General features: G+C 42.5%; 1 protein-coding gene across 2 annotated transcripts; it reads left to right on the top strand.

The window, feature by feature from the left end:
- The first annotated feature begins 31,307 nt into the window (after positions 1-31,307).
- MITF (melanocyte inducing transcription factor) lies at positions 31,308-141,627 on the top strand. 2 transcript variants are annotated; one of them, XM_065845404.2, is made up of 10 exons: positions 31,308-31,573; positions 89,748-89,994; positions 120,668-120,895; positions 122,043-122,126; positions 123,469-123,564; positions 128,695-128,812; positions 131,921-131,977; positions 133,024-133,099; positions 134,757-134,904; positions 137,593-141,627. In XM_065845404.2, exons 1-10 carry the CDS (start codon positions 31,470-31,472, stop codon positions 137,992-137,994), a joined length of 1,560 nt encoding a protein of 519 aa, XP_065701476.1. In that variant the 5' UTR covers positions 31,308-31,469; the 3' UTR covers positions 137,995-141,627. The 2 variants fall into 2 exon arrangements, with proteins under 2 accessions (XP_065701476.1, XP_065701478.1); XM_065845406.2 differs by lacking the exon at positions 122,043-122,126 and having other exon boundaries at positions 31,312-31,573.
- The last annotated feature ends 2,552 nt before the right edge of the window (positions 141,628-144,179 follow it).

The raw sequence follows: 144,179 nt of genomic DNA, 5'->3' as shown, positions 1-144,179 counted from the left end.
TGAGCCCTGTCAGAGCCAGCGAGGCTGATAAATAAGACTCCTAAATCATAACTACACAGTAACACTATTCAAGTACAAATTGTTCTTTGCATGCTCCATGATCATATATTTTTCAAATAGCTTGTAAGACTAGACAAATAGATAGGCTTTTCTCTCGCACACTGAATACTTGGAATATTTGCATATTTAGGTAATTACAGTATTTTTTTTTATGTTGTAGTTTGCTTGTGGTCATAATACCATAATGCACTCCAAGGCTTTATTGTCCACCAAAATGTGATGTGCTTCAGTTTTTTCAAGTTACGAGCATACATCTGGTATTCATTAGGCAACCTGACCAACACATTTTCCATCTCATAGTCACTATCTTTGTATGACCTTCTTGGTCCAATGACTCAAACATATTTAATAAATCATTATCAGAGATTACATGATTGACAGAGGAGCTGTGTAATTATTTGAAAGGGTGCTCGGAATCACGGTTGTTGGAATCTGCCAAAATCAAAGAGGGAAAGTTGTCAGGAAAACTCCACAGCAAGAAAATTTAAACTCAGCATATTTTCAGATAAAAAATGAGTCTTGAATGGCTGCAGTTCATAACTCTTTTGGTGGATTTTAGCTGTCAGATGCTTTAAGGACACAAACCTTCATCTCTGTCTGCCCTGTGTGGGAAATACAAAATTTGAGAGGGAACTGGGTCTTCCTCTGCCACTGAGGTACAGCTGGAATCACGGCCACCAAAAGGCAGAGTGGACCTTTAGATTAAATTGTAATGGCTACAGTATTCCTCCATTCTGGCTAATCTGTTGATGGTTTTCTAGCAATATCTAGAGGGGAGTTGTGGACTCTTGGCTCTCAGCTGGGCTCTATGAAGATGCTCCATGTCCACGTGTGCAAAAATTAGTGTACGGCAGACAGAGTAGCAGGTGGGGCTGAAGGACACATAACCCAGTTCGGGATTAGCTGGTCCAGAAAGGACTTGCTGCCTCTGCACTGGCCTCTTCAGTTTCAGAGTTATCTCAGTAGCACTGATTTGCTCTGTTACATTTTTCATATGCTTTGCCTTGCCCAGCTTTAAACATCTAAGAGTAAATCGGCTTGCTTGGCCCATTTAGCTTTAGTTTTGTCTAAATCTAACCAGCAAGCCGTAAGGCTTAAAGTAATAAACATTATTAGTGCTCTGATAAATGACAGCAGTGTAGCAGAAAAAGCCATCCATTCTAATTCACAGAAGGTCTCAGCTTCAATCATATCTTATTACTTTCAGAGTATTGAATCTTCATCTCAAATCGTTCCGTGGCAGTTTAATCAATACATCAAAATTGTGCACAATTCCTTCTGCTTACTGAATAGCTTGCGTCAGAAGTGGTTTCTGGGTTGTATTCTGCAACTGGACAAATAATTAAAGACCTAGTCATAGAAATACTCCTGAAAGAGTCTCATTATTTTCCTAATGATTTATCTACATTTCATGGCTTCAGTTTCTATATGACACTAACTTCAAATAATCTTTCAAATCCTTTCCAGGTGTTAATTCTGAGAGCACCACTGAGGTCTGATTGGGCATTAGAGCTATTTCTCAGGGCAGGTAACCAGAGCAGAGACAGAGATTAGCATTGTCCAACTTGGCAACTGCTTTTGGGTTTCACTGTTTTAGGACTGTAGAATCTTACCTGAAATTTAGGTCTTAGCTCTTTGTTTCTTCAATATCTCAAATCAATGGGCTAATTTGAAAAAAGTGGCCTTAAAAACATGTCTACATCCCAAATATAAGATGCAAATGGCCCTTCTGCTTTCAAGCATACTTCGTATCAAAGCAATATAATGTTTCCTTCCCTCCCAGCACTATTCAGGAATGTTTTCACAAATCCTACTTTCTTCACATCAGAGATAAAACTCAAAAAATTAGTTTCTCTGTCTTCACCTTTTTCTTGCCTATCTCTTTATTTTAGCTCCTGCTTATTTTAATCACACTGCAGATTAGGAGCCCTATTACATAAGGGTCAAAAATCAATGTAATCAAATAGTTTTGTGTGATGAAGAGCTTTTTTTTTTTCCTTTATTTTCCCTTCAAATATAATAGTGTACTGTCCTGGTGTGATCTCCTTCTGGTTGTGTTGAGAAGCCACCAAGAGCAGACTTCACAAAATAATGAAGACAACACAGTTACAGGCTGTGGGTGCCTCGAGGTGTTATTACCCAGAACCTGTTACTCCACATCTTCCCTCCAGATAAAAATATTATGAGATACACATGCAATTGCAGTCATCAGGAGCATTTAACCTTGTATGAAATGGATGTGTGGTAAAATTAGCTTGGTTCAGTTTTCGTAGCGAATTTAAATGCTTTGCTCAGTGCTGGATGAACTGAACTTCCAGGAGCACTCCGTTAGGCAGCCAGCAGAAAGGTCTCTTCACTTCCCAGAGCAACCCTCACTGCAATAACGGCTCATTTGGATTATATATGCCTAGAACAGCCATATTCTGCTTACAGTGATTTAATAGTGAAAAAAAGTCAAAGTAGCAGCTCATCAAGAAAGTGCTATGTCTCTCTGAGTTAGGTGGTAGCTCTGTACCTGTCTCAGGAACAAATCCTTCCACATGCTGTGAATCATGGACAGCACTGTGATCCACCCCATGGCTTAAACCAGGGGTGAACAAGCAATGTGTATTAGTCTTTCACCTGGCCTTCATGAAACTGTCACTGGCTTAATGAAATTGCCATCTCTCCATTGACTTCAAAGAGCATTGGGCTGGGGCCAGCTGTCAAGTTACCATCAAATTACAATAATCCCATTCTTCTTCTTATCAGATTTCTTCTTGTGTTTTTAAAGGTGATGGAGAATACAAGCACCTGAATTCTTCTGAGATCAGGTCACTCGCCTGAAATAATTTTCTTCAGCACTTTGTGCATTTTTCTTTTCATCCTCAAGGAAGAGGCCAACACAGGGCACTGGCTTTTTTGGTTTTTTTTTCCCCAATATGTTACTTTTTTTTTTTTTTACTGATCAGATTATGCATTGTAAGGAAGTTTAGCAGCAAGCCTTGCATGTGATACACAGGTTGACCTCCAGCTGTGACAGCACGTGCTATACCATAATTGTTTTCTGTTCTGACATATTATATATACCAAGACATTGGCCATCTCAGAAGGCACTGGCATTGCTATAATGTGCTTAAATTGTTTTATGAGAATGACAAGGCTCCTGGGGCAGGGGAGGTTGCTGTTGGTATACTTGTCACTCTGCATTTAACAGCACAGTAGGAAAATGGCATGTGTTAGCCTATTGCCTTCCATTCCTTCACCACAAACAATCCTCTCTCAGGCCCCATCGGATGGTGCAGACGTGGCAGAGGTGGTGACAGAAACCTCTGGCAGTTGCGTGTTTTCCAGGGACCAGCTTTGCTTTCTCAGAATATTCTGGTTCAGAAGCAGAATCTAAATTGGTAGAAGTGTTTTGTCAGAATTGGATGTTTTATTAAAAACAAGAGAATTTCTTCTTTTGGCAGAAAAATAGGGGTTCTTGAAGTAAAACCCAGACCCTCCTCCACAAGATTAATGCCAAATGTAGAAGTATTTCATTCCAAAACGCAGTGATATGCCTGATGTAGCCCAAGCACTTCATGGCTTCACTCTCCTGTGAACTGGGTTTCCTCACCCAGCTTCCCACAGCTGGGTTTTTACATCAGCTCTATCTTGTTTTCGTTAAAGCTGTTTTCACTTTTTGTTTCAAAATACCATTTCCCTGACCTCCACTTTCTCCAAGGAAAGACTGTGGTCTCCTTCCCCATGCTTTCTCTTTCTTGACAGTGGGATACCATTAATCCAAATATCCAAACGTTGCACCCCTCATCCTTTGGCCTCAAAAGGACGCATTTAGCAGGATATTTTATTCTCTGTTTTATAAAGTCTGCCCTGGGGTCAAAACACAAGCTGCCTGTACATGGCAGAGTGTTGGATTTGAAGTGTGTTTGGTACAAGATCAAACCCATCATCTGTGATTCTGTGATCTGAGCTGGAGAAAGTGGTTACAGCAATCAAATAACCTGACTGTGCATCTCATGGCTTTCAGCAGGACCAGTGCCGTCAGCATTTTGTGTTTTTCTTGAGAAGCAGACTAAAGGCATCCACACAGGCAGCAAACCCCACCAGCGGCACCGCTCAGCACCCGCTGAGAGCGAAGGAGTAACCGATGGGAAGAAAGTGCTATTTTGGGGTTGCAAGATCATTTTTAAACTTGTCAGATGAAATGAACAAAATAAAAAGGATTATGAAGAAGAGCTGTAAAGCTGAAATTCATAACCTAACAGATTATGTATGACCAATCCATTTTGTCCATGTATTATTCATCACTACTATATTATTCTGGTTTTCTGGCTTTTGGGCAAGTCCTACGTGTAAAATGCTAGCACAGAAAAGCATTTCTTTTTCTGGGGTGTGCTGTGGGGAGAGAAAGTGGTATTATTTGATGGAATCCTGCATGATAAGGCAACACAGAAGAAAAATGAGCAAGCTTGTCATGATGGACTCAGTGCATTGCTTTTTATATGAAAACCAATTGAGTAGTTAATTTCTAAGTAAATTGCCCTTGTTTCTTACATTAAGGCATCTTGACATTTGTGTTGACAGTTTCCCAATTAAATATGAATATTTTGGTGGCATTTGAGGGTAAACCAAGCCAGGTGTTTCAAGGGCTGTATAGATCCAATTTCTACTAAGGCGGATGGTTCGCTCCCCTCTGGGCATCAGAGTGGTTGAAATCCATTATGTTTTTGCAGAGTAAGCCTCCATTACAAACAGCAGCTCATGATGTTGCCAGAGGTGGTGTGTAATGTGCATCACAGGTATCAAGTAAAAAGGTTATCTGCTTTGACTCTAATCTTTTTACTGCACAAAAGCAGATCCTTGAGCACTCAGTGGGGATTTTCAAGCCTTCTCCTTGGCCGGAGGGAGGAAAAGAGGGAGTTCCCCGAGGAGCGTGGTGAGATGGGTTCTTTGCCTTTAGGCAGCACCAGGGGGAAACCCAAGCAGAGCATCCAAATAGAAGGAGAAATGCAGTAAACAGGGAGAGGTAATAGTAAGTTTGAGGGTGGTAGGAGGTTTTCCCCCCAAATGGCAAAAATTCCCCACACTAATAACCCTCAGAAAGGTGCACACTAAAGAGAACTGGCCATTCGCAAGATGCAGAAACGCTTGGGTCTGCCTCATTTTCACATGGGTCTCCAACACAGGAGGGTGTTCCAGCAATTGCAGAGCAAAAGCAGAGATGTAAGCTCTATTGTCTCTAATGTAGTGGCCCAAATCCCACATCTCATGAAGCTGCCTAGCTTTGTGAGCCCCTTTTAGTGGAAATAACCTCACTTTTTAATTTCAAAGCATAAAACCAACTGAAATATGAAGTCCATTGGCTCAAGCTGCCAGGAAATATCCGTCCAAGTTTTTCTTCCTACCTAAGCCAATAGAATTTCTTGCAAATGCAGCACAAATATGCACAAGCAATAATTTTGACTCATGTGGGGCCTCTGGTTTATCCACCTCCCTGGACTTCTGCATCCTATATGGGAGAAAGGAAACAAAGCACTATTCCTCTTTTGGGGGTGGGAAACCGAGGCACAAACCTATCAGTTCCATGATCGTCTCTGTCTCTGGCCAAGCTAAGGTTTGTGCTCTTCAGGGTGCAAAATTTGAACTCCATACATAGTCAGCCTCCTGCTCTCTCTGCCTCTCACAGAATAATTCAGAAAGTTGAAACAATCGGACAACAGAGTGTTTGTTACCGTTGCTAATGGCCAGTTGCTATAGGAGATTTCAGTGCTCTCCTGCTCTGCCAGGGGGGATCTTTTCATGTGCCTGAGGGATGCATAAAGGAGTTGACTTTCCAGACACAGTTTTGTGCTTAAAATATCTCCTTACACAGATTAAAGTACTTATTTCTGATTTAGAAAAGACCCCTTGAAAAGCAGGATGGAACACAGCATGGTCTTCATCCAGCTTCGTCTGCCAAGTTTAATTAGGGAAGAGTTAGAGCTTTGCCTGATGGGAATTTGTGTTAATTTAAAGATCCAGTTTCCCCCTTGCACTGGTGGCTGGTGGATGCTCAGAGCACATCTTGGTCAGACAGGCTATAAACATTGAACACATGAAATACTAGAGGAGAAAATAGCATCAAACACAGCTGCAGAATTAGAGGTTTCTTATTTTGCTGTACTGAGGGGCAGCAGTTCCATTCGTTAGGGCTCAGCTTTCTTACTCACTGTGTAACCTGGGAGTGGCAGGGTTCACATGAAAGCTACACGTGTGAGCCAGAGCGTCTCAGCCTGCCTGGAGTCATATGGGCTTCGCACACAGCTTGGGGAAAGTAAATATCCATCAATATAGGATATATATATATATGTGTGTGTGTAGAAAGATTAGTATTTTTTACTTAAAATCTCTTTCAAAAATACTTCTGTAATCAAGACACATTCCTATCTGGTCTTTATGCCCTTACTTCAATGCAGTCACACCCTGAACTATGCCAGGAGCTCTTCTGCTTTCATATGAAAGTGTTGAAAACCATCTTCAAAAATTTACGTGAGGGAGGAACAAATGATTCATGATTCTTTTTAAAGTTTAGCATCGTCTTGTTCTGTGATTAAGAACGTTATCAACCCTCCATATTCTATTAGACTTTTCATGCAAAATTTAAAGCCCCAAATCTTGCAATACTTAAAATAACTGGGCATGTTTTATATCCTACAAAAGAAATGTAAAGAATATACAGTTTTCAGTTAGGTAATTTAGTTGTCCACCCTGAATTTCTAGATCCTACATGAATAAAACTACTAATTCTCTCTTGTGTTGCTGCTTTATTGATAGTGTCCTGTTCTTGCAAAAGGCAGAAATAAATGTTGCTGAAGAAAATGAGTACACAACTTCAACGTTAAAGTCAAGGAAGCACTTACTGTGGTTAAAACAAGTGTTGCTACAATACAGAAGATAGAGATCTTACCTTGCCTTATGCTGCTGTTGAGTGGCATAAACCAGCCATATTTATCCACTGGGAAATTTTAAATGAGCTAATTATTACTTACAGAGTAGGAGAATGAAAAGACAGGAAGAGAAAAAGAAGAAGCTATAGAAAAAAAGAACAGAGTACAACAACACGTGTTGCTGTTTATAGGTAACTTACAGCATTAAATGGTATTTTCATTTTGCACTCCTGTGCAATTTATTTCACTGGGTAAAATATTTTTTTTTTCCCAAGCAACTCCATTTTATCAATAGTGTGTGAGGTAAAACAAATTCTTTTGACAGGAGTATATAGTGATGAAATAGCAAACATTGCATTACTAACCCCACTAATGCAGGAAAAACATTTTTCTATTGTACAAGCAGAGAGCAATACAACACAGAATTTCCCCCCAGGAACAGATCGCACTCTTACAACGAAAGCATTGTGAAAGTCTTTGTTCTGATCCCTCAGGGTTTTATGAACTGTCACACAATCTATGCAGATCAGCTGCTCATCCTGATAAGCAGACTTTGCATTTCTGTGAAAACTGGCTGATGTTTGAATAGCATAATAAAAAAAAATAAATTAAGAGGTGCTTTTGATCGTTTTGAGAAATATAAATTTTACGACTTCTTTTTTTGGGGGAGGCGGGGGGAAGGAAAGCGGGGGAGCAAAAAGAGGTCTGAAATATCTTCACAATGCATAGGATACCCACCTGAATACTGTAAATGTCTTTGGTTTCAGCTAGACCTAGAGGAGATGTAGTACTCTGAGAAGCCTCTAAATATCTGCACAGATTGTAAAACTGGCTTTTGTATTTCAAATCCACTCTGTGCTTTCTTGAATCTTTACATGGACCCCTAATGTCCCAAATACCTTTTGTTGAGATATATATAATCACCACACATATCTGGAAGATTTTGCTGCGGTAATAGTTGGCACATATTTAATGATCACCATCTGATTAAGACATTTTCTGTATTTCTAGGTAGAGAGCAGCAGGGATGTTACTGATGCTGCGTGTAATTGTTTCAGAGCATTAAGTGTGTATAACACTTATGCCTTGCAAGAAGCCCACATGTGACCACTCCCAGAATTACTGGAGCTAAGGACCCACCATGGTGACACAACATTTTTTTGAGAGGTGCTTACTAAAGGCATTTCTATAAAACTCAACACACAAGATTCTGATTTACATAAAACTGAGCAACTAGCATCATTACATGGTAATAAATCAAAGCCATGGCTTGCTATTTATTAGAGAAGCGATCTGTGATCACATTTGTTCAAATAAACCCTAATCCTCCAGTAGATTTCTTGTCACAGTGTGCTGTACCTTGCAAATGGTTCAATATATTAAAATCACTTAAATCCAGCCAGTAGCTCACCACTTGGATGAAATAGTAGGAGCTAAAGGAAGACTAAACCAGCCAGATTTGGACTTTACCTACATATTTTTACTTTTTTTTTTTTTTTTTTACTATTTTTACTATTTTTTACGTAAAATATGTTAGCTGCTACTTGCCATCAGGTTGGGGACCTCGTCCTTTGTGCAAGTGCTGGGTTGGCGATTGCCATCGCTCTGCCTCTCCCGCATGGCATTAGCATTCCCCTCCCGCAGCAGCACAAGAGGGGAGTTGTAATTAAAATTCAATGTGACAGAGCATGTCAAATGCAAAGGGTCCCTTTTGCACAAAATCTTTGCTGAGCTCCTGTTCATTTTGTGATTTCATCAGTTACATGTGCTGCTTTCTGAGAACAAATTACAGGAGCAGGTCGGGTTTCTGTGATACCCTATGGCAATTTCGATAATTTTCTTGACCATTAAATGTTGTAGGTTTATTGGTTGTCTCTTGCTCATAAAAACAAAGTGATAATGCATTAATTATTTCTCTTTGGAGCCTGGATGTACTCAGTGTAACAGAATGCTTTGGCTGGAGCAAGGGCAGCCCTCTCAAGGCCAGCCCTTTGCAGCCACTGTTCCTTCGGAATGGGCAGGGAGGACAACCTGCAGGGACAGGTGAAGTAAACCAGGCTTCCCAGGGTGGACATCTCTCCCAGTTTCACCTAGATGATCTATATAGCATAGCGCTTCACCAAAGAGGTCTTGAGATAAAGTTTGTGTTACGAGAAGGGCTCACCAAAGCAGTTTGGGAAATTTGATGGATGGGGAGCTCAGGTGAACAACAGAAAGCTGAGGACTGGCAGTGGCTCTACACCACTAGCTCAGCTCCCCAACACTGCTAAGGGTCAAGAGATTGCCCACAGGAGACACCAGACATCTGAGGCACAGCACACCCATGCAGGGCAGCGAGACAGGCACAGGCAGGGCAGTGGGGAGCTGCAAAGAAGGAGGATGGAGAAAATATTGGTGGGGCTTTTCCCCAAGAACAAGTGCAGGCTCAAGCTTCTTCTTTCATTAGGGAATCCTTTATATTAATTTTTCAAGTCATGAACATGTAGTAGAGATCCTTATTCCATGCCAGGTCTCATACTCATCTCTGCTATGATGCTATGACTGATGAGACTCCTGATTGCTCTGGCTTTGGTACAGAAGTCATGGCAAAATCAGAGGTGACTCCTGCAGGCATGTTACCTTTAGGTAAAGGAAGCTTTAATGGTTCTTGAGTAGATGTCCACAAAAATGCGGGGCAGCAATAAAACTTATAAACCAATAACAAATCTCATATTGAGAGCAAGATCCCCAGCAGGGTGAAAAGGATGTTGGGGTATAGCAGATCCACATCAGAGGGGTTCTCTCTGGGTTGTCAGAGAAGAATAATACAGTTTGGGCAGGTGGGATAATCAATGCTATGACATCCCTGGAAAGCTAGAGGAAGATCAAATCTAATGGAGTGATTATATAGTTAATGAGAACAAGCTGTGCCTTCTCATTGGCAGGTGCTGAGGGCAGGGTATTTTAGCAGGCAGGAGGAGGGCAGAGCTTCTAGCAGGCTGCCTGGCAAAATGTAGAGCTGAAAGTGCCTGAGAGAGGTGTTCTACAGAGCCACAGTTTCTTATAGCATAGGCAGCACATGATGTCTCAGCGTTCTGTATTTTCTCAGGAGGAGCAGGTGAGTCAGGAAGGACAAGATCTAGCTGGGACCCCCATCTCTGCTTCTAAGGAGGCATCAACCTGTAAGCCTTTTCCTGAGGCAGCTGTGTTACAGCATAAGGACTGTTGGTTTAACTGTAAAAAATGAGTTTATGGATGATGTGGTTATGCTGCCAGGTCTTTAGCTTTTGAACCAAGTCAGTGTATGAGCTTAGGAAGCTTCTCAGCAAGCAGAGGTTTTGTTATCATATGTTCATAATGAAAAATACAGTATTATCTCATTCTGAGGTATGTGAAGTGTTTGGTGGCTGGTGCTGCTGAGCACAGGGTTTATACCTGTGGGATTTCTTGATATCCTTCCCACTTGGGTCTGGATATCCCTGAAATACATGAGGAGGAGTTCAGAGATTTAAATGGGCTTTAATTTATCCCTTGACCTGCTGCATTCTCTGTTTCTGTATTATTTAGATAGTGCTTTCCTGCCTGGGGCATAGCGGGGACTTCAGCACCTTCTGCAACAGATGTCTGTTCTGTGCTTTTCTTCACTGAGTCCTCCTCCAGCTCTTCCCCAGCATTCCTGTAGCACTTCCAAAGATTCATCACATACTTTTTATGCCACAACTGTTGTCACCCTCTTCATTTCAGCTTCGTGCCCCTGGTGTCTGTTTATACGGTGACTTACCCTACCCCTGTCAGGACTGGAATACTTATTTAATGCCATTCAAAATTAATGGTAGGGAGCTTAAAGTTTTAGAAGTTTTGGCCATGTTTTAATTACAGCTCCCATACTAGCACTTGGGCTCTGGGTGTCTGAGTGCACACAACATGCAGCTACAGGAGAAAGTTTCTTCCAACACCTGATGGAGCTCATGCCCCAAAAGTGAGACTCCTTTCTCCATGAGGTCATCAGTCTTGGTCAACAACGACCATTTCTTCTTTGCCATTTAGCTACTTACTGTATTTTTATCATGTTTGTGCATATGAAGTATGGAAAAATGCCTGGGAAGCTGGTAGGGTTGCAAATTTGGTGTATGCTCCTCTAGTGATGAGAAGAGGTGATTATTCCCCTTCTAACTTACTTCAATTTTGCATTTTACCACAAAGGCTGTAGAGCAGGGAAGAGCTTACAGCTTGCCTTGTTTGATTCCAGGTGGCTTGGTTCAAAGCCTGCCCCTCCTGGTTACTGACAGTGATCCAAGGGGCACTAAAGGAGCGTGTCAGAGTGTGTAAGGTATGTGGACTGCCCTCCTGATGGCTTCTTTGTTGAACAGAAGCAGTAATTTTAACTCTCTCCTTACTGCTTTTCAGAATATGATCAAGCATCATTCTATGGGCAATAGAACTCTTCGCAAGCAGCAAAAAGTCTTTTATTTTACACAGCCAAGCTTGCAAATAAGTCTATACACACCCTCATACTCAGAATGGAATAATGCATACCAGCTGTATTTTAAAATCTAGCTGGCTTTAGACATTATTAAGATATAAGCCAAATCCAGGAAATTACCTTGCTAACAGCTCATTGAAGATTTCCATATATGGTGCTTATTACTGTTATTACAAATGAATTCATGGGAAATTTAATTAAGTTCTCAAGAAGAAACAAATGGCTTTCTATCTATTAAGTACACTGGCCAAGTTTACTTCTGGCATATTTCCTTGTCCCATAAAGGTTTTCAGTACATTATTTTTCTCTGAGTAATCCTGTTACTAAATTAAGCCTTAGGGTCAACATCAGCTTGCTGTGCGCCATAGAAAATGTTGATAACTTCAGTGTGCTGCACCTGCAGCCAGGGATGCTTTAAAGTTGCCATTCTCAAATAATACTTGCACCAAGATCAGATCTATTTTCCTCATGTGTGGCTCTGTATTTCAGAATGGATCTGTCCAAACACATCCAGCCAGCATCTCTGCTGGGGACTAGAAGGCCTTCCTTCCCTGTTGTGCTTGGCTGTCCCTGGCAAAGCTGATGCATCCATTGCTGGAGCTGGTTTTGTTTGCCCAGACCCTAAATCCAGCGACCTGGTTAAAGACTTGAGCTCAGTTGCTGTAGCTGTACCTCCCTTTGTCTGCCATCACCTGCCTGCTGTCAGGATAAGGATTGTGCTAATGCAGAATGAGCTCTGACAGGTATCAGTGAAAGATGAGGCTAATCATTTACCCTTTACACTCTCTAAGCCACAAGGAATTATGCAAGAGAGCACAGGCATATTTTGATGAAGTAGCAAATCCTCTCTTCTTGCTTAGGGAAGGAGAGGGCATGGCTGTAAATCCAGAGGAGTCACTTATCTCCAAAAGAAATGTCACAAGCATGGGCAAAAGTGCCACATCTTCTACTTTGTGCATGCTGGTATTACACTGGAGTTCGTAATCTGAGCAGAGAGAGTGAGAGGTGAATTTGATTTAATAACATAGATCAAAATAATACTTGGCATGGGAAATATTCTTCCTAAATCCTGTTATGGGCCAGCAACTACCTGTTCATCAATCAATGGTGATTGAATTCCCTATGCTGAAAGGTGCTTTGCACAGGCAAAAAGGCTTTGCTGTGCTTCAGTGAGGTCCTGCTTCATTGCACAGATCAGATCACAGATGGGTTTGCTGGGCTGGAAGGGAATTCAGCAAGTCTTTACCCCAAACAAGAATTTTCATGCTCTGTGGAGTTATGTCAGAGTTCTGCAAATGTAAACTGGTCTATTTTACAGTTCATGCTAGGGAATGAGGCTTATGATAAGAGTGAATACCATTGACACTACACCTGACAGCTTTAAAACAATCCAGACAATAATGTGGAAATCATCTGCTTGCTAAACAGTGACCTGCAACAGGCGTTTTCAGTTGCTGCTCTGTAGTGTGCATTCACTCCCTGGGAGCTCCAAACTGCATGTTAAAAGCTATGTTTGCTCCTTGGAAATCTAAATGGTTTAGGAACCTGATTTCTAAAATCCTGTCTCTCCACTTGGGCTGTATTATCCCAAACAAGCTGGATAGGATGGGCAGTGGATGGCAGGAACCCTGTGCCTTGTCCAGCTGATTGAGGTTTGGCAAGGCCTGCAGGGCTTCCCAGCAGCCTGCCAAAGAAAGTCAAGGGTAAAATAATTCAGTTGGCCCAAGTTGCTGCCCTGGCAGTGGGGGATTTTGCCTTTGCCTAAAGCCACACATAAGCTGGTCTTTTTCTCCCAGGAGTGGAAGATGAAGTGGGGTGGTAGCAATACCTCTGCTAGACATCTGCTATGTCATCATATGTGATGGTAGGTATATATATCATTGCAGTCAGACACAGGGACTTGCCCAAATTAACTTTGAGACAGGTAGTTTGGTAGAGGTGTCCAGCTCAGGGTGGGACTCAGTTGCTGCAGTGCTAAAGCTCACTAATTTAAAGGACTGTGTATCAAATGGTTAGTGCAGGTCCCTCTGAGGACAGGAGACAGCCATCCTGGGCTTGGAGTTGTGCTACAGAAAAGTGCAACTTGCTGATTGATCGGAAGGTAAGGCTTTTTATGAATTCAGCAACAGCTAGTATTTTGAAGTAGATGTCGTAGTGCTTTGTCTCTTTGGCCTTTTTAAACCAGCCATACATTTCTACCTCATCTATTATTTAGAACTGAAATGTTGCTTTATGTGGTTAGGAATTTATGCTCTCAAATATTGACTTGGGAAGACTCATAGGGGCATTTTGACTATGTTCACTCAAGCTCTGGAAAATAAGCCACTGTGAGTTGTATAGAGGGTGCAACTTCTCTAGGACATGGTCTGAGCTGAGGGTGATGGAGCAGCTCAAGGGGGCAGGGAGTCAGTCTCATACAGAAAGTGAACTTCTCATCTAGCTTTTCTGAAAGACCTAAATCCCTGCTTTCACTGGGGGGAAAAGACTGTGCTCTATTTAAATTAGGAATGAGCACATGGCTGCATCTCTGATTGGAAACTAGAAAATGTCAGGCCAAAAGTAATTATTTTTTTGGGGATGAGATCCTAAGATTTTTGGTTTGTTGTTGGTGTGGGTTGTTTTTTGTTGTTGGTTGGTTTTGGTTTTTGTTTGGTGGTTTTGTTTGATTTTGGTTTTGTGTTTGTTTTTTTTTTTTTTTTTTTTTTTACATCTGCATAAGACAGTTTTTTTAATTCCAAAAATTATCATACACAAATTAGCAAATAAATGGCTTGCACATTTTTTGACACCTTTGACTCACCCTAAACTCCCCGTGCCCAGCCAGCTGTCTACCTGAAGACCTGCAGGGATGCAGTTAGTGCCGGAGGGTCCTTTGGTTGGTGACCAGTACAGAGAGGCGTGGGAGGCATCGTGTTCCGGGCCCTTTCCCCACCACCACCTTCTCGCCCGGGTGACGTCCCGGCGGGTCCCGGCGAGCCGGCAGCACCACCTGCTGCAGATAGTGGCGAATGGCAGCGGTGGCCATTGCTGCCGTGATGCTGCTGTACCGGCGGGTGAAGGGGAGAACCGGGCTCCCACAGGCTCCCCAGGTTGTTAAAGATGGGGAAATGTCTCCAAAGCTAATGAGATGGCAGCTAAGAAATGGTCTACACCCTTCATTTGGAAAGAAAGATTTGTTAATACTTGTGTGTGAATTATTTTCTTGCAACTGAACGCAGAAAAAAGAATAAATTTAAAGGCTTTGTCTCACCTCCTGCTAGGATTTTGAGTTAAATATGGACATAAGGGCTTTGGACACTGACTACAGACTGAGCTATAAATCATACAAATATTCAGTCAAGCTGCTCAGTGGTACAGCTTGTGTGCTCCTTAGTGAACAGCAATGGACTAAGCTGGTGCTCTGAGTGAAATACAAACTTGAATATTAATCTGTCTTACTAAAACAGGAAATGTCAGGTTTCCACAGAGCCTTTGTGGCATTTTGAGTGGAAAGTGGTAAGGGGAAATACATCTGCCTTAATTATAGAAGTTGGTCAAAACCCTCTGATTTGGTCTTCTAAGAGGAGGAAGTTGAGATGTGACCTCTGCATCTGAAAGCTGTCAGACAGACCAGATTTTTGGTGGTGACTCTAATGGCACCTAGTGAGAGCATTAAATGAGAGGACTGACACTGCTGTGCTGAGCTGAGAGCTGTTTGGAAACATCTCTGCTGCCCTTTTCCACTCTGCAACTGGTAAACTGTTTTCCTGCAAAAGAATGGAAAATTGAGCAATATGCTGAAGGCTTGATCCAAAGCATATTGGCTCCAAAGCCCATACGAAAACTTCAGAGGAATTTGAAGTATACTCATCCCAATAATCTTTACTTGGAACAAAAGGAAACAAATTCATTTTTCAGTAAACATATAGGAGGTGCCAGACAGATGCACTAATCATCTGAAAATGTGGGTACCGCATCTTGGACTAATCTCAGTAACTGAAAATACTGTGGAAATGGTGTCCTTGGTAGGACAGGGGCATTTATACTCAGTAAGAACTGCAAACATGACCTAAAAATTTATAGTAAGTGAATATTGTCTCCTTAAAATCTTTTCTCTGGTAAGAGTTAGAGGTGTTTAATACCCAGGTCCTTGGTGGCTTGATGAGTAGATGAAGTATTTTTGGTGAGGTCCCCTGGGCACAGGGAGATATTGTCTCTGAAGCTGGCGATGCTTGGAGGACCTTGGCCCTGATCCATCTTGCACAATGCCTGAGAGCAAAACACAGATGAGTGCAAGGAGACACCCAAAGCAGCTGTCTTGTTGCAACTGTTTTTGAGCAAGGCTTGCTCTGCACCCAGCAAGGGTAGCCCAGGGCTGTTTGGCATATCCAGGAATGCGTGCTTCCAGTAAGCTCCTCTCATGACAGGAAGGCAAGTTTAGAAAACGCAGAGCAATTTTATTTCCTCATTTACACACACCTCCCAAAAAAAAAAAAAAAAAAAACACAAAAAACAAAACAAAAAAATCCACAGACAAAAAAAACCCCAAACAACGAAACCACCAAAAAAAACCCAACAACAAAAAAGCTTTGTCATAAACTCTCAACAACTCTCTGTTGGGTAGAGGATATTGGGAGGAGGATTTTTGAGATGGTCCAGTTCACACAGGCAATGGCTGGAAGGCCCGAAGCCCTTCCAATGCCAGGAGGGTGTTTGGGCGTACGCTGCAATATCACGCTGCTAGCTGAGCCAGACAGTGCAGTAAACCTTTGGAAAGAAGTTTCCAATGCTGTTGAGATGAGAAGTTTCTAAAGGACTGTTAGCTGAAAGAGATGCATCATGGATAAGAGGTTGTTGAAAAAGTAATTTTAAATGCTGCTTTAACCCTCCACTTTGCAAAGCCCTATTGATGATGGGTAAAGATTTCACTTAGTGAAGTCTTGGAACCCACCTGCTGCAGCCCAGAGGCCTGGTGGCCAGGCTGGAAGTGGGATTCTGCTTCATCCTTCAAGTGGAAAGTACATAGGGCTTTTTGAGAAAACCCTGAGTTCATCCTTTTTATAATTGCTCTGAGGACAGGCTAAGGAAGGATCTAAGATCCTGACCTACAGTTACATCAGCTTATTCAGCTTCAGCAGCCAGAGCACGTGGCTATTAGTAATCTAGTGAAAAATGTAACAACACTTGCTTGAAAATAAACAGCCCACTCAAAAAAGGAAGTTACAATAAATAAACTGCATGAGAAGCAGCAATAAAAACTTTATGACTGGAGTAATAATTGGCTGTAGACATAAATGTCTTTAAAGCAGGAGGTATTGAATACTTTCGTCCCTACATCTGGCCATTGAAATTTCCCCAACTGGAAGAGAGCAAGTGCTCCCAAGCTTGCATGCCGGGGAAAGAGACATCACTGTATTTAGAGTCACCCTGGTGCTTCTACCCACGCAACTTCCTTTCTTGAAGTCACATTGTGGAGAGAAAATGTTTTCCTTCCACTTGCTCAGCAGAGCATGGTGAGCTCATAAGCAGGAGACTTCAACTTTCAAATGTTGAACTCTGCCAAAGTCTGATTTCCCTCTTTATTTATGTTTTCTTCAGCGGCTTCCATGAACTGAGGCATGTTCTGTTAAACCAGTCTTCAGTAGCTTTCACTCCTTCTTGTCTGGAAAAGTCGCTGTGAGCAGTTCTGGTCAGCCTGTGAGTAATCCCCAGAATTACTACAGTCCCGTATAATCAGGACTCACCAGAGGAGACTGGGACAGCTGAAAGCAGGGGTGGCAGAGATTGCTGTTTAGATTTACTTTTTGTTCATTTTGTTTAAATTCAGCTCAAAAACTAATTGCTTAAAAAGTGCTCAAAAGCAAAGTGGTAAAAGGAGGCAAATTCACACCCAGGTTTACATCCTCAAAAGCTCGGTCAAAGGAGAGGGCTCAAACGAAACTGCCCATTGCCAGGGAAGGGAGCAGCGGAGCCTCCAGTACAGCCATGTCAAGTGCCAACCTACAGAAGCTCTGACCTGAGAAAACTCAGTGCAAATCCCCAGAGAGACACTCTTAACTGCAACGCCCCCCTCATCTTGCAGAGATGATATCCTCCCACACGTGTTGATATTGTTCTCCAGAAGGCATGCGTTTTTTTATTGTGCTGGTAGAGTTAGATGAAACTAATGAGTCAGTGGTCTCACATTTTTTAAACAGATGGTTGAGATATCACTTTTGATTTCAGTCAGCTGCTGTGCTTGGGTGCCTCTGTGTTTTGGACTGAGTGCTCGGGAGTACACCTGTAGGGAACAGAAGCTTAAAATGGCTGTGGATGCAGATTGGGGAGTTATGATTATCTTGCTGCAGGAAGACTTCCACTGGCTTTAATGAACTGCTGTTTTGGTAAGAGACAGCTTTCTGTCCGTGGCCCTTCAAGGAGGGTGGTGGAAGGGAAGTGGCTGGCAATGAGACAGGGGACTTTTGAAAATGAATAAAGTTGTGTCTATCTGGCCCCACAACCAAAGAGAGAGCTGCTGACACAGTGATGTCAAGCAGATGTCAAGAGCACTGGAAAGGCATTTTGGAGATATACTGGTATTTGGTCTCATTGCACATCTTTACCCTCTCTCAGGCTGTAATGTTCTTACTCATGTTGCATAGTGCCTCTCTGAGGAAGTAGTCCCAGTGGTTACAGCAGGACTACTCATGGCAGACGCTAATATTCTACGTGAGTAAACAGCTATACGTGTGTGATGGGGCATACAAGGTTGTTCAGAGTCCTGTGGTTTGCAAGCCTGTGGGCAATGCTAGGGATGCATGCATATTAGTGCAAAATTCCAGATAAATATCTTCAAGGTCATTCTGACCTTTCAGCAAAGTACCTTTCAGTAATTCAAGTTGGAGAGATTTCTGTTCCTCTGTTCTAAACTAATTTCCTTCCCACTGTTGTCTGGGTCTCTGGCTGAGATTAGAAAGTTAGGATTAGAAGCAATGTGTGCAAGAAATAGTTTTTGTAGATCTCACAGTACCTGAGTTCATGCTAGGAAGTATCCAGATTGCAGCTCTGAGCATGGCAAGCAGCACCTTAGTAGTGCAGAATTAGCTTCATGCTGGTCTGATATCACACATCTGATATAAACTTCACAACGAGCTTTGATGAGATATGGTAAAACTCATTTCAATCTTAGCTACTCTGCAAGTTACATGTGAAGCTAAAATGGGTCCTGAAGGTTTCTTGTGCAGTTGGTGAGAGAGACTGGCATCACTGGTGGAAACTTCCACAGTGGCACTGGGCAGCTAACTTTGGCATAGTCAAAAGTAAAGCCCTGTTGGTAGTGAGAGTTGCACAGATACCTTAAAAGAAGCAAAAAAAATAAAATGCAGAGGCAAATCAGAGCAAGACTGTTTAGACAACCTAAAACGTGTATTAGCACAAATGAAAGCCAAAGTAGTACTGAGCAAAAGAGATTTACCTGCAGTGCATGAGGACTGGAAAAATAGCCAAGCATGTTGCTATAGTTAGTTTTACCACTTTGAGGATGATTCTTGTGAGTATATTTGTGGTTTCCTGTGATGACTGTGTAGTCAAAGACATCGCAAAAGAGCTGCTTGATATCCTGGGCCCATTCAGCAGGAAGGTCCACATACTCCAGTGGGCTCCAGGGCAGAGATGTTGGGCAGTCAAGTATGGCAACTTTCAGCTGCAGGTGAACCCCCACACCACAGGTTTTGGAGTTCTCCAACACCCCCTTCACAGGTATTTCAATAAATTCCACTCTGAGGTGTTCCAGAGAAGCTGGGAACAGGCGAAAGGAAAAACCTTGTTAAGAGAATGGAAAAATCCCATTGCCTATGCCTTTTCCAAAGGATCCTGGAGGCAGGAGGGTGCTTTGAGTGGCATTCGTAGAGGCTGCCAGTACCGCGTAATCCGCGTAGGAAGTTTCTCACCATTACAGTTGGCAGGGACATTTCTTCCCCCTTAGTGACCTAATTTTGGTAAGCAAGCAACCATTTGGAAGGACTTTCCTGACTTTCCGCCTGTAGCTTGGAGCCAGCAGGGATGGAAGTCCGTGTTCAGATCTGCCCTGGTGGCACATGGTTCAGCAGCCTCACGAGTCCTGCCTGGGAGCCCCCTTGGCACTGGTGTGCTCAGACAAGGTGACACTTAGAGGACAGAACATGACAATATTGCTAAAAGAATATAAATACTAGGATATAAAGCAGACTAATACAAGCTTCAGGTCTCACTGTGAGTAACTGCATGTGGCTTACTAAATTTTAACAGAGTTTTGCCAAAATAAAGCAACTTTTTTTTTATACAAAGCACATGATTTTCCTTTGAAAGAATGTTTACAGAACAGAGCTCATTGCCTCATCAGTCAGTGTATCCTTGATATTTTCATTTATGTGGTTTCTTTTTCAACACGTGTTTGAATCATAAGACTTCTACCCCTTTATCTGAATTTAACTACTGGGAACATTTTTAAGAGTGAAATGTCAGTCAAGTGCATGCCAGACATGCAACAGAGCTTTTTCTTTGCTTCCCGGCTCAGTTCTCTGGAATTCCCCTCTGCTGCTTTCTCATTTTTTTTTTATGTTCCTTTTGCAGCAAAGGAGAAGAGGTCCAGAGTTTTCTGTGACCAAGTAAACATACTCTGTGAGGTTCTAGGACCAGTTCCTTGTTTAGAACCTTTGATCAACTTACAGTGCACCGGAGTGTCTTTTTGCCTCCTACATGAGAGTCTTTGAAGATTTCTCATGGTTCTTTAGCTTGCTCTATTCTGATTTGGTACTGGAGGGCTCTCCTCAAGCCTCTGATGGGTCTAAAACCTGATAGTAGCCCGTAAGGCTGCTGGACTGAGAATTTTTCAAGTGGGTTTTTCATTTGGCTTTACTTAAACAGCAAAAGAAGGGAAAATCAAATAGGTCAGGAGCACTGTTGGGGATGGCCTGGACTGCAAGCTATGGGTGGGCAGAGAGCATGGTACCCCCCTGCAGATGTAAAACCTCCTGCATGGCAAGGTCTCCACATGTGCCATCCCATACCTTGCGTCAAGCAGCCCCTGCCCTTCTCTGGTCTGAATGTCTCTCGTTTCTGACTTCTTGTGCTGCAGCTGCATGGAGACCTGAGGAAGTGGGCAACACTGCAATGGGAGCAGAACGTCATCATTTGCGGTGAATTATTTCTTAACACTGAGTGTGGGAGAGACTGTAAATATATGCACTAGCACAGTTTTGACATTCATCTCTCTTCTTCATAATAATTCTATTTTCTAGAAAATCTTCTAGAAATCCAGACCAAAATTTGGATAGAAGAAGTAGCTGTTTGTTTTTTCCCACACTTATTTCTTCACTTAAAATATTTTATCTCAGTCTCATCAACAGCATGATGTGTGTGCAAGAATGATGACAAAGAATAAGCATGGGGATGATGTGATGCTGAGCAGGAGCAGCTTGGTATTTGGTGGTTTAAGCAAGACATGAGGTTCGAGATGTTTAGAAATCCCATCAAAATGCTGTATCTAAAATATATGATCTTGCATGTATGCCCCAGTTAGCTACCCATGGAACTTTTTCCTGGCTGCTGTGTGCATTGACATCATGGGGAAACATAGCTGCTGGCATTGCTGCCTGTGTCACATGGATTGTATGAAAACAGGGCAACATCTGGCAGTGAGCACTTCAGGGCCTGATCAGAAAATTGAGTATAAAGAGGAAATGTGGTGTTCTGTTGTCTCCTGAGTGCTTTAAAAAATAAGACAGACTCAAGAACAAAACTATTTCTTAATGAGGCCTACAGGATCTTTCCAGTATTAACACTCTGCAATGAGCTCAGACATATCCCCAGAGTGCTGATGTGGGGTTTCAGATGTGTCTGTAGTCAGCAAAGGCAAAACCTTCCTGCTGAAACACACAGCAAAGTCCTTTCCACTCACAAAGGGAGTCAAGGGCCATGGCAGCTTCAGTCTATGGTCAGCCATGCAACTGAAACAAAGAGGATACAGCAGACCTGTGAAGGTCAGCATACAGTTAAGTTTTTTCTTTGCATTTGGTTGTGCTGCTGAATTTTACTGATAATGCCTGAACTGGACAAGAATCCTGTTCACCCACTCCTAGTGGAACAGGATCTGCAGTGCTGGGCCTGTGATTTCCCATTAATTACAAGGTGCTGTGATTGCATATTTACATTTGCTGATGATGCTGATGTCTTTCAGAAGAAGGTATAGAGGATTTTAGATGACTTTCAGCTGGAACACAATGTCACCAACACTCCCCCTACCAGGCCGGTGGAGCAGTTCTGATTGCTTGCAACACTTTATTAATAGACTTGCTAACATCAAGGAAAGCTTTATGAGCACTTTGGATACAGGGAAGTGCCAGTGACTGCACCTTTTGCTGCTTCTGCTAATAACATGTAGAAATTATAAATAACGCATTTTTATTTTCTATCTGAAACAACTTAGCTTTCCTTGGCCTTTCAAAGCAGCATCCAGTGGTCTTGACATCTCTGATGCATACACCAGAGAAGGGACAGTGACTGCATGCCTCTTCGTTAGCAGTTTGGAAGAAGTTGAACCTGGTGCCTTGCAAGAGGAAGGAGGTGGCAAAGGGGCACACAGCCTTTGTCTGGCTTGCAAGCAATGGTGAAAACTGCAGGTGTGCACCAGAACAGCCCTGGGAGCAGAGACACGTGAGGCATTCATGCCTTGAGAGCAAATGACTGCCCTTGCCCCAGAGGTGCTAACTGACCTCCTGTGCATTGCCCTGAAAGTTGGCATCAACCACATATTTCATTATATCTCAGGACGTCTCAGGAGCTTGAAGTAGCCCCTTCTGTGCTTGCAGTGGATGAGGAAGGTGGCACCTGGTTAGTAACCCTGCTTCATGGGGAGGAAGATTATTTTCCGTGGAGGTATAAGGCCTTAAGATGCCTCTTGATCACCTGTCATGAATGGGGCAGGATCAAACTTCTTTTTAAGAAGTGAGACTTAGGTTCCTTGGGTTGGGTAGCACCTTCTTCAGGCTTTCTACACATCTTGAGTTCTGATCCTACAGTACTTGTAGCCCCCAATACATGCCTGGTTCCAGTAAATCCAGACACTGACAGGGAAAATTAAGACGGGCTTTATCATCTCATGAAGATCAATCTACTTCAGAAATATCTATCACCTGATAAGGATCAGGTATAACCACTGGAGGAACTCCTGCCGGCATGTATCTGAACGTCTCTGTGAATGACAGCATGTAATCTCCTCTTTGCTTTTATTGAAATTTGAAAGACTTATGGGGGTTCTGGTGATGATCAGAGCTAATTAGGTAGATGCAGTCATGGGTAGTGAGGCAAGTACTGGGTTCCTTGGTGTTCATTTATAGTTTTAGGCCAAAGCAGCAGTGGCTTGTCTGCACTACTTGGACATCCATAGGTGAACAGAGGCTTGTAGAGTGCCAGAAATATCCTGTGTTTCTGTTAAGAACAGCCCAGGTGAGTGTGGGCAGGTAACACAACTAGGTAACTTTGGCTGCTCCAGACTAATGCCTACCAAGTAGACTTAGAGCTCAGCTGAGCAAGGCCTTTGTGTTGCAAATAACTTTGGGTGTAACCTCATCTGTGTGTTCCTGCTCTGGCAAGGGGATTGGACTAGATGATCTTTTGAGGTGCCTTCCCATCCCTGACATTCTGTGAAAGCTTGCTGTGCAATGACTTTTTATGAAAAATCACTAGAGGGTATATTCTCCATTCTCCCACAACGGTACAGACTGTGCTTTTTATTCCATTTTACCATAGTAATGGTATTAACTTCTGGGAAAGCAGACAACATGAGCTCCAGGTCTGGCTTTCTTATTGACTAGCTCCTTGGAGAGAAGACAGCTCGCTTTAGCCATATCCATGAAAGTCGCTGTGCCAAATAATTGAGGCCATCTGAAGCAGTTTGAATACCCCATTCTCATGCACATCATGATCTAGCAGGGTGTGGAAAGTTAAGCCATGTGTCTGTTCATGTATTTGAGTCACTTAGCTGTGTAAAACTTGGTCCAGGATGTGCTATTCTTTCTCAAGTCTGATACAAAAGTAGTGTTGGTATTGATGCTTTCAATGAAGCCAAAATGAACTTTCCAAAACAAGCAGTAGTGAGCCAAGCTATACTGTTTGGGTTATTGCACTGTGCATGGTTGGGCCATGGCTATGTGTTTTGTGTACACTTATGTACCCCCAAGGTTTCAAAGCTAATGCTAGTCATTAGTTTTGTGGTCTCACAGTGAAAGGGACCCTTGCCAAAGAGCACATAGGGCAATTGAGCAGTTAAACACTGCTCCCATGTTTGGGTGTCCCACAAAAAGAAGTGTGGGTTAAGAGCTGTTGGAAGGACACAAATAGAGGGGCAAAAATACAGAAGCGTATTACTGTGCAAACGGCCTCAATTTCTGCTGCTTGTATGGACGTATCTGAAGGAAAAATTCAAACTTGTCCCTGGATTTATGCTGAGGAAAGGGGCATTCATCATAGGTGATGAATTAGGTGCCTTCCTTCACAAGGAGGCAACAGATTCAATGGATCTACATTTAGGATGCCAGGCTGTTACCAGGCTTTTAATATTTTTTTTTTTTTTTTTTACCAAAGCCTCTTGCCTTTAAAGAAAAAAACCTTATGGCAAATTATCCTTTCCTGGGAGATGGAAGCAATGACACAATCTTACATTGCCTGTTCAGATCAAATGGCAGCCTGCTGAGAGAAAAGTGGGAATAAAATAAGGTATTAAATGCCTGTGGAGTTTCTGAAGTAGGCACACATTATGAGTAAAGCATTTAATGATCACTCAAGAAGAGTTTGGGCAAGCTTTTTCTTTTTTTGTAGGAGCAGTTTTGATCTCAACTATACATAGTTTCAGCCCTTGATGCTACCAATTACCTCCGTATAATATGGATTTAAAATACTTACCACACTGTTTTGCTAGCTGAGGGCATCCTTTTTGCACATCCAAAAGTGTGAAAGGTAACACAAAACGTCAGTAAATTGGCCCTTATCCTTTAATTCATCTGCTTTAAAAATCCCACAAGCCTCAGCAGGCTTTATGTACTAAAGACTTTTTTTTTCCTCTTTGGATTTCTGATTTTCTCTCTGCTTAGTTTCCATTTGAAGACAAACTCTTGAGGTGGTGACTCAGAAATGAATTGCAGTAGAAATACTGCAGATGAGAAAAAACAAAGAGATTCTGACTACAGGTGGGGAATGTTTTAATATTAAATACAATAATATTTAATATTCTGATTTCAGGTGAGTGAATATTTTAAGACATTTTGGGATTACTTCTGTTTCATGATGCCTGATGCAGAGCAGAAATATGAGGGTCTTGGTACCTGAGCTTGTTGTGAGTACTTATTAGAAATGTTCATATTTTTAATGTTAAAAAAAAAAGGTCTTGTTCTCTTCATATAGCACTTGTAATGAAATCCCTCTTGAAAGACAGATGAAGCACAGGAAGCATTCACAGGACGGTATCAAAATAGAAAGCTTGAGAAAGTTTTCACTGAAAAAAAAATCTGTGCTTTTTCTAATTCAAAACTATTATTGGACAGTGGGAAAGAAAACAAACACCTTCCTGCTAAATTGATGAGATTATGTGTATTTTTGAAAATGGGCTGTGATTATGGTCTCACCTTTTATAATAGGATTTTCGGGAAAGAAATTTAGATCTAAGTGTTGTTGATGTGAAGGTGACACAGTTTCTCAGGAAAGCTGAGAATGAGGCACCAGAGAGCAGTGCTGTAGGGCCAAGTCCTCTTTTCTCGATGTACTTTGTTCCTCATTAAAAGCAGTTACTTACATGTCTCTGCAGGTTGTATTGATTTAAATACAACAGGGAAAAATTGGCAGGGGTGTACAGTTCGCTTTTAGATTTTAAACAGTTTAGTTAAACCAGTGTCAGTACTTGGGGCAAATGTATTTAAACCAGTTAACTCTATAATCATTATAACGAGCACTGACGTTGCACTGAATTACATTCAATCAGCAGTGAGAGTTTAGCCTGGTTTATCTATGTTTGCTTTGGCCGCTGCACCAATTTAATTAACCGGATTTGCAATGCTGTGCTAGCCAAATAAGGTTGCCTTCACAAACTTTATTCTATGGACTTTTAATGAGTTTCAAGCAGTTGTTCCCAGCCTGTCTGTGGCTGTGTCCGAGTGTCTGTCAGCAATACCGGCTGGGGTCCAGTTTTGGCTGCATCTGCTGCTGCCTTTTCCTCTCCCTGCAAGCTCAAAAGCCCAGCAGAGCTCAGGGTGACTCTGCTTGCCTTCCTGCAGTGGTCTTTGAGAAACAAGACCCAAATTATTTCCCACTGGGAGAATAATCCTCTGGTCCTGGAGGATCTGATCACACATACCCCACTGTCAACTATTCTGACCTTGTTCATGACCTTGGATTTGTCTTTCTCAAGGTGGTACTTCCTTGAGTCATATTAGCTCAGGAGAACCTCAGCTTTCACTTAAAGCCAATTGCCTGCCTCTCTGCTTGCATCACACCACCCTGTCCAAGGGTGACTGGGTGTCACTGGCTGGGAGCCCGGTTCAGAGCCTGTCAGATCCTCCTCTCCAGGCCATAGACTGAAGGTGAGACTCCTCAGGCACCTCTTCTCCATCCTGCAAATCCGCTTCTCTGAGTACCTCCCCACACCAAGGAAGATGAACCATTTGTCCCTGAAGAGACAGTTGGGACCCCCAACATCCTATGTTTGGACCCAAGAACATCTGCCTTGAGCACCAAGCTCAGGCTCTTATGTGGAAATTATGAAGGCTATTCTTTTGATGAAGAATGAGAGAAAATTACTTAATCCCCAGTCTGGGCTTATTTTTTTTTTCCTAAAGCCAAGTCAGAATGACATTGCTCTTGCAGCTTCTGTTTGCGCCACTGCTGCTGTTGCTAACCAGTGTCATGAGTTAGTGTCCGGAAAGAGGAACATACAAAAATCAAAACAAGGATATTGAACAACAAAGATTGTCCAGATCCCCCTTGAATTCTTCTGTTACCTATCCAAATAGGGCAGAGATGAAGAAAGGGAGGACTAGGAATTAGTGGATGATTCATCAGAGTAACAGAATTCATCCAGGAGCCCCAGCTGCAGAATTAATCACCTTCAGTTCTGCTGATAAAACCACTCTGGGACTGACAGGGTTTCAGACTTTGTTCCAAACTGATGACACAGTCTTAGAAACATATTTTAAAATACGAATTCTGCTTCTTTCTCCTAGGTGTTAATGTAATGATGGGGCCCATTTTCAACCTGAGAATCAGAAACTTCTAAGAGAATCAGACGTAAACCTTTCAGAGAAATTATTAGACCTGGCAACAACATCTTGTGTGGGGCAGGCTGCAGAGAGCAAGGCTGTCTTGCGGAGATGTGGTGTGGTTGGCTTGTTGTTCCCCCTCAGAAAATGATTTTGGATTCCCTCTCAAAACATCTGGTTGCTGCTGGCTGTCTAGAAAAGCCCTGCATGCAAACAGACAGAGCTTGGAGGAATTATCTTGCTGTATGTGGCTGCTGGTTTCCATGTATGTCAGAGATGTGCCATGTGTGGTTCTTGTGGCAATCAGGCTAAATGGTGATTCTTTGAAAAACCATAAGTAGTACACGCACAGTAGAGCAGCAGCTAAGTTTTCATATGTTTCATCCCTCTCGCACATTTTCCATCCTAAATGGGAGCAGGATTTCCTTGCTGTTACTCTTCTGAGCTGTTGTGTCTAGGGAGCTTATGCTGAGAGATGCTTGTTTGGTTTATTTTCCTGACTACAGAGAATGGGGAGAAGGGAACACCTTGATTTGATAGCTGAAAGGATGAAAACTGCACCTTATGAGAGACAAAGCTCAAACAGTGCTCAGAGTAGGCAGAAACTGTGATTAAATCCTGAATAAATGTGTGAGGGTATCACTGGAGGTGGAGGCGGCTGCGGTTTGAAATAGTGGGAATGTGCCTTGGGTGGGCAAGGGTATGCGGTGGCAGCTGGGGAGGGAAGAAGAATGGGTGACAGATTGGGGATCTGCAACGAAACAAATGTGGCAGGAAATAAGAAAGTGGGACAAGGAATGAGGCAAAATGACAAAGAGCATGGGCAGAGAGGGACTGTCTGCTACATCTGACCTGTGAGAGTGAAACAATTTAGATGAGATATTGGGGATAAGGGATTTTAACTTGCAATATATGCAGCTGACAGGGCAAAGAAATGGGACAGGGATGTTCTTATGAGACTGTACATAATCTCTCCATGGGTACTGAAAGTCCTCACTGAAATACCACTTTTCTTTTTGTATTCAGTACTGCAAGTTTATAAACAAATCTTCTGCCTTGTAGGGAGATAAAGAGTGATAACTTCTTGTATTTAAGTCTGCAGGGCTGAATTCCATTCTCTTCTTGAATTGCACAGGGTATGATACAGAATATGAATGCAAAAGTCTGGGAACTTTCTTCAAAGTTAAGTCATGTGACTTTTTTTTTTTTTTCTTCAATAATGGCATTGACTGCTTCCTTTCCCCTTCAAGTGAGTGTACAAATAGTTGGGATGAGGTATTTTTCCAAACTGGGAACTCTACTGAGTCAGATGTCAATTTTTTGCCTACTTATAGAGATATCAATCTATGTTGCTGCTCCCTGCTGTCAACTAAAGATCCCCAGACTGTGGTTTGAGTAACATTAATGAGGAGAGAAACATTTTAAATGATATTTGTAGACCAGAAGAAAAACATACAAATGATGAGAATCATAAGTGAAGATACTACAAACGAAGGAATTGCAAAGATCAGTCATGGCTGGGGTGGAAATAGCAGCTGCGCCCAACATGCTTGCTGCATGTTAAATTGTACACCCCAAAGTATCTTGAAAATCATTGCTGAAATCACAGGAAATGTTGGTGCAGAATGAGGAAGAGCTGTGTCTTCTGATAAGTACTTCTCCTCTGGAGCTGCATGGCCAAAGCCCTTCAGTCTCCTGAACCTCTGAGCTTTTTTCTCAGACTTGATGAGAATCCAGTCTGAAAAGGAGAATTCATCTAATAAGCGGGATGCATATTTTAACAGCTTTAGCAATATCAGACACATCAGTTGAAAAATGCTGACTGGAGAGAGGATGTCTGCACAGCACTGGGAAGCTAAGCAGAGCCGCAGAGCCCAAAGTAGCTCTTGGCTTCTGCAGGGCGTTATGTTTGGGTGAAGAACAAAAAGGAATTGTCATATAGGCACTGTCTACAGTATATTGCTAGATGTTAATCTGTGACTCTAGGAAGGACCTAACAAGGCATGAAAATTTCATTCAATTTGAAAAACGAGAGAACAATAAAAAAACAAATGTGGGCAAGTGGATTATTATTTTCAAGAGAGTAGACTAATGTGCAGTTGTCAATATAGATGTTGTTTGTTTTATTCTGGCTATAATTTGTATTAAATGATTCTTGAAGGCAAAGCCACTTTCAGGCAATAGAAAACCAAGCTGTGAATTCCCAGTGATTCTTAAATCTGATTATGTGGTTGTATCTCCAATGAAACCTGACTTTACCTCCTAAAGAGTGTTTGGGACTTGCCCATAGGCCATTGTCCTTAGTGGAATGACAATGCTACAGAAATCCTACCTGGTAATAGTCTTAGTAGGGTTATGCCCACAACTCAAACACTGAAGTTCATGTTCTGCTATTGATTTGATGTTTGACAAATGACCTTTCTGTGTTTTGCTTTTCACTTTGCTAAATGGGATAATTGTTCTTGCTCTCCTCCCTAAAGCAGCTTCACATCCACGACTGAAAAACACTCAACAGAGCTATACAAAAATCTAGCTATGTAGAAGAGCTATAAAGAATCTAAAACCCTGCATCAAAATGATAGTCACTGCATCTCTAATTTCACCTAATATATATTTTGGGTTTAATTTAATTTCTTAGTGGCAAACTGCAATCTTGGAATGATAGGATTCAACTTTAAGCAACATGTTTGTTTTGGGGAGTGCTTATGTATTAGTATCCTGCTTTGGTACAGTGCAACATGTTTGTTTTGGGGAGTGCTTATGCATTAGTATCCTGCTTTGGTACAGTGCAAATATTGTTCCTTCATTGTGAAAGATAAACTTAAAAAAAATAAAATAAATGCAAATGACATCTATCATGAATAGAAGAAAGCTTTGTATGACACAGCAAAACAGTGTGAAGGTCCCAACTAGCCCAGGAGCAATGACAAATTGCCCCCATCTGAGCACCAAATACAAACTTTGTGTTGCAGAGAGGGGGGATGAAAGAAAGAAGTAAAAGCTTCACGGCCTGATGAAAAGAAAGCCAGCTACTTCTCTTCCTGGGAGAAGCTGCGGTATCTCAAGTGAAGCAGCATTGCCTAGGACAGATATTTGCATACTTGATCTTCGCTCTTTAGAACTAGCGCTATAATTAAAACAGAGCTGAAAGCTCATAAGCTGTACATTTCAAAGAGCAGCGGAGAATATCTGTTTTTTACACCTGGAAAAACAGAAGCAAAGTCCCTAGAAATAGATGAGTCCTGTCCTTTCCTTGCATCAAATCATGGAGTGTTTCTTCACACAGTTAGTCAAAAACACCCTCTAACCCACAGAAGCTCAGGCTGTAAATGCAGCTTAGCAGTGGGTTTTTTCTAAGTTGTTTTTGTTTGTTTGTTGGTTGCTTCCCCCCCCCCAAGCACTGTTAGCAAGCCTACTCCCTTGTCAAGCTCTCCCAGCCATCTGCCAATGTGGGCTCAAAAGAACATTCTTCAGGGCCTTATCCAATTTGTTGTATCTGATTCATTAAAGCAATTACTCTTGCTATTAAGTCATTGCTTGGCGTTTGGCAGCTGCATAATTATCTGGGACATAAATTTCTAAACCAAACTAAAATTCTGGGGTTTATTTCATCAAATCTCGCATAGTCATAAAGGAGCTGGGATCCTGGCTGTCCCGGCGTGAGCATCCGTGTTCCCCTGCTTCTGTCCTTTCTGGGACCTGGTGCCTATTGTGGTTATGATGGAGTCTGGCAGAGGTGCTTCCTAACTCTGTGTTCAAAGATCATGTGTTCTTAGTTTTCTAATCCTGCAGGAGCCAAGCTGGAAGACAAGGTGTCATTAAAAATTTTCTGCTGCAAATAATTGAAACCCAGCTGGTTCTCAAATGTTTAATTTTATCGTATCTTTCTTTGCAATGTTTATAAGCTTTTGCCTATTTATAAATGCATATAAAGTTTGAAGAAAGCCTCTTAGAGCTATAATTTCTCCTGCTGAGAATTAATTCTGAAAAGTGCAAACAAGCCTGGGATGTGAATGCCCATCACTTTTGTACCTGGCAAAATAGACTACTCTAAATGTCTCACCGTTCGTTGCCCCTAGATCTTCCCTGTTTGCATTCAAACCCATCACACCCTCCTCTGCTTAACATGACCCCCACCTCCATCTCTAAGCCGGGTCCTAACAAGGCCAATGCCGAGTCTGAAGCTGTACGGGAGTGCTGTGATGCTGGACGCCTATTGCTACATTTAACCAGACCCTAGGCCAGACACTTGCAAGGCTGTGATGATGGAAAGCCCTTTGTGTTTCTACCTTCCCTCGCCTGTGTGGCAGGGGTCAGCTGTGCGTAGGGCTCAGCCGAGCCCCCCGCGGCGTCGCGGGGAAACGCTCAGCGGGGCGGGAGCATCGGACGGTGCGATCCCGCCCTCCGCTCCTGTGCAGCCGAGGGCAGGCGTGACATCATGCGGGGCACCGCTGACGACACCGTGTCGTCAGAGCCGTGTGACGTCAGACTCGGGGGCAGGGAGCGGGCGCAGGTGGGGGCACGGCTGGGTTGGGCTGGGCTGGGCTGGGCTGGGCTGCGCTCGGCGCCCCCGCCCCCGGCTGACAGCGGCGGGCCCGGCCCTTCCCGGCGCGGCCCGGCGGGAGTTGTAGTGCGCAGCGGGCGGAGGCGGCCGGGCCGGCCCCGGGGCGGACTACAAGTCCCAGGCGGGGCGGGCGGCGGCGCTGTGTGTGTGCGGAGCGGGCGGCACGGCTGGGCTCGGCTGGGCTCGGCGGTCACCTCCCGTCTCTCCCTCTCGCAGCGGCGGCGGCGACGATGCAGGCGGAGTCGGGGATCGTGCCGGACTTCGAGGTGGGCGAGGAGTTCCACGAGGAGCCCAAGACCTACTACGAGCTGAAGAGCCAGCCCCTCAAGAGCAGGTGGGACCGGCGGCGGCCCGCACGGCCGGGCGGAGGACGCGGTGCCCCCGCGCTGCGGGGCCGGGGCGGCGCGGCGGGTCCCGGCGCTGAGTCAGCCGGTTTGGAAAGGCTGAAACACCCCCCCGCGCCCAGGGGAGGCCTCCTGCGCAGCGGGGCGGCCATTTAGTGCTTCCTGCCATAATAGCGGCGTTGTTGGGCGGGAGGGCGGGCCGGGCCGGCCTTATGTAAAGGGCATTGTTGGCACCGCGGGGCCTCGCTGTCACGCCGGGGGAGCCCCCGCGGGCTCGGCCGGGGGGAACAAGGCACCGGCGGCCCCAGCCCCGCGGTGGTTCCGCCGCTGCTCACGCCCCTCGCTCCCCTCGGCAGGTGCGGCGGCGTCGGGTGGGGTCAGCGCGGACCTGCGAAGTTGTTGCAAGGTCTAGTGGCATGCAAGGTCGTTTGGTGGTGTTTTTTTTTCGTTTGAATTGAGAGCAGGTTCGTTACTTGTAATTGCCTGGGGAGTGGAAACTTTTGCCTAGGTACGTCACTTTCTCCCTAAAGTATTTTTATTCCGAGATACATGCTTTATTCTTATCTGGAGCGGCTGCACTGTGTAGATAGGGTCTTTAAAGGGAAATAAGGCGGTGTGTGTTTCTCGCCCTTGAGGGGTGTTAGGTACCCGCTTTCTGTCCTAGCACCGTAAAAAGAAAGCAAATGCTCTCGCGCGTCTGGAGTGCCTACCTTGTCAGCCGTGGCATGTTTCTTCCTCTGTGTTTTCATTCAAAGTGCTCTGTCGGTAATGACCCTCCATTTCATCACAACATTCTGCTAAGCCTTGCTCAGTTGAACATAAGGTCATTGCTGAGAGTGCATCTTATTTGTAAGCAAGTCTGTTGTTAGCCTGTCCTTATATACATGGGTTTTAGTTTTGAACAATGCTCTTCGTATGTCTGTGTGTGCCTTTGAAAATGAAAAATGAATGGGAAGGTAAATATTAAAAAAAACTGTGTTAGGCAGTAAAACCTAAGCTCATTCTATCAGACAGACTTCGAAGTAGAGAAATGAATTTTTGATCATGCTCTGAATATTTGAGAAACACAGGAGATCTTGTAAAACACGTTAAAAATTCTATCGCTGTCGCAAGGACTGGCAAAGCTGGGGCTGCCTCCTGCACCTTGTCTTCACGGCAGCCTTACCTCACACTGAGCCTTTGGTATTGCCAAGAGATAGTGAGCAGAGTGGTGGTGGAGATGTGCAGCATTTGACAGCCTGACAGGCCAGCCAACCAAACCAAAGCTGCCAGAACTCCTGTGCCCTCCACCTTTGTGCAAGGAAGTTGCCATTATCCAGGTAATTAGCTGGGAGCCAGGCTGATGTGTGGGGAGAGGACAGTGCAGAGAAGATGGATTCAGCAGCAGTGGTGGGTTTCAGCTGTGATGGAGGCATCAGCGAGACCCACAGGGCTTTGGCTTCAGTGCCTACATCACCAGTGGAGTGCAGAAGTCAAGAGGTAGATCGTGGAGCTCTCAGGCCTTGTGCTGTCAGATAGCTCTGTTTGCACCAGCCATGGGTTCTAACTGGTGTGTAGCTGTCCCTTTCTGGCGTTGTTCCCTTTGTAGTCAGCAGTTTGCCTGTTTCTTCAGATGGTGTGGACATGGAACTTAGATACGAGGTCTACATTTGACCTTGCATAGATGTTCCAACTGCTTTTAATTCCTGTGACTTGATGCTTTGGGACTGAAATGCATCTCTGTGTTGTTCATTTCTCTCAGGGGCAAGTGAATAAAGATACTCAGTAATGAAGCACTGGAGTATCTGGCCATCTTCTAAATGTCACTTCAATCTTTCCTAGACTGAATTGCCCCAGGATGTTCTCACCTGATACTCCTGCAGAGCCAACGCTTTGGGTCTAAGGGCACCCTTGTGCGAGTCATCCAGAGATCCTGGTGGTGCCTCAGGCCAACATCTGTTCTGGTGTTTCCAGGAGGGCTTGTTGGGTAGGAGAAGTGACCAGTTTGTCTCAGTCTGCCTCCCTGTCCCTCCACACGTACGCATGCATACAAGAAGATGGAGCCCTGAGGGTGGAATAACAACCCATGGTTTTTCTGACAGATAGCAAAACAGACACGTTAACCTCAGTGTGGGTCCTGCCCAGCTCGTGTACAGCTCTTACCTCTAGGTAGAGTCTCACTTGTCTTCCTGGCCTTGTGGGAGATGAAGAAGCAGAGAAGCCAGGAGCCCCTGCCAGGTCCGTATAAACCTGTCCCTGGAGACAGGCTGATAAAAATTAATGATAACGGGAGGCAGAAGTTGGTCACGAACCTGTTTATTTCATGATGTGCAGATTGTAATCTCAGAGGACTTCTGTAGTCCCTCAGCTTTGCTCAGGCCTGAAACCAGTCTGACTGATGATTAGCGAGGAAATCCGACATCACTGTGCTGCTTTCTCTTGTGGATGTAAATCGGGAATAATTGCAGAGCAGTCAGTGCAAAAGCACCTGGTCAGCGTGGTGTAGCTATGGGACTGTGGCCGTGGGAATTGCTTTCTTGTCTCCGTAGCCTTGCTCTGGAAAGGTGCCTGGGAAGCAGACAAACCAGAGGCAATAAGCTGATGTTAGATGAGTCTAAATAGCAATCTGCTCTTTTCCCTGGTGAGAACTGCTGATTTCCTAGCAACGTTCAGGGCTTTCTCTCATCTTTTCTAATGGTAAGAGGTGAGAAGCATCCTCGGCTTACTCATAGCAGCTGAAATTATGAGTACATAGAAAAAGCTATCCAGCTCAGAAATATGTAAGAATGCTAGTGTTCTGAAACAAGAAGAAACTTTTTTTATTGCCCAGTTTAACTGAGCCCTGCTGATATTGCTGTCCTTCACTCAGTAAAACTCTATTTGTTTCTTCCCACATTGCTTGTTTCCAAAATATATGACATGCAGTTAAAGACTTCTCCTCTTCAGTGTGCCCTCGCAGTTACTCCATCCATATTTCATAATTCAAGTCTGCAATCCAAAGCCGCAAGGGGTCCAATAATAAAAGCTTTTTGCTGTAAATACTGTACTGACTTAGGCCAAGCCACAATTGAATGCTAGAGGCCAAGGAAAAATGTGAGCCCAGCAAAAAAGCTTTAATCACAAGGGATGGAGAGAACACATGAGGCTGAGATACATCAGTTCCAATCGTATTTTCTAAGCCCCTCGTACTCATGAGAAGTTTGCTTCTTGTGTTAAGTGCTAGACGCATTTCATGGTTCTCTGGAATTTGCTGTGGTTGAGTGTCTTTGAAAACTGAGAAGATGTTTCAGTTGCTTTGGTTTCTCCAGAGTCACTTTTCACTGTGGGAGGAAACTGGGCTGTGTGACTAGCCAGTAAGATGAGATTGGTTTTTTTCTTCACATTCATACTTTAGTCCTCTGCTGCCATATTCCCAAAGGATAATAGTTTTAATTTATAAATACATGTGCTTAAATATGTATGTGTTTGTGTAATGAGCCAGTAAATAAGTTTTCGGGTAGAAGCAGTGCACAATGGAATCCATGGGGTTTTATTTTTAGGCAATCATTTGAAGAAAATAATCAGGTATTACCAAAAGTAATCACAGATCCTGACGTGTCTGCATGCTGTCATCAGGGCACTGTAGGTTTAAGTTACATCTATTGTACTACTAATGTGGATTATTTAAATTGTTTGACTTACTAAAGTGACATTTTGGATATCAAACTGTTATCTGGAAGTAAAGACTTTCCAGTCTGCCGTTGTACCGGGTGATCAGAACTGAACCATATGTGCCAAATGCAGCAAAAATTTCAGTATTCAATTGCTTTTCTCTGTGTTTTGGTGCTTTGTAATGTATGTCCATTTGGATGGCACACACAACCTAGCAAGTACCAGCAAATTATCGTCAGTTGTTGTAATTTTGCTGCCCTGTTCTTAATAAAACCATGTACTTAGAGGTAAATTGCTGCTATTTATGCTATTTTCTGTTGCCCTTTCCCAGCTTACTTATTTTCAGCACCTGAATGATTCAGTTACTGAAGTATTTTTAGTGGGAAAAAATATTTAGAAATGCTTTTAGGTTGCATGTTAGTTTTTTAGGAAGCTTATTCTTACTCTATGAGCAATAACATTGAGATGTAGAGCTTGTCATTTCTAAAGCAGTTGTGTTTTTGTAAAATTCTCATCATTCCTGGTGCGCAAATGCTTTTTTTATGTAAACCTTCAATATTTTACCAGGCAGTACCTCTTCTCTATCCAATTAGGATCCTCTGTAAAGTTCTCCCTTTTTTCTCTTCGGGTGCTGTGCTGAACACTGAAGTCTCCATTTAGTAAAAACTTCCCTTTTAATACACGGTGTTTGTTGAGGAAATATGAATCTCACCAGATAGACACACATTTTTGAACTGTGTACCTACTCTGGACCAAAAGAGGACTTCTTTAAAGTGCCTTAATCTGCAGATGATCACATTTAATTTTGTAAATGAACTTTGCAGTGTGATTAAATTTGAACTTGATTACATTAGGCTTCTCAACATGGAGTTTGTTCCTTATTGGAGGTAGTCTTTTCATATTACTGCTATTTATGGATCTTATTCAAGTGTTTTATATTCTGGTTGGGTTCTGCAATGCAGTTTGTTCAAGCTACTGCTTATATCTGTTCCAGTTGTGCAAGAAGTGGAAAATATCCTTTATTTAGAACAGGCCACGTGTGCTTGCGTCCAGGAACCGTGTCTGTGTGTTTAAAAAAAAAGTATTTTGGAGGAACAGATTTTAAAAGTTCCTGAAATATTTTTCCGTCTGTTACAGAGGAACGTTACATATTTTAAACTAGCAGGTAGTAATAGCCGAGTTTAAAGTGAAACGTGGGCAAGCACTGACTGAAGTCCATGGTAAAAGTCTGAACTGATGTCAGTGGGAGTAGAGCTAAGCCAAAAGTACGTCTTTGAAATCTCCCCGGCAATGTTTATGTGAGTGAGTCAATAATCCCATGTTTTTTGTGCACCTCGAATTTGCTTTACTGGGAAGGAAACCCTCGCCACATTTTTTTGTACTCTTTTATTTTTGAAAACAGTCTTACAAGGAAAGGCTGCAATTGGAGTGTCTGTCGTATAAACATGTGGAGACAATAAGCGATATTTCTTTGTATTTCTTTATACTGGGAGCTGGTGCTGCTCCGTGTCTGTAGCAGAGCATTCTCCATGGTGAGAGATCCTGCTTGACCTTTTCTGCAGAACTCTCGCTCTGTTATTTGCAGTAGGTCTTTGCTATTTCGCGAGGAAACAGAAATAGCCCATGAAATTCAGTTCAGCGCTCGCTTTGATACGAGCTATTGAACATCACCTTTTTGCTTCCCCAGCCTGCTTTCCTTGAGAGGGTTTTGTTGAGCTGCCAGGCTGATCAGAGGGTGCACAGATATTTGGAGGCTGAGCTGACTGCACCGACTGTGCACCTTTTAGCATGCATGTGTGTTTTCTTTTTGTTTATTTGGACTGCTGGCTGTATTAGTTGTGTGTAAGTACATATGCACTCTGACTGAAATAAATCCATACCTTTCTGGTGAGCAGGAAGCTTCCCTGCTGTCTACTATTGATTTATGGAATCCAGGTGATCATTTGAATCAATGTATTCTTTTGCCTTTTAAATGGCTGCAAATAAACCAAGGCAGCCCTACTGATGGATAGCTGGGGTGCCCTGGTACTGTGTGTAGGGGAGATAATTTTGCAAGCTTCTGGACCTGAATTTTTGGGGCTGCTGTGGATCTATCAGTTGTCATTAACAAGTCATTGCAGAGCTCATTCTGCCCTGTGTATGCTTTTATTTTGCAATTTAGGGTGATGCATCAGAGGTCCTTTTTGGCATGGTGGGATGGCAGCATGACTAATTCCTGCTGTATGCTTTGGTCAGTATCTAGAAGAATACTGGGAAACAGAAGCAGAAGAGACTTGCAGATGCATTATTTTATAAACAAATTCAGCCTTTCACCACATTCTATGATTAAAAGTTTAATGGGGAGAAATCTGTACAGCTGCTTAAAAATGAGGGTACAGGAGAAACCTGTTCTGACACTTACTATGCTGTCCTTCTATTTCTAGGTTTGCTTTCCAAAGCAACATGCTCTAAGACTTTGAAAATGAAACAGAAGGAGTAATTTTCTGTTTACTTTTCTGCTAAAAATTCAAATTGTGTGTTGGCCGTTAATTGTCTTCCGAGAACTATCTGCCGTTGCAGTGTTGAGAACAAAATGAAAGTCCAACTTCATTAAGCTGGTTAGGCTCTTGGCCATTATTGTCTGTCTCGTTCTATTTTGGATTCAAAAAGGTTTTGAAATACATTTGTTTTAGCGTTTTTTGTTTGGTAAAATTCACTGTTCTTTAATATCATTTTTGCTGTAACAACAACAACATGATTAAGCATCATGGCATGGCAGATTTTGCTGGACAGTTAACTCTCGCATTGCTGTCTTAGTGCACTAGAACTATAATTATTTTCTTTATTTTTTTGTAGTAATCCCATCAGCTAAACAGTGACAGGACAATTTTTGGCTTGCATGTAGTTTTGCATTTCATTTTGTACTGAGGAAAAACAGCACAGGAAAAGGAATGTCGTTGCATATTCATAATAGAACAGTGCTGCTGCTTTAGTTGCAACAGCTGTAAAAAAGCTGATGCTGCTTTGAGCGTCGAGATTGAAATATTTAGGTTCACAGGAACCGCAGGCTGTATGCAGTCTGAAGCAGGTCAGCCTGTCCTCCAGCCCACCTCCGAGTTAGGAGTTACATGCAGTTTTCAGTGTTAGACAGGCCGAGGACCCTTGGTGCTTTAAGTGGATGCTGCGGATGGACCACTAGCGATTTTGAGGTGCCTTTTGAAAGGGCTCTCCTTTGGCCCAGTATCTTTGGCCAGAATTTCATCTTGCGATTTGCATAAGCTTTTCAATCATTGCTGTCTCTGGGCTTCACCTGAAAATAAGCATTTCAAAGAGGACAAAGGAATGTCCAAATGGAAGAGGATGGTGTGGACATCACTGTACAAGTACAAAAATGGTGAGAATTAATAAGGAAGGCTTGCAATACAACTGCTAGCTAGTACTTTAACCACTAATAGTGCCTTTGGATCGAGCTCATTTTTTCTGGTAACATCTCTGCTGCAAGGGCTGCTGTACTGTTTGTGTTAGCAGCTTTCTGCCAAGCATGCAAGCCAGGGTCTGGTGGTTTATAGCTTTTTCTTCTTCCGTGGTAAGTGATTATGTAGAAAGGCTCTGCAGACTCCCTGTGCCCTGACCTGCTGCTCACAGCTGCTGCGTGGACTGGACTGGCAGGTTGAAGGGCAAGAATGTGTTGCTGTGATATATAATTACTTCTTCTAGCATGAGCCAACAGAGCTGCTTGCTGTGATGATTGTTACGTGTGCTGCTATGTAAAACAGAATGCAAGTTTAATGTAGGGTTTGGGCTAGTATTTTAATGTTGTAATTAACAGCCTCTAACCGTAAACAAGTTTTTTTTTTTTTTTTAAATCAGTTCCCATGAAGATTATTCCTTTACGATGTAGGCGGACATACATTTGCAGATGTGGAGTTTATGAATTCCGTATTACTTGCAGAAATGAGCATCAAGAACAAAAAATACCTCTTTTTCGGACCCTTTTTCTCTTAATTTAGAATACCACATGTACGGTGTCAGGCGGCTGGAGATCAGTCCTGCAGTCGGTATTTCACAGGGACGTTTCGGCCAAGGGAAACAGTTGCATTTGAGACGATGCGGCAGTTCCCTTCTCTCGGAAGAACTGCATTCATCCTTCTTAAATGTTCCTCAAAAAACGGTGATCTAGTTTCACAGGTATGTTCTGTCTCTGTTTGTGCTGCTCTTTTGACACAAAACGGGCATAAACCCACCTGAACTGGCTGCTTGGGCTGGAGTGGCTGGATGGAGTGTGTGTGGGGGGCAGTTTTCTCAGAGCATCTTCTGAGATGGTTCGTGAAGAGACCACTGAAGTCATGAGGAGCAGGAGGAGGTTCGTGTCTGTTCAGACCTACAAAGCCAAGATTTGTTTGTCTGTGTGCAAGGATTTCGTGCCTGGTTTGGCCTACAGTTACATTAGAGAATTTATTTATGATGAATACTGTGAGAAACTGACTTTACATGGTGAAAATTAGTGTTTTGAGTACCTAGAAAGATGTTGGCCAGCTTTGAGCCATGTAGGTGCTGGAAGGTTGCCAAGTTCAATGTGTTTAAAGTGTCATGCCAGTAGCAGATACTGTATTGTCAAAGCTTTCCTGTAGCCTAGGGTCCTGAGACACCATTTCTTGTCTTCGCAGTCGGTGACAACACAAACTGCTGTGTGAATGGTAGAAACCTCGTAGGGAGAGGTGTTGGGATCTGAAGACTGGAGAAAAGTAACAAGAAGAAGTGGGAACAACTGGAATGTCCCCAACAAGGATTCTCCAGAGAATGGAGACAGGAATGATGAGTGTTTGTTACTAATCTTATTCCCAGCCATACTGTTGTAACATGTAAACACATAAAGAAAATGGGAATTACAGTGATCCTTTCTGTAGGAGAAACAGCTAGCTGGGAAACGTGGGATGGAGCTGAGTCAGCTGGGAACTCTTTTGGGGTGAGAAGATGGGAGCAGACTTTGGAAGCTGTCAGATGGCAAGAGATGAGGAATACGGACAAGTGCGGGTTGTGATCCTGGAATGTCGAGCTGGGAAGTCAGAATAATATCGTAGAGATGGAAAAGGATCATTGAGATGTCGAAGTCGGAGAGCCTGGCTGAATATGTGCATATTTACTATTTCCGTTAAGGATTCTTTGGGTTTTATCTAAATAAGGGAGGAAAGAGTTTATATAAAATACGACTGACTTTGGAAATGCTTTGGCTGAATGTGTCACTGCATGGTAATACCATATGCAGCTGTAAAGCCAAACTGGGAATACAGAGGCAGAGGGAACAAACCAAACCCTTTTTATAATGTTTGTGGGGTTCAGTCTGAATAAATAACAGTTGCAACTTGAGAGAATGAAATAAGAATGTTATTGAGATGTGTACACATGCAGGAGGGGATTATTTTACAGAAAAGCAAAGGGAAAAACCTCTTTTGGGCTGTTCATTGGAAGCTGGAAAATGAAGTTTGAGGAGGGTGTGTGGCTCTTGCAGTGGGTCCCCTGGGGTGCCCTTAACTACCGTGTTTGGGTTTCTGCTCAGTCCAGCAAGTTTTATTTTATTTGTACCAAATATTTACAATTCTGCCAAGCTCAGCCATGCTAAAGCCACATCCCAGATGTCTGTCTGTCTAGTGGCATAGTTCAGAAGAGTTGCTGGGATCATTTATTTATTGCTGTTGTAACACGAAGGTTGCTATCTGATAAATAATTATTCCACTCTTGGAGAAGGCACATTGTAAATCTGTTAAGCTGCTCCTTTGTTTGTTAGGGTTGTGCATAATGAGTTTGGAATTTAAGATTAGTAGTATGCTGTGCAACTGCTCATTTTGTGACCTCATCCTCCTCCTCGGCTTGCCTGCCTGTCCACCTGTCACATCCTGTTGGGCACCTAGGGCTATATTCACAAGGAGAATTTGGGTTTAGTGTTGCATCATCTCATTTTTGTGTGTTCTGCTGCCTAGTGGAATTTAAAAAAAAAAAAGGGTAGGTGTCTAGGTTCCTCACAGAACGCATGGGGGAAAGGAAAGGTGGCTTCAAAGAAGGCTTGTGAAAACTGGCATGTGGAGTGGGGGTTGCCTGAGTCAGCCAGCAAAGGCTGTAAGAGGCTGGTGTTGGTGTTGAATGCTGTCCTTTGAAGACTTGGTTGTCTGGTATAGGTGAGCTGTTGCTAAACTTTTCTTGGAGCGACATGCCAAAGAGAGGTCTGCTCTTTCAGAGGTGAGGAAGGGCAGGTAGTACAACATCACCCTATCCCAGATTTATCTACTCTAGACACAAGTTTTGAGTTCCAGTCCTGTCTGTGACTCAAAACATGGGACTGAACATGTCTACCACCCTTTGGAGTGCCCAAACCAATAAATCATGGGCTTTTTGAGATGTCTCTTTTGTAGAAGCTGGTCCATTTTGCCTTTTATAATATTCGTTGAACTGGTGTGGGCAGGAGTGTCTTGGTGTAACACCAGGGAGTGAGCATTTGCCTGGGATTGTTCCCACCCTGCTCCAGAAAATAGTTATTTGTACAAAGTGGAGCAGCTCGACCAGGAAGCAAGGAAGATGTGCTCAGAAATTTTCAGCTCCATCTGTTTCTAACAGGCAGTTGTCCAAATCTCTGTAATTGGGGTCACAGCATGAAGTATGGGGACGTGTTTGAAATAGGAGTGGTGATATTTGGGGCACAGGTAGTTGGATTAAGGGAAAATGTCTTTAAGGTTGTGGGAACCAGACACTCCTGAATTGCTGCAGGAGGACAAGGAAGTTGAAGGGTGGTGTGAACTCTGGAACTGGTGGCCAAAGGGACTCTCCGACTGCTATGTATTGATGAGGAGGCAGCCAGGCATAGGTTGGATATTAACAGTGAAGACAAGTATACATCAATTCTTGAGAATGCTTGATTTTTAGGAATGTGAAAACTTTCACCATGCAGCAAGAGAAGCTTGCATCTGTGTAGAAGTGGGTTATTTCAAAGGAGTAAAGTAAGGCAGGAGATAAAATCACATTTTTTTTTTTATTTAGCTTGTTGCACAATTTGTAGTTTCAATCAAATTGCAAAACTATTCTGCAAGTGGTAATTTGGTTTCCAGCTAATACAGCTTTTGATACTTACTGTACAAAGATGTACTGTAGGAGCTGCTCACCCTCAAGATGCTGTGGGCCGGCAAGGACTTTTTCTGTTTTTCAAGTGTGGTGAGTAATGTTGACAAGCAGATCCATTTCATGCTTTTCATGAGGATTTTAGAGGTGCTGGAGCTGCCCCTGCAAAGAAAACAGGGCTGGCTGGAAGAGGCCTGGTGCTGCTGCAGGTTTGCAGAGCTGGGGAGGGTCTTTCTTCTTGGTATTTCACAGAGGAATGGGTCACCCTGCCTTTACATCAGCCTCCTGCTTTCTGGGAGAGGGAGAGATCCCTCTGAGTAGGCAGTAATTGCTGTCTTTCCAAAGGAGTCCTCGTTTGTGGAGGAGACTGCTAATTATCCCTCAGCTTTTCTAATGAAGGTGCTTGTAAGAGTTTCGCTGGCGTACTGTGATCTCTGTAGCTCAAAATTTCCCTCCTCTGGGTCTGCAGTATGCGCAGTGATCTCCTGCACCCAGCTGGGAGGTGTGTGTCCTCTTGGGTCTCAGGTGGGATCTTTAGGGACTTGCGCTTTGAAACTGTTGACCGTGTGGCCTTCTGCCTTGCAGCACCACCTGAGACTATAAATAGACCTGCAGAGGAACAGGTCCAATGAGCTCATGTTCCGTTTTGCTGTGCTGGGTGTCGCGCTGCATCCCACATCAAAGGAGGCTCATGAGAAGATGTGGCTCTTGTAGTCAGCTGGGACCTGCGGCACCTCTGGGGGGGCTGCAGCCCCACCTGGCAGCCCCACCGTTTCACAGCCAGAGCTGCTTCTGGGCAGCTGGGGTTTTGCAGCTGTTTCAGGTGGTCACAGAGACAGAGGCACATGGAAGGTGGCAGGTCCTGCTCCCTCAAAGGATCGCGAGAGCATCGGCGCGCTATTGATACGGTGCAATGTTCAGCAAGTTGCGGTGATGCTCTTGTCTGCGCCATTCTGGCTGGCTAATATGGGAAACCAGTGGTTACCCCAGGAAGACACATATTAATGATCTAAAGAAGAAATGATTTCCTACACCTCCTCCTTAAGTACTGGGTTTGCTCACTTGCCTGTTTTCTCATATCATTTTTGGGGTGTGCTGTGAGCTGGATGATGGTACTGGTTTGTATGGTTACCAGTCTCATCCCCTGCTATCTGATAACTCCTGCCCTGTTGCTATGAAACGTTTTAGTGAGTTGCTCTGTAAAAGGGATGAATATCCATCTGTAACTGCTCAGATATTTTTCCATGGCTCATCTCGTCCTGATCTTTGTGATCAGTTCTCTAATTCTGCTGTTGGTGGATTTGAATGATTTTTGGTGTTGTCGTACAATTATCCGATGTGTCTTTCCCATAAGTAATTTAATACCTTAGCACTGAGGTTTGTTAAATAACACCATGCAGAAAATCGTAGTATCTGTCCTTGTCTCTTTTCAGTGATTTTATTTTTCGTGGCAAAGACTTTCACAGCTCTTGAAATTCCACTTCTGTAATCACTGTTTGATAATATAAGACAGTGTTCTCTGTATTTAAGAGCTATAGAGTCAGGCTGTGCTTTGGAGAAATGCTAAATTTGGCTGCTTGCAGAGTCATCCACAGTACATAACTTGTTCAGTAGGTGCTGTTTCGCTTCTTGTAGTGCTGTAGGGGATGCCTGGCTTTGGGAGCTGTGTGGTACAAATGCAATTCCTCCTTCTGCGGCAGCATGGGGAGAAATACATGGTAGAACTAGGAACTGTGTGCACTCTGTTTGGTGGCACTTAGAGTTGCAGAGCACACCTGGCAGCAGAAAGATGGGTACTCTAGAACTGTAAGATTGTATTGATTGTGTTGCATTTCTGCTGGAACAAAAATATAACTGGCTCAGCATTTGCACTTTCCACTTGTGTATTGTTTTCTCTTTATTTTGTGTATTTAGAAAATGCTCTGCTCTGCAAACTGCTGGTTTAGTATTTTCTGTGGAATGAAAACCATCTGGATAATTTAACTGAATTTTATCGAAGTTTTTGGCAACAGGCTCTTTTCTGTTTCCTGGCATCTTGTTAGATGAAGATGAGAATTTGAGTTAAAATTTAGGGAGGAAACAATGTGCTGGTTTATGATCTGGAATTTTAGAAACAACTTGGGCTTGTTTGAAGTTGTAAAAGTAATCAAAATATCAAAATGATATCCAGTCTCTCCCAAAAACATTCTTCCTGAGCAAATGCCTGCCATAGACTTTTTTCTCCCCAGTGTACTTTGAATCCTTGACGTAGTGGGAGCTGCAAGCACCCAGCGTTCATGCTGAGGCTTCTTTTGAAAGAGATCAGACTTAAGCATATGTTTAAAGACTTCCCTTGATCAAACCCCTGTTCAGCAAAACGCTTCCTTGTATTCTCTGTTTCAGAATCCTAAATAATTCAATTGCTTTTGTACTTGTAGGTTTAAACTTGTTGCAGCCCTCAGGCTGCAGCAAACACAGGTGAGCTCTGCCCTGATCCAGCAAACATTAAGCATGTGAACCGTGCTGCTCAAGACTATTTGTGCTTAAGTTTCAGCTCATGGTTTGAATACGTTGTTGGATAAGGAGATAAGTGTTCAGCATATGGCAGGCTGTTAAATTGCATGTACTTTTTTAGCCTGTAACTCTCGTTCTCATGTATTCCACTTTAGTTGAAATACTCCTTAGAAAAGTAAAAAAAAAAAATCTCACTAGGAAAAGATAAATGCATAATCCTTTCAACATGAGATGCAGATTAATTAACCGAATTTCAGTATAGGCTGTTTAACACAGGAAGGCCATTATCAGATTTTTCTTTCCTCACTCCTCAAGACATAACTGTCCATTTAGTTTCTGATGTCCTGACGATGGTGTTGGCTTGTGGGTTCATTTATTTGGGTAGTGTGTTTTGTTTTGGTGCTGTGTGTTTGTTTTTTGAGGAGGGGGTGGGTTTGGTGTGGGAGCCAGTGCTTGAGTGGCTCCTCTGAAAGAGGAGCTGTGTATGACTGCAGCTTTCTGGATCCAAACCAGGTTGTTCTCAAAGCCAACCACAGTGTTGTTAGTCTAATATCGAGTGTCATGTGGACAGGTTCTGAAAATTTGGAATAGGGTTATTTTGAGCAGTCGTTATTTTTTTGCAGTGGCTGTGCAGAATCACAGTCATTGAAGTGACACCTCTAGAGATCATCTGGTCCAACTCTGTTGCTTGTCATGTTGAGTAGGTTGCTCAGAGACACGTCTCATTGGGCTTTGAGTATCTCCAAAGACAGACACTCCACAGCTCCTGGGTGACGTGTTCTAGTATTGATGACCATTACAGTAAAAGTATGTGTTTTTTTGTTTGGGGTTTCATGGTGGTGGTTTTGTTTTGCGTGGCATTTTTTGGTTTTGTTTTGTGTTGGTTTTTTTTTTTTTTCTTTTTCAGTTGTACAAAACTGATACATAAACTAATTTTTGACTTGCATATCGCAGTATGCACAAGTTGAAGGATGCAGGAAGCTGCACACCTCCACATCTCTCCCCACCACATTGCACGCCTTCAGCTTTGCTTTTCTAAGTAAGACAAGGGGAAGTATTGCTCCTCTAAACTTTTGCAATTTGTCCTAAAAGCGAGTGATGGTACAGGCATAGTTAAAGACATGGTGAGCGAAACTTCTGCGTCTTTTTTGATCTTGGCTCAAAAGCCGCCAGGTTTTCTTCCTTGTCTTGATTCAATTGTGTTTGAGACGAACTGGTTGTTCGCTCTGTCATTCTCCATTGCAGAGAGATGCAAAGCACCTTAAAACATAACGTTACATTTAATAAGCACTTCAGCTCCAGTGCTGCAAAACTGCACCTTGGTGTTGTTTGTGCAAAGCGCTTGACAGATGCTCATCGCTTGTGATGTTATCTGGACTGTTTAATGTGTATAGTAATTCCACGAGGCTGACTAAAATATTCCAGTTCTTTGATGCACCAGCACTAACTTGTCTTCTATGAAGACCGAAGTCGAAATTACATCTGAAATAGTAAACATGAACTTTGGCCGTTTCACGTTCTGGGATGATTCTAGAATCGGTTCCTTGGTGTTCTGTGCACAGAATACCTTTCTGTGACCTACAGCTGTGTCTGTGTTTGGGAGAGCGTACAATACGCTTCTGCCAAGCGATATTTAATGAATCTTTCATGGAACTGAGTATCTTCAGTCGGGACTGGTCTTGCCTTGGCTGTCCTGCGTCATGCAGTTATCTAGGACTGCAGTTTTCTGCAGATTGCTTTTGGCAGCTTCAAGGACCAACAAACTGGATATCTCACAGAATTTATTCTTGAGCATGGAAAGGTTTACTGGAATTACTGGAGAAGTTTACTTCAGAGCTGCCTTCCAGGGTAAAATAAAGCGTAGCTGCTAAATGCAAATCTTTAATGACGCTGTTGGTAGGAATTGGGAGTCCAGTGCTATGCCGTGCCATGGCAGTCTTGGTTGATTCACTTTTTATCAGATGTAGAAACAAACACGTGCTGACTGTACAGTCTCCAGTTTTTATTTTCTGAGGCTGCATTAACTTCTCTGTACTGTCAAGCTTTGACATGTTTGGGTAACTGGAGTTCACTGGCAATAGCAAAACATGAAGTATAGAAAATGAACCATGTTTACTGTTTCAAACTTTGTTCCTTTGCATTTCCAGTAACGACTGAGAAATGAGCAAAACATTAAGGGTGCTTTCACAGAGCAGCACTTTATAGGGAAGAGATCTGACGACTTACTGCCATCTAGAAGCTCCAAGCAAACCTGAGAACCAACAGTGTCAGTGGTCCTTCTTTTTTTAAATTTCTAGGTGAGGATGATATCTGCATTTCTGCAGTCCTGTTGCGCTTTTCTCATGCAAATGAGTGACTCTGGATGGTAAGCAGCTGCCACAATAGCTGCACTCCTGGAGTGCTGTAAGGCTTAGTTAGCTGTTAAGTGCCTCTGTGACAAAATTAATACCATGTTGAATGATGGTTGTCGACAGACTTTTACTCTAGTTTTTGCCTCTACCTGTATCTCCAATGAGAGCTCTCTTAACCTCGTTGCTTCCATTTGTCTCCCCTCGTTTATTCAAAGGCTCAGTGGTGTGTAAGAGGGAGATGAGGAGAAGCAGGTGGGGGCAGAGGTCTGGACATCTGCTTGCGAAGGCATCTCCAAATGCCACTCGAATATCTCGCTGCAAATGCAAAATTCCAGAGCAGGAGAAGTCTTGTCCTCCATCATCTGGGTAAAATGTGGGATCCTGGGAGGTCTCAAGCTGCTGCTTGAATAAAGCTGTTGGGGCAGTTTAACTCTGCAATGCTTAACTTCAATTAAGTTGTCAAGTTTAGCATTGCTTTAGGCATTAATAGAGTTTTATTCTCACTTAAAAATCTGGTTTAGTAATTAACCCCCACTTTATTCTGGAGTTCAGAAGGTGCTTGTTCCATGCAGCAAATCGAATGTCATGTGGATTAAAACATGAAAGATATTCAGTAATGAGAAACTGAAACGAGGTAGTGCAGAAATTAGGCTATATGCAGTTTACAGGGAGCTGTGCTAGATGCTGAGTTCTTAAAAACAAACAAACAAACAAAAAAGCCCAAACCCAAACAAACCAAAAAAAATCAAACCCAAATAAACGAAAAAACTCAAACAAAAAAACCTTCAACAACAACAAAAATAAACATTTTTGAAAGCACTGCCTTGCGTCTGCATTTACGTGGTTATGGAACGTCCTGGATTACATGGGGAATGAGTAATGAAGTTGGGATTTCTGTCATTGTGCACTGACTTGTTATTGCACTTAGGTTTATGATACGGCTTTTTCTGAAATTTGGGCACTGGATGGCTGTGACAGTTCAAATGTCAGAAGGTATAAGACACTCACAGAGACTGACAGAAAAGTGTATAAAGATGGAGGCACACCGAATTCAGCTGGGTGATACAGACTTACTTGAAATCATACTGTTTTGCCCATATTTTACATCCTACAGAGCCATTACTCTTATAATACGAAGAGAAGTGATCCCCAGGTTTTCTGGCAAGAGCACTGTTTAGCTGCTCACAACATTGGAGTACAGCTGTGTGCTGCTGCTCCCCTGTGCAAGAGCAGAGCTGCTATGCAAGGGGATCACGTTTAATTTTCCGCAGAAATTGTCAGGTTTATTGCATGTATGCATGAGTACGTGCCAGCTGGTGAGTGCCATGCTTTTCAGGACTAGACTGCTGGCATAACACCAATTCATGTGGGCTGACTTGCCTTGGGATATGAAGTACAGGCCTTCCAACTGCACCAGTTTCTGCTGCCCAGGGGTTTTGGCATATGAGGTAGCTTTCCTCTACTGAATGTTGCATGCACAAAATGTTTACACATCTCTTTTGGTCTCTGTATTGGGGACTACATAAGAGCGTCAATTCAGAACCAGTTCTTTGGTACTGTCCACTCCAGAAGACTTCAGAGGCGAAGATGCAGGAGGCTTGGTGTTTGCCCAGCCACCTCCTCTGTAGCTTAGAGATGTGGAATCAGAGGCTTTGTTTTTTCTATTATTCGAGTGATTTAAGGGAAAAATAAGTAGTCTCTTATCAGTTACTTAACTACTTAAATTCCAAGACAGTGATGTGGGGTTAAAGTTCACCTTATGAACACCAGGAGGAGGACTCTGCACTGTGCAGGCAGGGTGTGGTTTGAACTGTGCCTGCTCTCCTGCTCCAGGCTGGGACACATGGGCCATCTGTGCCTCCAGTCGCAGTCCTGCACCCTGCGAAGGAGCTGGCTGCTGAATGGCTGCAGGGAGAGTTGGCTGATGTTGCTGATTCGATGTGAAAGGACCACACATGCTCAAAAAAAAATGTTTTCCATCCATTTACAGAACTGACTCGTGCTGTGGCCACACAGTTACAAGACCCAACCCAGAGGAGGGTTGGGAATGAGGAATGTGGGAAGGCAGGACTCCTCCTTCCATAGCAGCTTGCAGTTATGTTGGGTTAAATGGAACATAAAATCTTACTGCTGACCTTAGGGAGAAAAAAAATAAAAGCTAAAACAATGTGTGAGTTTTGCAGTGGCTGGCGTGTGGTTGGTTTTCTGTACGCAGCTGAATTTTCCTGTCTTAAAACCAGCATTCCAGTAGAAAGTGTGACAAGTACCATGCTTACATTCAGTGACATCTTTACCACTGAGTCCAGCTTGATGAGTTTATGTGACTGATTCCTAACATACCGAATCTCTTAAATGAATGAGCAGTAATGCCAGCGATCTGGTAACCTGCCAGGACTCTTTTCTCAAGCTTTATGCTTACTCCATAGGAACCATGTCCCAAATATAGTGGCTCGCTGAGCTAATGGTCTTAGGCTCAAGCATGGTTTAGTTAATTCTGTGTAATAATTTACTGATGTCAGCTATAGAGCAGTAGTTATCTGTGTTCAAAGTCCTGGTTGTTTGCAAATATGATGTAATGTCGGTTAACACAAACCTCTTTGACCGTAGACTGAGCTCAGCTGTCTCAGTACACGTTGGCCATGGTCTAACAGCACACATGGCTGCTCTTGCTGCTCAGCTGCTGAATGGTAACTTGTTAAGCCAAGGTATTTTGATCGGCTGCTTGAGCCCTCCTGCCACCATTGAGACCTGGAATCGCTTGTGTTGACTGCAGCTGTAACATCCAAGTCGTCCTGTGTTAATCTGTTTTCCATGGGGGACAGAAAATGTAGATAATGGATGAAGCAGGATTAAATTCTTCAAGTGTGTAGCCACTGCTAGTGACTGTGGACTAGTTTGACGGGGTACACATGTGTTAACTTTCAGGAGACAACATGAAACTATTATACAGTTACTACCCACTCCAGGATCTGCACATCAATTAGGAGAGGCTGCTTACTCATGCTCCTCAAAAGTTGTGCCAAAATAGCTATTACGTTATGTCAGAGCCCGTATTTTCATCCTGAGCAATTAATCAGAATATAAACCTTGTTTCTGCTCAGCAGCGTTGTACATAGACCTAAGACTTTGATACAAGGTACTTTGGAGCTGTGCTGGTTCAAGAGGGCTCCTCTGCAGTTGGCATGCATCGGGGAAATTATTATGAAATGTCATGTTATTTTTCTAGCAGTATATCTGGGGAGCTCCAACAACAAAGTCCTCTGTAAACAGCTTTTGTTCTGCATGTTATGGCTTATTCTACTACAACACTTAGGATCCCTGCTTGGGACCCAGCATCCCTTGCTGCTGGTAGGTGCTATGTGAGCATGGAGGGAGGTGGTGGGATGCTTCACAGCAGATCTGCAATCTGAGAACAAGACAGGAGAAGCAGATGGCTACAGGAGGAAACAATGAGGCAGAGCTGTCAGCATGATGGGAAGGAGTCCCAGTGTACCCACTATCTTGGTGCTGTCAAAACCCTGGTTGGTGTCCTGCCCAGGAAAGAGCTCTCGAGTCAGACTTGATGGAGAATGGTAGGGTGGGTACACTTGGAGGTACCTCTGAGGACCTTACTTTGTAAATGGGAGAAAGTGCTGAGCAGACATGGTTGGAGAAATGTGGCATTGTTGATGGCCAACTTGCAGCATTTCTAATCAAGCTTGTGGTTCTGGGTAGTTGTCTGCTTGGATAGTTGGTGGTGGTTCACTGTGGCCGAGATTTGTGGTAGCAGAGCCCTGGAGAGCTGTAGGGTCTCATTTAAGACATGTTGTGCCAAGGAAGTAGCATCTGTGGAGAAGTGACAAGACCTGTTGTAGCCAAACCAGAATAATATCGTTTTTACAGATACTTCTGGTCGTAGGAGTCTGCAGTTCTGTCTCCTGACCTTCTAGACAACCTTCATATAAAAGTTGTCTGATAGTGCTATACAGGAGTTCCTTTTTCCAAATAAGAGAAAAGGCTCAAATGTAATCAAATGAATTATTTATACTGTGCAACACACAACTTGAATGAGGATTCTGTAAAGAAAAAGGTTCTATCACACTGATGGGAAGGCTAAGGTCTGTTCTGTAATTCTTGATCCTAATTCACTGTTTTCTGTCTCTTTTGCCAAATACCTTGTAATATGGGGAAAACGATAATTCAGAAAAGATGGTGTATAATAAAAATAGAAGCACTTGCTCCAACTCCTCCATATGTTAATGGCTGGATTTTCAGGCAAGAGATTCCAGGAAGGTGTGCCAGCAGTCTGAGTACCTGCTTGTGATGTGGCCTCTCTTTCCATGAAAAAGCTGTTTGGGTTGGAGACAAGGGTGAAATCATTGGGAGTGTTTGGTATCTCTGTGGATTGGATCCAACTGTGTGTGATTTTTATTAGAAGAAATGAAGTATCACAATTCCTGAGGTACTAGCAAGGTTTTTGCTTCAGGAATCCTGTCTCACTTCAATTTATTTCTTCACTATTGGAAAATTCGTGGCAAGCGAATAAATTTGTCATGTTGGAGGCTATCTGGAAATAGCTATAGCAGGCTAAATTATACCTTGTATCTGATTTAAAACTTTGAAAAGACCGTTTCTCTGGAGAAAGGGAGGATGGAGGCCTGGAAAAAAGTTTTAATGGCAAAAGCAGACAAAGAGATTAGGGTTCAAATACAAAATTATGATTCTGTTTTTATTCAGAGAAAAACACACAGAATTTTGATTATGATTGAATGTAAACGCTGAAACATTAAGTGGTACCTAGCCAATGGCTGTCCTCTTCGCTTATTCTGTTCCCTACCAGTTAATGTATATAACTTTGAGATACAGACTGCCTTTCCATCGTTTGACAAGATAGCTCCCTGTATTAAAATAAAATTAAACAATATGCAATGCAATACTACAAGTTTACCTCAGGAATTTGAGTACCAATCAGCTGAGCTCTGGCAGGTTGGATGTCTAGTTCCTTCTTTCTCTAATTATTCAAAACCAGGAACAACTCATCAAATCCTGGGCTAATGAATCATTGCAAATGCTTGTTGTGTTGGCAGTTACATGCCACCCAGCTTCACACTCTGTTCTGCTACCATAATTTTAAGAAACGATTGGAACAGGGCCCTTCCCCCCAAAAAAACGTGTATCCAAAGATCTGTGAACTAATATATGCAACCCTCCCCCAGTTTATTTGTACCAAGCTGTTTGGGCAGGCCTTAATACAAGTTTTAGCTGCAGAGCAGGTTTAATCAAGAAATCAAAAGTTTGGATATCATTTACTGAGTAGATAAATGATCCAGTTAATCCAGAATTAATGAAAAAAGCTCATCTGGGTTTGGAGAACTCAAGCAAAGAAATAAAAATCTCCACGTCTATAAGAAAGGGCTATATGGTGCCTTGCTTTAAATGGGTTATAGTAATTATCCTGTCAGTCATAATTAGTAGTTTGATTTGGCGTTGAGTTCATCTTTGCATGTACAGGAGACTCGTTTATTCTCCTAATGTAATAGATCAGTTAGATTAACTGAAATCTGTACTTCCATCAACTATTTGTCATATTCTTTTTGACTCACGACATCCATGTCATGATGTACTTCAGTGTACATGTGTAAACAACTTAGTGCAGTACTTCTAAAAGGCTGCCTGTCCTTCTGGGGCAGATGCCTGGTGAGACTGTTCCGCTCCCCTCCGTTTGGCTGTATTTGTACATTCAGCAGAGGAGAAATGGGGAGTTATGGAATTGAGTGGTCCTCTCCTGGCTGGGAACCTGATGGACCTTTGGTTTTTCACCCCACATCCCTGCAACACCTTGATGCTTTTCTTTGTGAAGCAGACCACAAATTGTATTGCAGGGGAGCCTGGCCGGAGAAAGAGTTTCCATTTTATGGAGGGGTGAAGTCAGGGACAGTGTGTTAGCTGGAAGTCATGAATCAGGCCTTTCCTTCAAATCCAGAGCAACAGTCCTCTTCTCCAAAAGCTTAAAACCTTTTCCAGTATTTGAAAAGTCCTCTGCTTGCCTGTGTTAGTGCTCCTTCCTGCCTTTTCTTTTTCTCCTTTTCTGCAATGTCAGGAGGAAAAAAAAAATCTGTAATCCAAGTAATATTCTAAATATAGAAGTGCTAGTTTACAAATGAGAAATCTTTCTGATGACTTTAAAATGGGTTTTGTAATAAAAGGAAATGTATTTGACACTGCCAGAATTTACAGTCCCACCAGAGGCTTGTGAAATAACTGCTATAGCAAACATCCTGGGCTGTAATGGAGCCTGTTGACACGTACGGGTTATTGAAGGGTATTTATGGCTGTTGCCATGAGGATGCATTAGCAGGAAAAAAACCAGGTTGTTTGCAACTACTGTAGGGCCCTGTCTGTACCATCAGCTTTTAAAAAGAGCATTTCAATAAAAGGTGATTAAAGAAAGGGGTTGTCTTTCAAAATAAGTACCAGAGTATGGCCCCTGAGAGCCAAGAGGAAGAGGCTGTGAGTTTGTTGTAAGTGGTACAGACTAATACTGCTCTTAGCTGTTTAACCGACTAGAAAACTGTTATGCTGGAGTCCCTGCAACTTGCGGGCTTTTTTTTTTTTTTTTTTAAATTCTTCCCCCTTTCTCCAAAATCCTTTCAGGCTTTGACCTCTCTACAGCTACTGTACGAGCAAAAGTCCCAGTTATTCCCAGGTGGGATAATGACTTTTTCATGTGGTCACTTATAAAGTAAGTGTTGCAGAAAGGTGGTGTAGTGGTCTTCAGGTGATGTCAAACACAGAGACTATTCTCAGCCATTTGGCGAAGTGAGGATTCAGCAACAGATTTAGAAATAAAGTTTTCCCTGCTTGCTATTTCAGTTTTTTCACTAGGACTCAGCCTAGTACCGTGTGGATGGTCTTATTGCCTGTGCCAGTGCTTTTATTTGTAGCAATTATTTATATGTGCATCCAGGGGTGCAGTTCTGTTTGGTACATAGAGGCATAACCATAAAGAAATTAGATTAGAAAGAGTGTGCTTTGCCATGATTTCTGCTTGGTTTGACTTCAGAGGCACTGAAGATCTATCAGAGAGTAAATTGCTGCCCAGCTTCTCATAGTGTGCAAAATTAAAATGCTATGAGCAGACTTAAAATAGCTGATGCTAGAAAGAACAAAAAAAAAAGTCTGTAATGAACTTTTCCCCTACCAAAAGTTAGTTTTCAGATTGAAATAAGACAGTTAAAAGAAGTGTATTGCAAGTTAAATCAGTAAAATTGTTTCTTAAAATGGGAAATTGTGGCTCTGGTGCTTCATTCTGTCTTCATGACCAAGTTTTCCATCTCGTTTGTTGGCGCACACATGAGGTTTGCCCCAAATTATTTTCATCTGCAGGTCTCTTAAGGGTTTTACTGCTCATCTGTGAGTCTCTTGTTGCCTGCATGAAGGGATCAGAAAGTGGAACTCCATGCTACGCCGAAGGTTAAGGATTGGGTTAAATGTTTTGCTACAGATCAGTTCCCCATGCCGAGTGACAGTGAGCCAGCTTTGCTTTGCCTTTTGCTGTGCTTTTAACTTGCAGCTTTTTGGTGCCCACACTGACAACTGTTTGTGAGCCCTGTGCAGGGGACCACTGCTCCAGGCTCTGCTCCTTCTCAATACATGATGAAAATACCTCCATGAGCTCACAGAGATGTTCCAGGTTACATAAAACAGAATTTAAAATAGTATCTTTTTCACAACATTTGGGGCACATGTTTGTGAATATAAATTTTCAGCGCAGTGCCAGCAGAGTTAGTTTAACAGATGCAGAACTCTGTTACTAAGAATAGTTTCTGTATTTATCTCCCCACACAAATTTTCTCCTTGGGCATTCGCAATGTGCTTATCAGCACTGCAGAAGATCATATGCATGTTCAGGTTTTTTTGCATAAAATAGTCTGCAGGCTTTCTGCTTTCAGAAGTTATTGAAAGCTTGCTGTTCTGAAGCTGCACTGAGTTTCAACTGATGAATCAGGATTCTGCATGGAAGGATTTGGGTACAAACACAATAAGGAAATTTAGCAATATCTTTGAAACTTTTTTTCGTTCATGCTTTCCCTTGGTAAACAGCAACACTTGCTGGCAAGAATGGGAAATAACAGATCAATCTACTTATTTTCAGTTGTTAGATTCATGTTTGTTAGGCATCCAGCTCTCTTCCAGCTGTTACTCTGTGGAGAATTTACCTAGTGAGGAGGAAGATATAATGTCTTGGCACAAAAGGCAGACTCCTTCCTAATGACATTTAAGGCCATAAGACCACCTGAAGTCAAATCTAGATTTTATTTGTTTGAATGAAAGATGAATTCTCAGAGTTTTTCAACTAAAAGAAACAAAGTGCTCTCATGGGTTAGGCAAACAAAATTTGGTCACCAGTAAGCACATGAAATTGTATGCAAAGAAGAGTTAATTAAAGGTTGCCTGTTTCTCATTTGCTAAGCAGTAGAATTTTATAGGGTGTGAAACTGTGGTTATTAACCATAGTTAATGGGGATTGTTTCATTCATTATCATTAGCTGTTACAAGTAACCGTTGGTTGTTCTCTGTTCAAGTTGTTGTTCTTCTGTTGCCAATGATGTCAGATTTGTTTCATTAAAAAAAGCCCAACCAAACCCTCCCCACAACAAACAAACAAAAACAAACAAAAAAATCCCAACAAAAAAGCAACAAAGACCTGGGCTTGGCATGTTAGTAGTCATTGAAAGTGAACATAAAAGAAATACAATTGGAATGACATACTGAGAAGAAACACTGTTTTTTTTTGTTTGCAAACAGAAATTGAGTGTCCACACGCAATAAAAATACGGCCTGGAGATATGAAAGGATGAAAACTAGCAAAAAGAATTTGTATCTGCTGAAGACAGAAAGGGGTAAAAATGAGGGGAAAAAGAAAGAAAAATCAAAAATAACTGATTTTGTTAGAGGTTAGGGAAGGTAACTTGATTTGCCCTCATGTCCCTCTTGGGTCCCATCACATCTGGCAGGTGACAGTGGAGCGTGGCGGTTCTGTATCAGATGTGAGCACTGCAGAATTACTTGTCTTCTGTCTGCTTTGGTGTCCAGTAAATTATCAATATAATTTTAAATAAATGCTGGTTTTATGGTTTTGTGTCTTTATATTTTTGTGCATCTTTTAAGTTACATTGTTTGATTGCAGTGTTTCTTGTGCATGGGACAACACAGTCTTAAATATTTGCATGATTAAAAAAAAAAGTAAATGGAATAATATATATTGCTTTGCTCAGAACCCTTTGTATGTGATGTAATTCTCATGTAAACATCACTGCTGTTGCATTGATGCTCTGGGATTGACAGATCTGGATGGGCTTGGTTAACTGTGGCAGGAGAGCATCTGCTGGAGTGATGCAGCTCTCCGTGCTTTGGGAATAGCAGGGAATAAGCTTCCCTACTAACCGGCTCTTGTCATTTCTTTCAATGTACTTGATTAGAGCTGTTGTGAAGGATGGTGGCGTTGATGGTGTGGTCTGTAGTGGTGGTTCTCATCTTCCCATCTTTCAGTTTCTTGACATTGCCAGCTATGGTAAGTCCAACCTCCCTGGGTGTCCCCCCTCCACACCCCAGTGGTTTCACTGTGATCTTGATTTTTCAGCAGTTTAAAACTTTTCCCGGAGGTGGGATTTCTCTTACTCAGGTTATAGGCTGCAACAACATTTGTAGTGCAAACAACCTTTCTTAAAAAAAGAGGCAGGGGAAAACAAACAAACAAACCAACCTGCTGGAGTATTTACAAGATTGCCTAAAGTTGGAGCTGCCACTCCAAGTCCGTCTGTAAGTGTTACTTACAGCCCTTTTCCCCACCGAACCACTGTCTATGTGCAAATCCACATCGCTAGCCTGGCTTTGTCTCCTGAAGTCATTTTACAAACTGGTCTTAGGAGAAGGAAATGTAGCCAGGACAGAGCCTGAAACGTGCTGTTGTGTACTTTGTCCGTACCTGGGAGCAAAAGCGATCCCTGCAGTTCTGTAGGATGTCCCCCTTGAAACAGGGAGTGAGAATATGCCGAGGTAGAGGAAAGCTTGGGATTTTCCGTGTTCTTCTGCTCAATTTAAAACAGTGATTCAGACAGCCAAGCGAGATGGTTTATCTGTTCAGTGATGATATAGGCGTTGCCTCTTCTTGTGCCAAATACCTTTGAGGATGGGAAGAGATAATATGGTCCTTCTGGATACCTAAGAAAAATTGTGGTGGTTAAAGAGAAAAAAAAGTATTGTAGATTTTGTGTCTGCTGAGCTTGTGCTGCTATTTACACCTAGCAGAAGAAAGTAGGGATTATCATTGGGGAAAAATAGGCCTTTAATCAATGAGTATGTTATTAAGGATGGCTTTTCTGTTACTTCTGTGTGGTTTTCTCCTTCCAGCAGCTGCAGTAGCCTGTAATGATAGAGTGCTGTGTGCTGTAGGTCTGAGATAAGTGTTGGAAATCTACACGTTTATTTCTGAAACATGATACAAATGTAATTGCTGAAGATCAGCTATAGATTAGCAAATATTTGGTGAGTCATAACTTCCCCTTGCTTTTTTTTTTTTTTTCTTCAGCATGTCATAAACGTTTAGGAAAGCTCATTTATCCCAGATAGGTGTGAAATCAATCTCTGATGCATAGCGTTGTGACTCAGGGAGTGGAAACAAAAAGGCCACTTGGTGTAATGTCTGCTGCGATGCTCTTGCCAAATGCCTTGAGCAGAGGGGAATCCCTTCTCTAGTTTGTTTGGAAGACGCTTTGAAGATTATGGATATCTTCCATATAACGTACACCAATTAAAAGTGATTAGGAGTGTTGTAGGTAATAGCTCTGCTATGAGGATGAAAAGACGATGAGAAAGATGAATAGCACAGGATATGAAGGTGTTGGCTGAGTACATGAGGGAAGGCGATGGGGCATTGGGAGTCTTGTTCCAAGGGGAAGGAGTCAGCAGGGAAGTGTGGGACAGTCTGGCCTGGCAGGAGCTTTGTCCAGAGAGTTCCTGGGGCAGGTATTAGGACCTGCCTGGAAGCTGATAGCAAGGTGAGTTTCTGCTTAATCTCCGTGTTTTGTCTTCAGTCCCTCTCTTTACTGTATGAGTGCCTTTGGCCCTTCTTATAGAGCAAGTGAGACTGCATTTCTAGAAGTCCCTTTGGCCTTTTATGTAGCACAAAGAGGAACCTGGAGCCCTCAGGCTCTGTCAAGAGACATTCTTTCTTGCTTGGGATTAAGTATGTCAAATATATCCTTATCCATGAGAACCTGCCTGATTGTTTCACATCCATCTTCCGCCCCAGAATCCAGCAGTTCCACCAGATTCCCGATCCCTTGCTTCCTGTACTTGCCTTTCCATTGCGAAGAGGTTTCTGTCTGTTGGTAAAGTTAACCGGCTGCCATATAATATCATATATGTCCTTCACCTTCTCCCCTTTCCACATTGGAAGTCACTGTTGTAGACTTGTTTTGTGTTACAGCACATCTGCTGCTTCTTCCCAAAGCTTTTGCTGTGTGCTCATCCACCTTGTCCAACAGAGCACTGTTTCGTGATCATCATCCTCATGAGGCTTTTAAAATGGTCTTATTAATGAACTGTGCTGTAAGTTGTGAGACTGGCAGTGAGTTGGTGTCATGTTTTTCGGGCTGGCACACAGGAACCTCTGCAGTGCTCCCAGTGGATGACACCGACACTGGTCCTTGCTCTCATAGGGACAGATTATAACCAGCCTCTTGTGTCCTGGCAGTGTAGGGCTGATGGAGCAGTTTTGAGGGCGCTCTTGCATGCTGTGTGTGTTTGAGCAGTGTCGATGTTCCTGTAATTTGCACTTGCTGGACAAACAGGCTGCTTATTGCTCCTGTGATTGCCCAGGAAGTGTTCTGTCAGCTCCACCCTTCTTTCCTGATGTGTAGAACATCCCTCTGATCCAGTGTCGAGCAAAGCTGGAGAGAGGAACAGAACTGGGTGAGTCATCTCACAAAGCTTTTACAGCAGGTGTCTTGCTGAACCTTCTTACCTTGCTTCCTTCTCTCTTCTGGGTCTTTTTCTACCCCATCTCTTCAGTTTCTTTGTGTTGTTCTTTGACGGGATGCTCTTAATAGAAATGGTCTTGTTAGCTAATTTTTTCCATCTGTCTCTGTCTTCCATTCTTGCCCTCGAGATCTTCAGCTTGCTACTGCGGGGGGTAAATTGACAGTTAAAGATGATCTTGAGATGCTTTTTGCTGCAAGACTTCCAATGGCAGCATTACATAAAATCAACTTTGCTCATAGAAAATGAAGGGGAAGGTTCAGCAGAGCTGAACAAGGCTGTTGTAAGCAAAAGCTGCTGCCTGTTGGCCTTGTCACGTCAGAACGAGTTGACCATTAACTTAAATATGGAAAAAGAAGTATTCCTAAGTATTATTTCCTCCTTCAAATGGAAAAAGAGATCCATGATAGCATTTGGTGGATTTTTTTTTTTTTTTTAATTATTTCAAAAAAGCCAAAACCCTTTGGCTGGCATCTATTGTAAGGACTGTTGCTGTCTCTTGGCACGCTTTCATCTTCCCCCATGTTACTTATGTTGTCCATCTTCTATAATAAGTTCTTCGGGACATGAGTGGTCATGTTTGCTATTTGTGTAGTGCTGTTTGTGCAAGATGCTGATTGATGTTAACTGCTCCTGTGTGCTGTGGCAGTACAAACAAATAATTAAGTAGCTTATATGGGGCAGGTCGAGACTTGGTGTATGTGTGAGTGAACGTGCACAAAACCCGTCACATGCTAATATACGGGGGGAGAGGTATAAAAAGCTTCGGTTTTGTGACATGGATAAGCTGTTCACAGGTGGGGGGACAGAGCAGTCCCACCCACAGTAGGTAAAATACTCAATCTGCTCAAGGGAATGTAGCTCAATAGAAGCCTCCAGGTGTGTGTTACTGTGTTGGAATTGCAGAAGCAAATCATTCAACAGCTGGTCTGTTTAACACTTTCAAATGTAATTTTTACTTCAAACGCAGAATGGGCAAAACCTTCACCCACTTAAATGATCTTTTTTTCAAATGTGTGTAGTAGATTAAATGAATGCTTTTGATCTTCATTACTTTTTTTACCTAGTCTGAAAGAAAATGTAACTAAGGTACTAAGAGAGGTCTCCAGTAAATCCACTTTGACTTAGACCACTCTTCAACTCTTCTATCACTAGGAGAAATGTTGTATGGTTTCTTTTTGCAATGTAAATACTTAAGGGGAACATAACTTCTTGGTGGAGACTGTCTAATTAAAAGTATTAGGATCTGTGTTTATTTATAGCATGTATGAATAATTATTACTCAAAGTCTGAGTATTATTTTCTTGGGAAGTCCCTCATTAGAAACTCTGCATCATCAAGGGTGAACTGTATTGTTACTTAACTAGTTTCGGTTCGCATGTGGGCTGAGACGTAAGGAAAAACTGCAGAGACAAATTCAACACGCTGAATAAAAAAGCAGATCTTCCAGCATTCCAGAGACTTTTCATAATTATTTTTCCTTGTTGTCTGAACTTAAGCACAGTCAATGCTTAGCTGCTAGTGCAGTGAAACGTTAAGTATTAAAATATGGAGTGTTGTGGGTGGTGCTGGGAGGGAGAGACCGAGAAGTTGGGAGGAGGGGGGGTGTGTGCTTCCCCCATCATGTTAAAGCCAATGCTGCTGGAGATCTCTAAGCCTGCCACGGACCTTCTACCAGATTTCAAACCCTCAGTGCAGCTCTGCTTGGGTTGTACATCTGAGTATTTGGCCTCTCTCCATTTTCTTTAGAAGAGGGACCATTGTTTGTGCCTGGACAACAGTAGCTGTGTTTTCTAATTCAAAAAGTGCCTTATAGAAGAGGCCTTTATCTTCATTCCTGCCTTGCAAATGTGGAAATAGAAACAGAAAACAGAGCAACTTCCTCTCAGGTGATGTAGATGAGCAGTAGTCAGGAACCAGAGCCTTTGTCCTTGCCAGTTCCTATGGTTATTTCGTGTGATGCTAATGCCACCAAGCAAAGCTCTCCTGTGAGCTTATGAAAATAAGAATTTATTACAAAATGACCATTCCCTCTGTGCAGACAGAGCTAGCTTGGTTGCAGTTACCAGTGATTGTGGCCTTATGCTGCTGGCAATGAAATTATTTTCCAGGTAGGAATAGTTCAATAGTCAGTGTTGGAGTTGTAGGGATGGAGATACATGGCAGACAATGATAAGACACACAACAGGCTACTTCTCCTCCTTCAGGTTACTGGAAAAGGAAGGTCCTGTACTGTCTGCTCATGGCTGAGTCCAGGCAGTGTTGTCCCTTGTGGTCCTGTGTACTGGGGGTGAACTCTGATGAGCTCAGTTCTTGAAGCTGTCACCTAGTTTTTGTTACACAGCACTTGTAGCTATGACCTTTCCTTAAAGAGAATAAAACCAAAAGCCTTTGGGGTTTCTTGTTCTTATTTCTTCAATTTTTCCATAGTCTTTTAGTCTTTTTTTTTTTTAAGAGCTGATGCTATTCTTCTTGGACCCATAAGTATGCATCTCTTGCCCTACCTGTCTTTTTCTACATACAACCAGATCAAGTGTTCCTCCATTCCTCCTAGGATGATACTCAGTCCTATGCTCCACTCTGTTTTCTGGCCCTGTCTTTCCTTGTCGCTGACTTTACCTGGCCTGAATATCTGGCTCCTACCTTCATGCTGTGGTATCCACCTGTGCTGTATCCCTCAGGGCTGTTCCCTGCACACTGACTGTTGTCCTGGAAGCTTCTCCGCATCTCTGTGGTTTTTCTTGCATTTTCCTGTGCCCCGTCTCCTAAAGGAGAAGGCCTGTTGTACTACATACTTTCTTTTGATGTGAAATCTTCCGCTTTATTCTCCCCTCTGTCTTCTCCCTGTACTATTGAGGACTAAATGAAATTTCTTTAGCTTCATGCCTGATAGCCACATCTTGATTTTTTTTTTTTTTTTGGTCTGATTTTCACAGTGTAAAGGAATCCCATCTATACCTCTTTGTTTCACTGTGTTTTGTGTAGCACAAACTGAGAAGATGATCCCCAGAATTCTTGTTTTGTGAACTTACTTAATTTGGAGTGCAACAAGTAGAAAAATATTGTAAGTAATACAGAAATAAAGAATGGCAGTAATAGTTACAAATTCAGATTGCAGGTCAAGGAGAGGCTACTTTCTGTATTGATGACTTTTTGTTGATGTCAGTTAGCAAAATCCTTATACTTTCCACTTGGGATAATTTCTGAGACCAGCCTAGGATGGGAGAGCGTGTACTTGAGGCAGGATGTGAGTTTGCTTTGCATTCAGGAGGGGGTGAGGAGCGGGTCTGACCTCTCTGCCACTTTTTTTCCATCCTTCTCTGTTTGACTATCCATTAATCCCTGTGCCATGACCCAAGCTAGCCATAACGTGTGCTTTGTAACTTACATCTCACTGTGATTTATTTTTTACCCATTTACTCAGAGTTGTTTGATTCTGTGGCTAGTAGTGGGATAACTAGGATTTAGCATGAAGCCTCACTACGCCTCTGTCATAAAGGGGGAGAAATTGAGATGCGGTAACTTGATTTAGCATGTTCCCATCATGCAATAAAGGAAAACTTGCCAACTGAATTGGAAGTGATGGCTTGGTTGTGTTAGGGCTTTATTTTTCTGTTCATAAATGATTAATTTTTTCCTGTCTCTGCAACCCCCTCCTCCTCAAAATGAATAAAATGTAAGTGGAGTTGGCCTTGTACCTATCAACTGGGCTTCTGCAAAATGTAGCAAAAAGGAATCGATTAGTTTGTATAGTTAAATTATTAGTTCACAAGAAATTTCAGTTGTTCCAGAACAGCAGTGTTTTTTCTTGGTTTATGCGACCAAAGGCATGTGAAAAATCTCTGCGTTGCTAATGATCCATCTGTTGACGTGTTATTGGAACAGTAGAGTAATTAATGGTATTTTAGACTTGGTCAACCTTTGAGCAAGCATTTTCTTATGGTTTGGTGTTTTTCTTTAACTACGTGAGAAAGCAGATGCCAAAACTGGAAGACCTGTAATATAACTGTGCTGATCTTAAAGGAGAGAAATGACTTTGTCCAGTGTCTTGGTTTTCTTTCTTACCCTACTTCTGTCTAGTGCGAGAAACAAAAAGGGTTTATTTTGGAGCTTGGTGGTGGTTGGAGCCATATTAGGTGTGAGCACCTGGGAACCGAATGCAGAATTTATTTACTGAAAGTTTGTTTTCTACCTCAAGTGTTTCTGCTGACCTAATGAACTAGACTCCATCTAAATTCTTGAGTTGCTTATATCCTGTCCTCATCATGGCTATAAGACCATCTCTTTTTGTTATTACAAGAATGTAACTTTTGATGTTTCAGGAGAATGGATTTGTTCAGGAGCTGCTCTTAGCAAGTACTTTGTGGATGCATCCCGCAGTCATCTGTCCTGGTTTCTTTTATACTTAACGAAGGCAAAGGACCTGTACTGAGTGCTGTTAACATTGACCAAGGGTGGTCTGGGCCATCATCTTGGACTCACTGAGTTTTGGCCCAAGACCTTTAAACAATGGCTTTACTATGTGGACACCTGAGTCCAGCTCATGTTATCTACAGCCTGTCATCCTAAGCTTGGTGTGAGGGGTAAGAAAGACTAAGCTGGAAGAAGAAATGGGAAGGAGAGAGAAGGGCAGGCAACTTTCTGTCTTGAAACTCATAACCTGACTTAACGGGGTGGTGAGAGAAGTGGGGGCTTCTGTTTGATTTTCAGAGACCGGTCATGCTGACTTTCCCGAAACAGAGGAAGATGGTGACTAAGATGTGTTTGCTGAACCTGTAGATGTAGCCAGCCTGCTGTCTGTGTGTGCTGGTGGTGGCTTTTTTGAAGGCCTCTATGAGCACAAAGTGTTTGTGGCATCTAGGTTGAGCACCGGAGGGAATGCTGGACCTGGAGGGGCACCTCCTGCCTTACATTTGAGGACAGGGTGGACACAGAAACTAGAAAGGGGTGGTTTCTGTGTTTCCGGTATCTCTGAAAACAAGTGCAGTGGGACCTCTCCTTCAGCAACTTCTGGTGGCGCCTGCCAGGGGCAGCCCTCTTCTCTCACATCTCTCAGATATAGTGTTATTCCCCCAAATGTGAAGCTGTTTTTCGGAATACTCTAAATTTGATAATTTTGGCCTTGTGGCCTTGTGATGGGCTTATTTTTTCCTGATGAAACTTAAAATAAAAACCAAATTATTTGCACAGGTTGTATTTCTTCACCGGTTTTTGGTCTATTTGAGATGACTTTGAACAAGCTTTGCTAACATGGTGCTCTTATTTGTTATAAAATAATTAGCAGGTTTATCCCAGGTCTGACCTAGCCTTCCTGAGTAATAACATCGTGAACCTCTTTTTAACTGTGTGTTGTTTGCAGGAAGGATGCTGGAAGTATTGTGTGTGACAGTGCACCCTCAGTAGAGATCAAGCAGTTAAACTGAAGTAATCCGTTCTTTATTTTTCCAACATTTAGAGATTATTTATTATCTCTGTCTTAAGCCTTGCTGTCTTGTATCTGCTTTTTACGTAGGAATTGATACTTGCATTCTAGTCAGTAGCAATGCAACTGAAATCAGAGGCAAATGCTGGGACACTGGGGTCCCTGCTCTCCCCACCGGAGTGTTTCCTCCAGAAGCATTGGGAGGACTGGCTGTCAAGATGTATGTGCTGCAGTGCCCCATGGCGTGAATGACACTGCCAGATGGACCCTGTGCTCAAGTGGCTCTGACCACTGCCTGGGTCATCGCGTGGCTAAAGGCTTAGTCATCTTTTAGATGAAGTTTTTGAAATACTTTTTTTTCTTTAAGTTTATCAGAGAAGGCTCACTAAATGATTCTAAAAATCTATGAAATGTGGTTTGTTCTTAATCCAATAGGAATTTACTTAAAAATACTTGGAAAAAGCATTTCTCAGTTTATGCTTTGATCTGTCTGTTGACCTGAAATTGCTTATGAACTGGGTGATGCACCAAGGCTGCTGTCTGACATAGATAATCTAATGCACCCTTGACCCTGCTCAGTCAGTGTGTTTGCTACCTTTAAAATACTGCAAGAAGCACAAATATAGCTGGAGCATCTCGTCTAGAGTCACGGACAAAAATAAACCTGGCATTATTATATTAGACTTGGACACTGTTCTAACTGGTGTTGTACTTTGATAACTTTGACATCTAATATTTTTAAGCAGACTTTAAGGTTTGTAGGCTTTGCTACTTTGGTGCCTGAGCCTTTCTCGGTCCTTTCTCTGACGTTCTTGGTTTGGTCTTTGTATCCTTCTCTAAAGGCTGCTATTATAGAAAGCCATGGTTGTGTTTTTATCCTGGTCATACAGAAGTGGCAGTTGGACACGATGATTCAGCTGCCAACTGCAAATGCCTTTATTTCTTTTTGTTTTTTGTACATTAAGGTCAAAATTACACAGATTTGCAATCAGCTTGTTCTCTCTTACCTTGCTAAAGCACTTTTTTAGCTCTCTTACCTCCCTTCCTGCACTGAAACTCCTAAATTTAGTAACTCTGAAGCCCAAGGGTTGGAATTGTGCTGTGAATTTGCCACAGCTCATTTTGTTTGCATTATGCCCATTCAGACTATTTAACAGCTGTTCCCTTTCTGCTGCTTGGGTTTAGGGAGATGTCGGGAGCTCCCAGCGCAGTTTGACCACAGGGCTGCTCTGGTTCCATGTCACTGCTCTTACTCCCACTGCTATACCAGTAGCTGTATTTATATTTGCAGTATCACCAGCTACAGGCCTTTCTATTTTAAGTATCCCCGGCATGCTGTAGCCTTTCCAGAACATGATTTACACTCTTAGGGAAAATGAAAGGTGCATCCAACAGAAAGCAGCAAGCTTGCAGGAGTTTGGATGTACATCAAGTTTCCTTGGGGCGTACCTTAAGAGAAATGACAGCTGTTTATGAATTATGACTGCTGGAAGATTTCTATAACTTAAAGAAAACTAATGAGGAGAGATTCTGATTGATTCTGCTGAATTTTTTCAAGTGCGTGTACACTGGTAAAGTACTTCTGTTTCCAGTGCTAAGTAGCTTTTAACTCAAAGCCTCAAATGCAGCGTGTCCATCGGTGGTGTTGTCACTGACAGTAGTGTTTGGTAAAGATGCTCTGCCATGCTCCTCCAACCTATCATCTTTTCCTAAACTTTCTTGAAGATGATAAAACTGATCTTGGCACTGTTGCAGAACCGTGTGCTAAACAACCTCTGTGTGTGAGTGGTGCTGAGGGGTGAGAGGTGGGTTCAGCTGCTCACCATTCCCTCTAAGTCAGATTTGATATGTTAATATTTTAAGGAGGCACATGGAGAAATTTGCTGTCTTCTCATGGAGTTCTGCACTGGGCATGCTTGCTGGGGAAAGGAGAACACATGTAAGGGCGCAATGGCTTCTTGTTGGCTCAGCTAACTGCATTTTAGTAGTTCTCAAATTTATTAACAACCTTACATGGAATCTCTTTAATTCCATTAACAGGGTTTGGCTGGTAGCAACATTGAACCCCTAAATGTCTGAAAACTACAGTAGTTCAACAAACTTACTTCTGTGGATTAATAAAGAATTTAATAACAAATGCCCTGTGAGTAAATGACTTGTGTAGAGCCTGTGTAGCAATACATGCACAGAGTAGTTATTGAAGAGTTACAAGGGTCTTGTTGCAACTATAAATATCCTTGTATATCTTTCCAATGGGTGATACAGTGCCTGGACAACATCAGTTTCTTGATACCATCTGTCATGACTGAAACCTTTGTAACTTGTATTTTTCCGTGCTTTTAAGTATATGATCAGTAATTTAAAAGACAAAGACTAGATGTTTCTGGGCCAAAAATAATTTGGGTTGGAGGGGATCCTTGCAGGTCATCTGGTCCAGCCCCATGGCTCAGTGTCCAAGTTGGACAAGCTTTGCTTATCTCCCAAGGATCACTGATGGAAATGTTGAACAATGTCGATACCAATATTGAACCCCCTGAGAACTACTACTACTACCCACCCTCCACGTGTGGGCTGACCTGCGGAGCGCTGTCTGTAGAGCCAGGCAGTCTGTCCAGATTTCCTCCCACCTTGTCAGGCAAGCAGCGATCGCTGCTGTCAGGTTTTGTCCACCTCACCGCAGGAGGCAGTTGGTTTGGCGATGCACCATTTCCCTGGCACAGGAGCCGTCCCGTCACCTCTCCCCGATCCTGGTGTAGGTGACACGAGTGTCTGACCCCATTGCTTTGCCCTCTTACTACCAGCCACAGACATCGAGTGGTCTTTGCAGAGAACAGCCAGTCAAGAACCAAGGCAGAGCAGAGGACTGTTGATTTCTAATCTATTTTCTTTAGGTCAGAGGGCTTAGCTATGTCTGTGTTTGCAGAATGAGCTTTCGCAGGGTTGCAGGGCTATTGTCTTTCCTTCCAGCTGCCAGTGCTGGGCTCTTCCCAACGCCTTTCACTGCCTGAATGTTCTAGGTTTCAGAACAATGTACTGAGATGTACGTTGAGGGTGGGAAGAGTTTGTTTCCTATTGAACAAATCAATTGCTGATGACTTTCCACATTATTCTTTCTCAGTTTTGTCACTGAATATTTTCCAGGAGCTGTTTTTTTTTTTCTGGTAACAGTTTTGGGTGGAAAAACTACAGGCTGTTTTTTGGTGGAGTTCAGTCAGAAGCAGGTAATATTAAGAGGAAAAACTCGTTTGCATTTTCAGAACTTTTGTATGATTAAGTTTTCAGTGACAGAGATTTTTTTTTTTCTTTACATGCTAGCAAAACATGTGTATGTAGAAAAGCTGTGTTTGAGTGCACAGAGATTAAGCCAGCTATAAATAGCATCTTCCGTGACCCTGCTGGAATTTTCTTTAAGCTTGGAAACACTGAAGTGTGTGTTTTGTCAGATTTGAATCATGAACCCTGAAGAAGAGCTAATGAGTTCTTATTTCTTACCCCTAATCTCCAAGTAGAGCATTCTTTATTCAAGCAGCAGATCAGTCTGAAGCTGTAGCTCAGGCTTCAGTTGCCTTATTTAACTTCTTTTACTTGCTTTGTTCATGGTGATGTTTTTTCTGCTTCAGTTGGTGTGTTTATGAAAATAATTAATTTCAACCCATATTATCAAACCCATGCAAGCTCTGCAATTGTTGCTGCGGCTGACAGTTTACAAAATCTACTTCATTTCCTGATGTACTTAAAAACAAGCTTCTCCTCATTTTGTAACTCTTAGCCTTATGAAATACACGGCTTTCTCTCTTATTGGCTTGTTTTCCTCGCAGCTTAATGGTGAGGTGTAGCTGGGACTAAATGATCAACTCTTGGGACAAAAGCCGTGTTCTCTGCTACCTGTCCTGGTGGATCTGGTCATGGGCAATTGGTGGCAAGCACTTGTTTGCTTTGGGGCTGAGATTTGCTTCTGGACTTTAAAAGTGTTCCCAGGGTTTCCTGCACCCAAACGGGCTGGGGTGCAGTTAACGTAACTGTTAATTATGTTTTACCAACAAAATACTAGAAAATTATTAAATCCCCCCCAGGTTGATTGAAATTGAAGTGTTTTATATGAATATGTCAACTTTGACATTTTTTATAGGAAGCAGTCACAATGCTTTGTGTCATTTTTTGACGCAGAATTTCTTTCAGCATCTATTAGTGTTTAAACTATAACAGATGTGTTGGTAAGTAGTTTAATCTTTGCTTTGAAATTTTTTTGTTTAAATTTGTCTTCTGTATCTGTGTAGAACAGAATTGTATAAAGTAAATTCCAGTGCTTGACTAGCTCTTGTTTGGCATGAAGTCATAGAGCACTTAAAATTCCTCATACAACAGCTTTAATTGCTTGCTAATCTTGCCTAAAGATTGCTGAGAATGTCAGCTTGGTTCTCCTGTTGATTATTTTCAGTAGCATAGACTGCAAATGCTTGGAAAAACGTACTAGGAGCATTTAACATAGAATGTAGGTAAAGGCATATGGAAACCCTTGCCTAGAGGTCAAAACTGTTGACATTAGGTTGTTGGCTATTGATCTGTATCACTAGTCTGCCAGATGTATAGCTTTTGTAAAATGAGTTAATAATTTCTTGGTGTAACACAAAATCAACACCCCATTGACCTGAGCCCCTGAGCACGACCCCCATGGAAGGAGTGGGTGTTGGATGGTGTTCCCAATGCTGCTGCTCTGCTCCATGGAACCTTCCTCTATGAACCACAAAGACTGACCCATAGCCGTGCCTTCCTCTTCCCTTTCTATGTTGTGTTGAACTTTGATGAATGTGTTAGTACTCATGTTGTTGGCTGTTCCCTTTTTTTAGAAATAAATCTTACCCGCGGTAACTCTATATCCACAGTGAGTAATGGAGAAATCATTGCTCGTTAATGATTCACATACAGGTTCCTGTATTGCTGTTGCTCAGGCACTTGTGTTGCTGTTGTTGCCGGCAGGATTGCTCAGATGAGCACTTAGGCCTGATTTTCATAGTTTCAGTAGGGTTATGTTAATGACAGGATGGTAGGTATCTTCTGCCTTTGGTTACCGATGATCTGGTCCGAAGTATATCACTCCAGAGCTCGTCCCAGTGATGCTTTCGGCAGGCTGGTGGAAATTCTGTCTTTGACCCTTGCAATCAAAATAACGTTGGTGCTACTTAAAGACCACTTTGAACAGTTATTTTTTTCTTGGTTTGCAAAAGCTATGCTTGCCGGTTTGCTTAAAGCCGTAACACATGATTTACCCATCCTACTGTGTGTACCTCTTGTACGCTAAAAAGATTAAATACCAAACTTTGCTTTTCAATTTTGAAACTTATTTTCAGGTAAAGTCCTCATCACAGCCTCTCCAAAACGCTTGCTGTCTTGGTTATCTGTTTTCTCGTGAAGTGCATGTGTTTTGCTGGTGCAGTTATAGGAATAGCACATGTAATGAAGGGGCAAAAGCAAATTTCAACTCTTAAGTAACTCAGTTGGAGAAACAGAGTTCTGAAAGCGATGCCTGGGGTCACCGAGTCCAGTCCTTTGTCTTCGTCGTGCCTGTCATATCCTCCCTAGCCTGATTGAGTTACGCAGATGAAGCTTGCCTAATAATTCAGCTTCCTATTTTGTAACAGTCATTATTGTAAGCTGTTTCATGGTGCCATTGTTCAAATAAACTCAAAAAAAAAAAGGGCTCGCACAAGAACAAGAGGATGCTTTCCCTGCTTCTGGCTTGGTTACTTCCTGAAAAAAAAAAACCACTCACCATGCAGTGCTTGGGATTATTCAGCAACAGTCAACCCAATAGTACAAATTAATAACTTAAAGCCTGGTGGAACCTTCAGGGTGTCAACCATATGAAAATGCTGTGGCCTGACTTTTAAACATTCAGTTTTTAATATTTTTTTGATGTCTGCTCACCTTCCAGCATGGGTGGCCAAAGCCCAGCGGCTCCAAGTTGTTTCCCATGAGCGTGGTGCAGGCTAACGGAGGGCCTGGCCTTGCTGGTGCTGTGCTGAAGTCCATGGTCAGTGTGAAAACCCACAGGCCAGACCAGAGCAGCCGAGAGGCCACAGGCAGGAGGAGTGGGAGGCTACAGCAGATCATGGGCCAAAGGGTGTGTGGTGTCAGGCCCCATCAGGGAGAAGCATAGCAGACTCTCTGATAAAAACGGGTGATTTGCAAGCTAGTTATTTTTGTTGCTTTTAGGAGTTCCTGCAATTTATTTCTTTCTAGGGAGAAAAATCAGGGTTTTTTTTAAACAAAATTACTATTTGTAGTGATTTTTTTTTTCTTCTTACCAGTGGTGAACTGAATCAGGGCTTGTGCAAGGGAAAGCTTTCTTCTCGTTGTTCTTCTACTGGCATTTCACACCAATGGCCTCATACCCTCTCTGTTTTCTTCCGTGTTGCCCTTCTCCACTTTCTCCTCCCTGCAGGCTTTTCCCTCCCTCATGTCCCACCTGCTTACCCCTGGAGCGGAGCCGGGGCTGGCGGCGATGTGCTGCGGGATGTGCTGTGGGATGTGCTGCGGGATGTACATGCTGCTGTGCCAGAGGGGAGTCGGGAGCTTGGCTGCCAAAGCACCTTTGCCGTTCTAAATTCATAAGCTCTGGGATGTCGCATACCAGAGAGCTCAGAGCTGCATTTGGGTTTAAGTTTGTGCAAAAAGTGGGGATGTCTCTGTTTAGACTTTTTTTGAACTGAACTCTTAATAGCTAAAGTGAAGGAGCACAAAACCTAAATACTCTTTTGGTTTTTTTGTGATGGATACCTCTTTGGCAACCCTGAGATTGCTCCGCATTGTTTTGATCCACGTGAATTGTTCGAGAGACCTGGGCCTAAGCTCGTATGGGAAATGGCTCTGAATCAATGAAAGAAAACATTCAACAATGTGCATTTTATACAAGCATTTAAACTTCTTTTTTGGTTTTGTTTAGTAATAAAAGGAACAAAGCTATTATTAGTGACCATGGGCTTGGGAGTTTGCTAAAGCAGCAATAGTTACTCATCTGTTTTCATTTGCAGAAGTATTCTAACAAAGGCAGCCACAAATGCAGCGGCAGGGTTAGGAGGTGGATGGTAGGAGTGGAAGTGCAGTTTCTGGAAGCCGGTGCTTACTAAGACCTTTCTGTCTAGTCTTGGCTTTGTGGCCATCAGGAGTGCGGTTCTATGTGAGCTGGTGCGTTGCTGGATCGAAACGTGAAAGAATGGGTTCCCTGGGTAAGTTGTCGCTCCTTTTTCTCTAAGCTGCAACAGAGCTGTACAGAGCAATTGTCCCTCCTGGTGCCAGCACGGGGTTGTGTTCGCACGTCAGCTGCTGCAGCAGCCTTGCAGGACCTTGCAGGACCTGGAGAACAAGCAGTGCTGTAGGATTTTTTTTTCCCCTGCTCCTTCCCCTCCTGGTTCAGGTAGGAATAAAATTACGGAATTATCTGATTTACAACAACAAAAAACCCCAAACCCACACAGGGTGGTAAATATTTCTTTGCTCTTTTCTTCTTCTTCTACGAAGCAGCTTAACAAGCATGCACAAGACCTTTGTATGTGCTTTAATGTCCAGCCAGCTGGTTCATGGTTTGCTCTGTTGCAAACACCGTGGACTGCAGAACTGATGCTGTACGTGCTGGGGTCGATGCTGCCTTGAGATTGCTGGTTTGTAATTTCCTCAGATGCAGTACGGGCAGATGAGTTTTTAGCTGAAAATACTGTAGTGAAATGCAGTGTGCCTAAAGATCTTTGGTCCATGGAGAGAATGAAACACCCCTATTAACTTCCTTGAGTTTGGGACCATGTCCCAGCTAAATTTGGTTAGGATGTGCTGCAGATATACTTGAATTTAATGTTGTAATTAAATGCTTAGTGAAAGTTTTCTATCTAATAATCTTATTAAAATTAGCCTCTTTTTCTCCCCAGTGCTATAGCAGTTAAGAGTCTAACCTTACAATTTGAGTTTAAATCTTAAGGGACAAATACCACGAGGAATGTCTTGAATGAGTAACATAAGCTTTCTGAAGTGTTTTCAGAATTTGTTGTGTGCTTAGATGTCTCTGTGCTGAAGGTGGGAACATAAAACCACGGAAAGACCTAAATGGATAGCAAGAATAGAGAAGGAGAACTCTTATTTGTATATAGAGATCTGTTGGGCCAGATAAACCACTATGCAGGAAGTTCCAAGTATTTTTCTAGTGTCTGAAATGATATTGTCTGTGGTTGTTAGATAACAGATAAGCAAAGGAGGAATAATTGGGCTGCTTTATCAGGTTGCTTACAGAAACTTGAAATTTAGCATGATAGTTGAATAAAAGTTCTTATCTGTATTTATGGCTGTTAATGGTCAGAAGCTGCCATTTAAGAGTATAGAATGTGTTTTACTTTTATTAAAATTGTAAATGTATTTTTTCTTGGATATTATACAAATATTTTTCAAAAAAACCCCATACCTTCTCTCTTCACTGCATGAGATAATATTTTGCTTTCAGATGCCAAGCTTTTGGGAGTAGACTGATAGAATAGGAAAAATGTTGCACTTGGTGATATATTTATACAGGACGTTTGGCAGGGCTTTTTTGACTTTTAGGAGTGTGGTGTTTGGTGTTTTGTTTGTTTGTTTTATTTTATTGTTTTTGTGTGTTTTGTTTTTGTTTTTGTTTTTGTTTTAATTTGTAATCTTGCAGATTTTTTTTCCTAAAAGTTTTGCAAGCACAATAAAATATGTAGATGTAAAAGTTTAGAATGACCTGGCACTAAAGGGAGCAAAGAAACCTTCACATTCTTGAAACAGGATTTTGCACATAGAACTGAAGTTTGCTTGGTTTTCCTCCATGGGAAACAAATTTTTGAAGTTTACTTTGGCAGTAATTCATACCACCATTATGTTAAATAGGAATGGAAGGATGTTTCCAAGTGGCATGTTGTTTTATTGCTATGCGGAAATGCAGTTTTAAATCTATTTTCTGTAAGTACTTTGGTTATTTTATTTCCTTGTCTTCTTCCCATGCATCTGTAGGTTCCCAACCACATTGGAGATTGTTATATCCACCTTTTTAATTGGAATGAGGAAAGTATGTGATTTGACAATTCTGGCTTGTTGTTCACTGTTCAATTTTTTATGCATGTGAAATGTTAACCAATACAAAAATGCATGCAGGGTGGGTCCCACCTGTATTTGCATATTCGATTTATTAGTTCCAAAGAGCTACACAGCATTTAATCTCAAATGAAAAATTACAAAAATGAGCTTTGGTATTGAAAACTTCAGCATTTTCCTGCCAATAGAAATTTTCGTTTTGCTGCTCTAGTATGATGGAAAACGTTATTACAGAAAAATGCTTGGATGTTGCTTCTTAGAGGGTAATACTTGGACTGTTCATAAAACGATGCCGCTGTTGAATAATGCAGTGAGAAAACGGTAAATCAGTTAGAAACTGGGTTTTTAAGTTGTTGCAGCTAAATCTAGAACATTCTGGGCAATTTCTAACAAATCCCGCTACTTCAGATTTTCTGGAGCATGTTACCCCAGGGAAGCAAGACTTTGGGTTGTGTTGTCTTGTTCAGGGTGGGAGAGAATCAACACAGGAGAATCATGTTGAAAAATAGGTCTTATCCATGACTTATCCCTGTAGTAATATGTCCTTACAGTGACACGTTAGGAGTCGTCATGATTCCACGAGCGGTTTGGGGAATTTTGTGGCATGGTTTTGTTTTGAGGATGCTACTCTCATCTTAATTTCCTTGAGCTGTGTTGGAAGTGCCATGGTCTCCTAGAGGTGACTCAGACCGTTCCTACCAACTTCAGCCTGTTCTTTGCCTGTGGACATGGAGAGGGCTTTTCACCCTCTCACACTACGGTCTTCTGCATTCACTGGAATTGCTGGTTTATTGCTTTTTTTTTTTTAATGGCAGTATATTGACATTTTCCTTAAATAAGGAAAGATAGAACTCAACTGAAGTAGTAATAGTAATACATTTTTATTGCTTGTAGGACCACTGGTATCAAAATGCCTCCCTTGCTGGCACTTGCTGACAATTTTAGCAGCATGAACTAACAGAAGTATCTTTAGAAAGTGCTTGCGCTGCCAGACAAGAGGAGGTTTTTCAGGTTGCATACTTTGGATTTGTGTACTTCTTAATTATTACTTTTTTCAGTATAAATTATACTGTATTCAAAGAGCACCAGAGGATGAAGTACTTTGTTTCCATGTTGGAAATTTTAGATGGCAAGTCCAGGGTGTTGAATGGTGATGGGATGCCAACGGTTTGAGGTTTTTTACGCTGCATTCTTCTCTGCTAAACTTGTGAGTAGGTGTTGCAAGAGCCTGGCAATTTCACCTTCAGTTGTGTCTTGTGCTGTTTGTCAATACTTGGTAGGATAATCAAAGACAAATGACTGTTGGCTGCAGAGGATGGACGATGCTGTGTGGCTTCAAGACCTGTCTTTACTGCCCAGGCTGTGTGTCCCCAAGTAAGACCCCTCGGAGCTTCTGCTCAAAATCCTTGTGTTGAAAGTCATGACAGGTGATGGCAACTTTGTTAGATGGTGTGACTGTCGGACCCTTGAGCTGCTGTCATGTTTTAGAAAGGTGTCCCTCTTAAATCTGCTCTGGATTAAATCTCTTTCTCTGCATGCCTTCTGTCTACTTCAAGTTGTCTCTTTTTGTAGTAAATATGTATTGGTTTTATGTTTGCATTGTGGAGGACCCCTAATCTTTGAGTTGTTTGTTTTCAACTGGGAGAGGATGGGCAGGTGAACTTGTATAGATTAGCCCATATGACCTGGTAGTTTAAAGCATGAGAGCTCCAGCCTTCCAGAAAGTGGTGGGCAAACGAAGGTGTGGTGTTAAAACTCTTGAAAGCAACTTGGCTTAGTTCTCCTTGCAAAGCAAACTCTCTGGAAGGGAGTGTGAGTTTTCTTCCTCTGTCAAAGTCTGCTGTAGGTTACATGCATGTTATAAACACCTTGACCTGAAAAAACTTTTAAATCAACTGACCAGTTTTGTCTGCCCAGTCTGGACTGCTGGACATGGCCCCAGGCTGTCAGGAAGCCATTGCCTGGAAACCAGGAGAAGAACGTAGGTGTGCCTTTTATTTTCCTATTTTTATTTAGTTCCTCCACTGAATAAAGAAAACATTTTTTTTTTTTGCTCAAAACTGGTGACCTACTTGAACATATAGGTACAATGTGTTGATGCTCACTGTGGACCAGTTAAACTGAATAACTTGGTGTGGTCAACAGAAAGAAAAGGGGGAGGCTGATCGTTCCAATGTGAACAAATAACAGCTTCTCCTTTTCATCACCTGCTCCCACGGTTTTCTAACTCTAGCTTTCTTTTGCACTATTATGTCAGTTATTTGTACTGCTTGATGGGAGTTTTGGCCTATTTAAGAAACTGACTTGGAAGAACTTTTGCATGACAAAAATGACCTTTATTTGGAGCCTATTTTTCAGACCTCTTCCTAATGTTAGTGCTTGAAAGTTAATCTTATCTTTTGACTTATTCCATTTGAACGTGTGACCGCCTCAAATTAAGGAAGCACTGGACCCCTCTGGTCTCTGCGTAGTTCAGTGCACAAATCTGGGGAATAGTGTAGTGGCCAGACATAAAAGATGGAATTGGCTAAACTGTAGTCACTTACTTGCAAAGTGGTGACATAGGCATTCAAGTTATTTCTGAATTAGTTAGAAAGGAGGGGTTGCATTTTTGAGCTATTATTTACTACTTCAGTTCAACACTTGTGAACTCTGGCTCACTCAGCTGGGCTGACGTGGGAGAGGACACGGGCAAGGGCGTCCTCGAAGGTGGGGGCGAGGGGGAGGAGAGGACTTCCAAGAAATTGCAGCACGGTGACTGCTGACACTCGCATTCTAGTTGACCCGGTGTGCCAGATGATGAGGAATGTTTTGTTAGGGTCCAGATGGGGCTGGTAGCTCTAGAAGAGCATCTTTGTTTCAGTGGGACCCGCTGAGAAGCCTGTTCAAGCCAGCCTGTTCACCTTCCATGAGGACTGCATTTGGCAATGCTGAGCTCTGTGAAGGCAGCAACTCCTGTTGTGTGCAGTACTGTATTCCAGTGCTCCTTCAGATCTGTGTGCTCTGCTGAAGAGTGTGCCTTGTGCTGCATCTGTCCTCTTGGAGCTTTTGGCTGGAGGGCATCTTCTGTGGCCCATAATTCATTATTGGCTGCTTTGTTCCACAGTGACCTACTTTGATTAGGCAATGAGTTGTTATCTGAAAAACAGCAAGTTGTTCCTTTGCCAGTCCTCCAGCTGGAAACAGTTTTGGGACTGGACTTCTCAGAATGAGACTGTTGGTACCAATTTAATCTTGTTCATAGCTGGTTCATATTGCTCGGTGAAATGCCAGCATTCTCTCCTGGGTGTTTGTTTCTCTGCTGTATTTATAGACAGCAACACTCATCCCTGTCAACCTCCATTTTGTGACATTAAAATGCCAAACTTTAACTTCCCACTATAATGTGGGCTCTTGTTTCTCTCATCACTTCAATTTCAGATCCTTGTTTTTGGGCAGAGGTGACCAGGCAGAAGCCCTTGCCCACAAGCTCTTACACGGGTGTCTTATAATACAGACATTAGTGCTCTCCATCCTCTCTGGAATTACCTTGTCTGATGCAGCCTGAGGCTGCTGCTTTTCATGCTTGTGTTACAGTGCTGGCCATTTGTGACATTAGAAGTGACTCATTCCCCTGAGCTCTTCTCTGTCCCATTGAGTTAAAATTCATCATAGAAATACTGATGATGGACCATATCCTGTTGTGCTTTGAAAGATCCTAATGGGGTTGTGGCAGCTCACCAGAAAGGATGAGCTGTTTCTCTTGGACTATGTTCTGAAATAATACAGACCAAATCCATCAGATACAAGCCAAGGGGAATTTTAATCAATGAGTTGTTTCCCAGAAGTGTCAATGGATTCAAGTCTGGAGCCTTAGCACAGGCAGTAGGTACAGATGTTTCAGGTTACTGCAGAGGAGACTGAAGACTGAAAATAAGTGGGAATGTAAAGAGGGATCCAGGTAAGCAAACAAGCAATTCAGGTGTGTAATCTGGTAATGATCGTAAATGCTGTCTCTTAATAAGGGGAGAAAAAGCAATGTAACTGTAATGTGGTGGGAACTCGAGGCAGTGCCCCGTGGCCATAGGAGAGGCTGGTAGAAGTTGCAGGATGGGATTCGGTGGTGTTGAAATCTCTGATTCTTTGACAAAACAGTGCTCGAAGGAGAGAGGAATAGACATGGGAGGGGAGCAGGAACCGGGAGGGCATGGCGAGTGCCCAGATACTGGTGGTGTCACAAGACCCCCCTGCCTGCACCCTGGGTGTCCTTTCACCCTTCTCCTCTTGCCCCTTTTTCTCCCAGTGCTGTGCCAACCCGTGAGCTGGGGAAGCAGGGACAAAGCTCCATCTAGTGTAGAAAAGGAGATGTCTGGGAGCTGCAAAATAAGAAATCCTGCAGAAGATGGCTTTCCCTAGTCCAGGCATGGGGGGTTGTGGATTTTTTTGTTTTATAACTTGTAAATAGGATTGTAAACGCTTTGGCTGTGCAAGTGTTAATTGAATAACAGCATTCTGACAGGTGATGCTAAGTTTCAGTACTGAGGAGCGTGTAGAGGTTAATACTGGCTTTAATACAATTTTAAGTAGTCTATAATATCAGTTCTAGGCAAAAACAAATATATGTCCTTCTATTCAGATTAGGAATTGTATAGCCAGGTTATAGCTCTGTGAAGAGAAGGGACAAAAAAGTTTAAAGATGTGTAAGGTTAACACTTTTAAGGTAAAGTATCTTTTGACTATTCCTGACTGATTTGTACACTCTTAAACTTACAGTAAGTTATGGTTAATACAAGTGTAAATGGAAAAGGCGTTTTATTATCTACTTTTAAAAACAAAACAAGAAGAACAAATCATCATGTTTATTCTGGAGGTTGCTAAAAATAGATTTCCCCCCTGCCCCGAGTACTTAGAAAACCAAGTGCAGTTCCTGAATGTGGCTTTGCAGCAGCCTCCCTGAAACGATGTAAAAAACATTTTCAGTGTATTAGACCCATATTGGCAACTCAATAGGAGGCAGCTAAGTTTCTGAACTCAGCAGCTAGTTGTATGGCACAAACAGGCTACTACTATTTAATCCAGCTTTTTCTGTGGATGACGAGGGAAACATTTTTTGTTTTTCCTTAATCCACCTATGATGGTTGATTCTTATCCAAAAAATATACTGGTTGTCATCGTACCTGTAGTACCTTTTCTGCAGTTCAGTGCCAAAGACCACTGGGTAGAACTTGTCCTTGCCTGCAGTGCTGGCTCTTTGAAATATGTGGGAAGTTGGGATCAAGCGCTTGCGTGGGCTTTTGTTGTCATTTTGCGGCTTTTCATAGTTGCCAGCACATTGGGGATTCTTCCTGCCCGAGGAATAGGAGATGAGTGATGAGAAGGTGAAGTTTGCATCCAAAGTGGTAGGTGAAGCAGAGGGGATGGTTTCTAGTGCTGACCTTTCTCAGCCTGGGAGCTAAAGAAATGGGAGGGTCATTTTGCTCGCAGCAGCATGTTTCCCAAGCGTCTGTTTTGCAGAAACATGCAGCTACCAAGTCCAGCCTGAGAGCTTTTACAAAATGGCTTTTTAGGGTCAGCTGTACTGTTGGCCACTGGGCTCCAGTGAGTCTGGAACTGTACATCATTTCCAGGTGACTTTGCTGCAAGTTTATAAACCTGGTTGACTAATTTAGCGCTGTATAATCGACTGCTGTAGCCTAAAATAACAGAAGGTGCGAATTGCTGCTCCACAGTAATGGTGGGTGCTCCCACAGATATTTTGCCAAGGTCACAAATGCTAAATAAACCAGATTAAACAAAACACAGTTGCAAGAATTCATTATTAACTGTAGTCTTTGCAGGATTTATTGGTTATAAATTAAGCTCCTGCCTTTATTTTTTTGTCCTAGTAACTAAGGCAGATGTGAACTTCAAGTCCAGTGAAACATTTTTTGGCTCTTGTCTCTGTTTACATGATTCAGGAGTTTGCAGTAGTTCCATAACAAATATAGCTTTGAACAGAAATAGCCATTCAAGTGCTATGCTTCTGGCAGTGCAGAGGAGATTAAGAGGGTCTAACAAAAAGGCTTGTAAATAGTTTTGAGTTGACTGCCCTTTTTCTTTTTTTTTGCCAAATAAACCAATAGCTGTAATGTATTTTGAAAATGAATGGTATTCCTGCAGCAAGTTACATGGACAGCATGTCTCAATTGTCATGAAACAGTGCAAAACATGGTGCATGCTGAATAGTTTTACTTTAAGATAGTTGGGGTTTTTTTTGTTGTTGTTTGTTGGTTGGCTTTTTTGTTTTCCTAGAGCTGCAGCAGCTGTATTAATTTCTAAAAATTTAGTTGGTTGCACAAAGTTGTTTCTGAGGATTTTTACTCATGTGTCGTCTTAAAGAACTTACGCTTTTCGGATACAACATGAGACAGATGCAGAACAACAGAGTGATTGCAGAATGCTATGAAGCAAGCCTGTATTTGAGTTGTTAAGAAAATATAAATAAATCAAGGAGGATCTTTTTGTATCTATTTGGACACTTTGAAATCAGAAAGTATAATTATAATGTTGCTTGCATGTTCTTATTTTGAATGAGGCTTCATTCTGTATCATGTGTTTGACTTCTTATTTCTTTTATTTACATGTGACCCCAAATTTAATTATTTTCCTCTTTCCCTCTCCCTGGTGTTCATGAACAGTTTCTGGCTAGAAATAAGGTACAAAATATTTTTGGGTGAGTGGAGGGGGGGCTAGCTAAAGCAGTCCTGGGAGGTGCCAGTTCCCCCATACTCTGGCCTTTAAATCAATACTAAATATTACTTTGAGAGACTGCAGTTCATACAGATTACATGAACTTAAAATAGAATTTACAGCTGTTGGATGCTGGGTGAAGAGATCCTCTGATCAGCACTTGCACTGACCTACCCCAGCCATGCTGTACAGCTGCAGACCCTGAGGTGCTCAGACGTGACCCACAGTGAACACCCAAAGGTTGTAAGCACGTAAAAACCATGTACCCACCTTGGGTAATCCCTAACCTAGGAGTGGCTGGGATTTCAGAGAGGTACTTGGAGACAGAGGGACCTTATTGCTGGATGTGGCTGTGCTGAGGATGCTGCTGGATCCCGTGGCAGCATAGCAAAGCATCCTGATGGACTGCTAGGGTTTGTTTTTTCCAGGAGCCTTGGTTTGGGATTACCTTATGTCAGTGGTGCTGTAGGTCACATCGAATAATAGCCCAAGCAAGGGAATGGAAGACCATGTCTTCTGTAGTTGTTTGTGGTTGGGCAGTTCTTGCAGTGATGACTGTCATTTTGGTTGGCCTCGGTTAGCAAGTTTGTAAACATCACTGATGCTTTGTGACATGCACAGATGGAGCTTATCGCACCCTCCTGTCTCTGCCATGAGTACCCAAGGCAGCAGGACTGGTGCATCTCTCCTGCAATTGCAAATCACAATTGCAGTGTAAATATCCCAATGGTTGGTAAAGTAACTTGTTGCTGAATAAATGCTTCCCCCCCCACCTCCCTGCCAGTCATTCAGCCTGCACAGTAAAACAATCCTCTTACCCCCAATAACTCTTCCATAAATAGCCAAAAATGTAGGAGAACTATGAGCAATGCTTAAGGACTCTAAAATTGAAGTTTGTTTAAAATGTGTGGACGCTGAGGAATTGTTTTCTGCAGTCTGGAGAGTTGCTTTGTTAGAAAGAAATGTTGCTGAAGACACTCCCTGATCTGATCAGATCTTGTAGTCAACAGCTAGTGTTGTGGCTAGAGATTGAACTGAGAGTTTGCATAATATCTGTCCAAGATTATATTAATGCTAGAGTTGTTGCAATAATGTTTTAAGGATTGTTTGTAGTATTTGCAAGTCCTACACATTGCTAACACCAACCTATCGCATACTGAGCACTGAATTCACTTTGTGGTTTTCATTATGACTGTTTGGGGTTCTTAATCATTTAAAGCAAATCTTCCATAAACACTTTCCCTTTTGCTTCTTATGATCCTGTTTGCTCAGCATACCAGAGGAAGGATGTCATCTGCGCGAGATGAGGCTTCAAGCTGCCTCCTCGTCTTTGAGAAGTGCTGAATACCTCTGTAACAGTGGAGTCAGTGAGGAGAAAACCTCAGATGAGCAGACGTTTTAGGCTGGGAATTGCTGGGTCACTGTGAGCCTCGAGGAGCGTGGTGGCTTTTTGGCTGGGAGGGAATCTGAGCATGTGAATGACAGGTACAAGCTGTGAACACAACATGAGTGGGTCTTGTTTTCTGCAGGGCTGCCTCTGTGAATGAACTTGCTGTCTGTGTAAGTGATGGATAATTTCTAAACCAAGACATGGTGGTAAAGGTGTTGTGGAGGCAGATCTGGGCACTGTGTAGTTGCAAAGTAGCAAAAAGTGTGGTGATCACACGTCATCTTCACCCTCGGCGACAGTGTTATCTTCTCTATTTACCCAGATAAAAGAAGGCAAATTCTATATTACAAAATCAAGAACTACAGAAGTTGTTAGTGGACTCTTATCTCCTCGCTTTTTCTTTTATCACCCCTTGCTTGTTTTAGCTATCTGGCTTTTTGTTTTGCAAATGTGTATAGAGCTCTTCAGAGAGGGAAGTGCCCATAGATGGGGTGTCTGAAAAATGGCTCAAAACGCCTTTGACAAGGTGACTGGTCAGACTTTCAAATGAAAGACAAATCTGCCTTGTGCCTTTTTTTTTTGAGGCGGGGGCAGGTGTGTGTGTAGGAGTAGTATCTTCTCTAAGCTTGTGATGGTTTTGAAAATTTGAGGAAGAGCACCAAATCAATATTGGGAAATGCAGTCGGCAACCTTTTAAATTCCTTTAACTCTTTATGGAAGCTTTTTGGGATCTTGAGGTATTTGTGTGTGTAGGTATCTGCTCCTTTTGTGCCTGGGGCATTTGGCCTGTTTGAGCAGGGGTGGGACTGGGGACACCATGTGTACACTGTCACATCAAGTCTCCGTACCATTACAGAGGCATGTCTGGCTCTTGAGGGATGCACCTCCAGTGGTTCCTAGGTGGGGGTTCACCCGGGTGAACCTTGCATGTGAAGGAGTTATGTCTCAGAAAACAATTTTGTCTTGCACTCACCCTTTCCCGTCGTCTTTTTGGCGATAAAGATCGTGAGAAAACTGTGCCGTTACAGACAGTCCTTATCCACTCCTCTGATGGTGTTAATGGCCTGATCACACCCCTTTTAATTAATGAATGGGAGAAGTACTTTCATAGCCAACCTGCGTTTCCCATTCTTCCCCGTCCTGCAGCGGGGTGTCCCTCTGCGGGACGGCGAGGGGGCTACAGCCAACTGGGTGAGGCAAGATGGAGCGAGATGCTGACTTCAAACTCCTAGGCGGTTTTGGAGTCCTTTTTGTGGTATCTGAAGACCTTGTGCGTGGCTCCCTCAACCCTCCTCCTTCTTTTCTCCTCGGTAGGTGCTGGATTGCACAGGTCTGCAGTGCCGGCAGGCGCCGGGCACCGCTGCCCGCGTTCTGCTCTCTGGGGATTGGAGTTGCCAGGTCCTTATCTGGAGCCACCCCCAGAGACACGGCCGGCCTGGACGCCGCTTGACTTTCACCCGAGGGTGCTCGGCGAAAGCCCTTGGACACAAGGTGGGGGGGAAGATGGAAGCTGTTAGATTTGAGATGTTCATGCCCTGCTCCTTTGACAGCGTCTGTCTGTAAGTGACGCTTTCCCAGAGCGACGGCACCGTGAGCGGATTGTGTGATTGATGTGTTGTGATGGAGGTTGTGGTCTGGGAGTTAAAAATACTGTGCTTGGGAGCTGGCCACTGTCTTCTGCAGAGCCACAGGAGCTGTGGGTGACCGGCTGAGAGAATGCTGGTGACTTTCAGGAGGGGAAGACTTATAAAATACTCCATGTTTAAAGAAAATTATACATCTATATGCATACAAATATATTTATAGCCTTCTGAAACTTCACGGCAAACACACACTTTTGGGCTAAGGGAAGTTCACTTTAGGTGCATTATAGTGATTATTACATAGAAGTCTTTGAGGATATCCTATGTTTGCAATTATTCATCTCCCACTTAACAAGAACTGTAGTAAAGGATTGTGAAATGTGACCTTTGCGGCTTTTAGATTGAACCTCTTTAGTTTTACCTTGTTCCTTAATCTGGTGGTGATCAAGCTTTCCAAGCTATACTGCAAGCTGTGTCCCCAAGTAAATGGGCATTCAAGCAGATCAACTTAAGGCATTTTATTAAGTCAACACTCATGCAAAAGCCACCTCCAGAGCTTAATAATTATTTACTGAGTGCTTCTGGGTCATGAGAGAGGCTTTCATTAAGTTCAGAAAGCGTTATGTTCAGCAGCTTGTGAAGGTGTGTTTTAAAGACAGGAAGAAAAATGGAAAACTACTAAATGGTGTACAACTATTTAAAAAAAAAAAAGTAACAACTTAGTTGAGGACTGAATGTTTTTCCTTCTGTGATTGATTTTTGTTGGTGTGTGTGGTGGTGTTGGATTTTTTTTTTTCATCAAGGACAAGTGAATTAACTTGATTTGTAATTCAACCTTTCCTGGGTGGTAGATATGCATGATGGATGTTTCAGGGTTTTTTCTTATTTCCCCTGCTGACCAGGTGCCCTCAATGCATTCGGGTAGATGGACGGGTGCCCACTGGGCTGCAGGTTGTTCTGTGGTTGCAGCCCTGGTGCTGGGTAAGCGGTTCTGCTGCAGGACAGCAGCTCCGAGCTGGAGCAGCTGAGGATAAGAAAACACTGGAGGGACAGAAAAACGTTAATCTTGATGATGGAGCAGATGCAGCAGCAGGCAGTGTGTCTCCTTAAATATATAACCTCCAAACATGGAAACCTTCTTTCATATAGAAGCCGGAAACTTAGTACTTGCTTTATTATAAAGGCTGATAAAGGTCTCCACACCGTTTATGTAATTGCTCTGTCCTTGGCAAGTGGGGATGTACGAGGGTGCCAACTGTTGGGCTATGTTTTTTTACATTGATACTTTAAGCAGCACCAGGCAGTTGGCATGGTGAGCAGAGAGTCACAGTAACCCACGATCAATTACTAAATTTTAGGAATGAAATACAAAGTGCTGCAGTAGTTAGAACCCCTTACCTTGGCTGAAGATGGGGAAGAAGAGATTGTGAAGGGGTTTTTTTGTTGTTTGTGGATTTTATTTTTTTGAGGGGGCTATCTGACTCCTCCTTGCCTTTTCTTTTTCCTTTTGGTGTTCTTCCTTTTCTGTCACCCCTCTCTGTGGCAAGCAGCAATGCTGGCCGGCAGGTTAGATGCTGCTGGAAATCTTGTTATATCAACCGCATATGTAATACTGGCAACAAAGTTTATTGAGGTTTCACTGCTTGGTAGAGAGACTAAAAACAGAATCTGTACAAATAAACTTAGTTTTGAGGAAACTAGCGGTCATTGAACAGGAGGGGTGCTGGAAGGGGAGCTGTGTGGTGGTCTCCTCTGGTAAGACCTTCCAGAGATCAAGCCAAGTATTTGATTTGTAACGTTGGCAACTTCTCATCTGCTTGCTTTAAAGATCAAGGTAGTTTTATGCTAATGTCAGATACTTAAACGTGCATGCCCTTTCTCTATAAATAATTATGAATAGGATAAGGGTAAGACATGAAACACAAGCATTTAAATCCCGTGTTATTTCTTACCTCTGAGATCTGGTGCAGCTCAGTGGATTTCTTGAGGTGCTAAATCTGCTTTTCTTGGCTGATTTCTCTGTGGACTAACCCATTAACAAACAGTTGGCAGGAACGGAAGAGACCAACAGCCTCCCCCTTGTGTGCCATTTCTCTGCTTAGAGCAGGGTGATTGATCCTGCCCGGAGCAAGTGGTTTTGAAAGCTTTTTTTTAAAATGCATTTTATTTGATTCTTGTTCATCTCTGCTTGAGGAAAGTTCGGGTTTGAGGAGTTGGTCTGTATTTTTAGTTATTGTAATTCGTCTAAAAAGTGTTACATTAGAGGCTTTTTTTCCTTAGAAAATCATAAATATTAAAACAGTAATTAAAAAGCAAAGCTGAGTTAAATAATGTTTTGCAGCTCAAAATCTCCAGAGAATTTTCTTAACAAATATATAACTAATGCAAAAAAAAAAAAAAAGTTTGTATCCCAGACAACTACTGTAAATAATACATGTGAACCAGAGAACTAGTTTGATCAATTTGTAAGACTCCGTCTCCTTGGGCAAAAAGACAAACTGGTCTTTTGTTGGTTAGTTTTGTTTTCAAAGGTAAAATAATCAGTACACGTCTGGGAAGGTAGATTGTGCTTTTAAAGGTATGGTCTTTGTAATCTCTTGAGTTGATGGCAACAAATTCAAACTTGTTTTTAATCTGATCAGTTGCCTTTTATTATGCAACAACTATGTGCATTATAATTTATGTATACAGTAACTAACATTTCCCAGGCATCTGTGCAAAGGATATGTAATTTAAGCTTCTTTAATAAAACATTATCACTTCGTGATTAATTTGATTGGCACATGACACTCGCAACTAATAACTCTGCATTACACTATGCTTATTAGACTGCTAATGGATAACTGGTTTAATCATATGTCAATTAAAAGGATGAGTTGGTTTCATTTATTACAATTAAATGGTATCCATAAACCCTGTTTGCAGGAAGTATCTAAATCACATCATGTATCAGTTGTGTGTGTGGGCTCTGTTATCAGCTCTACATAATCTGGGGGTGAATCAGTTCATGGATGAGAGTTTTGAGTGCACGTGTCCAGGTTCTGGGTCGTACTGCGGCACACGGCACCGTGCTTGATCATGAGAGAAGATCTGCCTGAGCAGCAGCATGTAAAGGTCAAGAAGCTTTAAAAAGATGAATTATCAAAACTCTTTTGATGAAGCCTTTGACGCAACAAGTTTTTAATTGCTTTTTTTATTGGGAAGCAGAGTTTCTGACACAGCTACTCCTGTTTGCCTTCTGGAGGGTTTGTGGTGATGAAACCCAAACCATCTTCCATTCCACCTTGGAGCTTTGTGTGGAGCGTCCTGCAGTTGAGAGGAGGAGTGGACACAGTGGGGATGGAAAGCTGGATGGGAGAACGCTCTGTTTTGTGTGTGGAACAAGCCTAGAGGATGAGCCACCAGCGTTTGTACGAGTTTTTCCGTGTTCGATCAGTGACACTTGCGGTGAGTGGAAGGAGCGCTGGTGTGGTCAGACCACCCTGCCCATGGGAGGAGCTTTACAGCCCCTCGGGGAGAAGTACTGGATATGGCTGGAGCTGGCTTGTGTTTGTCCAGTTCCTTCTCAGTGCTTGTGGCAGGAGGTTCTGCTCAGACAGGTGCTGTGCAGCAGCTTTTATTCCAGATAAAAATGTTATTTGAACTCCAATGCATTGATGGCAGTAACTGCAGTCTGGCAGCTTGGTGCTGCCTGTGTCCAGCGTCTGTCTGCCTCTATATTGTGTAAAATTATAATGTGTGCAATTAAGAGAACGATGTGTCTGCTGAGCTTGTGGCTCTGTAGCTGCACTGGTTTCTGGCTTCTCCTTTGAAACAGGGATGAACTAGACATTCTATAATCTTTTCTCAGGCTTTTTCTTCCCCCTCATCTGGCCACCAAAATCTCATGTTCTGAATGTGAATAAGATCAGACTCTACTTGCCCTTGCTGATTCTGGTCTTCTTCTGATACTTGTTTAAAAAGTACATTGCCTGACCTTGCAGTACGTACCTAATTGCATCTAAGCCGTTTTTCCAGTGAGTAACTAGAATTTTGAGCAGAATTACAAAAGAAATAAAAGTTGAAAGATTCTCTGCCCTTTGGGAAAGAACTTGGCAGAAGAGCACTTTCTGGGATTACTTTTTATTTCAGAGACAAAATAGTTGAAGCTTCTTGTTGACAATTTTGAATTGACGGTAGAGCCCTGAACCACCTGCAGGCAGCTGCAAGGACAGTTGTGGTGTTGGTGTGAGTAGGTACAGTAACTGCATGGGCGAGATGAGGTTCCTGGCAGGGGCTGTTTGAAATGCCATGGAAATAATTTTTCTTTCTTTCTCCTTTGCATTCCCCAGAATTTTAGTATATGGGAGGGTTCTCCTGAGATGGTTTTCAGCTCACTTGGCTTTGGTAGGCAGAGAAACAGTTCAAAATGGAAGAAGGTGGGAGGAACTGCTGGGCTACCAATTTTGCAGCATTATGTATCTCTAAAAAAATGTCAGTAGCATGCACGTGAGAATCTTACTTAGTGCGATACAAAATAAGCTTTTCCTCAACATGGGGAAAACGAAGCCTTCTTTAAAAGCAACGTTTCAGTGCATTTTTTTTCTCATCTATTACAGTGGTCTCCAAAGTGGGGCGAGCAATATTTTCAGTGGGCAGGAAGAAAATATTAGCACTTCAATAGCACATGTATATAAATAATAAATAAACACATATTGAGGGTGCATACTCAGACATTTTTTTTCCTGGTAGCAGTACGTGATCACAAAAATTGGGAGACCACTGATTTATAACTATCTTGATCATGGAAATAAGGCACGTCCTTGATTGGAAATGTGCAAGTGGTTCAGATGTGCAGCCAGGAAAAACGCTGCTGGGTTTAGATGTGAGAATGCTTCACCCTTAATTGAAAGGGCGGTGTTTTTTACCAGTATCACAGTCAATGACTTGTCTTGAGCAGCTAATTAGTGCGATTATTCCACAGCTGCATTAGTTTCACCATGAAGGTTTTCTCTTGTTTTATCAAAAGGATCAGTGTCTCTCCAAATGTTTCAACCTGACAGGTCTTAAATAGCAAGATGATTCCCGCCCTGCCTCCAACATGTGTGCTCTGGAAAAGCAGAGTTTGATCTCTTGAGGGAGTTAAGTGTGGGTTCTCCTTTTTTGTTTCTACTCTGAACTGGTTTTGTCAACATTGGTCCTAAACAAAGCTAACAAACTTCCAGCAGCTCTGGCTCTGGTTGCCCAAGCACAAGTAGCTGGGAGTGCCTAGGTGAGCCCCAGAAGGGATGCTGGCCCCTGTGCCGGTGGTCTGGTCACCATCCTTCAGGTAGGACCAAAATGCTGGAGCCAGAGGTGGGTTTCACAAGAGCAGCCTCCTCCTAGAGCGGGAGGGTCACTGCTGCCTTCTCCAGTATGGCCCTGCACCAGTATAGCCTAACGAGCCCTTTCTGCCACGGGCTGACATCAGCTACAGCAGAGTCAGAAACCAAATATCCTGAATTACACACACTGTAGCTCTTTCTTATACAGACTCATGTATTCTTACCCACTTCCAACATCCTTCCCTCAAAAGATGGGCAGCTTGGTATTTGCGTACCCTAATTGTTGTGCCTTATGCTACAGAAATGTTTTATGAATGGATTTTGCTTCTGAGGGCTAACAAAATAATTTGTTGCTTCAGGAGGTGTCCCTGCAGTCCGTGACAAAGTCCTGTGGTTTGCTCCACACTGTCTGAAGGAGGCTCTGTCACCAGTGGCTTAGCAATGCCTCTTGGGTGGTGAAGCAGTGCAGTGCCAAATCAATACACTTTATAACGTGTGGCTGAAATAAAGCTGTTAGGGTTGTTTCTTCTACCTGATCTTGTATCTCGCTGCACTCAGAAGGTACTGAAATGGGAACTGGGTTGGTTTTTTTGGATCTGCTTTCTGGCTATGAAGAGTGTCACCACCAGCAAATCCAACCCCAGGGTAGTATTTTGCAGAAGATAACTGAACTTTAAGTTGTGCTTTCATGGGAGAGGCAGATTTATTTTATCTGTTCATTTATTTTTTTCATTAGACCTGGAGTATTATCTATACCTGTTATTAGACTTGATGCAGCCCTTTACCTTTTAAAAAAGGAATACAAGTACCTGCTGCTATGGTTGGTTGCTGCAAAATTGCAACAGCAAATACTCTTTACATTTGGATGCTGGCATTTGGAAATGGTGAGCTGCAGTCGAGTTAAGGCAGCCTAATGTGGCTGCTAAGTACCTGAAGTAGGTCGGCTCCGAATTCCCCCTCGCGTGGTGCGGTGTATCCTCACCCGTCCCACCCCACGTTCGGGTGCAGTTCTGTGAGTTCCAACCGCTGGAGCCGTAATCCCACTTGTGGAAGCTGATCCTGTCTCTCTCTGGTCTTCCCACAGCAATTCCGAGCATCCTGGCGCTTCCAAGCCTCCCTTAAGCTCCTCCAGCATGACCTCACGAATCCTGCTACGGCAGCAGCTCATGCGTGAGCAGATGCAGGAGCAGGAGCGTCGGGAGCAGCAGCAGAAGCAGCAAGCAGCCCAGTTCATGCAGCAGCGAGTACCCGTCAGCCAGACACCTGCCATCAACGTCAGCGTCCCCACCAGCCTGCCCCCCGCCACCCAGGTGCCCATGGAGGTCCTCAAGGTACGCCAGTCTCTCCGCCTTTCTGTTCTGGAGCTCTCACTCATCTAAACATACTTCTATTTTTTTTAATAGGGACATGGTTATAGGGATTTTCGGCAGTGAAATTTTGCAAATAAGCTGCGCTCTGGCTTTATTTGTAGCTTGTTTTGGTGTCCTAGTAGTGAAGAATGAAAAACGTGTTTGTTTTTAAAAGTTTGTGTGACTTTCATTTTCTTTAAACTTTGAGGTCTTGGGAGGGAGGTTTTGTTACAAAGCTGATGTTTCCGTCATTCTCTCTTTGGAAAATGCTTCTCTGCCTTTCTAGTACTTAGTTATTTTCAAAAAGAAGAAATTATTAATAAATATTTAAATCAATATTTTGGCTTTTAAAAGCAAACAATGAAATATTTTTGTAAGATGGTGTCAAATCTCATTACAAAAGAGCTCCTCAGAAAGCCTTAATCTGAAATATGGGTCAGTTTCCAGCCTCTTGCAACAAGCCTTCGTAATCCTTTTCTGTTTAAATGACTTGTTTGCCATTAGTAGCTTTGGACTCCTTGTCCTACTGGAAACTGTAGGAGCTTGTTAGTACCCCTCTGTCAAAGGGATGTAGCTTGCTAATTACTGGGGAAAAACGTGAACAGCTAGAGAAGAGATAATTCAGGCACTGGCTAAGTTCAAGTAGAGTAAAGCAGCATGAAATGTGTGAGTGAAAGAATACAAAATATTTTGGAGAAATTTGCTGACATATTTCATTAAAATAAAATTTTCTTGAGTTTTGAAGAGTTATCTATATCCTCTGCATTACTGCTGAATCTTTTTATTACAGCTGATGTTTAGCAACCGCCTGCAGTCGGTAAGCGTATTCTTACCAGATAAATTAATTGAGCTTGGTTACAATCCGCTTGTAGTTTGCTCATCACTGTTATATGCCGATGATACGTATTCAAAGATGTAGTTTTAAAATAGACTTATGGGCTCAGGATTTTCAGGCAGTCCATGTGATGGGTTTATGGAGGAAATGTAGGGTGCATTTATTTATTGAATCTGCATTATGGTATTGTGCTGACAGTGCCAAAACTAATACTTAATGTGGACACTAGAGTCATACTTGAGTGTCTGTAATCTGGGAGCAGAAAGGAGACAGCTGAGTTTTGAATTTGAAATTTTGAATTTTTGTATACACATATGCATTTTCATTAAAAATTAAAGATGATGTACATTGAGCATGTGTGCATGTGCATATAATAAGTCCGAAATTGACTAGGAAGAGCTATTTTGTCTAATGTTTGTGTATTACACACCACATTTGTGCATTACACATAATGTTTGTGTATAACAATTCCTTAAACTTGTTTCCAGATTATGGCACCATAGTTATAATTCAGATCCAGCAGATGTGTAGGTGTTATGAAACAATTTTTTGTTTGTAATGCACTTAGTTAGCTACATAACATTTTTATATCCTTTCATCCTAACATATTACCATGTGAATTTTAGGAGTTTTTTAACCTCTCTGAAAACTTGTAGGAAAATGTTTATTTTCCGATTATGTTGTTAAGGAATGAGTGTAATGTCTTGAAGAAGCATCAGCAGTTGTCTATATTGTTCATTTTACAATCACCTCTTTATATGAGAGCGGAGGGGAGGCAGCCCTTTATTTTGGAGGGACAAACTACAGAAGATACTGCAACCAAAAAGGTGATGCTCAGTTATTACAAGCGGGGTTACTAGGAACTGGCTTGCCATTGGGTTTGTATGGAAATCTGTAACCTGCCGGAGCACTGCTAGGGAGCTTCACAAGAAGAACTTCAACTTGAATCCTAGTCCTTCAGGACTGAAAAATAATTATCTGTCTGCCGTTCCCTCCTAATGGAGGAGGGTCTTCTGGAAAGAGGGAGGATGCCTCCCCTGCACTTGTCTTTGGCCCAAATGGCAGCACGCATGACCCTGTAGAGCAAAAAATTAAGACAATGTATCCTTAACTGGCTTGTAAATTGAAAGTAATAACTGGCAACAACAACTTTTTGATGACAAGAGAATTATGCATTGAAGGTGTGGTTGTGAGCTCTTTGCTGGAACAAAATGATGTGTGACTTCTCATCACCTACGTTTACATAAGTAGCAGTCAAAATTAGCAAAAACAAGTCCTTTTGGTCTCTGCCCATGAGAGAAGAGAGACTGCTTTGTATAGTTTTGCTACTTGTGTTTTTGATGGGGGAAAGCAGATTCAACCTTTTATCTTTACTTATAAAAGTGTGCCAGTTCTTTAAAACAAAGATTAGTACAAAATACCAGGCATGACATCATGGTCTTGCAGAAAATTTACCAGCGATGCTTCAGTAAGAGTAGGATTTGGCTGAAAGGTCCATATAATTTTGGTGTTGCTTTTTTGCTTGTTTTGTTTTGGTTGTAGTTGTTGGTTTCTTAGTAGATCATTTGGCTGGAAGGATGAGATTTACAATAAATCGGGATCTTCCTGGTGCCAATACACTGCCAGCCAGTCTGCCTGCAGTAACACTGAACCAGTGACATCATTTCCCTGCAGTTGCTTTTTACACTTCGGTTGGTTTTTAGCTGTAGACAAATTTTCCGTATGAGTTGTATTGAAGTTTTAATTAGATAAATAGGGAACTAAGTTGGTAACTTTATTATCCAGATGGTCTGGATTTAGTGACCTTTAAGAATGAGAGAGACAAACAGGGGATTTTTACACTTTCAGAAATGTTGGTCTGCAAGTCAACTTTCTTTAGAAGAGATCTTTTTGAGTACTGCTTCACAAACAAATACGACCAAATGTACCAGCTGTTTTTGTTTGGTTGGTTTGGAACTCAGCATCAAAGAAAAAGCACTCCAAGCTTCTTGAACTTGACAATGTTTTGTGTTTTTAATTACATTGTGTGACTTGCCCTTTCTCCAGTATCTTACAATGTGAGAAGGAGAATACTACTTGCTGGAGAGAGTCCAGAGAAGGGAGTGATGCAGGTGAGGGGCCTGCAGGCCTTATCTCACTCTCCAACTACCTGAAAGGAGGTTGTAGCATGGAGGGGGTTGGTCTCTTCTCCAAAGTAACAAGTGACAGGACAAAAGGAAATGTTCTCAAGTTACGCCAGGCAAGGTTCGGATTGGATATTGGGAAAAATTTATTCATGGAAAGGGTTGTCAGGTATTGGAACAGGCTGCCCAGGGCAGTGGTGGAGTCACCATCCCTGGAGAGGTTTAAAAGGCCTTTAGACAAGGTTCTTAAGGACATGGTTTAGTGCCAGAGTTAGGTTAAAGGTTGGACTCAATGATCTTGAGCGTCTCTTCCAACTGAAATGATTCTATGATTCTGTGCCTGAGGATGGTATTTTGGAATGACTGGTTTAAAAAGAAGCCAAAGGTGTTAATGAGCTTGGATTTTATAATATTTGTTTTCAAGATGTTAATTTAGAAACAATACGGAAAGAAAGAGAAATACATAACGAATCTATGTCACATTGCATAGGAATCTCCAAATTACATAATGTGGTATGCTCAAGGCTATATGAATAAATAGGATTTCATTTTCTTGAGTAATGACTTCTTGCGTCACTTCTCTGCTAAGTAATGTAGCTTGGCAAGGTAGGAAATGACCTGTAGGAATTCAAATTTTGTGTTGCTTTGTACAGCCTAATTATGAGATGGATGGGGAGTAGGTCTAACACATTTGAAATGGTACCTCTTTGAGTCTAGTAGCAAGGGGAAGATTTCTTACAGCTTTCAGTATTCCTTCTGCAGAGCTGATATTAGCTTCACAGAGGTACAGGCTGGTTTATCTTTCAGCACCTTTTCATCTGTCTCCTGTGGTTGGTCTGCAACTACTGAAATGTGTCATAAAACTTTATTTGCTTCTGCTGCACTTCAACTTCTTGCTCTGCATTGGAGACAGGAGCATGTAACTTAAAATGTTGATCACTGGAGTAGTTCCAAGCCCTATTATTGTTGGATCAGTATCCATTCCTGAGATACAAAGTAAGTTTGTATTTTCATTTAAGACAGTTAACTTCTTTGCAAAGAATTTGTCTTAAGATGGCTTCAGTGGCAGTGGGTTGTTTTATGGAGTAGCTTCTTCCATACAGGTGTATTTTAGTTTTATACACTTATTGATATTAAGAAACTGTTCTTTTTGCTGTTGTTGATTGCGGTTATTCTCTTGTCTGGTAGGAGTTCTTGTGTGCTTGAGCAGAAGCACTGCTGCCGATCTCAGCTCTAGTATCCCAGAGCTGATCTCGGAACTGGTTGGTTTCTGTAGGCAGGGTTAGCTCAGGGCCTGAGGAGGTCGTGCCTCGGGGCCCTGCCTGTCGTCACTGGGACCTGATGACAGGTTAGTGCTTTTGCTCCTCAGTCATCTGTTTGCAAAATATTACTGCTATTAATCCCATACCTTGTGGAGATAATGTGTTAAAGGTGGTGAAATCCTTCGCTATTATGAACAGAAATCGAGAGAATACACTCTCTGTTTGTAGTGAAGCTGGTTTATTAATCAGCTTCCCCATAGCTGTCTCCGGCTTCCTATCTTACAGTCTTCCTGCTTGATATCACAGAATTAACTTTTCTGCTGTAGACGTAGCAACTGTCTGTTGACAGTTACTCAGGGAGTATCTCCTGATGATGTGATACAGTTGCTGGGTTCTGCTTTTCATGTCTTTTGTGCACCCCCTTGCCCACTCGCAGCCTCTTATCCTACCAAGCAACCTGCAGGACTCTTGCAAGTGAGTGATCTCTCCTGCCAAGCCCCTGGCAGCGCAGGACAACTCCCTGCCTTTCTGACAGGCAGTGACACCCTATCCTCATCTTTAGGATAGTTTTAAGTCTTCTACCTCAGTCTGGGTAGCTGATTTTAGGATTTTTTTTGTTCAGCAGGCAGAAATGCTGACTTCTATGACCACAGTTTTACGTAAGGTCCCTCTGGCATTTTCACCAGAGCTGCACTGAGGCAGTACGGGTATGGGGCTCACCACTCTTTATGTGCTTTGAGACACAGCAGGAAAAAGGTTTTCCTTCATCTAGAACATCTAAATGAAAAAAAAACAACCAAACAAAGAGCGACTTTAAAGGCTGAAATTACCAGCCATAGTGCCTTATTCACGCAAGCAAGGCTTGCGAGATCCTCTGCTTGTTTTTTGGGTTAGTCTTTGAGAAGTTCTGCTGATAGAAGTAGTCAGACCTGATATGTTGATTAAGGCTTGCCTTTGAAGGTTACTCACTTCTATTTTTGTTTTATAAGTTCATTTGTCTCAAAATAGTCTTATTTACAGAATTTGCAGTAGTCCAGAAAGAAAACATATTGCAGGAATTCGGAGAATTGGGCTTGGGGAGTGGTGGAGACTCACCTATTTGCTCATTGAGAGACACTGCAGAACTTGAATTGAAGCTATGCTGTGTGGTTTGTATTGCTTGGCCTGAGTTCTGGATAAAGTTTACTGTTCAGAACAATGATCACACAGTCTCCCAAGTACTTTGGGCCTGCCTGCCCAAAACACAATGTGGCATTGGAGAAACTGCAAGTGGCATGAGCAGTCTTGTGTCCTCCATGGGAGGAGATACACTGGAGCATCCTTAGGAGTCAGGAAAGGAGGCTTAGGGCCTGCATCGGCCATAGAGCTGCAAATCAGTTTCTTTGGAAGCATTACCAGTTCTTGCAGCATTTAAAATGTTACTGGTGGGCAGCTGACATCCAGCCCTCTGCATGTCTCACTAAGCAGATGGGAGGTGGAAAAATGAGGGTGAATGCTTCTTCCTTCTGTCCACCCATGTTATTTGTTGGTGTTCCTTGGCACATGGATGTCATGCTTGTTCTGTCATGTTTTTAATGTGATGCAGTGGGCCACGACACAAGAGTTGATGGAAGCCTCAACTGGATGTGTTGTGGTGAAGTGGTGTGGTTCCTGTCCCTCCCCAGGATGCGATTGGTTCACCTCCCCTTCCCTCCTGAGTGTTGTCACACCAAATGAATGCCACAATAAGAAATCTACTGGGCATCTGATGTCTCTTTTCCTCCCCGTTTCACTGTCCTTGGGGATTTAAGAATGTAACCTGCATGTGGCACAGGTGCTGAGATGTGAGAGCCACATCGGATGCCACTGCAAAGTACAGCCTTGAGGGCTGAGGTGGGAACCCGCAGCAGGTGTCTGCAGCATGGACCAGCGTGTTCCTGCAGTGGTGCACAAGTCTTTCGGACACTGCGCAAGTGCCTTGTGGGTAATGAGATATAAACAGGTCTCCTGACCAGCAGATGGTATAAGAGGTTGCTTTCAGGATACTAACATCCCCTTCATCCTTGTTTCTGGAGAGTGAGCAAACTGTTCCCGTGCTCCAGGGGATCTGGACAAGGTGGGTCCTGCTTTGTTGATTTGCAGCTTGAGATCTCTCTTCTCTGTGCTCCTGCATAGTGCCTGCTCTTGCTAACAGGGCAGTTCGCCCCAAAATGTGACGTATATACAAAAACATATGTATGGAAATACAGGCTAGAAAAACAGTTTTAATATTTGTTACTAACAAATTGTTAATAGTGTGTTTGCATAGAATAATGTTTATAATATGCTGGACATTTAGAAATTTCTCTGCCATTAAGTATCCCACTTAGGATTCATCCTGCCGTACTGCTTAGGTTGGTATCTTCATAGTAGATATTAACTGCTTTTCTGGTGCTAGAAATACAGCTCTTTATGGCTTTGTCTTGTCATTGTGGCTTTTCTTATTTCACCTGGGGTCCTAAGCAAGCTGAAACCTCTTCTTTTCAAGGCCTTGAACCAGATACTCTTTACTGGATTTCTGCTCTTGCAGTTTATTATTTCAAGAGTTTTTGCACATCTCGTGGACTAATCACCACTGATACCAGAGCGGGTCCGTTTGTCTCTTCCTTAATGTCGTCCCATCACTGTAGTTTGTGCTCATCTTTCCCCGTCTCCCAGTCGATGCGAGCAGCGCTGCGGCCATGCTGCTCGGAAGGGTGCAGGTGACCAGGCTGGCCTCTTGCCTTCACCCTCCTGTCGTTGTTCATTCAGATTTTAAATGCACCACCACAATAAGCTCTTTGCGTCAGATACCCTCTGTTTCTTCAGCTCTGAAATGCTAAACATGCCTTCTGAGTGATGTTAATGATTATGGGCATATATGTTAAAAAAACACCTCCTCCTAGTCCTTTTCCAGTGTGTTTATTGCAGAGCATGACCTGAGGTGAGAATGCAGACCTGCCTAGCAGGGAAGGCTGTGCAGTTAGCAATAGTGTTCTTGGTGTAATGATTACCATGAAACTTCATTGTATAGGGGACTTATCTCATGGTTCTGAAGAACAGGAACAATGGGATGTCAAGATAAACATGCGGTAGTATCTGCTACAGGGAATGTGTGTTTGTGGACATGCTTATCTGATTAAAAGTTAATTTAATCTAACCTGACAATAGTAGATAGTAGTGTGTGCCAGTATGTTAAGTATGGCATGTATTTGCAATTGAGAACTTAGACAAGTGCTTTGCCAGACCAAGTCATGGTGAACTACAAATAGAACATTTAAACCAAGGTTACTTAACACTCAGTGACTCTGGTATATGCAACTTAACCCTACAGTAATTTCTTCATAAAGAAAAACTTGCATTTAACTACAGAACCACTAAAGCCTGCCTTGTCTCCTGAGCTTTCACGTAAGTATAACAGCATTTCTCAGGCTTTAAATCTTTTGCTTGCTTAGTGGGTTGAAAGCTATTCCAAACCAAGCACTGGTGCTTGATGTCTGTGGTTAGTAATAGCGGTAAAATATAAACTCTTGCTTAACACTTAGGTTATTACACATTAAAAATGCATGGAATTCAAGGGGGCAACATAGTTCTGTGTACAAGTATCTGACTTCTTGACTGCTAGTGCAAAACACTTCTTCCAGCCTTCATCCCAAGTGTCCTTTCCTATGGATGCAAATATGTGTGTTGCTTAGCTCTTGAGAGAAATGCTGTTGCTGACGGACGTGTCTGATCTTTCCATCTTGGCTCTTTGCTTGTGGTCACTGTGGCACAAAATACAGCTCTCAAACTTGTGGGGCAAACTGTGCTGCTCTTGGATTGTGCTGCTGGGAGGCTGGGACATCTTCTGAGCGCAATGCCCAGGTAGGTACCTGAGCAGAGTGGGAAGATAGCTGAGTAACTGCTACTTATCACAGAACTCTTGCCCTGCAAGTTCACAGTAGTTACCTGGCAGTTTGAAATAATGTTGTCGACATGGAGGATATTAAGGATATATTCACACAAGACAGTATAGGCATCTGGAGGTCCAAGGTCTGATCGCCTTTTAGAAGGTTCTTGGTGGTTTATACCCTGGTTGGTGGTCTTGAGGATTTGCTGTCTTTCCGCTGGCGTGATAACATCCACAAAGTTAAGGAGAGCTTGCGAAGTTTGTTCTGTTACAGCTTCAAAGCACTTTTTTTCCCTTCGCGGTCTAGACGTATTATCCGATGGCTGAGTTACCAGACCTTGGGAAAATGGTGGTTCACCACGTGTCAGTGACTGTTTCAGACCTGCAGAAGATGAGTTAATCTTCCTAAAGACTTGTAGGTGCCCACAGTTGTGGGTATTAAAAGCATTGATGAGGCTCTGCAGCCCACCAGCTAACAGGTTTCAACAGCTTGTATTAAGTCCTTTTTTGGTGAATGTTAATTTAAAAACCACCTTATTCCACTTTCCTGGTTGAGCCAAGGACGGATGAAGAGGGTGAATGCTGGTCATTGCAGTTGCGTTTGTTGAGTCTGTGGTTTAATTTGGAATACAACAGTGCCTGGAGCCACACGCGGTGCTGGAGAGCCGGGAAGTCGGGTGGAGGTCGAGGGAGGCCTCTGCTGACACCTTTGATCGATGTTAAATTTAAAATGTGAAAATTCAGATCTGCTTAAATTAATCTTTTGGTATTATGTATACTCGCAAATATTTCAGTTCTTCAGCTAGTTTGGCAGCATTATTCTCTGAGACACTGAACCTGTGTAATGAATGAATTCAAAGTGACAAGCTGGAGACATTCCTGCCATTCAAGAGAGGCTTAAGGAATTTCTTATTGGCTAAATTACAAATATGTAGCATTTTGCCCAGCACTGCATGGCAATTTCAACCTGCCTGACCGTGACAAGATTAGCACTTTTCCTCCCCCTCCCCAGCCGTAATATTTTTTTTTTGTTTTAAATTAGATTAAGAAGTACCAGGCAGAGATGCAAAAGCTTGAAAGAATAAAAACCAGCCTTACCTTGAATGATTCTGTCTGTCATTGGACTGGTTCCTTAATTAGCCCCATGTCCTTTAACCTCTTGAGAAATAAGTAAGGGATAAATTTGGGGATAAAGACAAAGACGCCTGGAGATTTACCACACACCGCTAGGTAATTCATCAAGGAATGTTGGTAATTAGCCCTGCCTCTTTCCTTTCTGGCTCATTTAATAAAACTGGTTGATTTAAAATAATGCCTGCTGGTTCATTATCAACTACTTTAAGAGCCAAGTTATGAACTTGAAACAAAAACCAGTATTGTGTTGTCTGTAAAGGACCTGGCAAGCGTGTTTTGGTTTTATTTTTCAAAAAGAGAAATCATTCAGTCCCATTATCAGTCTCCCCAACTTGATAGTTACATACTACTTCACATTTGGATTACTATTTGACTTTTGGGATTTATTTATTTCTAGTGCCTACTACTAAGTGTCAGAGAGGAGGAAAAAAGATCCAAGATCTTGAAGAGGTACATGTCAGCTTGCGTTAAGAAAGCATGGCCTGATGGAATTCAACTGAATACAGACTTTACAATAGTAGTAGTTGTCCAGTTGAGGAAATGGGTAACTGCTTTAACCCTTTGTCTCTCGGAAATGAGTACCAGCTTCACGTCTTGTTCTTTGAGCAAAATGATCCATTTAGTAACACATCTCTTTAGTGCTTGTAATGAAAATTGTCCCTGAATTGAGGACAGCACTCATTTGGCTTGTATATGTTTAGGAAAATATTCATGCAGCATTGTTTATTTTTCTTCAAACATAGGAATAGCATTACTCAGAAATTAAATGAGAGGATCAGGCAAGAACTGGATTAATATGCTGCTGCCTTTGCATTTTTTCTGGGAGAATATCTCTGTATGGCAGCATCCGGTTTGAATTTGTTACATCAACAGTTGCTGACCAGAAGATCTGGTAGGTTGGTCTGTCTGGCTTAAAGAATTAAGTTACTGTAAATCTTCCTTTAATAATTAATGTCAGACTGGGATTGCAACACTTCTGAAACTGTTGTGGGCTAGAGGAAAAGCTGACTGTGCTGGCCTTCCGCTCAGGGTAGGCTTGCCAGATCCTGAGTCCTTTAGAAGACTTTTTCTGAACCTCTTCTAACTTATTAGTACTGTTTGGGGCCAAATTGGATATAGTGTTGCAGTGCAAAGAAGAACAAAGGTGTATGGAAGACTAGAGAGGAACACCCCCCTTTAAGTCCCCTGCAGGAGGCTGTGTTTGTCACCTGCTGCTGTGAGCCAGCAAAAAAGCAGATAGGCAGTTATATGCTTCACAGATTGGTAAATTAAAAAAAAAAGAAAAAAGAAAAAAGATTGCTTTTGTGGAAATAGTACTCTGCCAGTCTTCAGTTCTCAACAGTTCTTTTGTGACCAACTACGAAAGTATCTTGCTGCCTCCAAACACCTGTAGAGAGAGTGCTGGAGTATTGGGGTAACAGCTCAACCCTGCAGGCAAGAAGCACTTGTACTGACTGCCAGTTACCCACTTGTTTATTGTGTTGAGACTTGTTAATAAACTTTTAGGGTTTACATTGACTTAGAATTAGGTGTGTTTTTTCCAACTTGTAATGATGTAGAGCAGAAAATCTAGTATCTTTAGGACAAACATAACCCAAAACAGACAAACAAAAACCCGAACCAAATAATCAAACAAAAAACCCCAACAAACACAACTCTGTTTAATACCAGTGTTTTTTGCAAAGTTAGAATGTCCCTACCAAATCAATAGCTTAAGTTTCCCGCATCATATTCTTATCTTTTTAACATACTGGAACAATATTTGGTTATAGACCTTTGTGACTTAGTGCCCTCGACTTGCTGAATATCAGCAGTTAAAGTTCCAGATAGCTCTTTGAAAATTCTTGGGTAACTTACACAATTCAAGTAGATTTTGTTTCCCTTTTGAACTTCATCAGGAGTGGCAGGCGTTTCAACATCAGTATTACAGTAATTAAACTAGTACACGAAATGCTGGGCAGCACTGAGAACTCACTTGGGTCTGTCATTCATTGCGCTGCACTTTCCTAATCTCTCAGCAGATGGCATGAGGGTTTCCAATAGTGTGTGCATGTACTGGGAAAGCTCCCAGCTGCTAGGAAAGTCATCTTTCTAGACTATTCCTTTCTCTGATGAAGGCTTAATACACGGGTGCTAGAAACTGTTTTGGCATGTTAATCTAATTGCGTTGTTTGCTTGTGTTATTGTATTTTATTTTTACCAACTAATGTCCCAGAAGTGCCCCGAAGCCATTAACCAGTTAAATGCTGTATGTAATAGTTACTACACACAAAAAACAGTTACTGCTAGAAAGTCTATGAAAGGCAGCCTGCCTCTTTTAAGTAAATCTGCTACTGGCATCCAGTAGAAGTAATAAACTTGTTCAGCAAGTACAACTAGAGTGCTAAAAAAACTTAAGCGATAAAACTGGAGCGTGTTTGCCGTTGAACATTGCCTGTCTTCAAAGCAATGTAAGACACAACTGTATTGTGTTAAATTATAGCCCCCTTCTTGCTTTGTGTGCTACAAATCCTGATTTTTGTAGACAGTGTGAGCTAGTGAAATAAAAATAATTTGAAATGTGTGATGACTTTCCACAAAAAAAGTAGTAGATATTACTGTAATTCTAAATTAATGTGTCTTACAAAACCCAGAAGCCATTAGCTGTTTTCAGGCAAACTACTTGAAGCCCTGGCTTCTGACAACAGCATTTTTATTACTGACTTGGCTGAAATCTGTGTCGTATCTCTGAATGAACACATTGACATCAGCAGGAATGTGTCTTGTGTGTTTCACAGAATCAACTGGGTTGGAAAAGACCTCAGAGATCATCGAGTCCAACCCTTGGTCCAACTCCAGTCCATTTACTAGATCATGGGACTAAGTGCCATGTCCAATCTCAGTTTAAAAACCTCCAGGGATGGCGAGTCCACCACCTCCCTCGGCAGCCATTCCAATGCCTGACCACTCTTGCTTTCTAATAGCCAGCCTAAATTTCCCCTGGCAGAGTTTAAGCCCATGCCCCCTTGTCCTATTGCTGACTGCCTGGGAGAAGAGCCCAGTCCCCACCTGGCTAGAACTGCCCTTCAGGTCGTTCTAGAGAGTGCTGAGCTCACCTCTAAGCCTCCTCTTCTCCAAACTAAACAAGCCCAGCTCCCTCAGCCTCTCCCCATAGGGCTTGTGCTCAAGTCCCTTCCCCAGTCTTGTTGCTCTTCTCTGGACCCGCTCCAGCACTTCAATCTCTTTCCTGAACTGAGGGGCCCAGAACTGAACACAATACTCCAGGGGTGGCCTCACCAATGCAGAGTACAGGGGAAGGATCACTTCCCTTGTCCTGCTGACCACGCTGGTTTGGATACAGGACAGGATACCGTTGACTTTCTTGGCCACCTGGGCACACTGTTGGCTCATATTGAGCTTCCTGTCAGTTAGTACCCCCCGGTCCCTTTCTGCCTGACTGAGCACTTTAAAGAAACTAGTGTTAGAGCTGTTTTTCTGACTCAGAGCAATGTATAATACTTCTATCTGTCTATCCATCCATCGCTCCCCTCCTTTTGAATATGCAGAGCAGCAGAGCCACGTTCCGCAATCCTCGCAGGCCTCGGGTGGTACGTGTCCGGCAGTGCCGGGAGCTGTCGCTGGGGCTGAGCATGGAGTCTGGGCAGCAGTCAGGCACCTCAGTGCCTTTAAAAGGTCTAAGAGTTCATTGCTGCAAGCTCCAGAGTGAGTTTCAGAGTAGCTTTATCTCCCTATTTAACTCTGCTTTTTCTCTTTAGTTACAATGAAAGGCCTTGCCAGTAAACTGCTATATTAAAATATACTGGTAGTAGTATCAAACCAGAACTTATTCTGACTTGGAATCAGAAATATTTTATGAATTTGAGAGGAAGCCTGCGTGTTAAGGAAGGTGAATCAAAGCTTGTATTTCAGTCTTCCTTCCTAAAAATCAGCAGGAGCTGCCTGGTTGAAACCATCAGAATTCTGTTTATGAACTTAAAGGTTGGATATAGCTAAAACTTTTTTTCTTTTCAGATGAAAATATAAACAGGCAACTAAGGGAGATTCTCTTTTTTAAAAAGTAGTCCCTCCTTTCAAAGAAACCCATTTCAAGAATCAAGTGTAGAAAGTAGCCTGTCTGCCTATCCCAGGTCTTGATGAAGGTCCTGTCAGAGAGCTGCAGGCAGCACGCTAAGCCTTGTCTTGAAGATTTCTGTTAGCTATCTAAGGCTGCGAGTTCTCTCTGCTTGTGTTTTTTATTTAGGCGTGTAGGGTTTTTGTTCCTTCTTGGCTTGGGGAGTCCTGTCTAGAAGACGTGATATTCTCAGGAAGGACAGGGACAGAGCTGCTCTTTGTCCTGATAACAGCCTCTTGCAAAGTAGGACTGTTCTGCAGAAGCAGTGGGGTGCTCTGCTACCATGTCAGGAACTGCTTTGAAGTTAATTCCTGCCTTGTTCAACAGCACTTTAAAGTTAATTCTTGTCTTGTTAAAGAGAAAATTATGAGAAGTGAGACTTATGTTTAAAAAGTAGGGCAATCATCTGTATTCTCATAACTTACTAATTGAAAAGTCTTCCTTTGAGCAATCTGATACAGTTTTACTATGCTATTTACATGGCTGTTTTAAAATTCTGCTTCCTGACTCCCACCAAAACTATAGTCCTCTGAAATATAACCATAGTCTGGGTCTCAAAGAAACAATTTGTTCAGGGAAGGAGTAGAATGACCTTGAATGAGTCAGCACTTGTGTGTAGCAATCGTAAGCTTGCTTTTTTCTCTTTGGTTTCTAAAAGGAAATGAATTCTGGACCACAGGCTGCATTCATTGCGTGGTGGTTAATGGGCTTCATTCACATGAAAGTTCATATATTCCTTAAGGGTTCAGCCATGTATGGTTTGCTGTGTAAAAGGAAAAATAGTATTTAACCTCATAGTACTGTGGCATTTCAAAAGAGTTTATCCTTTTCTAATGTACGTTGGCTTTTTGAGGGAAGAAAAGTGGTGCCTTCTGCTCTAGAGTGCAGCTTATTGAATAATCAGTTGCTCTATGCAAAGTGTTGTTTCCTATGTGGATCACTGTTCAGAATTCCCTTCTGCCTTTCCCTGCAGTGTTTGATCTAAATAATGAGGAAAAAGCTTCCAGGCACGGCTTCTGCCTCTTCACAGGACTTATCCGTAGAAATCCCTTCTTGCTGAACTTGCACCTTCCCCAAGAAAACGTATTCATTCAATTTATCTGCTTTGGTTAAAGGTGATAGCTTGTGAGGACTGGGTCAGGTCTTGATGGCTATACATGATCCGAGCACACTAGGTCTGGACACCTTGCTTTGGATGCAGAGTGAGGAATGGGCTGGCTGCTATGGGACCTGGGGAATAACCGCAGATAACTGTTAGAGGACCACAGTTAATCCAACTTTGCATTTTCTTCTCTAGTAACTGCAATTCCAGATACCATGCCTAAATAGCTGTTGCTACGAGCTGTATATAAGGAATAGGCCACTAGATGGGGTAAGACAGAAAGAACTTTGTCTGTTACTCAATCACAGAATCATTTTGGTTGGAAAAGGACTTCAAGCTCAAGTCCAACCATTAATGTAGCGCTGTGAAGTCCACCACTAAACCATGTCCCTGAGAACCACATCTACACATCTTTTAAAAGCTTCCAGGGATGTTGACTCAAACACTTCCCCTGGACAGCTTGTTCCAGTGCCTTACAACCCTTTCTTTGAAGAAATTTTTTGTAATATCCAATCTAAACCTCCCCTGACATAACTTGAGGCCATTTCCTCTCATCCTATCAGTTGCTACGTGCGAGAAGATACCACCCCCTGTTTGCTACAACCTCCTTTTAGGTAGTTGTAGAGAGTGATAAGGTCTCCCCTCAGCCTCCTTTTATCCAGGCTAAACAGCCTCAGGTCCCTCAGCCAGTCTTCCTAAGAGTTAATCTCTAGACCCTTCATCAGCTTCATGCCCTTCTCTGAACTCACTCTGGCACCTCAATGTATTTCTTGTAGTGAGGGCCCCAAAACTGAACACAGTATTTGAGGTGTCCATTTGTGCCCAATTCTGTTTTTTGGGTGCGGTTCCGTGGTACATTGACTGTAGCAGCAAAGGTGACTGATAATGTCTCTTGCAGCCCTGGTAGTTGCTGCCTCCATGGCTGTGCCAATATGTGTGTTTGTGGGGCACGCTAGAAATGATGTGGGACCGCTGAGGCAGTTTGAAGTTTAAAAAAGGCCTGATTTTGGAAAGGTGGTGCTTTTTTCTAATTGGCTTTGTGATTCTGGTTGTTTGGGTCCATGTAGGCCTGCGGATGGCTGCACCTGCAGCACTGGGGGTGGGAGCAGCAGCCGATGTGGCCGGGCAGGCCTGGGCAGCGGACACCAGTGCCCACACCTCCTCAGGCCAGCTCTGCCTCTAGTGTGGAGCAGCAATGTGGTTTTGAAGCCAGTTCCCAGTTGCCCCTACTCATTACACATTAGCTTATTTTTGCCCGGTGCTGTTGATGAGTGCTAACTAGATTCTCGTCAGATGAAATAAAATGAGAAGACCTTGTGTTCATCCCGTCGGTACTGGGAGTTCAGTCACACTAGAGTCTGTCTGACATTAGTGGCTTGAAATGCAGGTAGTGTCCTGAACTGTTCCCCTGTGGGGTCCTGCGTCTCGCACTGTGTTGTTTGAGGATGCACAGCTACCTCTGGTGTCCTCGGGACTGGCTGCGACTGTATCTGCCATTGCCAAACCCAGCTGTTGCGATCATGGATGTACTGGCTTCTCCTCTGGCTCCTAACAGATGTTACAAACAAAAGAAAATGCACTTCTACTTTTCCTCTGTTTAAACTTCATTTAAAATAAACTCTGTTCAGTGTGAGGTCATTTGCATTTTTTTGAGCATTAAGATCTCTAAAAAATATTTATTCCTTCCTGTGAAGTAGTGACATGCAAAAATGGGTTTATATTTGAAGTTTAAAAAGGGTGAGGAAAGTGGGAAAGACTGAGTTAGGATCTAGTTAATCCATGTCTAATCTCTAATTACATCTTTCTAATGCTAGCATCTGGTTGCCTTGAACTGTATTCTGTTCCCGTACTGTTTCTTGGGTAGCTAAAACTTTGTGTATATTATCAATCAGCGATGAGAGGTATGTTGCAAAATACATGTCATGTTGTTTGTATTTTTTCAGTGTTAAAAGGAGGTGCATGATTTTTTTACACAAATAAACATGGCTTTAGTGGGAGATGCTATGCCAGTTTCCCCTTGTGAACATAGTTCTGTTCTTGTAATAGCATTTGAAGGGTTACATTAGTGTGGGTCAAGTGCGGTTTAAAATAGGATTCTTCTGAGACCAAGCCTGGAGGCCCTGAATTTCTTTCTCAAAAGATGTTTTGATCTTCTGACAAAACTATTGCTTCTGAATTTTTTCTTGATTCATATTTGCAACTAACCTTTGGAGAACTGGAACGATGCCACACACTCTTCTTTGTGTTTTGTCAATGTGCCTCTCCTGGTGAGTTGTTGGCCTGTGCTTTTTTGAAGTTCAGATTAAACCATTGAAAAGAGTTTTCTTTAAGCTGTTTGGGAAGGTGGAATTTGTCTGCTGTCATATAACAAGAAGTGATTCCAGTCCTGCCGAAAGAGCCCTACCCCCAGCCTTGGTAGGACTCCACACAGTAGAGAATCAATAGCTTGTAGTCCCTTGCTGGCTGGAGGTTTTATATTTTCAGCTCAAATGCTGAAAATGCTGCTGTGCCAGGGTTTGTGTATGTGCTGGAAGAGCATCACAGCCGCAATTTAGACCATCATTTTATATAACCTATTTTTCACAGTCTTTAAGCTTTTGTGATAAGGAACATGCTTGTGCGAGATCAACTGAAGTAACAATCCTGACTGCTGTTTTTTGTTACAACTGCAGTATAAACAGGTTTACTGACAGCTTAAATTGTTTTTTGTCAAAGATTTCACCTCTTCAGGTGGTGGTCCTGCAAGCACCCCATCCTCTGGCCTGATCAGAGGTCATTTATGTGGACAAGGAGCTTCCTATTTCACAGTGTAACTATTTGTCTACTATATGTGAAATAACAGGAGGAGAAAGGTTTTCAACAGCTCGTCTCTGGAAGACATGGAGGGGCAGGTGTAGGGAACATTACAAAAATGGCCGGGTGGCTGGATGTTGTTTTTGTAAGTATAAAATAGATGGTGATGCTATGTTTCTATGTATGCAAGGCCTGAGATCTTAAAAGGGCTGAGAAGTTGGCATCCTTGTTTAATAAATTAACTGATGGTAGCCTTGTTTTTTCTGAGAGCCAGACGATAGCTACTGTCTGTTGTGGGAATAAGATCATGGGTGTAGAGGTGAGATCATGCAACCTAATGGCTATGTGCCTTAAATGCCTCTGTGTTACAAAAGTTTTATGGCAGCACTCCTTTGGCTAAGAAATAACTAAAACACTAAGTTTTGTTGTGGATTCTAGGTTTAAAATTAGAGTGGAATAAACATACTTCATTTCTTCCTGTTGTTACTTTTAACCTGTTCTGGCTACTGTGATGCTTGCTCCAGTACCTACTTCGTGAGTGAGGTGTAAGGAGGTGAAAATGTAATGCTGCTAAGTGGAAGTGTTGGACACTAACCCTCTACTCCATAGGACGAGCCACCACTGTTCAAGAGTAAGCCTGACAGTGTTGGCTTTCAATTTTGATGTTCTATGGCATCAGCTTGGCCCTCTGGGTCAATTCTCCTCCAGAGTCTTCTATACAAGGAGTATACCCAATTTTGCGACTTGACAAAGTTCCCCCCAAAAATCCCATTTCTGGTATTTAGCAGAATGCTTCAGATCGTAGCCAGTTGAGTTTGCATGAAGGTGACTTGGATTATCTTACATTAGAGAACATGATGATCAAGCACTCTGGGGTACTGAAACTGTTTTATTACAACTCAGTAGGTTTTAATACAGTCATAAATAACATCACAGCTCGTTGAGCAGAAGGATAAAAATCAAGGAGTTTGGTGGTAAGCCAGCTTGTATTTCCTTTACTTAAATGGAGTCGGTGATTTATTATTATTTTAGACTGTGTCTAATGCTCATATTAGGAGCATGAATAAAATGGATGTATCTAGACTGCTTTATTCTTCTGCTTATTCCAGTCTTTCATATTGGGGCTGACATGAAACATCACTGACTGTAGGCGAAGTGCTATAGAGCCCTCTAAGTCTTTCTAATTTGTTATTAACTGTGACACATAGAAGCTCAGGGCATGTTAACAGCATAAAACTGTTTTGAATTAACAAAATCTTCATTCTCTTGTGAACTTCTTCTCATGGCACTGTGTATTTCTCATAAAGCAGATAGCCTCAAAACAGGCGCGTTCCAGAACAAGTGTCCTTTGTGCTGGAGCCACTGTGTTGCCAAGTGGCATGTTAAAATAAATGGTGCTTTCAAAATTATTTTCACTCTTATTTTTGGATGCTTCATTAAAAGTTTCAGGCGGAAGGCTTTTCCAGTAGATGCACAGGCCAAACTGTTCCAGCACACACTGCATGGCACTGGTTGGGTTTGGTGTAGTTGTTTTCTGGTTTTGCCTTTGGGTTTGCGATTAGTGGCATGCCCTTGGTATGTGCTTGGTAAGTGAACTGGAGAGCACGCTGCCAGCCTCGCAGTCCCCATGCAATTATGTGAACAATGAGTGTAGCAGTCTTTCACCTAGATCGTTTTTAGACAAGTATGCAACAAGGGTAGATGTCTCTATGCAAGTATGCAACAAGATGTAGAGGTTGGACTAGCTGACCTTTAAAGGTCCCTTCCAACCAAAATTATTCTGTGATGTCCTTCTGATGTGCGCTGTGCCTCCAAAGTGGGAAAGTTCATTCCCTTTAATATAATACAAGAGCTGCATTTCAGCTTGCAAATAGCTTTTATTTTAAAAAGAGAAGGACACAACTGTTTGTGGCTTTTGGTGTTTGATGTATTTTGATCTAGTGCCGTCTTTACGTCTCTGTCCCTAGCTCGTGTTTTAATGCTGAATATTGAAATTTTGTAATGTGGAGTTTTGTAAATAAATACTTCAGTAGCCCACAGGCAATATTCTGAACGTCAGTTCTTTCTTACAAACTAGTGTGGACCTGAAAGACTTAAACTCACTTCTTGCTTAGCCCCGAAGTGATGAAGATTATATTCATCAACATTTGAAGTTATCTTGGTTCAAAACTGTGTCTCATATACTATAAATCTGAGCAATCTTTCACAAACCTCGTACTGACAAATGAGACCAATGTTTGAGGGTAAAGGTTTTTTAAAATTTATGAAAGTAACAGTTTGGGCTTTTTCCCTTTCTTATACTTTTTATTTCTACTTTAGGCAAAATAGCCTATTTTAGCTTAAAGTTCAACTGTGAAAAGTTGATGTTGCAGGACACTCATTAAGACCAGACCATGCAGGGACAAAGCAGATTTACTGCATTAAATCCCCTTTTGGCGTGGAGTCTTGAAGCTTCTCGAATTTTATTTATTAAAGTCTGGACAAGCAAACAGCTGGCCCCATTCCGTGTGGGTAATTCCATGTCTCCAGGGAGTTGGTAATAAGGATGCTGTCTCTCCTCTGTTTTAAGGTTAGCTCTGGTTACATTTTACTCAACATCTTGAAGGAAAAGGGGCCCAAGAGAGCTGGATTGCATTCAGAGATTGCTTCTTCCATGCTCAGGATCAGAGCATCCCCACATGTAGGAAGTCGAGGAAGGGAGCCAGGAGGCTTGTGTGGTTGAATAGGGATCTGTTGGGTATGCTCAAGCAGAAGAGGAGAGTTTGCAGGTCATGGAAGCAGGGGCTGGCCACTTGGGAGGAATGTAAGGCTACTGTTAGAGGATGTAGGAAGGCAGCTAGGATAGCCAAGGCCTCCTTAGAATTACAGCTGGCGAGAGGGGTCAAGGACAGCAAGAGGAACTTTTTCAAATACATAGCAGATAAAACTAATACCAGAGGCAATGAGGTGGGTGCCCTGGTGGTGGAAGACACAGAGAAGGCAGAATTGCTGAATGCCTTCTTTGTCTCTGTCTACTCTGCTGGAGGCTGTCCTGGGGAGCCCTGTACCCCTGAGACCCCGGATGAAGCCAGGTCAATGGAGGAGTTTGCTTTAGTCAATGAGGACTGGGTTAGGGAGCAATTAAATAGTCTGGACATCCATAAATCCATGGGTCCAGATGGGATGCATCTGCGGGTGCTGAGAGAGCTGGCTGAAGTCATTGCTGGACCGCTCTCCATCATCTTTGCCAAGTCTTGGGAAACAGGAGAGGTGCCCGAGGATTGGAGGAAAGCAAATGTCACTCCAGTCTTCAAAAAGAGCAAGGAGGAGGACCCGGGTAATTATAGACCAGTCAGCCTCACCTCTGTCCCTGGGAAAGTAATGGAACAGCTTATCCTTGGTGTCATCTCAAGGCACATCAGGGATAAGAGGGTCATTAGGGGCAGTCAGCATGGCTTTACCAAGGGTAAGTCATGCTTGACCAACCTCATAGCCTTTTATGAGAATGTAACAAGGTGGATGGATGATGGCAGAGCAGTGGATGTGGTCTACCTTGACTTCAGTAAAGCCTTTGACACAGTCTCTCACAGCATCCTCGCAGTTAAATTGAGGAGGTGTGGTCTAGACAATAGAGTAGTGAGGTGGGTTGCAAACTGGCTTAAAAAGAGAAGCCAGAGAGTGGTGGTCAATGGTGCGGAGTCCAGTTGGAGGCCAGTATCTAGTGGAGTGCCTCAGGGGTCAGTACTGGGGCCAATATTATTCAATATATTCATTAACGATTTGGACGAGGGAATTGAGTGTACTATCAGCAAGTTTGCTGATGACACTAAGCTGGGAGGAGTGGCTGACACGCCAGAAGGCTGTGCTGCCATCCAGAGACCTGGACAGGCTGGAGAGTTGGGTGTGGAATAACCTGATGAAATTTAGCAAGATAAAGTGTAGAGTCCTGCATCTGGGCAGGAACAACCCCAGGTTCCAGTATAGGTTGGGAAATTACAGGTTAGAGAGCAGTGTAGGGGAAAGGGACCTGGGAGTCCTAGTGGACAACAGGATCACCATGAGCCAGCACTGTGCCCTTGTGGCCAGGAAGGCCAATGGCATCCTCGGGTGTATTACAAGGGGGGTGGTCAGTAGATCGAGAGAGGTCCTCCTTCCCCTCTACTCCGCCCTGGTGAGACCCCATCTGGAATATTGTGTGCAGTTCTGGGCCCCTCAGTTCGAGAAGGACAGGGAACTGCTGGAGAGGGTCCAGCATAGGGCAACAAAGATGATTAAGGGAGTGGAGCACCTCCCTTATGAAGAAAGGCTGAGGGAGCTGGGTCTCTTTAGTTTGGAGAAGAGGAGACTGAGGGGTGACCTTATTAATGTTTATAAATATATAAAGGGTGAGTGCCATGAGAATGGAGCCAGGCTCTTCTCAGTGGCAAACAATGATAGGACAAGGAGTAATGGGATCAAGCTGGAACACAAGAGGTTCCACTTAAATTAGAGAAAAAACTTCTTCTTAGTGAGGGTGACAGAGCACTGGAACAGGCTGCCCAGGGAGGTTGTGGAGTCTTCTACTCTGGAGACATTCAAAGCCCGCCTGGACACATCACCTAGGCATTTCTGCTCCAGCAGGGGGATTGGACTAGATGATCTTTCGAGGTCCCTTCCAATCCCAAGCATACTGTGATACTGTGATCTTGTATAAAACTGATTACCGTTTTCTCCATTGTCCATTTTCTATGAAAGATGCCAGTATTTTTACCCAGTCCCATCTGTATTCTTCACATTTGACAAACGAGCAATGATGTGCTCATCACAATGATGTGCTCATCACAGTGATGTGCACCTGAGCAGAACTGGGTGTGGAGAAGGATGCTTCTTCTCACTGGTGGAAACCGTCCCATCAGGGCACTGCAGGACATGAGGAAAAACGCATATTCCTCCTTTTGTATAGCAAAGCACGTGCTGTCTCAGGTGTGGGGTCTAGAAATACACCCAGAGTGTCTAAATGCTTTGCACATGGGAAGGTTGATGTGATTTAAGTAGTAGTCTGACCCATCATGACCCACCTTTGAAGGGTTGGTATTCTGCACCTCTTCCCTGCAGTAGAGTGAAGTCATTAAGACACCAGTTTTCTCAGCAGTTTTGTAGTGAACCAGAGACCTGGAAGTGAAGTGCCCCTTTGTGCAGGTCTAGCAGGGGTTACTGAGGGTTGGAATGGTGGCTGGATTAGTAACCCCTGTGAAATGTAACCGATAGTCTTGCTCAGGTTCTAAATATGTGACAGCAAGTCAAAGGTGGCACTGGCTGATGCTGTGCTTGGCAACCTGAGGAGGAAGCTAAAGTCAGACAAATGGTTTTACCTCTCAGAAGTGACTTTTTAATGTAGATAGCGAACTGTGTTAGAGTGGTCTGGTAAATCTTGTGTTGATGTTGCTTGGGCTGCATGGAGGGGGATAATTGTGCTTGAGCTACGAGAGGCTTGGCGAGGGCAAGCTGGGAGTGGAGATGGCTTCAGGCTGCCTGTCCTGGCTTTGGGCTCTGGGGCAGCTGAAATGTCTGTGGTTGTATGACTCTGCTCCCTCTTGAGTTCAGATCTCTATGCCAGGTCTTGCAAGAAAGCTTTTGGAAGCAACTTTATGTCAATCTTTGATAGTTCCTGTAAGGAGGAGTCATTCATGTCCCACTGGCAACAGTCGCAAACCCTCCAGTGCTGATTGAGTGCTGCCCAGCTCCCTTATGAGAGACGAGGATGGCAGAGGTGGACATAAATACGAGGTACTTCAATTAAGCTTTTTACTGTGGCAGTTCCATAATTCAAACTTGCCTGGCAGGTGCAGTTGTGTGGCTGGTATTGATGCCTGTTAGTCATAAAATAATTATGTTCTAAAGCACCTGGGGTAGGTGAAATCATAGCACAGGATTTGTGTCTGACATTTTACGGAGTCAATTACTTGTCTGTCCTAAAATGTTGCAATGCTTTTTGGTATCCTCTCAGTAACTGTATAAAATTAAAAATTTATGGCATGTGTGTTAGGAAATAAACAACTGAAATGCTGGTTTCCTAACAAAAAACTAAAATGCTGGAGTTGAAAGAACTGAATCCTGTTTGAAAGCCACACTTGTGGAATGGCAACTAGTATGCCACTAACCTGCAAATTACATCAGTTCCTGTGGCCTTCGGCAAATTTGGCTAACCTTTCTTTAATTTCTGTTGTCATGTGCTTCTCTAGCTAAAGCACACTTTTTAAATACTAATCCACAAAAACTTTGTTCTTTTTGTCTGCTTCATGCCTTTCCCTTGGATAAAAAGTCATGTTACACAGAGGAATTTTTGGTGATGGGCAAAACAACCCCCGGTTGTATAAATGATGTTCATTCTGTACAATGCGCCTTTTCTTTTTCATACTTATTTGTGCTTGAAGATGACTGTTGGATCAACTTAGACTGCAATCATAATGCCAGATCTTAAATAACTATCTCAAACCTCCCTTGGTTTTCTAGTTCAGAGGGTTTTTTGCGTGAGTTAGATAGCCAGGGAGTTTTATTGTGCTAACTGATGTTGTTTCCTTGCCTTGGCAATGTCCCTAAGGTAGAATGCTGGAATCAACTCATCCTGCCTGTCATTCCCAGTTAATACAATTAATCCTTCACCTCTTTCCTGCTCTTGGGCTTTCTGGTTGGACTAAAAGAGCAGGAAATATGATCTAGAAAAGGAGGGACAGGTGATGCCGTTGCTTAATGTTTGAATGCTTCACGTGGGAAGATGTCTTTGAGGATGAGTTAAACTGTTGTCTGGATGGTTATTTGGATTGCTCTGAGTTGGGTGGTAGAAGGGTCCTTCCTGGCATTGCAGTATAACCCATGATCAATATTTTAATGAAATAATTGGAATTGTATGTAATCTTTAGGATTTTTAGGCTTAGTGGATCAAGTTGTGGTGAATATGACTTGCAGAATCTTGAACCTGGATTAGAAAACTTCAGGAGCTTAAATCACTCTTAATGCAAGAGGCGCTAGTTGATTTTCTTTCTCATGTGATTCTCCTCAGATTCTTTGTTTTCCCTAGCCCAAAAGGACAGGCACCTGTTTATACAGCTTTCTGTTTTCAGTCAAACTCCTAGAAAACAATTTGTTGCTGCTGTTGGATTTTTATCCTTGAAAGTGATGGGTCAAAGCATCTTTAAAAAGCAGCTTTGAAGCTCCGTGCTAGTGTGTTGCACAGGTTTTCTGGTGCAGCAGACCAAGCTGAAGCCTGTACTTGCAAAACACTTCCATGGATGTGGTTTTGTATCATTTTTCATTGGGTAAAATTGTGAAATGACAGAGAATTTTAACCTTTCTTAGAAGTCCCATGACATTTAGCTGTCTAAGCAACAAAAAGTTCTATTGAACTGAGAAAACTGACCAAAAAGCATTTTATGTGTAATTGTAAAGTGTAAATGTACTTGAGACAAATGGTCTTTTAATTTAAACAGCAACAACAAAAAAAGTGGGAAATGTTTTCCCCTTGGTTAGATATCCTCAGTAAACCTCTGGTATGTCCCTGTGCTCAGCCTATCTCTGCTCAAATAAGGCATTAAGTGGCTTGGCTTTACTTTAACAGGGAGGTTTAGTGGTTCTGGTGAGAAGAATCTCCTTCCGTGTGCTTTGGGGAATGGGAATATGCTTTTTTCCCAGCTGGTGGGGGCCAGCCCAGCGCTACTGGCATCATGGTGGCCTTTTGTCACTTATGTTGCACTAGTGGGGAGGGTTTGGGACATGTTCAGCTTTGTGTGCACAGGCATGAGGTCTCCATTGCTTAACTCCATGGGAGATGAAAAGTGGGAAAGACGAAGATGCAGCAGAGGAAGGCCTGGGGGTGAGGAGATCTGTGCAGGTGGGTCTCCATGAGGTGTATGAATAACACAGGCCAGCTAACGTAGCCTAGTTACCTTCATCTAGAAGTAACGATGGGTCAAATCTTGATTCTGCAGTAATTAATGAACTTGAAGTTTTCCTAGAGGGTGATTGCTAGAAAAGCTACAGCTATCTACTGATTTTTATATAGGTATAAATTCTCCATTATTGTAATCATTAGCCATTTAATTTCTGGATTATACTATGCAAAACACACTGGCCAAGCCAATAGGCTTTCCTGCCAAGGAGTGAATGCAGCACTGTTCCAACATCTTGCTATCACTAGCAAGTTATTAGTAGTAAATTAAGTCTCTGAGTGATTCCCAGCAAAACTTGACAGGAGGAGCAAGTATCAGAATTATTGTTTTGGTTGCTTTTGTTAGCTTTGTATAGAGGAATAATTTGACATGTATGCTTTGTGCTTCAGCATGCAGCAACACTTTGTGTTTAAGTTCCTGAGCTCCTGACCACCTTAGTGGGAAATAGTTTTAGGTTTTCAAACTGAAGGAATTATGTGGGTCTGGTCAGGAGTCCTGCAACTGTGTAATATAATAGAAGGATTTTGAAGAATGTACTCTGAAGTATACCTAAAATTCCCACTGATATTGTATGTATGCTAAAAGCTGGTGAAAACCACTGATAAAATGTTTGCTTGGTTGACTCTAGATGCAAGGGCTGGGAAAAAAACTCCTCTACATATATGGGTTATTACTATGTGGAAGTTAACAGACAGTTTCCTAGGAATTGGTTTTCCTCTACTCAGATACTTAAACTGAATGTATGCACTGGAATTAGCAGTCAGATGTTGAGATTAGTGAAGGCATGAGAAAGTCTTTCCCCTGCTTGAGAACATTGTTCTCCAGTATAACCCAAAGAATGAGGGACAAGTGCTGAGTAATGAATGTGGCTTCATCCAGGTTTTATTCAACCTGGCTCAGCCTTGTAGGGGCTAAACTGGGTTACATATGGGTATAGTTGAGCTGATTTCTTTACACTGCTTTTCTCAGTGCTGCAGCCCAAGAAAAAAGCGGCCAGCTCAGGGTCAGCATGACAGGAATGGATGGAGCGTGAATTGCTGGCTCATGGTGCAGTGACAGTTCTAACATTGCCTGGAGCAAGGCCCTGAAGGTGAATGGAGATGCTGCTGGGCTGGTGTTGGAGGCCGTTTTAGCACAAAGCCCCTTCTGGGCCTCTGCTTCTAAGGCAATGTTATTCTGCTGCCCCTGTAAGTAGTACTTTTATAACCATGCAAGTTGAAAGTGCACCTGAATGCACATTGAAAAGTACAGCCTTCTTCCAGATGTTTCTGGGCTGAACCCAGGCTGTAGGCTACCACTTGGCCATCCTTGATCTATAGTTTCTTGTAGCCAAATTATTTTACTGTAGTGTGATAAATTTAGCTGGTTTTGCCGCTTGGTCTCAAATATATTTCCAAAGTTCTGCAGATGATACTTCCATGACTTTTTTCCATTACTTCTTGCTCGCCAATACCAACATGTCCAAAAAACAATGTTCCACTCAGTAATGTTACAGCAACGCTTGGGTTGAGATTCCTGGAGATAGATGGTTTGAGATCTAAAGGATTCAGTTTCAAGTTGTTCCATTTTTATTGCATGTCCCAATGCAAATGTATTTCTTAGAGAGTGTATCCAAACCAATAAATTGTCATCTTCTTGCACTTTGGTTCTCATGAATTTGGAAGAACAACAAGAACTATTCTTCACTCCAAAGACAAGAAGAGGGCTGAGGACCAAAAATAGATCTTAATTAAGTCAAAGCATTTATTTATGGTTTAAATTTGGGGTAGTGGAATCTTATTTTAGGGTTTGTTTTGCTCTGTGCTTGTGAGATAGTTTGTTAAAAAGTAAGACTGCTTTGTGGCTTATCTACAGGCTGACCATGACTGGTACATATTGGGACATTGGCCCAAGTAGGCACAGTTGGTCTCTCTTTGACTGAAGACAAGGGTTGTCTAGGCCAAAGACAGTTTCAACAAAAAGCACTGAGCTCATGGAGGTGGTTGTCACCAGATTTTGATGATGGAGTTCATAAGGCAGCTCAAGGGGAGAGTGTGTAACACAACAGAGATTCAAACGGAAGTTTCTCAGATGCCGTCTGTTGTCACCTGTCGGGCCTCACATCGACCAGGGCAAGAGAGTTGAACCTGGAACCTCCGTCCAAGAAGGAACATGTGTGAAGCTGTTTCCATCCTGTGGGAGCTCCTGTCCTTGTTGCACTGACTTGCGGGCTGAGAATAGTTATATCTCATTCTTCTCTGTTTGGAGAAAAATGGTATGTTCTTTTGTTCAAATGCAAAAGTGTGTTTGACCAGCTGTGGATTAGAAGGAAGTGTTCGGTCTCTGTATCTCTCCTTTGCATCATTTTGGAGCAATTTAATGACAGAAAGGGCAGTTCTCAGTTTTCTTTGGTTCACTACTGGACTTGCATGAGAAGGTGACGCGTCCTTGGAGAGCTGTGTGTATCTAGTATATAATGACTAGGGTTCTTCTGGTAGGTGTTTTTTCTGTAAAGGCAATAGAGCATTTTCCCTGCTGCCGCTGATGTGAAGCCCAGACACCTGCCTCACAGTAAATTAATTTCCTCAGAGTCACTTGTTGCCAGTGTAGTAAGAGATGACTAAATGTGGTTTACAGGGTAGCTTCTGAAATGCAGCTGCAATCTGTTGCCCTGTACCAAAGAGGATGTACTTCTCAGCAAGATTAAAATTCTCAGAGAATAATTACACTTCTGTATTAAGTAGAAATCTACAACTTAAAAGTTTGGTAAAGAATGGAGCTCCTTTGTTTAAGGTTCACAAGTTGTTTTCTCTTGCCTTCCCTGACATACTGAGGGCAGCACAGCCCATTTAAAGAAAAAGGACTAGCAAAATGACACAAACTATTCTAGTGTAGAATAATACAACAAAATTTTGGAGAAAGTATGCTCTTGTGAAGTATGTGTGTACTTTGCCAACAAAAATCCTATCTCAGTTGGGCAGTATGTGTTTCAAAAGTTGTCGTGGAGTCAGCTCAGTGTAGTAGTATATATTATAAATAATATAATATTTGATGATGCACAGTTGTGATGTGGATCTCGGAATTTTGCAGGTCCCTCTCCTAGGAGCAACGAGGGGCAGTGGGAGATGGGTGCAGGGAGGAGCAGCTTTGCTCCATGGCAGGGTTGAGGGAGAACAGCCGTGGTAGCTGAGCCTGGGGAAGAAAAGGAATGTGCAAATTCTGTCAGGCAAGCAAGGCTTGGCTTTAAAATAACATATTTAAAGATAAGTGTTATGAAAATAACAAGTTTACTGATAACTTTATCTGCTCAGAAGATGAAAATGTTAGTGAAAAATACTTATCTGGGTAACATAACTCTTGCCACTAGTGATGGGAAAATTGGTAGCACGGTTTGGGACTGGCAAAGCAAGTGCTGTACTTATCACACCAGACTTCTGTACTTTGTTGTCAAGAGATTTAGTGCAACAAATCAGATTAAACTCTCTAGAAACACTATCTTAAGTGTGCCTCTGTGTGCAGTGGAGTTGTTAGAAAATAATGCAAGTTGAGTAGCTTTTGGTGCCTGTGCTTGATTATGAGCTTTTGTCAAGGAGTTGGATAGGAAGAGAAAGTTCTGGGAGGTGTAGGGACTGAGTACCGTGGCTGGGTAGAACTGTTAGATACGTGCATTTGGAACACGCTTTAGCCCGTTGTTAACCCTTCCTGAACTGGAAAACCTCTTTCAGCTGTAGGTTAGGACAGAATTAATGGGCTCTGAAGCACGGAGGAGGCTGAGGATGTGATGGAGCTTTTTCAAACCCTGGGCAGTGGGGCTGCTGCCCTGGGAGCTGAAGACAGGGCTGTATAAACCTGTGGGTTTGCCCAGTGGCCCCCACTGCCAGAGGATACGCGTTAGGCTTGTAGGGTATTTGTTCAGTTATTTCTTACTCTGTACTTAAAAACTTTTAACCTTACTGCTAAAGAAAAATACTATTGTCTATTAGTACGACTGGAACGAAAGATGAATAGCGAATTAGCCTTGAGCGAACTGTCAATCTGACTTTGATAGCCCATCACTTTAAAAGGTCCTTTTATGTTTATGGAAAAGCATGACGTCAAAGCCAGGGAAAAAAAATAATACCAATACTTAGGGCTAAACTTCCATAGCTTTCAAGAAGAGCCCCTGTGTGAACTGTTTGGTTCTCTACATGCGTGGCTAATTAGCTTGGGTTACTATAAGTCTGAGCAGTGGCATTCAAGTTGCTTCTGCTGTTTTGGGGTAGCTTGTTTATGGTGCTGCCATATGTGAATCCCTCAAACTGGAGTAGCATAGACCAAAGGATATTGCAGTCGCTTCTCTTGCAACCTATTAGTATGCTGGAAATGCTTGAGTATAATAATTATCAGGTGAGTTGCTATTGAAGACTTATTTTAAAACCTGTTGTTATAGTATAGAGGAAACCCATTTCCTCTGGTATCTAGTATGCCTTATTTAATTTCTTCCACAAAAAAATATGTGGGGGACATACATGGTTGCTTGTAGCGGCAAAAGTCACTTTGATGGAACTGTTTTAAAACCAAAAGGCTTCTCAGAGTATTACTATAATTTGGTCTGTTTTCTACTTTTGGATAAGAACAATAATGATGAAAGAAAGGTGACGAAGATTTTCTAGGATATGGTGAAAATTTTGCAAGGCAAAAACCTGCCTTTCTTCTCTTTCTTGTTTAGAGTGTGCGAGAGTATTAGATATGAGGTTTTTTGTATTTTGTATGTAAAGAAGTTCTAAGTACTGAAAAGCTCATCTTAAATACAAAAATAGCTGTTGCTGAGGACAGTGACTGATCTGAGCCGAAACACTTATTTTCTTGCATCTTATTTGCGTAGCGTGTTTATAAACAAGCTGTCTTTTTTGTGTATGTTTTAGGGCATTTATCTGAAATAGAAATAATTTGTAGTACAAAAAAAGGTATATTCCTTTTTTTAACCGATGTGTCATTTGCAAAAAAACAAACCAAACCAACAAAACACTGAAAAACAAACAAACAAACTAAACCCTGAAAAAAACAACAAAAACCCTTTTGATCTCTCTGCTACTTGACACCTGATAAAGGACAGCAATCCAGACTCTTTGGTTTTAAGTGGTAGCTACTAACAAGTAAAATGAGTCCTGCAGTGCAACTTGTTTCTCCGTATTTTTAGTGAAAATGAAATGTGGCGTAGCTGAAGGTCCAGAGGGAGAACAGTCTGTGTAAACTGAAAAACCGGAGTGTTGGTCTTAGATGTGAAATCTCCTGTTGTAGAAAAATAAGTGGAACTTCTTCGTTTACTGTTAATAAGTAAGTTACTGAAACACTAGCTCATAAACTGATTTCTTGTTGCCAAACGTGGATTAGTGAAGCACTGCTGACTTCCTTGGAGCTGCACAGGTTTGTACTCCAAATGAAATGCATAGCTGGTGTGTATGTCCCAAATGTATAGCTCAAATTGATAGCTCATATAACGATGTTGTAAAACAATAAGGCATTTTTGACGTTTGTGTCCTACAGGTGCAGACTCACCTTGAGAACCCAACCAAGTACCACATCCAGCAAGCCCAGCGGCAGCAGGTGAAGCAGTACCTCTCCACCACGCTCGCAAACAAACATGCCAACCAAGCCCTGAGCTTGCCGTGTCCCAACCAGCCCGGTGACCATGTCATGCCGCCTGGAACTGGCAGCAGCGCGCCCAACAGTCCGATGGCGATGCTCACCCTTAACTCCAACTGCGAGAAGGAGGTAATACGCTCTCGCTGTGCTTATTCTTCAGTAAAGCAGAATTGCAGTCGGCTTACTTTCTGGTTTAAACCGTGTTTGCTTATTGTTAAGATGTTATTTTTATCTGCTTTTCTGGGCTGTTCACTTTGAAAATGAAACTACTGCCTCTGTGTCTGCCTGATTAATATAGGTTTGCATAGAACATTTTGGCAAAAAAAACCCTGTGTCCCTCTAGCTTCCACTTTTAGAACTATTTTAGCTGGTTTATGCTTATTAAAAACTACTGCTTTTTTTTCCTGTGCCTTGCTTCATGCGTACAGTGAATAATTGACCTTTGGAGAACACAAAGCTGTTTTGTAAGCTGTAGCTTGCTGGAATAATGTTATTTATGGCTCATTTTTGCAGAAAGAGCAAAGAGCATAGCAAAAATAACCGAAAAACGCAAAGCTTTTTGAGATATTTTAGGTGTTTTTACAGTTAAATTTGAGCAAGTTTCTGGTTTAGCTGGAAGGCAAATTTTCCCAGATAATATACCCTAAAATGTTACTGATTGCTGCTTCGTGATGAGCTCAGTGCTGCAAATATAAGACTTAATTAGCCTATACCTAGAAGTCCTTAGCAACCTTGTCTTAATCTTTCCTGGCAAAAATCTTAGCTGGATGTTACACGTGTGCTCAGGTGCCAGAGGAAGATGATTTGAAAGGTGTTAACAAGTGTAAGAATCATGTCGATGTTTTTGGTTTTTTTTAACATGACAAATGGGAGACGATTGCAGAGCTCCTCGTGTTCCCCCATCCTCCCTCCACAAGCCTTTGTGGCAGATTTTTAATACACAAGCACTCTGTGAGCAAAACGCTATGCAATTTGAGAAAGTTATTACAGAATGTATTTTGCACACACAAGAGAAATTACTTGTGCTCCATAGGTTCAAAAGAAGTTAAAGTCGTGTCCATCCTATCGTCCCAGTTGTACACAAATATTTTTTTTCCCTCAAGAATAGTTACAGCTTCACTTTGCTGTGTCACCAGGCACACGTGTGCATGACACTGTTTCAATCGTGCTCCTTTTGGGACTGAGACTGTGCCATGAACTCAGATCCATGCTTTGCTTTTTCTTTTCTCTTTTTTTTTTTTTTTTTTCTTCTTTTATTTCCTTTTTATTTCTGCAGGGATTTTATAAATTTGAAGAGCAAAGCAGGGTTGAGAGTGAGTGCCCGGCTCTGAATACACACTCACGAGCATCATGCATGCAGGTACTGGATGACACAGGAGGTGGAGCACAGGTCCCCTCTCTATTGAGCATGTTTCTTTGAAGTTATGTCGAAGAATAAACTTCCCCCTTAGTATCTTTAAGAAGCTGAACCTAAGATATATTTAAGGAACGAAACAACAATGTTGTTTATTAGCATTGGTATCAAAAGGGCATTAAGACATCTGAAGAGGGCTCATGCTTCCTTAGCTCTGTAGCACTGCAGCAGAACAACATACCAACCGTGCATTAGGTCTCATGTCAGGAAATCTGTTCTAATGCAGTTTTCCCAAGATTGCGCTGATTTTTTTCTTGTCCTGATAGTTTCCAAGACATTTCTATGCAGATCACACTTGCATTTAAAAAAAAGGTGTGCAAAGACTTTAATACATTGGTGGTAATTTGTCCTCAGTAGTCATCTTTCTATTTTTTTTTTTTTTTAACTACTAAAGATTTTTATATCTAACAAAACTTTGGATATGATCTGTAACTTTTAGTTCCTTTCTTGCCCTTGTTTCCAGTCAGTGTAATTCATTCTGATGACACTTTCTTGAGCTGACACAAAATATACCATATAAAACTATTTCTACCATCAAGTTTATGTATTGATTCTGTAGGTGGCTGTCATTTAAACTCCTTTTTTGTAGTGAAGGCAAAGGAAATAGTCAATCCTGCAGGACAGTTCAGAGCACCTGCAATGGTTGTTTTTAGGGCTCTGTTTCTTGTGACAGTGCAGGACATTATGGAGGCACCTCCCAGCCCCAGCAAGAAGATGGCTTGCACCACCTAAAATCATCTCCAAGCCGCTCTCGGGTGGTGCGTCCTGCGAGGGTGTATGGCACATGGGAATCCAAGGGATTCTATTGTCGAGGGCAGGCAGCCTGTCTCCCAGCAGTGGGCCTTTGTTCCCTCTCCTTCCCCGGCAAGTGCCCGGGGCTCGGCCAGTACTGTCTGTATGTGGGTTTTGACCCCAAAACTAGGGGGCAGAGGTGGGGGCGATGCAGACAGTGCTACTTGGGGAAGGGGGATTCATGTCTTTAGCGCAGCTTGTTCTGTGGGTAGATATCTCCTCTGCTGTTCCTGGGGGAACAGTGTGTTTGTGGGCAGGTGCTGCTGGTGGGAGGAGCGGGTTAGACTGTGAAACCTCAGCATTGTCGTGACCTGGCTGGATTGCGGGGGTCAGGGCTGAGGGATTGGGTTTGGAGCGTGGTGAAGCTGCACGGGCGGCTCTGCTGGCGTCTGTGCTGCAGAACCGATGTGTGTGGTTCAAGCCTGGTGTCAGGCCTCTCTATCCTTGTGGTTTTCATAACTGGTTTGTTTTTCTTTGTCCACCTTTTGTGCTGCAGATGGATGATGTGATCGATGACATAATTAGTCTGGAGTCAAGTTACAATGAAGAAATCCTTGGCTTGATGGACCCAGCCCTGCAAATGGCAAATACGGTACAACGGTCCTTTCCTTCTTGTTTCCCTGTTAAGTTTAATTGTCTTTCCTTGAGAGAACGCAAAACTGCAGCATGACTTTTTTTCCAAACAATTAAGTAGTTATTGTGCTGTCCCATAGACTGTAATTAGCTTTTCTTTGAAGAGCTCAAGGTATACATTTGCAATGAAAAACATGAACTTAAGAACACAAGCTAGAATCGGCTCGAGGGAGTGCGAAGGACAATTTTGCTTTTCTTATTTCAAAGTCAAGTTAGTTCTTGTAACAGAGTGAACTGGGCTAGCAGGGTTGAGCTTATGGCCATCAACATTAAAGATCACCATGAACATCATAATGGCTTCAGAAAGCCTAGAAGGAACCTCTGGGACCCCAGGTCCCTACATCTTCTCATGTTCAAGTAAGAAACTGTACACCATGCTTAAGCATGTGTTAACATCCCTGTTCAGAAATGCTCAAGTTTAGCTGCTACCTCTAATATCATAGTTTTTAGCTTAAGCTGATGTGAAATGCAGAGAAGTCCGTAGCTAGATGACAGCAAAGATGTACAAAATTTAAAGAGGGGCAACCACCAAACAAACAAAACCACAAACAAAACAAAACCAAATGAAACAAACTCCAACAAAAGGACAAAAAAAACCACCACACCTTCAAATCAAACAAAAGGGGGAGGAATAAAGAAGCTTAAAAACTGAACAATGGAAGGGGAGATAGGAAGCCTGTGACAAAAGACAAGAACACAGGGGTGAAAAAGTTGTTGAGCGAGGGGAGGTGCAGGTTAGCTCTGAGTTGCTCTCTTTGCTGGTTCACATTGCTGTGAGCATTAATGTAATCATACTTCTGGCATAATCTGATTTTGATCTTTTGTGGACGGTAGCTCCAGTGAATTTTTTGCCTTAGGCTTAAGTGCTGTTAGATCTGGCTGAGTAGATGTCTGCCAGGGCTGGCATCTGTTTCTTTCTTATCTAGTGCCAAAATTTACAGCTTACCACATAGCATCGATTTTTGTGGCACAGATTTACATTTGCTGACAGTACTCATCTGATGTCGTGTTAACCTAGTCCTGCGCTCCCACAGATTCCCACAGCCCTTTCGGAGATGTGGTGGAAGCCGCAGGAAATGGCCCATCAGCATCCCTTGCTAAATAGCGCCCTTTGAGCAGACGGGGGAAATAACAGTGGAGCAAGCCCCACCAGAAAGAATGTATTTTCCTTTAATCTTGGAAAAGTGCATCTGTCCCGGAATTTGAGTGGAAAACTTTAAAACCTGTGAAAAGTTAGTTTTCAACTTAATTACCTTTTTTTTGTTTGTTTTTGTTTTAATTGAGGGTTCAGGTTTTTCTGGAGTCCTTGCTCTGAAGTTTCATTGGATTGGAACCTGTTAAATTGGAGGGAACTTGGATTTCTCTGTGCTTTTCTTCCTGTCTCATTTCACAGGGACTCCAGCAGTGACTCTTTGCTTCCAGACAATCACATAATGGTACTCTGCGTTCTTTTGGTGCAAGGAGTCCATGTAGTCAATCTTTAGGGTAGTTGCATCCCTCCTGCTTGCTGTGTGACAACAAGCCTTGTGAAGACTGCCTGATCCTTGTTTGCTGTGAAATTTCATAAATTGCCCACTATATGTAGTAAAGCCTGTAAAATCAAGGATATGGAATAGTAGAATTGAGACTTCTTTACTAATACATTTAAATTGTTGGAGACAAAACACATATTTCAGTCTCTGAATTAACCTGGTACCAATCCTGAAGAAATTGGAACCAAGATTCCCAACAATTGGTTGGGAAAAAAAATGAACCTGACGTAACAGACACTTTTCTTTTGGAACAGTATTTAGGTCTTAAATCACCCAACATTTTACTAATAAGGAATTAATGTCTGCAGACTGAGCTAAGTAGAGGTGGAAGAAATTAAGAGAGAAAATGGTCTCTAAAGAGACACAACCTATAAATAACTGTGCTGAGACTATGACAAAGGCTGCTATTGTTCCATAACCAACAAAGAACAAAAGGACCAGTTTGTTGCTTTGGGTAACAATACTTAATTGATAAGAAAAATCAGATATTTCTGTCTAGAGCAAGCGAAGGGAAGTTTCCAAGTACCTCTTAATGGAAAAGGGCTTATTGCAATATACTGCTTGTGGAAGTGTTTGTAAACTTTGGTATTGAGTCACAAGCTAACTGGCTTTGCTTCTGTGGTGAAAGGCATCACAAAATGGTCACTAGTTTGCCAAGATTTGTGTAGATACGACCTAGTAATGGAATTGGTAGGTACTATGTTAAGTGCTCTTATGTCTCAGGTTGAGATGACAACTAATCAATTTTTACCAAGAGTCTGGCATGGAAAGCTGTGCGAGTACGTGGAGCTTCATGTCTAAATGTGACTTTCCTGTGGAAGTTAAACTCCAGAAGCAGAGAAGAATCTTATTTCAGGGACTGTTGCTGAGCATGTGCTCGTAGGCAAGGGAACAACACAATATGTTATAGGCTGCCTGAGCTGGGGGACAGAACCCCTCCCAGCGTGTACTGATACCTCAGAAACAGCCTTGTGGATCAGACAGCTGATATCTTAGTGATCTGTATAGAGCCCAAATGACCTGAATGTGGGTGCTTGTTTTGTTGGAGTGGTGGAGGAGAAGGGAAAACCTCAGACTCCCCCGATTGTACGCGATAACGAGTCTGCAGGAATAACTACTCTATTTAAAATTTCTGTTACATAAAAGCAGTAGTTTGTACACCTTGTAAAACCAAGGCCTAGGTGCATGAAATATCACAAATGCAGGCCTTTAGACCATCCTGTTTAAATTAACATAATAAGCTAAGCCTGGCATGAACTACTCTTCATTTATTTTGTGGGAGGTGGGTGTTCTGAATGACGCCGTATTTAAATGTCGTCTTCGCCAGAAGTGGCTAACAAAGCTTTAAGAAAAGCATATTGAAGTTGGAGAGATGCTAGAGTTTGGTGAAGGTAGGGAAGGAGCCTTCTTAGCATGAGAAAAAGGACATCAAATTCTGTGCCTTTCTCAGATTTGAGACTCATCTTCCCAATGAAATGGCTGTGGGAGTTATAAAGACTTTCCTTTTGCTTTGCAGGTGGGGAAAAGGATGTAGTCACACTAGTATTAAAAAGTTAAAACTGAAGCTTTGACCTGATTTGAGATTGGCATTTACCTCATGTGAATTTCTGTGATAAACATTCATGTGTACATACAAACCTGCAACATTTATCAGCTGTGCAAATTTCGCCCTTCGTCTTCCTTTGTTTGGTTAATGCTGCATCAGCAGAACTTGCACTGTGGCTGTAGCACAGCTCTGAGTTGGGTTCCTCTGGTGCTTGCAACTTCTGCAGGACTTCGGTGTGGACGTTCAGCTGCTGCTGCCTGTGTTAGCATCCGCTTTTGTGGTAATTGCTTACACAGGTCCTGTTTATTTACGTGGAAATCTGGCACCATGTTGACACTTTGGGAGAAAAATAAATCACAAACCTGTGGTAACAAGCATGGTCCCTCTCACAGTAAGGAAAGCAGCTTGGTGACCTTAGCTGTTCTCCATGTTTCCTATAACCTCACTGTGTTACCCAGTCTTTGAGATGCTAGTTTCTAGATTTTTGAAAAAAAAAATCTTTTATTCCCTGAAATTCCTGATTAGATTTCACATGTCTGGTTTTGAACTTCAAGTTCCTGGGCTACAAACAAGGTCTTTGTGCTCTCCCCATGTTTAGGAGCATGAATAGAAAAAACACATCCAAGTCAGAAGGGTTGATGACGCTGTTGCTGTGCCCGTGTCATGGATGCATTTGAGGATCCAAAAGATACAAGAGTCGGCCTTGTAGAGCAGCGGGGGAGTGAGTGGTCACCCTGACAGTAATGTGGGCAGATCACAACTTGGACCATAGTCTGTGATGGGCAGTGGTGACATTAGATTTATTGTAGATTTATAGATGTTCCTTTTTTTTTTTTTTTTTTTTTTAATATTGCGTTGAAGAGCTAGGAGAAGAGTGAGGAATTGTAAGGCTGACTCTTGGTGAGAATTCAGTTACGTTTTTTTTCTGTCAGTTACAGACTGAGTGAGGGGACTTAGTTTTTGTTGTTGGCCACAGTCTGTTCAAGACACATCTCAGCATGGCTTCTAGCTGGTGGCACTTTAATGGGTGCATATCAACTTTGTTTCTCATGATAGCTCCGGAGGGCAGACATATTTTGTTAGGTCTTAGTCTGGCAAGGACCATCAGTAGCAGTTTAATAGTCCAGGCTGTGACTCACTCCATTGTATTGAACAGCATTATTTACATGGGTGTAAAGTTAATACTCCAATCAGTATCTTGAAGGAATGGTTTTTTTTTCAGCAACAATGATAAGTAGTATTGCTACTCAGATAAGATATCAAAACGCTTTATACCTGTCTTTTCAAAACCCAGTTTGAAAACAAAAGAGATGGGTAGAATAATCCACTCAGGATAAACTTATTTAAATACATTTCACTTTAAAGAGAGCGCTTTGATAAGCCTTGTTGGAATATTTCTGTATAAACATCCTTGCTTAAGCATACCTAAATAAGAACAACAGAATGAACAACTGAGAAAAGCTGATGTCAAAATAATCTTTCCTCTCTTGGTATGTGTTCTTATGTAAGATGGAAAACAAGTTAACGTAAACTTAAATGTTTTCTGTGTAAGTAGCTTTCAAATCATATTAGAATTGTGATTGATTAATACAGTGTTCTCCCTCAAGCATGCGGCAACTTGCTATGTACTTTCATTCACATATTCCTGGAAAAATGGGGGCTTCCTCCAAGAGTGTTCTGTGAACTCTTTCAGATTTTTGGGGGTAAGAGATGTGATGGAGGTACAGATGTAATAGTTTCACTGAAAAATAAGAAGCAACAATACCACAATATTGTCAGCATGTTACCTCTTCTGAGTATTCTCTGTCTGCATGTTCTTGAGGAGAGAAGGCAGAATTTTCCCAATGTAGGTGTTTCGTTCCTCATGTCTATGCACGTCTGTGACTTTTGCTGACCTTACTGCACACTCTGTCTGAACATGGAAAAGAGCACAGATTTCTTAGCAGATCCTAACTCTGTTCTTTTGCATAAGGGCAACCAAATGATCCTTTTCCGTATTTATTTTTTCCAGTTGCCTGTGTCTGGCAATTTGATTGACCTGTATGGCAACCAAAGCATGCCTCCTCCAGGACTAAACATCAGCAACTCGTGTCCAGCAAATCTTCCTAATATAAAAAGGGAGCTCACAGGTAAATATGTCTGTAATACCACCTTGGAGCAATAGTGTAATTGTTTTGAATTCAGGTGATATTGGACATAATTGCTGTTATGAGAAAGAAAATATGGATGAATAGTTGCTTTTTGCTTTACAAACCATTTTTTAGCAGACTTATGAGCCTGCAAGGCAGTTGAGTTCATGTTTGGGCATGTGTGTGTTCACTGAGACAAATTAAGACAAAATCCCTAGTTGTTGTAGTCAAATCTCCACATTGAAAATATTGTGTCCAGGAAGCTTCTCTTGCAGACCTGTTTTCTAGTTTGGGTTTATCATTTGCTCTATCAACACCAAACTTTCACGACTTCAAATCTGTGGGGTTCAGCTCGAAGAATTCTACATGTTGAGGTTTTACTCTAGTAGGAGAGGGCAGTGATGAACAAATAACCTGTTGTAATATGAAATCTAGACACCTAGATCCTATAAAATGTAAAATGAGACACTTAAGAGAGAGAATACGCATCTTTTAAATTAATGTGAAATTGAAGTATCCTATAAATTCGTTGTGGTGTCGGTATCTCCAGCAGTGCTCTGGATAAGGCGTGGGAGGCAGGGGAAGGAGGACATTAAAAGCCTTCTTCTCTCAAGCACATATGTGTACAGAAGCTAAATAGCTTGAAGGAGGAAATAAGAAATTTCATATTTTTAAGCATGTTTTATTTTTGCTGTTCTGATTCGCTTGAAAGGATATAACCACACGTAGGGTACAGTATACAAGACAAGCTTGTCCACAGGATGAACAAATGGAGAGTTGTTCTAGAGATGTTTGGGGAAAAAAAAGCAAACACCTTAACACCCAGAAATGGCTGTTCTTAAACCCTGCAGGGAGTCATACTGTATGCAGTATGGTAGCAGCATAGTTTCTTTGTCTGTCATCTTTCTGGGCTTCTGTTGTGAAAACTCAGAGGCTGACTCAGTTGCAAAGCAGGTTCTGGGCAGGAATTAGTTTAAGTAGAGCAGTTTTAATAGCCCAGGAGTCAGCTTCTCAGGAGGAAATGCCACATCTCTGAGCTGGTGCAGAATTTGAGTTCAGCACCAAATGAAAACACTCAAACTGCACAATGATTTGTGGTTGCTAGAAAAAGAAATACTTATACAGCAATTGGAACTATTTTATGAGAAGTGTGGGAGGGGATGAGAACTACTCAAAGTCCTGCATTATACACAGTTTCATTGCCCCAATTACAGAAAGTTAAAGGTGGCTGTAGACTGCAAACTGAACATCCAACTTGTTGGATGTGCAAGCTGGTAGCTTCACTGCAGATAGTTGGGTAAGATGCCAGGCAAAGAAGGGAGAAGAGAGGGGAGATCAGGTCTCGGAAGAGACCTGGGCTAAGTTAAATGTCTGTATGCTACATTCTCCTGTACACAGAGAAATTTGGGTGAGTGCTTTTTCTGTTCAAAACATGTGCTAGCTGATTGCATTTAAGTTAGGAAAGGTTTAGGAATTAAGCTAAAATTTAACAGCAGTCACTTCGATGTTGATCTGGCCAAGCCTTTGTACAGCAAGCACTACTGATGGTGCTTTCTGACAGCCAGTGATTTTAAAAATCAGCTTGTTATTGCAGACAGGAGTCTTTTGGTTCTCCATTTCCAGATTTTGCTGTTGGAACTAGGCTGGAGAGAGCTTGCAATGTTTAACCCTAGCTTTTGTCAGAAACCTTTCTGCATCATACTGTATAAATATTGAAATTATGAGAACCAAGCAAAGTAGTGATGGCTGTGAGTTCTAAGCTGTAGTTGCTGAGGCATTTAATGGGAATTCTGCTCATCCAGGAATGCAGTTTCCATCAGTTTTGCCCTTGCAAACCTCACATCTGTTTCATAAGGCAATGTCAGATTAAGCCAAAATTTCATTGAGACATGCAATAATCTTTCAGAGTTTTTTGGGGCATCCTTTGGGAGCCCAGCATAGAAAAGGATGTGTCTCATTATACTCTGTACAATATTGGGGTAGCTCTGTATCCTAAGCAGTGAAGTAGTAAACTTCCAATACTGCAAGGGAAAGCTGGATCACCTGTTGTTTTGAATCAGACGGTACCTAATCCTTAAAAACAAAATAATACAGGGAGACTTGTTGAATGAGTGAGGGTTTTTTTTCTGTAATGGAACCTGTGGTAATAGATAATACACTCATTTCCCTTCATTGACTTACTATGAAACTAAATAATGTTTGCTGGTTTTGAGATTTAAATGCAACAGGGTGAGGATTAACAACCTCACCTTTTTTCAAAAATTAAAAGGGATAGAGCAAATATGAAAGTACTTTAAACTACTTGAGAAATATAAGATCAAATAAGAACTGCATTTAACAACATTAATAACCACTTTAGCTGTGTTTTGCCTGAACTATTGCATGCTGAAGTCTGATAACGTGTGGTTAAAAACAGTTCTGAGTTGAGGAGACAAGCAATGTGCAGCATGGTTGTCATTATTTTCCTTTTTACTTTTCTTGAACAAGGACCATTGTTTTCTAACAATATCGCTGATACAGGTGTTGAATTTTTCATCTTTTTTTATTTTTTTGTTAATCATATATTAACAACAGTTACTGTAGCTGGAAATAGAACATATTTAATAGGTCGCTGAAGTTATACGTTGAGTCTTGTGGTGATGTGTGTGCACGTGCCACAAAGGGCCCTACCTGTAATTGCAGTGAGTGGAGCCTCTGGCTGCTGCACAGCCCGTGCAGGCGGCAGCGCAGGAAACACGCTGTTCCTCCGGGTCAGCTCCTGTGCCCTGCGTAAACGTAGGAGAAGGTATGTTGGGCTTCAGCAATTTGTTGTCCTCAAATGCCTTGCTGAATCAGGGCCTCCATGGGAAACATTCTTGTCCCAGGAGTCAGCGTGGGAAGCGTGGGAGCGGATGCTCAGCAGGTGCAGGGAGGACATTGAACACTCGTGTTCTGACAGTCGCAGCTTGCAGTACAGACCCTCCTCGCCCTTGGAATGGGTGTAACAGTCAGTTTGACAAGTATCAGTCAGGCTTCCTGCGCAGATGTTTCACGGACTGAAACCTTGTGTGTGAATTACTGTAGTTCTAATAACTTGATTCACATGCACAGCGTGTGTTTTTCCCACAGAGTCAGAAGCGAGGGCATTGGCTAAGGAGAGGCAAAAGAAAGACAATCACAACTTGAGTAAGTTTTGGTTCTTTGCGTTTTGCACAAATTCTAGTAATGATTTTAGGGGTTAAGCGTTTAAATGTTGATGTTTTAAATCTGAATGAGAAGCTGCATATGGTATATAATACTAGTTCATTATGTTATGCCCATAGATCAAATTCCTCAAATTCTTGTGAAATGTGCACTTAAATCTACTATTGAATTTTAAATTCTGGTTTTATTTTCTTCAGTAAACCAAAGGAACAGGTGGTTGTGATCAATGGAATTACTGAGAACAATATTTGATTGAGTTGCTTTTAACAAATCCACCTTGCACAATCTTGCCTTTTTTTAACTTAATCTAAAATCTTAGATACGTGGTCAGTTTGTGACTTTAAGCATCAGTGCATTTCCTTTGTGTGGCATTTTTATAAATTCCACTTTTGAAGGGAACTCATATTTCCAAGTTGGGGATCGGGGGGAAACTAAGCAAACCGCAACCATTTTAAAATAATGAGCATCTTATGACTGAAAGTATCCTTACGTTGCCCTTTTATGCTTTATATTGCTAGAAAAAAAGGAACTGCTTCATGCCTTATGCTGTTCAGAAGCGTTTCCCATAGCATGACAAACTGATGCAGGAAAATTGGTATTTAAGTTTGGCTTTTGGATCCTCAGAATGTTAGATCGGAAAGAGTACTTCAAAAAAGAGATTATACATTTTGTCCTTTTTCCTACTTTGGGATTTCCTTGAGCATCTAAATTTTTGTCTCTGAACTTGTGATGCTTTTCCCTAGGAAAACGTCAGCTTCTCACTTGAGTCCTAAGCTACCACAGCCATCCTGGTTTCAGAGTCTCACTTTAGCTCAACCATTTCAGCAGTCCCAAATTTTTACAGTGTAGACACAACTTCTGTCTTAGTGTGTCCATGTGTAGGAGAGCAAAATAAATTACTCTGTCACTGGATTTTAAGCTTCAGATGAACATTTCAAAGGTGCTTAAAGAAATCTTCGATAAAATGCTTTATATGTTGCAATTAAGTGTGAATATTACTTGTAACGTTTGTGCTGTTTTCCCTAAAGTTGAACGAAGAAGAAGATTTAATATTAATGATCGTATAAAAGAACTAGGCACTTTGATACCCAAGTCAAATGACCCGTAAGTATAATGTGCCCAAGGAGACTGTGGGAAGGAGGTGTTAAAGGAAAAAAAATATCTTAGGGGAGAAAAGTAATTTAAACAACAAAAATATTGGAGTTTTCTTGCATGATTTGGCACTCCACAACTGTAGAAATGCCTGAAGATTCAATTACAATTTTGGAATATTGTTTTGAGGTTTATTTTTTCTTTTTGGGACTTGTCTTCGTTTATATTCATTTGATGATTTTTGTCACAAAATAGTCACAAAACTGTTGTGCAGCAGCTCAGCATCCAGCAGGACCCTGTGCTGGGGCTGATGCCGGGAATGACGACCTTACCAGAGGCAGAGTTAGTCATTGCTCAGCAAGATAGAACTAATTCCTCTTTACTGTGAAATTGAGGGTAGTTCCTCTGGGAAGCCATCATATTCCCCTTAACGCAAAGAAAAAAACACAGAGACACACACAAAAAAAAAGACCATTGTTTGTGGTAGTTTCCCGGTAGTTCTTTTAAGTAATTTTACTGTTACTAACTTGTCTATACTGATTCAATAGCAAGGAAAGCCCCTGCTCTGGAGCTTGAAAGTCTCCCTTAAATCTGATTCAATGCCCTGTGTTGCTTTTGGGGAGAGCTGATGTTACTTTAAGGCAGTTGCTCATGGAGCAGCTCAGTTACTCTTCAGAGGATCTTTAACTTCCTCTAAGGTAAGCAAGGCAATATTGCACAGCATCACCCTATGGAACACCTAGATCTTTGGTCTGATAGTCTACAGTAAACATTTTTTTTTAATTCAAAGAAAGAAAGATGGTATGGGGGAGAAGACAATGCAGGCAGCCTCACTCTAAAGTGAGTGTAGGAGGAATGAAGTGCAAGAGGGAATACGGGAGCCACATACCCCTTGACTGAAGAACCATCACAGCAAGGATGTAACATGGCATTTGTATTTTAGCCAGAGCTGAAGTTTAAATCACCTGAATATGCTGCTATATTGGGCTCTTCTCTTCCTCCTGTGACACAGCTGTGACACAGTGCCACCAGGAGGTGGCTGCTTGCTGCTTCTTGGGAGCTAAAAGCCTCAGGTCTTTCTCCCACAGAAGCACCAAGTCCTTTTAATTCCCCAGCTGAAACCAGACATCAACCAGGCAACAAGCCTGATGGTGTCCCTGCCCATGGCAGAGCGGCTGGAACTAGATGATTAAGGTCTTTTCCAACCCAAACCAGTCCGTGATTCTGTGTTTGAGAAGAGTCTTGCAAGGTTTTGTTGTCGTCTTGCAGCCTTGCTGTGAGGCCATGAAAGGAGCCCCTTGTCTCCAGTCAGTCTGCTCAGTGCTGGTCCCAAACTGGGCAGAAGGTGGGGGGTTGGCCCTGGGGTGCTGTGGGGAGCCCGGGGGGCTGCAGGGCAGTGCCCGGGTGCTGTGGGGAGCCCGGGGGGCTGCAGGGCAGTGCCTGGGCACTGTGCCCTTTGCTGGGCCAGGCTGGCTGCGTTCTGCTTCAGTCACTGCATTCTGCCCCCCTCCAGTGCACTGCAAACACCTGTATTCATAAACTTGGAACAGATATTAGCCAGGTGTTGTGTATGTATGAGGTGTAATCGTAGCTGCTGATGTGAAGGTAATGACTACAAAATAAAGCTTTCCTGAGAGTCTTAACTTATTCTTTTGTGTTGATTTCAAAGGGACATGCGCTGGAATAAGGGAACTATTCTGAAAGCATCAGTGGACTATATCCGTAAGCTGCAGAGAGAACAGCAACGCACGAAGGAGCTTGAGAACAGACAGAAGAAGTTGGAACATGCCAACAGGCACCTGCTGCTCAGAATACAGGTTTGCTGATAAATAACCTGGCGATCCTCTTGATGTTGCAGAGTGTGACTGCAATTAGTGGCACCTGAAGCTTGTTTGTAGGAATACGGGTTAGAAGGAACCACTTTTCAGACTAATTGTGACCAGTGCTGAGATGTCTGCAGAGATTTTTCCAGAAAAAAAACCCCAGGATACATAAATTAAAAAAAAAAATAAGGTAGTAAAATAAAATTCCAGCACTCTGGTAAAGCACTTATGGCTGGTCTATTTTTGTTCTACCGTGGCCAACACAAATTCCAAACGATACAATAAAAAAGATATATATGTTAATATTTTTTCTGGGTGCCAGACCTGAGGAATTGGAACTTAATTTCTCATCTAGTTGTTGATTCTGATGAAATTCAGTTCAGCTGTTTGGGAGTACTTTCACTTTAGTTGTCTTGTTTGTGGAGTTTTTCTGACCTGTAACTTTAATGCTTGTGTTCTTCTGAAGCGGTTTCAGATGAATGGCGATAAATGAAATATTTTTGTTTTGATTGTGGGTTTTCTAAGTTGTTTGGGGACCTATCTAGGCCCTATATGTCAGAGAAACTCTGCAGATTGCCACCTTCTACATCTGATCTCTTATTTCTTCTCTCGATCAGCCTCTCCCTGATGCTCTGCAGGAATCTGTTGTCTACTTTCTGGTGGAGGGTAGATACTGCTCGCAGGACGAAATGGGTGGGAAGGGCAGCATTGGTGACAGACACTGCAGCACTGTCCCTGGAGTTCCCCCTTTCTGGCAGCTGTATTTAATGTTGAGGCTGCTCTGGCTCGTCTGAGAACAGTTGCACATCGAATGTGTGTGTGAGGTCTCAGAGTTTTCACAAGAAGATACACAAGAGCTATGGATGATAAGCTGCTTTTTTTTTTTTTGTCTGAGAAGCTATAGCTGGTTGTCTTCCTTGCTTCTTGACGTCTCTAGGACTGTAAAACAGTTCTCCTTTCCAACACTGAAAAGTAGTAGGTGGGATGAATATGCTTTCTCCATGGTTGTTGCCTTGTTAGATTCACTCAGCTTCCCAATAATCTGTATTATGCAGAGATTTAGGGATGAGAACTCTGATTGATTAATTCATTTGCCTTCACCTCAAGCTGGAGAGAAAACCTGAGCCTTGCAGCCTCCACAGCTTTTGTTGTCAACTCTGTTCTCCAGTTGGGCAAAGGCAGCTGGATGTCCACCCCTGTCCATAAAAGGGTAATTAAAGAAGTGTATTTAGACCTGGGTGTAAGAACACATAACACAGAGACAGTGATGTCCCAGATATTCTCATGTTGCAGCTCACCTGCGCGCAGGCTGCCGTGTGCCGGGCAGGTTGCTGTGTCAGGAGGCCCCTGAACCACAGCACAGCTTGTCCACAATGTAGATAATGAAGCTAGAAATACACAAGAATCAAGTGTGGAAGTAAACAACTTCAAAATAGAACAGACTGGGTTGAGCTTCAGTGCAGTTTGTGTACTTTGTTGAGCAACGTGTTCACTGGAGTGAGACGATAAAGACGCGCAACCCTTCTGCAGAGCAACATCAAGCAGTGGTGTTTCAAAGCTAAGTCAGATCCCTTTTTAAATAACTTCCACCATCGTTTGCAGTATCCATCTACTCTGGCTCTTTCTTTGATCAAAATAACATAAAAACCAGACCCTTGAATAGTGGGAAAATATATCTGGCAGCAAATAACCTAAAGTCTGTCTTTTCCCTTTTTGTGTTGATTCTGATCAAGCACAGAATAAGGAACTCCTGATTTTGGCACATCAGTGCTTCCTTGTTCCACCTCCTCTGATCTTGCAGTGTGCCATTACAGGCTTGTTGTCTTAGCTTGAAAATGTAAAAAAAAAAAGGCTGTTAATCAGTCTCAGTGATAGGAATATCCAAAACCAGTACTATCGCAAGAGTGATTGTGATTGCCTAATATAATGTGTAAGTAGAAGCAAAACATCTCTCTGACTGATGCATTTGGGAAAGGGAATTTAAGTGAGTTCTTCTGTTATCTGTCTTCAGTCAGGTGCCTCTGTATGATTAAATGTGAAGTGGGATTTACACTTTTCATGAAGATTCGAAGAACCCTGGCTGTGTGCAGAGTCTAAAGCCTTCTGTGACTTACCTGTAATTTTTCAGTGCAGGAATAGTGTTGCTCAGTTTTGGATGACCTCTTTACTTACAGCTCTACCAAATTTGTAGAATGAGAAATGCCCTTTCCAGTGTCTCAGCAGGAAATGACAAGCATCATATAGGCATGCTATGCCTTCATAAATGACTTTTTAAAAAGTACTAAGCATATGCTTCTGCTATTTTACTTTTTTTCCCAACTTTCAAATGCTTTTTTCACCTGACCTGGTGCCAAACAAGCTTACCATGGCACTGGTTTGAGAAGAGGCCAGGGGGGAAACTTGTCAATTGTACAGGGCGCTCTGGGTTTTGGCTCTGGTGTGGGTTGTGAGGAGAAGTGTGAGGACCTGTGTGTGGTGGGGTTCACCCACCTCCTCAAGAGACTGATGATTAGGTGAAAATCTGCAGGGCAGAAGTACACAAGGTGCAAGCTCTTGTCACAGTTGGAAAGGGAGGAAACAATTTGTGTCCAACAGAAGGAAGCTGTAAGTCACAGTACACAAGAGCACAAGATGACAGTTTGCTTTCAGACTTTTTGATCTGTCTCTTCTCCTCCTTTCCAGGAACTTGAGATGCAAGCTCGAGCACACGGACTGTCCCTTGTTCCATCTACAGGCCTTTGCTCCCCTGATATGGTCAACAGGGTCATCAAGCAAGAACCTGTGCTGGAGAACTGCAACCCAGACATCATGCCGCACCACACAGACCTGTCCTGCACAACCACCCTTGATCTCACCGACGGTACCATCACTTTCAGTGACAACCTCGGGAACGTGACTGAACCGACTGGCACTTACAGTGTTCCTCCAAAAATGGGATCCAAACTGGAAGATATCTTGATGGACGATACCCTCTCCCCCGTTGGAGTAACTGACCCGCTACTTTCCTCTGTGTCTCCTGGAGCATCGAAGACAAGTAGCAGGCGGAGCAGCGTGAGCATGGAGGACACCGATCATGCTTGTTAGCATATACTTGGCCCACCTTTCATAAACTGCTTTGTTTCTTGATCAGTAGATTAAATAATTTACCTTTTGTAGAATTTTCTGATTTTTTTTTCCTTGTGCTTCATCAGTAGCCCAGTGTGTGTGTGTATGTGTATATATTATATATATAGGAATTTTTTTTAGAATTTTTGTGAAGAAACTTGTATATTCTATTTTAAAACTACCAATGCCTCCGAAATATTGTACAGCATATGTACAGTATCTGTGAACTGGATTCGCCAAGAATTTTGAACTGGTCAAATCTACTCAAAGCAATAGAATTACAAATGAAGAGTCTGTTTCTACTGGGGGGAGGCAGGGGGTAATCGTAGAATTGTAAATGCAACCTATTTACTTGGAAACAAAATGTAAAGTTAAAGAATGTAAAGAAACCAAAAAAAAAAGTCCAATTTGTAATTGTATTAATTGAATAGTGCTGCCTTAAAGATACAGTGTCCCTCAAAAGTTGGTCTTTACACGACAAGTGTTTAGGGAAAAGCAACCTGCCCTTCTCCACTCAGAGTACAAACAATAACAACAACAAAAAGTATTAAGACATCCTGATTGTGTTTCTAGTGACATAAATTCTGTTGCTGAAAATTGCAGCGAGATGCGAGTCTTTTTCTCAGAGTGCCGTTTAATTTTACTCTGAGCCGATTTGAGTTTTCCTTTTGATCAGGGGTTGAGTTTTTCTCTTGGATTTTTGTTTTGTGTTGTAGCACGCATTGATGGCTTGCCAACAGTAAACCAAGCAGGAGCACTGTAAGTTGGTATACGCTTTTTGGACAAAAAAAACAGATCCATTTTATCAGCTGGGCACATTATGTTGTACATATCTAATTGGCTTTATTTTTTTTTTAATTGCATTGTACAGTTTATTTTGATTTGCATGGATTCCTTAGTTATCCTCAACTTTTTGTTTTAAATGTATTTGTATTTCATTTGTAAGATTTTTGCCTCTTAATATTGCAACAATTTTTTGACATTTTTAAAACTCATTGGAAGTTTTCTGCATTCTTTGTAAACACTTGAAAGGAAGCTTTTATGCAGGGTTCTGTGTTTTAAGAGAGATTTTGAGAATATTTTGTATATTACAGTCTCACTTTGAAGATGTTTTTAAACACATTTAAGGTAGAGTAAAAATTTAGATTAGGTAATAAAACAACTGTGTAGAGAAACTGAACTTACATATTTATTTTTAGTGATACAGAAAAAAGTAGTAATATGCTTGGAAACATAACTATGTAGTTAATATACCCGTTATAGTAATTTGTGTTTTATTTCAGCACTGGGGCTGACGTAAGAAAAACAAACAAACAAAAAAAAAGAGTAAATTACTGTATCTGCAAATAACTGTTACTTGATAACAATGTTATTAATTTTGAACATGCAACAATGTTGTAAAAGTAGTCGGGTGCATTATCTACTCAAGTGTAGTCCTATGCAATAACGGTAGTTATACGTGTATTATATCAAGCCGAGGTGTTTTACGGAGGTGAGATGTGGTGTTTGGAGCTGGACGGATTGCCTGGGTTTCTCACTAGCAGCCCACAACTGGCTCGCGAGCGGTTCTCGTTCAGAATGAAGTGCCTTAAACTCTAGTTGTAGTCTTCCTCGACTAGCACTGACTGAAGTGTGGCATAGGAGAGAGCTCGAGGGTGATGTTCTATAGGACGCTGAAGTGTAGCATGGTGCCTACGTATAGAAAACAAGAGCTTCCCGTTCTCCTTTGTGCTACACTGGAAATGACATAGGATGCGTGAAACAGTTAGTGACTTGAGTGCCAATGTGGCAGGATTTATAAGGAAACCTTGGTTGCAGCGGTTAGTGTTCAGAAATCAAATGTGAATTGGGTAGCGATGGGACAGCTGGGGACAAGGTCGGGAGTTCCCTGTGATGTGGCTCGCTGAGCTTTCACCCAGACGTTTCCCTTGGCAGGTTCTGGCCGTGTCCCCTGGCTGGCACCGCTCCTCCCAGCGCCGGTGGCGAGGGGCTCGGTGGGACACGGCTTTGCTGTCACGGGGCTGGGGATCTGTGTTCCTGTCGCTCTTCTGTGGCTGTTGCTGGCTGCATCCAGCCATCTCCATTTCTGCTTGAGCGGCGAGCTGTGTGTTAGCATTGATGCAGCCATCTGGTTGTGGCTTTTCTCTTTTTCTTTTTTTTTTTTTAATTTTTTGAAGGAGGAGCTGGAGTTTGATTATAATGATGCCTCTCCCCCCCACCCCAGACAGCTTTTGGGAATGTGTCTTTCCTCGGGCAGTGAAGCTCTGGCCCAGGGCAGGACCCGGGAGCCCGCAGGATGCTCCGCAGCCGTCGTGGTTCTCAGGCAGGGAAGTTCCCTGCGAGGCAGCTGTGCCGTACTTAGCTCTGAGTCGAGTATGCGGGTACAGGCTTCTGCTGCTGCCGCTTGGTGACAGCTAAAGAAAATCAGGGCTGTAAAATGCTTGTAGCTGTAACGCAGGATTGCATTACCCTTTCCCAGTAAAACGGGGCGGCTCTGCAGTGTTGTACAAAATCAGGGTGTGCACCCTTGAGTGTAGTAACTGAAAACCACTGAATATATTGAATAAGACTTTTGGTTTGATGCTGGGCATTCAGGAATTGAAGTCTGGGCTGTGGTATATAAATATTTTTCAAGCTTACGTGAAACCACTGGTACTCGCTGACAGCCACGACTTGTGATTTTTTGGCTTCATACTGTGCAGAGATGAGTTAGGATTCAAGGACACCATTGTATCAAGAGCTGGATTTCTTGATAAAAGTCCCTGTGGCCCCAGCAACCATGTCGTGTGTTCCCCATAAGTTGTGTTGCTCTAGGGTAACATGCAAGCTGGCTCTGCCCTTCTCGCTCTTCACCCCGTGTTTCCTCAGGCTACAGCCACCTTGGAGTTTTCCCACCCTTGGAGTGGGCACTGCAGGGGGGACGTCTGTGGGAGACACAGACCTCTGGGTGGGTGCGAACTGGAGCTGTCTTTGCCTGTTTGTGCATCGTGGGACGCGTGGCCGTGCTGTTTTACAGAGGATCGATGGCAGAGGACAGAGACAGCAATTAGAGGCAGGGTTTAGCAGGAACTAGGTGGAGTGAGATGGACAGAAGTTGTCACTCAGTTTGATGACCATGTCTTGTGTGACACTGGACCAGAGGTGGGTTCCCTGAGTGGGTGGATGGGCTGCCTACCAGTTCTCACTTTGCCAAAGCCATGCAACAAGCAGGAACATGCAGAGTACCATGAAGTTCTTCCTTACTGCTTTTGGCCTACGAAGCAATATTTAACTCTTTACAACCTATAAAAGCAAAAAGAAGGTACATAAGGAGAGCACAAAGCACAAAATAATGCACTTACATTTATGTTGTTTGACATAAAATGCACTGGGGGGGAAGCTGACGTTGATACTAGTATAAATACCTATATTTCTTGAAAAAGTGACGTTAATTACTGCCTCTTGCTACGATGCTTGGTACTGTAATGTTGATATTCATCTGCTGTTGACTGCAGCAATAATTTGTGTATGGTCCATAGCACTGTAAATTATGGATCAATATTAATGTATCCAATGAAATAATTTGAACTGTTGTTCTTGATAGATGGATTAAAGCATTTGGTTTTTCACATACATCTGTGTAAGCCACTCGTTTTCCCATGTAAGTGAATCTTGTGTTTCTGTGCATCCAAAGTCCCAGCACTGCTCCCGTGTTTGTGACTTGGCAGTAGACGTGTCTGTGTTCCTGACGTGCTGTCAGTCAGCAATGCCGGTTGTATCTGAGCTGTCTGGTTGTGTTTGTACTGCAGTAGCATGGGGGGATGGAACTGTGGATCAGGCCCCTCTTGGGCTTTGCAAATATACACCAAAGTGTACAGACCCAAAGCTTATGGACTGAAACAGCTGGACATGGAAGAATGCCATTGCCTCTGTGCCCTTCTGTGGGCTCTTGCCTTTTGCCTCCCTCCCTTCTCAAAAGGGTGTCTGCCCAAACCACCACCAGTTGTGTTGCCCTTCACCTCCTCCCAGCTACCCTGTGTCAGGCCTGGGCTCAGCGTGGCCGGGAGCTACCGACACCTCTTTGCTCTGCTGTCACTCCTGCAAGGTCACCTACCCCCAGCTGTCCTACACAGGAGGCCCCTCACTGCCCTGTCCAGCTCACCTGTGCAGGGAGAGATCCTTGTTCTCTCCACTCCCCCCAGCTCATTCCTCTGAAACATCCACTTGCCCACAGAGCTGCTTCTGAGTTGTGCTGGAAGCCATAGCCAGTGCTGGTGAGGAACCAGTTGGGGTCTTGTTTTGTCTTCCCATCTTCATCATTTTTCCCTGTCTCTGTGTTTCTTTCATCCCTTCTGCTCTTGTTCTTCAACAGGTTGTTGCTCACTGTGCGCACAGCATGGAATCCTCGCCGTCGCTGGACATTGCAGCAGCAGCGGTGGTGGTTAAAGTGTATTATCTCATGGGTTTTAAGCCCTGAGTATGAACAACAGAAGTTAGGAATTCAGCCTGTGTCTAGAGAATCTGATACCTATTAGGACTAGAAAATACTTAATTCAATTGCACTTAAAAATTACTAGCTGTCCTGCATCACTCAATTTAAGAAGCAACCAAATGAAAAATGCTGGTCAAAACTATTATACCTGACTTTGCTAGGGTTACAGTAGAAAAACCCTGCTCCCTCTTTGTAGATGATGTTTAAGGCTTGTGAGTGTTTCCAACAGGCTTTATAATGCTATTTGTTTAAAATTCAGCACAGTACTAGAATGTAGTGTTGTAGTACTGCAATAGAAAATCTATCAGCAGCCTAGGATATAATTTCTATTTAAAGTTTGGGTTTTCAGATGTATTTTTGCTTTCCTTTTGGCGGTCAGTTGTGCCAGTGCTGAATTTTGGGAGTGAATCTCTTGATGTTGCTGGGAGCAGCTCCAGGTCTTGGCTGGCTGGGTCACAGAACACAGGAGGAGGGCAAAGAAAACCTGTTACAGGGTAATGGCTGTAAGCAGTTGCTCTGTGTGTGTCAGCAAAGAGGTGGTAGCAGGTCTGCTTTAGAAGCCTTTTAGTTCCTTTGGACAAGCCTGAAAATTTCTGTGCAGGGTAAGAAAGTGGATGTTAAAAATTAGGCTGCAAATGCCTGGTGGGGTCTGGTTTGCTGAAAATCCCTGTGACCGGGCTGTGGGACGTTGTGGGGCTCAGCTGCACAGCGCGGTGGCGCGGCAGGACCCTGCTGCCATGTCACCGCATCGTGCTTTCCTTCCAGGGAGACACACCTGGGAGCTCAGCAGGTCCCCATGCCGGGAAGGGGATGGTGATTGTGCCTCCTCTGCAGGTTCAGCAGCTGCTCGTTTTGTGATTGCACCTGAGGGTAGTCCTGGCACTGAATGGTGGTCATACTCCTGTTTTTTCCAGCTCCTTTGAAATGCACTTGTTTAAAATTGCAGGGGAATGCCATGAAAAAGTGTTCCTGACATTAAAATCAATAAGGCTTAATAGGATGCTGGCTCACAGGTTAAATGAATGTGCATTGACAATTGCTGTTTTTACCTGTGATCCAAAGTGCACCTTTACTTGAAACTGATTAATTTTTGAGAGCAACTCTCTTAATGGGCATGTGTTGAGGCTCATGTCTCCACTGAGGCCTGAAGCTGCAGTTTCTTCCTTTTTGTGACTTTCTTTCCCAGATTGCAAAGAAGTGGGAAAGCTTCTGTTGAACTCCAGCAGTACTGAACATGGATGGATGCTCTTGTTTGCGATTCCTTGGAGCAAAGGCAGCTCCCAGCCCCTTGTGCTGCCACTTTTACCCCACACCTGTGCTTCCTGGGGCTGCGGCACCGTTGTGCCTGTGCTCATAGAGGAGAACAACAGTTCCTACAATAGATCTCTGTTAAATGCTATCCAAGAGCTGTGCAAGCCAATGAGAAGACTGATATGGTCGGCAGGACCAACCAGGGTATGCAAATCATCTAAACATCGGTTGGTCTTTGAATGTGTTTGTAAAAATCACCATGGGGTTGATGTACATGGTTGCATATTGTGGATATTGTCTCAAAGGAGCTATGGGAGAAATCCTTAATGCCCGATGTGTCTGCTGCAGGCAGGGGAGCTGCACTGGGGTCTGGGGGGCTGTGGGAGGTTGTCAGAGGCTTTGGGAGCTGGGCACAGCCCATCAGCGGTCACCTCGCTGTAGC

Source organism: Patagioenas fasciata, chromosome 10 (genome assembly GCF_037038585.1).
Source record: "Patagioenas fasciata isolate bPatFas1 chromosome 10, bPatFas1.hap1, whole genome shotgun sequence".
Taxonomy (NCBI): domain Eukaryota; kingdom Metazoa; phylum Chordata; class Aves; order Columbiformes; family Columbidae; genus Patagioenas; species Patagioenas fasciata.
The sequence above is the reverse complement of the archived record's forward strand: the minus strand, read 5'-3'. Positions and strand labels throughout refer to the sequence as shown.

What these genes read in the sequence shown, in the direction of transcription:
- MITF (XM_065845404.2), top strand. Translation starts at nt 31,470, where the DNA reads ATGCAGGCGGAGTCGGGGATCGTGCCGGACTTCGAGGTGGGCGAGGAG. An exon ending in TGCCCATGGAGGTCCTCAAG is followed by an intron (nt 89,995 to 120,667) that starts GTACGCCAGTCT and finishes TGTGTCCTACAG; the next exon opens with GTGCAGACTCACCTTGAGAA. An exon ending in ACTCCAACTGCGAGAAGGAG is followed by an intron (nt 120,896 to 122,042) that starts GTAATACGCTCT and finishes TTATTTCTGCAG; the next exon opens with GGATTTTATAAATTTGAAGA.